Below are 144,179 nucleotides of genomic sequence, written 5' to 3' on the forward strand. Positions count from 1 at the left end.
ATGGACAGTGACCCAGGGCCGGGATCGAACCCGGGTCCTCAGCACCGTGAGGCAGCAGTGCTAACCACTGCTCCAATGTGCCGCCTTCTTCGGTCATTTTTAGGGTAGAATGTGCAAACCACACAGACAGTAACCTGGGGCAGAAATTGACCCCAGGTCCTTGGCACTGTGAGGCTGCAGTGCTAACTATTGTGCCACCGTGTCCTGATCAAACAGTTAGTTTAGGAGCTTAGATTAAGCTGGAGTGACGGCAATATCTCTTTCGGCAGAGTGTGGTTGAAATTCTGGGTGTTGGCTAAAAGAGGTAAAACACTTGTTAACTGAAGGACTCTGATAACAATGAGTTGAATTTCTGCTATAGCCAAGCGGATGAGCGAGAGAAATAGTTTTAGATATATATCTCCATAATAAAAGAATACTAGAACTAGGAGAGTTCTGACCTGAAGTAGCTGTGCTTAAAACGCGACAACACCTACGTTGAATGGGGAGTTTGCAACCTTAGGATGGTTGGAGGAAATTTGGATGGACACCTTGTCGGAGGTAAACAGAAAACCCGCCCAGCCACCAAGGCACCCGACCCTTTATTGGCCAAAATCAAAGGCACTGATCGAAGCCTGTCGAATTATTGGGTCCAAGATTAAGGACCGCCCCAAAGTGCGCGAAATCCTAGAGGGATAAAAAGGGACACAGCCATGTGTTCTGTCTCTTTTGGACCCGGCCTGTGCCAGCCTCCTTTGAATCCGGCCTGTGTCAGCCCAACTGCAGCATAACGACCAGACAGCCAAGTTCAAGACCAATGATCGCTACCTGATGGATGAGCCCAGCAGAGACAAAGCCACTTCTTCAAACCAGCCACATGATCAAGATAAAGGCCTTATCCACTTGCACAGTGCCGGTCACCTGAAGTTAAGTATAGGTTATTGTAGTTGATAGGTGTAATTTAACTTGTAGTATATTGTGCTTGCATGTCGAAGTAACCCTTGTGTGTAAATAAACCATTTTTGAACTTGAACTGACTAACTGGTTGTGTGATCATTTGACCGATATACGGGAAAGCCTTGTGGTTCAGTGAGAGAAACAGAAACGCCCACAGTATTGGCAACGCTGTTGGGACATAACATCATATCATAAAAAGAGCCTCAGTATCATATTGGCGACTCTAAAGAGCAACATTATTGGTGACGCTCATGGGATAGTATTCCCTTAAATTGGCAACACACTGCACTCCAGGGTAGTGATTTCCACAGATTCACGATCCTTTGAGAGAAGTAATTTCTCCTCATCTCTGTTTTAAATCTGCTACCCCTTATCCTAAAACTAAACAAAAACAAAGAACAAAGAAATGTACAGCACAGGATCAGGCCCTTCGGCCCTCCAAGCCTGCGCCGACCATGCTGCCCGTCAAAACTAAAATCTTCTACACTTCCGGGGTCCGTATACCTTTATTCCCATCCTATTCATGTATTTGTCAAGACGCCCCTCAAATGTCACTATCGTCCCTGCTTCCACCACCCCCTCCGGCAGCGAGTCCCAGGCACCCACTACCCTCTGTGTAAAAAACTTGCCTCGTACATCTCATCTAAACCTTGCCCCTCGCATCTTAAACCTATGCCCTCTAGTAATTGACCCCTCTACCCTGGGAAAAAGCCTCTGACTATCCACTCTGTCTATGCCCCTCAACCTCCATCATTCCAGTGAGAGCAAACCAAGTTTATTCAACCTCTCCTCATAGCTAATGCCCTCCATACCAGGCAACATTCTGGTAAATCTTTTCTGCACCCTCTCCAAAACCTCCACATCCTTCTGGTAGTGTGGCGACCAGAATTGAACACTATACTCCAAGTGTGGCCTAACTAAGGTTCTATACAGCTGCAACATGACTTGCCAATTCTTATACTCAGTGCCACGGCCAATGAAGACAAGCATGCCGTATGCCTTCTTGACTACCTTCTCCACCTGTGTTGCCCCTTTCAGTGACCTGTGGACCTGTACACCTAGATCTCTCTGACTGTCAATACTCTTGAGGGTTCTACCATTCACTGTATATTCCCTACCTGCATTAGACCTTCAATACGTCATCGATGAAGATGAACATCTTGCCAAGGTCATCCCCACACCCCCACTACTTGTCTTCAAACAACCACGCAAACTCAAACAAACCATTGTTTGCAGCAAACTACCCAGCCTTCAGAACAGTGACCACGACACCACACACCCCTGCCATGGCAATCACTGCAAGACGTGCCAGATCATCGACATGGATACCACCATTACACGTGAGAACACCACCCACCAGGTACGCGGTACATACTCGTGCGACTCGGCCAACGTTGTCTACCTCATACGCTGCAGGAAAGGATGTCCCGAAGCGTGGTACATTGGCGAGACCATGCAGACGCTGCGACAACGAATGAACGGACATCGCGCGAAAATCACAGGGCAGGAATGTTCCCTTCCAGTCGGGGAACACTTCAGCAGTCAAGGGCATTCAGCCTCTGATCTCCGGGTAAGCGTTCTCCAAGGCGGCCTTCAGGACGCGCGACAACGCAGAATCGCCGAGCAGAAACTTATAGCCAAGTTCCGCACACATGAGTGCGGCCTCAACCGGGACCTGGGATTCATGTCGCACTACATTCATCCCCCACCATCTGGCCTGTGAAATCCTACCAACTGTCCTGACTTGACACAATTCACACCTCTTTAACCTGGGGTTACCCCATCTCTGGATCTGTAAAGATTAAATCACCTGCTAATACTCGCATTCAAAGCATTGTTTGGCACCTTTGAATCTGTCTATATATATGTTTCTGGAACATACCTCTTCATTCACCTGAGGAAGGAGCAGTGCTCCAAAAGCTATCGAAACAAACCTGTTGGACTTTAACCTGGTGTTGTAAGACTTCTTACTGTGCTCACGCAGTCCAACGGCGGCATCTCCACATCAAAACGCAATGTGATAACGACCAAATTATCTACTTTTAGTGATATTGCTAGAAGGATAAACATTGTCTGGGACACCTAGGAGAGCTCCTTGTTCTTGCCTTGGGATATTTTCTAAGCAGATGAGCCTTGGTTTAACATCTCATCTGAAAGACAGTATCTCCGGCAATGCAGTGCTCCGTCAGTCCTGCACTGGCGTATCGACCTAGTTTATGTATTGAATCATGGCCTCCTGAATCAAAGGTACGAGTGGTACTCACTGAGCCACAGCTGGCATTCCACCTCCCACAATTTTAAAACCATTGAAAAAGTATTTGAGGCCAGACTCCTGCCACGTCTGAATTTCCCACAGCCCCTCGCCCAAATCCAGTTTAGTCTGAGGAGCCACATTAGCTCCTAAAACAGGAATGTGCTCTTGTCATCTCTGTGCATTTAACAAGTATATTGCACCTGGCATTGCCAACCCTCCAGGATTGCCATGATACAGATGAATGTCCTGGACAGTTCTGTGAGCAACCTGGTTGCTTTTGAATTAGTTATTTTGCATAACTGAAGGAGCTTTGACCACTCGTGTGAGAGACTATGAAGCTAATTTTGTTTCATTGGACAGTGTCGCCACCTAAATTGGCCAGCTCCCGATTTAAAATGGCGAACGGCAAAGGCTGATGGGAAAGTCAGCCAACATAGACAGAAACCAGCACTCAAGAGTTTGACATCCGGGAGAAGATGACGGCCTTGAGTCTGACTCCCAAAACGAGAACCCCTTTACGACCCTGTTCGCAACCGATAACTGAGGTGTCCAGATGATGTTTAAAAGGACCCGCTTGGGAGAAACGGTGTCCTTTCTGATGGAACCTGCAGCATGTTTTATGTTGTTTGTAGTGTTTTGTTAAATGTTGTATGTCAGACCGGAATTTTTTTTTTCCACCGCCCCACGCCCTTTCGGCAGAAACCTCTGAGGACTTGCCCACAGAGACTTGTTAAGGTCCCAGACTCCAGTTCAGCCGAACTCATCTGTCGACAGATGCCACACGCCCGTTCGTAACTGCCCTCCTGGTTCGAAGATAGAACACTACGGCAACCCCCCACGATGACTACATTTCTTGCCCGTTCTTGTCGGTTGCTCAGGCAGTGGAGAAACGACTTGGGACCCGCCCTACCTGGGAACCCCCCCTCTGGTCAGCTACGCTTGGGTAGGGGGTCTCACGGTATTGGTAGCCATCCTACCCGGGGACTCCATCCAACTCTTACCCGTCGCGGCCCATACGCACCTCATTTTGGAAAGTTTTAGTTCAAAAAGTTTTGTTTTGTTTCAGGTAACCCTTAGGTTGCCTACCATATGCTATTTACATCCTGAAACATTTGGATAGTAAACCACACAGTCTGCGAGACGGCTCGCACTGGTTCAGTATTTGTAATTGTGTCTTGTCCTAAAATTTGATTTTTGAAAAAAAAATGAGGGAGTCACACATAGTGACCAATTATAAAGGGAGTAATTGGCACTAAAGGACAGACAGACTATCGTACGAGATGTTAAACCAAGATAGTTACAGACACTATGCTTGTTTCCACAGAACTCCAGAAGCTCCAGGACCGGAGAAGAGAAGAGAAGAGAAGAGAAGAGAGGAGAAGTGAACGAAGAAGCACCATGAGGACTTCCTTCGCATGGTTCATCATCACAATGGACATTTGGTTGCGCGCGAACGCGAACCCCATGATCTCAAGCCCCCCAGCCATTAATGTTTCACTTCCCCACAGTAGCCAGAGCCCAGTCACCAGCGACACCGCACCATCTTGGTGTACCAGGTTTATAACCTGGTACTCCCTGTCCTACTTGATAGAATCCTTGTTGGTATTGGCGATACTCTGCTGCATCGTGCAGACTATGCATCATTGAAAATGGAGAAGGAGAGCCTAGCGCGCTCGCACCCCGGTATATAGGATCAGATCCCCTATTTTCAGATACGACCAGACCCCCAACCCCCGCGATCCATAATAAAGAGCATTCATTTGCGTTTTTGTTGTAAATAAAGAAATGTTCAGAAGTGTTCATGAGCAATTGTACGATCCTGAGCTTGACTGCCAAGCCAGGAAAAATGTGTATAAACTGCTATGATTTTGTTTGTATGGTCGAGGAAGTTAGAGTGATGAAATGTTTAAGTGAGTGTAGTGTATTAAGGATAGTTAGAGGTTCCCATTTTTTTGTCTTGTAATGCATGTCCCTGTTTGCCATAGCGCCCCTTAGAATTGTCAGTTAAAATTTTTTTGCATAGTTATGGTCAGTGTAGAGGCCATGAAAGAAGTGCTCATTGGGTCAGGGAATGGAAAGCAACGTAGTTATGTGATCCTTCACGCTTCGCGTTAGGATCACAAGGAGGGAGTGTAGCCACCTAAATTGGCCAGCTCCTGATTTAAAATGGCGAATGGCAAAGGCTGATGGGAAAGTCAGCCAACATAGACAGAAACCAGGAGCTGCAGGTTTGCTGTGTATTTACCTCTGCAAAGGCCAGACAACATCGATACCAGCGACCATCAGCATAACAATGTAGCAGCCATCTGCAAACTGATGAGCAATCCCCGGGAACAATAAGTAACATTTTGGACACACAAAGCAAAGCCAGACTCCTCGGCGCCAGCAGGAGCCAACACAAAGGCGGTGAACGAGCACCTCAAGACCGCCCATCGATCAGGGAACTGCTCCAGTATTGGAGAAATCGAACCAAGCGATTGGGACAAAGTCCAATCACTTGGGACCAGGTACAGGGTCCGCCCCGAAAGGCGGGAAGCCCCTGGGGACAATAAGAGTTAAGCCCCAAGTTCAAATCGCTCTCTTCACCTCTTCACCTCTGCGTCCTGCCCGGGTCACCCAGCAACACGAACCAATATTGACCGTGACCGGTGCAGTGACCCCCGACAGAAGTAAGTCTTAATTCAACGCTCGCTACGAGATAGACGCTCCTAGCTACCAATCCGTACCAACTTCGAATCCCGCAGACTCAGAACCCGAACGAAAGGCCATTTGTTCCCCTGACCTGGTGGACCAGTCTGAAGTTAAGTATAGGCCTATTAGTTATAGAAGTAGCTTAGACGTATAATTTGTGCATGAGTAGCGATTACTGTGTATAACAAATGTGCTTTGATTTGAATCTTACTAATCGGTGTACTGGATTATTGATCATTACTCGGACTTGAACCTCGTGGCGGTATCATAAAGATACCTGGCGACTCGAGAGCAAAGGTAATAAAACAGAGCAATTGAACCAAGGAGAAAGTTAGCAACAGACACAAGTCTCCTTTTGCTCTTCCCTGTCCACCTTCCCTGTCCACCTTTTTTTATTTTTGTATGTTTTACCTTCTCTTACCACTCCTTTAACAATAATTTGAACCTGATTACCACTTGTCACACTCCAGACCATAAGGCATAGGAACAAAAGTAGGCCATTTGGCACATAGAGTCTGCTCCGCCCTTCAATGAGATCATGGATGATCTGATATAATCCTCAACTCCACTTTCTCGCCTCATCCCCATATCCCTTGATTCCCTTACTGATTAAAAATCTGTCTATCTCAGCCTTGAACATACTTAATGAAAAATGAAATGAAAATCGCTTATTGTCACAAGTAGGCTTCAAATGAAGTTACTGTGAAAAGCCCCTAGTCGCCACATTCCGGCACCTGTTCGGGGAGGCTGGTACGGGAATTGAACCGTGCTGCTGGCCTGCCTTGGTCTGTTTTCAAAGCCAGCGATTTAGCCCAGTGCTAAACAGCCCCTTAATGATCTAGCCTCCACAACTCTCTGCGGTAAAGAATTCCACAGATTCACTACTCTCTGAGAAAAAATGGGCAACCCATTACTCTGAGATTATTCCTTCTGGTCCTAGACTATCCCACAAGGGGAAACAACCTCTCAGCATCTACCCTGTCAAGCTCCCTGATAATTCTATATGTCTCAATAAGGTCGCCTTACAATCTTCTAAAAGCCAATGAGTACAGGTCCAACCAACTCAACCTCTCCTCGTAAGAAAATACCTCCATACCCGGGATCAACATTGAGAACCTTCCCTGGACAGCCACCAATGCCAGTATATCTTTCCTTAGATAAGGGGACCAAAACTGTTCACAGTATTCCAGGTGTGCTCTAACTAGTACATTATATAGTTTTAGCAAGACTTCCATGTTTTTATACTCCATTCCCTTTGAAATAAAGACTAACATTCCATTTTTCTTCCCTGCTACCTGGTGAATTTGCATGCTATCTTTTTGTGATTGATGCACGATCAGAGGAAGTTAGTCTTGCCCAAGTCATTCTGTCACGTCTCTTCATAATTTAAAAAAGTTTTTATCTGAACTCCTCTCACATTCTTTATTCTTATTATATAGCTCCAGTATCTCAAATATCTCCTAATATCTGTAGTTTCCCATCTCTGGCAGTAACTTTGTGAATTTACATTGGATATTCTGTGATTTTCATATTGTTTCCATAATGAGTAAGCAAAACTACCCGCTGGGCTCCAACTGTGGCCGAACCTGGATATTGGTGATGTTCGCAAAGCTGGCATTTAATGGTCATCCCTATTACCCTTGAGAAGATGGACGTGGACCTTCTTTTTGAATCACTGCAGTCCATGAGGTGTCAGTACAAACAAGGTTGTTAGGAAGAGAATTCTAGAATTTTGAGCCAGAAATTATGCAACAATGATTGAATAGAATTATATTTCCAAGTTCGGATGATGCTTGATTTGGAAGGGAATTTGAATATGTGGTGTTCCTATGCACCTGCTGCTCTTGACCCTCTGGTTGTAGAAGTCGCAGGCTTTGGAGGTGCAGTCAAAGAAAATGAATCATTATCTCTTCTATTCTATGTCTCGCTATGTAAAAGTCAACATTTTATTGGCCTTTTTTAATGGCTCTATTTACCTTTACTTGCACTTTCAGGAAAATAAGTATCTGAGCTGGAAGATCACACAAATCACCCAGTTGTTTTACCAATGAGTGTATGGTCCTATTGCTTGTTCTTTCTCCCGGTGTTACCTTTGGTGACACTTTGGTGAATGAGGGAGTACGGCATTGACAGGGGTAATGAGATATTTAGCAAGCCATGTGTGCTCTTTTAGGTGGATGTTAAATATATTCTATACATATACAGAAATCATTAAAAGCCGATGGGCTAGCACTGCTGCCTCATGGCGCCGAGGACCCGGGTTCGATCCCGGTTCCGGGTCACTGTCTATGTGGAGTTTGCACATTCTCCCTGTGTCTGCGTGGGTCTCACCCCAAAAGATATGCAGGGTAGGTGAATTGACCATCCTAAATTGCCCCTGAAATCGAAAAAAATAATTGGGTACTCTAAATTTATAAATTATAAAAAAGCAGGTGGACAGGTACAAACAAAATATCAATAGAATATTAGTCTCAACTCAAGAGGGCTGCAATACAAGAGGATGGAAGGTATGTTGCAGTTATATTAAGCTCTGATTAGTTGCCATTTAGCATTCTGAGCACAATTCATTAGGAATATTATATTGGAGAAGGTGCAGCAGAAATTGCTGAGAATGATATTGGGACTAAAAGGGATAAACCATGTAGACAGGTTATGTAGACTAAACTTGTGTTCCCTTGCATATTAAAGAGTGATTTAATTGAGATGTTTGAAATTCTGAAAGGAGTTAGTAGATAGAGAGACAGTATTCCCTCTGGTAGCAGAATCCAGAACAAGTCAACATTGCCTTAAAATTAAACTGGATCATTCAAGCATGATGTCAGGAAGCACTTCACATAAAGGGAAGTGTGAATCTGGAACTTGCTGTTGAGTCAACTAAAATTTTCAAAACTGAGAGTTCAATTTTGTTAAGTAAGCATATTAGAGATATGGAACTAAAGCAGGTATAACGGAGTTAAGATATAGATCAGCCATGATCTAATTGCTGGGTAGAACTGGCTGATGGGCTGAATGACCTCCTCCAATATCTATGTACACACCAGCAAGGCATGCTGGTTGATATTTATTCCCATGGTCAACACCACCAGAACAGATTTTCTGTTTCTTTATTATTCGTGCAACTTTGCTGTGTGCAAATTTTCCTGCTAACTTTCCTACATTTGCTCACTACCACATTCATAAGGGTAATTAGAGATGGCAATAAATGATGGTCCAGCCAGTGACAATCACATCCCATAAATGAATAAATCAAAAGTGGCTACACTCCGGGCTGCACGTGGTGCAATGGTTAGCACTGGGACTGCGGCACTGAGGTCCAGGACTGGGTCACTGTCCATGTGGAGTTTGCACATTCTCCCCGTGTCTGCGTGGGTTTCACCCCCCACAACCCAAAGATGTGCCGGCTAGGTGGATTGGCCATGCTAAATTGCCCCTTAATTGGAAATAAATAAATAAATAATTGGGTACTCTAATTTTTTTTAAAAAGTAGCTACACTCCAAAGTTACTTCACTGGTCGTAAAGTGTTTGGCATAGGCTGAGGATATGAAAAGTGCTATAGAGATGCAAGTTCTTCACTACATTTATGTTATTTAATACAAACAGAAGTGCTGTGCTTATGTCTTAATACAATTGAAAAGAGGAAATGCTGGAAACGTTCTAAAGGTCAGTTAGCATGTGTGGAGAGAACAGGTGAGTTCATATATATTTGTGTGTGTTCATATATTTGTGTAAAGGGGATGGAGTATGGTTTGGAAGATTGTCGTTTTTTGACTCCTCCAGGAATGATTTATTTCCGGACTCTCAATACCCCCATGCACCCTTGGTGATCGTCCAGAGGGAGTTCTGATCTGAAAGATCAACCAGCTGAGATAATAACTCTGTTTCATTCTCCAAAGATGCTGCCTGACCTGCTGAGTATTCGCAACATGTTCTTTTTTTATTTCAAAGTTCCAGCATCTGCATTATTTTATCTTTGTTTTCCAAAAGTGCATTTTGGATTCAGGTTGGAAGGAGTTAAGAGTCAGCGTGTATGTGCGCGGGGTCCAGGTGGCCTGCTTTCGCCCCGGTACCCACCCTACCCTGATGACAGTCAGTTCGAGGCCAGTCAGGCGCCTCCAAGGGGCCAGTGATCATATTGCAATGGGGACAGTTTAATTTAATCAAGCCTGGCTTGTGACTGGGCTGTTAGCCTGGCTGACTGCTTCCTCTGCTGCCTTTTTAGGGGCTGTGTGTGCTTTGTGTCTGGGGAGGCTGCAGTTACACTTACTCCCTGATTGGCTTGGATCACACGTTAGCTGTGCAATTGTGTGCTGTGTGCGTGACGTCAGGGGGTTATTTGTGATAGCCCAGGGGGCTGGGTTGGGGCAGTTACACTGTCAACCGCAGCTGGGGAAAGGCAGATAGATAGATAGATTATAGAGAGGGAGAGAGAGACGGAGGCATTAGAGAGAGAGAGAGAGAGAGACGAGGAACTGGAGACAAGACTCGGAGCCAATTGGCCAAAGCACCGATCGGAATCACAATCAGAAGCTGCAGACTCCGATTTCCCTCACTATGGATATCCTGGCGGTGCTGAACCTGAGCGAAGTCGCTCTTTATTTTTCAAAGATGTCCATGTTCCCGCTGTTTGACTTGGCTTATTACATCGTGTCCATTCTCTACCTGAAATACGAATCAGGTCTGTGTATTTCACTCTCATTGTTGTATTGAGTGGGGGGGGGGGGGGGGGGGGTCACCATTGTGGGTATGTTTTGGTTGAGGGGTGGGGGGCGGGGGTGTTGTACATCTGCGGTGACCAGCCCAGTCTGGGTGGAATTCGCTGTGTTTCGCAATGCAAAAGGGGCGTTTTTACCTGAAGCTGAAAGCGACGCGCCCCAACGTGTGACTCTGTCCTTATATATTTAGACTGTTCTTGATCAGAACCACACCAGGTCGTAAGGAAGACCAGCGTTAGTCCCAGAAATCGAAGGACATCAGCCGGACGCGGGTCCAGGAGCGCACTCTGTGTCCCTTCACACCTCCTGAGTGGGATTTATGTTTCCATACAATTATTTACAATGATGCATGCTGCTATAAATGAATCTCAGTGTTCGCTGGAGTTAGCTATTTACATTAATTGCATTTATTTTGCTTCATCGACTCTTGAAAACCCAATCAAATTATCATTAGACCGGAGGGGGGGGGGGGGGGGGGTATTTGTGACATTTACAGGGAGGGGAAGGGAGTGAGAACCTTCAGGAATCTCCTGATGTGTCAAAAGAGGAGAGAATAAATAGTAATGTCCAAGAATAGCAGCAGCTGTCTGGATTGTACCTGCTAATTCCCAGTAGGGGCAATGAAGGCACATAACTAATCTTAATATAGATGCAACAAGCTTAACTTTCACATGCGTCTCATAACCAGACAATTTCCAACTCAAAAGGGGAATAAAAAGCACAGATTGTTTCGGAATCTAAAAGAAAAAAAACTTTAATGCTCAGCTGAGTATTTCTGGTCAGAGGTTGAAATGTTACTCCCTTGAATTGCTGTGGGGCAGGGAATTAATAAATAACAATTGAATTAGAAGATCTTCCAATTGAAGAGCAACTGTGTTGATATGAGAGACCAACATTCTCTGATCATGGAGTTAGTTTGGGATCGTGCCCTCCAATGTTGAATTGCCCGTGTCACATCCCATCTGAAGGAGAGACGGTCAGTCTGTCCGCTGCAAGGTCATTGTAAGTGTGCGTGCCAAGATAGGGCGCAGGAATAGGAAGATCTCATTTTCCTTCTTGGTCTTCCATGTTAGCACAGCTGAGATTAGGCACTTACTGTGTAAAGGAATGCAGCTCTCTGAGCCTGTGGTCCATTTCATTGTATTGTTTTTTAAACAAACAATTTTATTGAGGTATTTTAGGCATATAGAAAAAGTGACATTGTACAGTACAAAAAAAGAGAAGTCAAGACACAAATTAAACACAGTGCAAACCACGGCTCTGTTCACGCAAGGACCTGCCTCAATATCCCCCAACTCTCCTCTACTCTACCCTAGCCCCCGTCCACCCACCCCCGCCCCCTGCTGATGCTTTCTCCTCTGCGAAGAAGTCAATAAATGGCTGCCACCTTCGGGCGAACCCCAGTAGCGAACCTCTCAAGGCGAACTTGACTTTCTCTAGGCCAAGAAAGCTCGCCATGTCCGATAGCCATACCTCAGCCCTCGGGGGCTTTGAGTCCCTCCATGCTAACAGTATTCGTCGCTGGGCTACCAGGGAAGCAAAGGCCAGAACGTTGGTCTCTCTCCCTTCCTGGACTCCCAGGTCCTCCGAAACCCCAAAGATTGCCACCTCAGGGCTCATTACCACCCCAGTTATCAATACCCGGGACATGACATCTGCGAATCCCTGCCAATACCCCGAGTTTAGGGCACGTCCAGAACATGTGTACATGCTTAGCCGGCCCTCTGGCGCATCTAGCACACTTGTCCTCCAGCCCGAAGAATTTGCTCATCCGGGCCACCGTCATGTGGGCCCGGTGCACGGCCTTAAACTGGATCAGGCTGAGCCTGGCGCATGTTGCGGTCGTGTTTACTCTGCTCAGGGCTTCTGCCCAGACACCGTCCTCCATCTCCCCCCCCCCCCCCCCCCCTCCACCCCCCCCGAGCTCCTCTTCCCACTTAAGCTTCAGGTCCTCGGTCTGCGTATCCTCAGCTCCCATTAGCTCCTTGTAGACATCTGAGACTCTACCTTCTCCCACCTCTCCCCTAGAAACTACCCTGTCCTGCCTCCCCTTCAGCAGGAGACGTGGGAAGGACGGCACCAGTCTGCGTACAAAATCCCGCACCTGTAAGTATCTAAAGTCGTTCCCTCTCACCTGCCCAAACTTCTCCTCCAGCACCCTCATGCTCGGAAAGCTCCCTTCCAGGAACAGATCCCCCATCCTCACAATCCCCGCCCTCCTCCACAGTCGATACCCCCTGTCCATGTTCCCCAGGGCAATTCGGTGGTTGCCGCAGATTGGGGTCCACACCGATGCTCTTACCTCCCCTACATGCCTCCTCCACTGGCCCCAGATCCGAAGAGCCGCCACCACTATTGGGCTGGTGGAGTTACCGTGCCTGCCGAAGCAGCAAGACACTGTGACCAGGGCTGCTAAGCTAGTGCACCTGCACGAAGCAGCCTCCACTGCATTGTATTTTTATGCAATTGAAACATCTTCAAAAACAATACTGTCCAAGCCCTCCCCCTCCTTTACTTAATACACTTTAAAGAATCATAGAATACCGACAGTGCAGAAGGAGGCCACTCTGCCCATCGAGTCTGCACCAACCCTCCGAAAGAGCACCTTACCTAGGCACACACACCCACCCTATCACTGCAACCCATCTAACCTTTTGGACTAAGGGACTAATCCACTTAATCTATACATCTTTGGACTTAAAACATGTATTTTCTTTTTTCTTTGTTTATCAATATTCTTTTTGTCCTCTTAAGTGTAAAATGATGGATGCTTCCGTGGCGTGGGTGAGCAGGGCAGCCGCAACAACAAGAGCTCCCACCGGTGGCCGCGATTCGTGGTGATTTCGGGGAAATCCCCGAGTCCTCACGCACCCCCCGACTGTCGTCGGCCTTTGGGGCCACCACGAGCAGCCAGCGGGGCCGGTTTAAAAACCGGCGAAGAACCCCGCGCGGGTGTCGGGCGGCAGGTCAGAGTAGCGGGGGTGGAGCTATGAGGAGGCCGAGGCGACAGGCCCGAGGCCAGGGCACCATGTAGGGAGGGTGCTCCACGTCGGATGGTTCCCACCTAGGAAGAAGAAAGAAGGTTGAAGCCTGGTCCCAGGTGAATGCAGAGGAGAAAGAAAGAAGATTTAAGGAAGTTTGGTGAAAGTTTTTTTTTTCTCCCCCCCCTTTTTTTTTTCAAAAAAGAAGAATGTCAGATTGATGAAGGGCAGGAGGGTGAAGGGGGAGAGAGGAGTAAACAAAGAAGATAAAAAACAATAAGCCGCTAAAGGATGCGAAGAGCAGCGTCGAAGAAAGGAGGAAACACAGGTTCGCCGCCGAAGGAGAAGACGAGCAAAAGTGTTGACAGGATGGCGGAAGCCGAACTGCAAGGCGGGGCCGCACTACTTACGGTGGAGAAGATGACCGAGGTGATGGCGGTGGAGCTGGAAAAGGGTTTGGTGAGGCACATGGAGGCCTTGAGGAAAGAGATGGCGGTCGTGTTGAGGTCATGGGTGGAGGAGGCAATTGGCCTGATGAGGGTGGAGGTGGCAAAGGCATCGGCCGAGGTGAGAGAGCAGGGCGAGAAGGTGAAGGAGGTGGAGGAGGCCGTGACACGACACAGCGACCAGGTCACCTCGATGGGGGACGAGCTGCGGAGGGTGGTGGAGGTTAACAGAGGACTCCGAGCAAAGCAGGAAGACTTGGAAAACCGCTCAAGGCGGCACAATTTGAGAATTGTGGGCTTGCCCGAAGGGACAGAGGGCCCAAGGCCAACGCAATACTTTGCTAAGAAGTTGGTGGAGCTGATGGGGGAGGGTGGGAGCCCCACCCTGTACGAGCCAGACCGAGCTCATCGGTCATTAAGGCCGAAGCCCAAAGTGAACGAGCCGCCAAGAGCAGTAATTATCTGCTTCCATAAGTTTTGCATGAAGGAGAAAGTATGAAGCTGGGCGAAGCAGGAGCGTGAGGTGCTGTGGGATGCTACTGCGGTTCGGATCTACCAGGACTTGACGGTGGAGTTGGCAAAAAGATGAGCAGCGTTTGGGGGCGAGTGAAGGCGGCTTTGTACAAGAAGGGTTTGGTGTGGTGCACCCGGCGAAGTTGAGAGTAACATATAACGCCAAAGACTTTTATTTTGAGACAGCGGAGGCGGCTGAGGCGTTCGTGAGGGCAGAAGGCTTGGGACAGACGTGAAGAGCGGAACTGGAAGAGAGACTGTGGACTGTGTTTGAGCGGCTGGAAAATGTACAAATGTTACAACTTTCTTTTTACTGATTTGTATTGAAATTTACTTCTCTTTGCATTGTTACAGAGTTCAAGTTAATGGCGTTTTGTGTTGCGACGGTTAAATGTTATGTTAGTGAATTGTAGGGGTTGGATTATTGGGTTTGTTTTGGTGTTTCTTTCTCTGGGACTGGGTGGAAGGGGGCGAGAGGTCTTGGCGGGGGGAGCCACCCGCGCTAGCTAACTAAAGTCAGTTAGTGAACGGGGGTGAGGTGAGAGGAGGACTGCGGACGTTGGAGCCTGGATAGCAGACTTCAATGGGCCTACGAGGCGAGCAAGAGGGGGTGGAGGGATGGATGTTGGGGGATGTTTTTGTAGGGGGGGTTCTTGGGAGGGGGGGAAGGGGTTCGATGTTAACAATGGACAGGGGCGGGTCAGGCTTATGGGGCAGGGCCCGGCGGTATGGTGATGGTGGATAAGAAAGGTGGGGGGGGGGGTGAGAGACCCCCAGTAAGGATAATCACGTGGAACATGAGAGGGCTAGGAGGTCCGGTCAAGAGGTCAAGGGTGCTTGCACATCTTAAAAGTTTGAAAGCCGGTGTAGCAATGCTGCAGGAGACTCACTTGAGGGTGAAGGACCAGGTGAGACTTAAAAAGGGCTGGGTTAGCCAAGTGTTTCACTCCGGATTTGATGGAAGGGCTCGAGGGGTAGCGGTGCTGGTCAGCAAAAGGGTACGCTTCCAGATGGAGAAGGTGGTGGCAGATCAGGGGGGTAGATATGTGATTGCAACAGGGGCACTGGAGGGGAGATTAGTGGCGCTGTTAAGTGTATACGGTCCCAATTGGGACGATGTGGGATTCGCGAGGAAGGTGTTTGGGGCTATTCCCGACTTGGACATGCATGAGCTGATTGTGCGGGGGGACTGGAACTTGGTGCAGGAGCCAAGGTTGGACAGATCACGGCCGCGTTCGCTGGTCCCATCAGGGGGGGCGAAGGCGCTGGCTGGGCTAATGGTGAAAATGGGAGGGGTGGACCCTTGGAGGTTCCTGCACCCAAGGGAACGGGAGTATTCGTTTTTCTCAGCGGTCCATAAGGTATACTCGCGGATTGACTTTTTTGTGGTGGGGAAGGCTTTGCTGGCTGGAGTCAAGGGGTCGGAATACTCTGCAATTGCAGTGTCAGATCACGCTCCACATTGGGTGAATATGGTGCTGGAGAAGGGGGCAGCGCAGAGACCGGGGTGGAAACTGGATGTGGGGCTTTTGGGGAACCAAGTATTCTGTGAGAAAATTGAAAAGGTAATTAAGGAATATGTAGGTTTCAGTTGTACGGGTGAGGTGTCGAAAGCAGTCGTCTGGGAGGCTCTAAAGGCGGTGGTGAGAGGTGAGGTAATTTTGTTTAAGGCCAGGGTGGATAAAGAGGAGAGGTTGGAGCGGCAGAGGGTAATAGATGAGATGGTGGAGGTAGATAGGAGGTATGCAGAGGATGGGGACCCGGCGAAGCTGGAAAAGAGGAAGGAACTACAGGCGAGCTTCGACCGACTGTCCACCAGGAAGGCGGTGCGCCAACTGAGACGAGCAAGGGGTGCAGTTTATGAACATGGAGATAAGGCACGGAGGGAGGCAGCGGCAAGGGAAATTCTTCAGGTGAAGGATAGGGCAGGGAAGTTGGTGGTGGCCCCAGTGCTGATTAACAAGGTTTTTGAGGAGTTTTATGAGAGGTTGTACAAGTCAGAGCCACTCAGGGGAGACCGTGAGATGCAGGAATTTCTAGATGGGTCGGAGTACCCGAGGCTAGGGGAGGGGGACAGGGCTACATTAGAAGGAGCAATAGTGGAGCAGGAGATAAAGGATGCGATTGGGAGGATGCAGTCGGGGAAGGTGGCAGGGCTGGATGGGTTTCCGGTGGAATATTATAAAAAATTTAAGGATAGGATGGCACCCCTGATGGTGGGGATGTTTGAGGAGGCGATAGGGAAGGGGGTGTTGCCGCAAACTTGGGGCAGGCATCGATTTCCCTGTTACTAAAAAAAGATAAGGATCCGACGGAGTGTGGGTCGTATCGGCCCATATCACTTCTGAATGTGGACGTAAAAGTGTTGGCGAAGGTACTGGCGGGTAGTCTGGAGGTGTGCCTTCCGAAGGTGATAGGGGAGGATCAGATGGGGTTCGTGAAAGGGTGGCAGCTGTTTTCGAACATTAGGAGGGTTTTGAACGTTGTTATGGCACCGGCGGAAAGAAAGGAAACAGAGGTAGTTGTGGCATTGGACGCCGAGAAGGATTGGATTGGATTGGGATTTGTTTATTGTCACGTGTACCGAGGTACAGTGAAAAGTATTTTTCTGCGAGCAGCTCAACAGATCATTAAGTACATGAGAAGAAAAGGGAATAAAAGAAAATACATAATAGGGCAACACAACATGTACAATGTAACTACAAAAGCACTGGCTTCGGATGAAGCATACAGGGTGTAGTGTTAAAGAAATCAGTCCATAAGAGGGTCATTTAGGAGTCTGGTGACAGTGGGGAAGAAGCTGTTTTTGAGTCTGTTCGTGCGTGCTCTCAGACTTCTGTATCTCCTGCCCAATGGAAGAAGCTGGAAGAGTGAGTAAGCCGGGTGGGAGGGATCTTTGATTATACTGCCCGCTTTCCCCAGGCAGCGGGAGGTGTAGATGGAGTCAATGGATGGGAGGCAGGCTCGTGTGATGGACTGGGCGGTGTTCACGACTCTCTGAAGTTCCTTGCGGTCCTGGGCCGAGCAGTTGCCATACCAGGCTGTGATGCAGCCTGATAGGATGCTTTCTATGGTGCATCTGTAAAAGTTGGTAAGAGTCAATGTGGACATGCCGAATTTCCTTAGTTTCCTGAGGAAGTGTAAGCGCTGTTGTGCTTTCTTGGTGGTAGCGTCGACGTGGGTGGACCAGGACAGATTTTTGGAGATGTGCACCCCTCGGAATTTGAACCTAGGAATTTAGGCGTTTGATCGGGTAGAATGGGGGTACCTGAATGGGGGTACAGTGCTGGAGCGGTTTGGGATTGGACCAAGGTTTGCGAACTGGGTAAAGCTATTATATAAGGAACCGAAGGCGAGTGTCCGCACAAATAATATCAGTTTGAGATACTTTTCTCTCCACCGTAGGACGAGACAGGGATGTCCTATGTCCCCCCCTGCTGTTTGCACTTGTGATTGAGCCGTTGGCCATCGCATTGAGAAGTTCGGGAGCATGGAAAGGAATAGTGCGGGGGGGGGGTGGATAGAGCATAGGGTGTCCTTATATGCCGACGACTTGCTGCTGTATGTGTCGGAGCCGAGTGCGTCGATAGGAGGAATATTGGAGCTACTGCGGGTATTTGGGTCTTTCTCGGTGTACAAGTTGAACCTGGACAAGAGTGAGTACTTTGTGGTGTCTCGGCCGGGGGTGGGGGCAGGGGTGGGGGGGGGCTGCCATTCCGGAAAGCAGGACTCATTTTAGGTATCTGGGGGTGCAGGTTGCCCGGGAGTAGGGGAGGCTTTGCAGGTACAACATCACTAGTTTGGTGGGGAGAGTGAAAGCTGATCTGGCAAGTTGGGATGGCCTTCCTCTGTCACTGGCGGGTCGGGTACAGGCGGTTAAAATGAATGTGTTGCCACGATTTCTGTTTATTTTTCAATGCCTACCGATTTTCCTGCCAAAGTCTTTTTTCAGGGAGATTGAGGGAAGGATTACCTCATTCATATGGGGAGGGAAGGTGGCCAGAGTGAGAAAGGTGCTGCTACAGAGGGGAAGGCAGGCAGGGGGTTTGGGTCTCCTGAACCTGTTGTACTACTACTGGGCGGAGAAGGTGCGGAGCTGGGTCAGAGGGTGGATTCTCAGTGGGTCAGAATGGAGGAGAGTTTGTGCAGGGGGTCGGGGCTGAAGGCACTAGCAACAGCACCGCTCCCGATGGCTCCGGGGAAATATTCAGGGAGTCCGGTAATAATAGCTTCATTGAAAATCTGGAGGCAGTTTCGCCAACACTTCGGGTTGGGTTTAGGGTCAAGGGAAATGCCGATTCGGGGGAAACCACAGATTTGAGCCAGGGAGGTGGGATGGAAGTTTTCGGAAATGGGAAGAGAAGGGGGGGATTAAGACGCTACAAGATTTGTTTCTTCGGGGTCGGTTTGCAGGATTGAGGGAGCTGGAAGCGAAGTATGGGCTAGAGCAGGGAGAAGTGTTTAGGTACATGCAGGTTCGGGATTTTGCCAGGAAGGAGATACAGAGCTTCCCAGAGGAACGGCCTCCACATTGCTGAAGGCGGTGTTGACGACAAGGGGACTGGAGAAGGGGGCAGTGTCAGCGGTGTACGGAGCTACTCTGGAAGAGGATAAGGCACCACTGGAAGGGATCAAAGCAAAGTGGGAGGAAGAGCTGGGAGAGGTTATAGAGGAGGGGGGGTCTGGTGTGAGGTGCTCCAGAGAGTGAATGCCTCCACCTCATGTGCGAGGTTGGGGCTGGTACAGCTGAAGGTGGTATATAGAGCGCACCTCACGAGGGCGAGGATGAGCCGATTTTTTGAAGGAGTAGAGGATGTGTGTGAGCGTTGGGGGAGGGGGGGGGGGGCCGCGAATCACGTTCATATATTTTGGTCCTGTCCAAAGCTAGGACAGGACCAAACTGGAAGGAGGTGTTTCGGGTAATTTCCAAGGTGGTGCGTGTGAAACTGGACCCGGGTCCCCAGGAGGACATATTCGGGGTGTCGGACCAGCCAGGACTGGAAATGGGAGCGGAGGCAGATATCATAGCCTTCGCCTCGTTGATTGCCCGAAGGCGGATCCTGCTGGGATGGAGAGCAGCAGGCGTGGCGGGGGGACCTGTTGGAATACTTGACCCTTGAGAAGGTTAAGTTCGAACTGAGGGGAAGCTCGGAGGGGTTCTACAAGTCATGGGCACTATTTATTATGCACTTTCAAGAATTGGATAACATCGAACATTAGTTGGGGGGGTGGGGGTGGGGGGGAGGGGGGCTGTGTAGATTAAGGGTGACTACGGGTAATCCCTGATTCCTTTTTGTCATTTGTTTATGTAAACATGCGGGTTGAGGTTTGGGGGTTGGTGGGCGAATGGGATCGTTGTTACTATGGGGACTGACATATCTTGCTGATTATTGTTTATTGTTGATGGGTGTAAATGTGGGAGAAAATGTGAAAAAGGAGAATTAAAAAATATATTTTTTAAAGTGTAAAATGATGTATTTCTGGAGGACTAATCTAGAAAGACTATAAATCACACCATTTTTAAAAGTGTAGATGAGCAGAGAGACCATGGTGTTCATGTGTACAAATTCTTAAAAGTGATGTGGCAAATTAATAAGGTGGTCAAAATGGCATATGGATTATTTGGGTTCAGAAGTAGAGGAACAGAATGTAAAAGCTAACAGATCATACTAGAACTTTATAAATCACTGGTTAAGACTCAGCTGGAGTGTTGTGGACAATTCTGGGCACCACACGTCAGGAAAGATACAATAGCAGAGAATGTTACCAGCATTATGGGACTTCAGATATGAAGAGACATTTGGAAAAGTTAAGGATGTTCTCCTGGATACAGTGAAGGTTAAGAGGTGACCTAATAAAGTTTTTCAATATGATGATGAGAGATTTTGATAAAGTAAATAGTGAAAAAGACCATTTTGGCAAGTGGATCAATAACTAATAGATTCTAAATTTGGACAATTGTCTAGAAGGGAGATGACATAATTTTTTTCATTTGGAAGCTTAAAAGAAATACTCATGGCATATGGGCATCACTGCCAAGGCTATCATTTATTACCTGCCATCCTTAAATACCCTTGAGACAACTGCATGCTAGCTACTTCAGAGGGCAGTTAAGAGCCAATCATATTGTTGTGGCTCTGGACCTTATTAAAGGCCAAGTAATGCCGGCAGATTTGTTTCCCTAAGGAAACTATGTAAGTGAGGCATATATCGTGTATCAGTATCATCATTACATACACTATGGACGGGATTTTCCGTTGCCTGACACAAAAATCGTGTTTGGCGATCGGGCGGAGAATGGGCTCCGACACCAAAATCGGGGCCGGCGCTGGTCAGCCATGCTTCTCCCCCTCCGAAATGGCATCATCGTGACGCACGGCATGCACAGTCGCAATGCCTCATCGGCCGGCCAACTCATGATGCTCCGCCCCCGATGGGCTGAGTTCCCGACGGTGCGGACCACATGTGGTCACACAAATCATGAACCCGGCGTGGCAACTGCAGACTGTGTCCAGCGCCGCCACACTTGGCCAAGATCCATGCCGCTGGCTGGGGGTGGGGGGGGGGGGACTTCTGTGAGGGCTGGTGGGGGGTGGCCAGGGGGTGGGCTGGGGGGATCGTGGATGGCGGGTTGGGTCCGCACACGGCCAACGCCATGTTGTACAGCACAACCACTGCAGGTCGTCAGCCGGGCGCATGCGCGGCCCGGGACCCAGTCATTCTCCAGCTATTTTTGGCGTGGGAGGTGGGAGTTCCAATCAGCGCCAGTGCTAGCCTCTCACTGGTTCCGGAATCGGTGAGGGGTTCACGCCGATTTTTTGGATGCAAGCCTCCCGCGGATTCTCCATTCAAGCTGGCACTTAGCCGTAGAAGTGGAGAATCCAGACAAAGGCTTTTAATTCCAGATTTATTTAATTAACTGAATTTAAACTTTCCAGTTACCATGGTAGGAATTGAACTGATATCTCCAGACTGTTAATCCAGGTCTCTGAGTCACAAGTCTAGTAACACAGCTACTACTCGTCTTGTATGCTGGATCCTAATGCTCTACCTGAAAAGGGCTTAGAAGCTGATTCCTTAAATCATTTTATAAAGGAGCTGGACAGGTACTCGAAGATAAGGAACTTACAGCATTGCAAACGAAAAGCAGAGATGTGAGACCAAGCAAACTTCACAGAGCCAGCACAGACATGATGGGGTGAATGATTCACTACATCCACATCTACCTATAATGGAGTGGGTGACAGTGAGCTCTTGCTATTGTTATTCTGTAACAGGCAGGTAGATGACTGGTTGAAAATAGGTCACTTCCTTTCATGTCAATTTGAGCGATAGCAAGCAGCATTAATCAACTGGTGTCACCTCGCACCTTGAAATGTAACCTGTGCCCATCAATGCGTTTTCTCCCTGAAATCAAGCCATAGGACGACTGCCTCTCTCATATATCCATTTGCCATCCTAACTTTTAGCCTTAATCAGCCTCAGTTCTTGCACCTTTGAATGAATTCCTTCATATCTTACAGGCACCTCCTGTCACCGAGAGAATGAAGAATATAAAGCTCTACTGAACCTATAAAGGGTCTTCAAAAATAGCAATCCTTTCTTTTCCTAACCTTCTTGAATTTACTTTCTTCTCCCATTGTAATTTTAAAGGCTGTGAATGAACTCTTGCACATTTTAGAACTTTCTTTCATTCCTTATATATTTACTCGGATTGTGATTTTTGAAAAATGTATTTAGTTGGCTGCCACCTTTCTTAATTTGATCGATTGTCATCGTTTCTGCCAACACTTGTTTGTATGTCTTAATCGTGTTCCATTGTCCATTGCTTTATTGTTCAAATTTATCTCCCATTGTTGTTCTAACCAGTGGAGATCATTCCAGCGCCAAATGCACTTACTACAATCAAAGTAAAACTCACTTAAACCTCCTTTCCACCTGGATTAGCATTTTGCAACAGGACATCTCGGTGCAGTGCACAGTGCAGGTCAAATTCCAGCTATGTTGGGTGCATAAGGTCTACAGTGTGAACCATTGTATTAGCTGATTTATAAATTTATAATGTTCAACACTGTAAGACGAACATTTGAAATTAATTGATAAAGCTGTAGCATCAACACTGAATTTATACAAGAATGTGTAACTTCCACCCCCAGCCTCCACTCTTATTTATACAGCTGTTCTCTACAAATGGGATTCACTAGCGCTCAGCCCCAAACTTAAATCATGAAATAACTAGTAATGAGTCAATGCTTTCAAAAACTCCTCACTTAGTGCTTGATGAGGCAATGAGCTTTACATCAGATAAAGCATGTTGGGGGCGATAGCTGAAAGTGGGTGGGAAAATGCACTTGGGGGATGGGCAGAGTAATATAGTGATCTAATATAAGGCTGCAGCATAGTCTGTTGCTAAATCAATGAGGTCATAACATTTTAATTATTACTAAGCTAATGAAGGTTGCAGCTGCAACACCACAATGCAGGAACCAGTCAGCTTGGAAACATTTAGAGATGATTTGTGTTTTTGCAAATGGGAAAGGTGTTGCATTTTCATTGCACCCCACACACCCTCAGCAAAAAAGTAGCTAAATTGTGGACAGCAACAGGCGCCGGAGTGTGGCAACTAGGGGATTTTCACAGTAACTGTACTGCAGTGTTAATGTAAGCCTACTTGTGACACTAATAAAGATTATTATTATGGCGATGTGCCTCTGACAGCACCGGATTCCTTCAGTACTTCACTGAGCATTTGTGCTCAGATCTCTAAATTGGATTTTGAACTCATTGGATGGAATTAAACTTCCCCAAAGCGAGCTTGGTGGTGGCGGAATGTTTAATCAGGCAGGAGGGTGGCAGGTGGGGACCCCGCCACTTTCCCACCTGTGCCTTGATTAAATCTGGGATAGGAAGTCTCATGAGTGGCCAATCTGCCCCATCACCAATTAAGGCCCTTGAATAGGTAATTAATGCCCAATTGAGGGTCTCATCTCACTGCAGCTGCGATTCACCCAATGGTAGGCAGGGAACCTTCCATGCTGGAAGCCCAAATAGGTTGCTGGATTCCAAGAAGTGGGTGGGTGAGCTTTCAAAGGCGCTCAGTGCCTGGCATTGAGAAAGGGGAGGAAGGCTGACTGAAAGCCATATCCTGCTCTTTTTGTGACCACATCTATCCCACTCGTCTTTGACTGCCATCCTGTCATTGTTAACCTGTGGCTTAGATCCTTTTTTGGAAGCTCTGCTGGCAGCAACCACCATTTTTCCAAACAATACACAGCTGCCAATTCCTGACTTTCAGGGTGCAGAATTGCACCTTTGGGTCCTCGATCCCTGGAGCACAATCAATCACTCACGAGACGAGATGAGATGGGAGTCAATCTATGGCTTTATTACGCAGACTTGTTCCCCAGCAGCACAGTTCCAGAATGCGGCTGCTGGGAGAACCCGGGCTCTTATACTCCGCCTTACTGGGTGGAGCCTGTAGGCGGCTGATCCAATCGGGACCCGGCATCTATCCACCAACAGCCTCTCGGCAACACAGGGTACCATAATACCCCTAATGCATACCACCACATTCACCCCTTGTTAAAAAAGAACCCGGCGGGGGTAGTGGGCCGTATGGTGGTAGGGGTTTACAGAGTCGGTACCTGGGATGCCACTAACACAGCGGCTATACTCCGATATCAAACTACTAGCACTATTTACAATGCCGCTTTTACTGGGCAACTGAATTATTTACAGAGGCATTTCTTGTTTTGTTATAAAGATTCGATGAGTCGAATGGGTGCCCTGGTCGTCCTCACCGATCATCTCAGCCCCGGTGATGCAGGCGCTGGCTTGGGCATCGTCGTCTCTGGGAGCGTAGCGATGGCTCTTCCTGCTTCACTACCCCTAGGCGGGGCCGTGGGAAGGACCGATCCACCTGGGAAGGGGGCGGCTGTGGGATGCGCCGGTGGGAGGGAGGGTGTGATTGGTGTTGGGGGGGTGTGTGTGGTTCCGGCGGGCGGCAGGTCCCGCAGGGAGACTGTGTCCTGTCGGCCGTCGGGGTACGCCACATAGGCGTACTGAGGGTTCGCGTGGAGGAGATGAACCCTCTCGACCAACGGGTCGGATTTGTGCGCCCGCACATGTTTTCAGAGCAGGATGGGTCCCGGGGCTGCCAGCCAGGTTGGGAGTGACGTTCCGGAGGAGGATTTCCTGGGGAAGACAAGGAGGCGTTCGTGAGGTGTTTGATTGGTCGTGGTACAAAGCAGCGACCGGATGGAGTGGAGGGCGTCCGGGAGGACTTCCTGCCAGCGGGAGACTGGGAGATTTCTGGACCGTAGGGCCAGCAGGACGGTCTTCCAGACCGTTCCGTTCTCCGTCTCTACCTGACCGTTTCCCCGGGGGTTGTAACTGGTCGTCCTGCTCGAGGCAATGCCTTTCCCTCCCCTATGCCGTCTCCACTGCCCCCAAATTCTCAATGTAGCCACCACCACCGGGCTTGTGGTGTATTTCTTTGGTGAGAACGGCAACGGCACCGTCACCATTGCTTGCAGGCTAGTCCCCCTGCAGGACGCCCTCTCCAATCTCTTCCACGCCGCTCCCTCCCCTTCTCCCATCCACTTACACACCATTGAAACATTGGCGGCCCAGTAGTACTCACTTAGGCTCGGTAGTGCCAGCCCCCCACTGTCCCTACTACGCTGCAAGTATCCCCGCCTCACTCTCGGGGTCTTCCCTGCCCACACAAAACTCATAATGCTCTTCTCAATTCTTTTGAAAAAAGCCTTCGTGATCACCACCGGGAGGCACTGGAACACAAAAAGGAATCTCGGGAGGACCACCATTTTAACCGCCTGCACCCTACCTGCCAATGACAGGGACACCATGTCCCATCTCTTGAAATCCTCCTCCATCTGTTCCACCAACCGTGTTAAATTAAGCCTATGTAATGTACCCCAATTCTTGGCGATCTGGATCCCCAGGTACCGGAAGTCCCTTGTTACCTTTCTCAACGGTAAATCCTCTATCTCTCTGCTCTGCTCCCCCGGATGCACCACAAATAGCTCACTTTTCCCCATGTTCAGTTTATACCCTGAAAAATCCCCAAACTCCCCAAGTATCCGCATTATCACTGGCATCCCCTCCGCCGGGTCCGCCACATATAGCAACAAATCATCCGCATACAGAGATACCCGGTGTTCTTCTCCCCCCCTAAGTACTCCCCTCCACTTCCTGGAACCCCTCAGTGCCATGGCCAGGGGTTCAATCGCCAGTGCAAACAATAACGGGGACAGAGGACATCCCTGCCTCGTCCCTCTATGGAGCCGAAAATAGTCAGACCCCCGTCCATTCGTGACCACGCTCGCCATCGGGGCCCTATACAGCAACTGTACCCACCTGATATACCCGTCCCAAAGCCAAATCTCCTCAACACCTCCCACAAATAATCCCACTCCACTCTATCAAATGCTTTCTCGGCATCCATCGCCACCACTATCTCCGCTTCCCCCTCTGATGGGCGCATCATCATTACCCCGAGCAGCCTCCGTACATTTGTATTTCGCTGTCTCCCCTTCACAAACCCAGTTTGGTCCTCATGGACCACCCCCGGGACACAATCCTCTATCCTCATTGCCATTACCTTGGCCAGAATCTTAGCATCCACATTCAGGAGGGAAATGGGCCTGTATGACCCGCATTGCAGCGGGTCTTTTTCCTTCTTTAGGAGGAGCGATATCGTTGCCTCTGACATAGTCGGGGGCAGCTGCCCCCTTTCCCTCGCCTCATTATAGGTTCTCATCAGTAGCGGGGCCAGCAAGTCCAAATATTTCTTATAGAATTCAACTGGGAATCAGTCTGGTCCCGGGGCCTTCCCCGCCTGCATGCTTCCAATCCCTTTCACTACTTCCTCCGTCTCAATCTGTGCTCCCAGCCCCACTCTCTCCTGTTCCTCCACCTTAGGAAATTCCAGCTGATCCAGAAAGCACATCATTCTCTCCTTCCCGTCCGGGGGCTGCGCTTCATATAATCTTTCATAAAATGCCTTGAACACTCCATTCACTCTCTCCGCTCCCCGCTCCATCTCCCCCTCCTCATCTCTCACCCCCCCTATTTCCCTCGCTGCTCCCCTTTTTCTCAGTTGGTGGGCCAACAACCTACTCGCCTTCTCCCCATATTCGTACTGTACACCCTGTGCCTTCCTCCATTGTGCCTCTGCCTTACCCGTAGTCAACAAGTCAAATTCTATATGTAGCCTTTGCCTTTCCCTGTATAGTCCCTCCTCCAGTGCCTCCGCGTATTGTCTGTCCACCCTCAGCAGTTCTTTCAACAACCGCTCCCTTTCCCTACCCTCCTGCTTTCCTTTATGTGCCCTAATAGATATCAGCTCCCCTCTAACCACTGCCTTCAGTGCCTCCCAGACCACTCCCACCTGTACCTCCCCATTATCATTAATTTCCAAGTACCTTTCAATACACCCCCTCACCCTTAAACACACCCCCTCATCTGCCAATAATCCCATGTCCATTCTCCAGGGTGGAAGCTGTTGTTTTTCTTCCCCTATCTCCAGGTCCACCCAGTGTGGAGCATGATCCGAGATGGCTATAGCTGTGTACTCCATCCCCGTCACCTTTTGGATCAGTGCCCTTCCCAAAACAAAAAAATCTATTCATGAAAATACTTTATGTACATAGGAGAAAAACGAAAACTCCTTACTCCTAGGTCTACTAAATCTCCAGGGATCTACTCTTCCCATCTGCACCATAAAATCCTTAAGCACCCTAGCTGCAGCCGGCCTCCTTCCGGTCCTGGACCTCGATCTGTCCAGCCCTGGGTCCAGCACCGTATTAAAGTCTCCACCCATTACCAACTTCCCCACTTCTAGGTCCGGGATTCGTCCTAACATACGCCTCATAAAATTGGCATCATCCCAGTTCGGGGCATACACGTTCACCAATACCACCGCCTCCCCTTGCAGTTTGCCACTCACCATCACATATCTGCCCCCACTATCTGCCACTATAGTCTTTGCCTCAAACATTACCCGCTTCCCCACTAGTATGGCCACCCCCCTGTTTTTTGCATCTAGCCCCGAATGAAACACCTGCCCCACCCATCCTTTGCGAAGTCTAACCTGGTCTGTCAGCTTCAGATGAGTCTCCTGAAGCATAACCACATCTGTCTTAAGTTTCTTTAGGTGTGCGAGTACCCGTGCCCTCTTCATCGGCCCGTTCAGCCCTCTCACATTCCACGTGATCAACCGGGTTGGGGGGCTCTTTACCACCCCCCCTTGACGACTAGCCATTTCCTTTTTCAATCCAGCTCCTCACCCGGTTCCCTCGTAGCTGTATCCCCCCAGGCGGCGCCCCCCCGCCCCGACCCCCCCTCCCATACCAGCTCCCCCTTCTCCCCAGCAGCAGCAACCCAGTTAACCCCCCCCCCCGCTAGATCCCAAGCTAGCGTAATTTCACCCCACATGTTACTCCCAGAAGTCAGCAAACTCTGGCCGACCTTGGCTTCCCCCCGTGACCTCGGCTCACACTGTGCAAGGCCCCCTCCTTCCTGCTTCCCTGTTCCCGCCATGATTACCATAGCGCGGGAACAAAGCCCGCGCTTCCCCGTTTGGCCCCGCCCCCAATGGCCGGCGCCCACAGCTCCTCATCCTCCCTCACCCCCTCCCCCACGACATGGGGAAGAGAGAGAAGTTACAGGGTCGCAGGTTTAACAATCTGGGAAGTCTTCTCTTCCCCCTTTTCTCCCCTTCATCCCACAAATTCACCCCCCCACTTTTGTCCCAAACGTTCTTTTTCTGGCCCGCTCACTCCAGCTTCTCCTCGACAATAAATGTCCACGCTTCATCTGCCGTTTCGAAATAGTGGTGTTTCCCTAGATGTGTGACCCACAGTCTTGCCGGTTGCAACATTCCGAATTTGACCTTCCTTTTATGCAACACCGCCTTGGCCCGATTAAAGCTTGCCCTCCTTCTCGCCACCTCCGCACTCCAATCTTGACAAACGCGGATCACCGCATTCTCCCACCTACTGCTCCGAGTTTTCTTTGCCCATCTGAGGACCATCGCTCTGTCCTTGTATCGGAGAAATCTCACAACTATTGCTCGAGGAATTTCTCCAGCCATCGGTCTTCGCGCCATAACTCGATAGGCTCCCTCCACCTCCAGCGGACCCGTCGGGGCCTCCGATCCCATTAACGAATGCAGCATCGTGCTCACATATGCCCCGACGTCCGCCCCTTCTGCACCTTCAGGAAGACCAAGAATCCTTAAGTTCTTCCTCCTCGCATTGTTCTCCAGCACCTCCAGCCTTTCCACACATCTTTTGTGTTGTGCCTCGTGGATCTCCGTTTTCACCACCAGGCCCTGTATGTCGTCCTCATTCTCAGCAGCCTTTGCCTTCACGACCCGAAGCTCCTGTTCCTGGGTCTTTTGCTCCTCCTTTAGCCCCTCAATCGCTTGTAATATCGGGGCCAACAGCTCCTTCTTCATCTCCTTTTTGAGTTCATCTACGCAATGCCGCAGGAACTCTTGTTGGTCAGGGCCCCATATTAAACTGCCTCCTTCCGACGCCATCTTGCTTTGTGCCTGCCTTCCTGGCCGCTGCTCTTGAGGATCCACCGCAATCCGGCTACTTTCCTCTCTTTTTTCCATCCGTGTCCAGGGGGGATTCCCTTCTGGGTTACCGCACAGTGTTATTTGCTGTTAAAATTGCCGATGGGGCTCCTATTAAGAGCCCAAAAGTCCGTTCCACCGGGAGCTGCCGAAACGTGCGACTTAGCTGGTCATCGCCGCACCCGGAAGTCCCTCCTTTTTCCTCTTAACAGGACATTGAACCTCTCTTGTCAACCATGGTTCCCTCACTCGACCATCTCTTCCCTGCCTGACAGGGACATACATATCAAGGACACGTAGTACCTGTTCCTTGAACAAGTTCCACATTTCACTTGTGTCCTCCCCTGACAGCCTATGTTCCCAACTTATGCACTTCAATTCTTTTCCGACAACATCGTATTTACCCTTCCCCCAATTGTAAACCTTGCCCTGTTGCACGCACCTATCCCTCTCCATTACTAAAGTGAAAGTCACAGAATTGTGGTCACTATCTCCAAAATGCTCCCCCACTAACAAATCTCCCACTTGCCCTGGTTCATTACCAAGTACCAAATCCAATATTGCCTCCCCTCTGGTCGGACAATCTACATACTGTGTTAGAAAAGCTTCCTGGACACACTGCACAAACACCACCCCATCCAAACTATTTGATCTAAAGAGTTTCCACTCAATGTTTGGGAAGTTAAAGTCATCCATGACTACTACCCTGTGACTTCTGCACCTTTCCAAAATCTGTTTCCCAATCTGTTCCTCCACATCTCTGCTACTATTGGGGGGCCTATAGAAAACTCCTAACAAGGTGACTGCTCCATTCCTATTTCTGACTTCAACCCATACTACCTCAGTAGGCAGATACTCCTCGAACTGCCTTTCTGCAGCTGTTATACTATCTCTAATTAACAATGCCACCCCCCCACCTCTTTTACCACCCTCCCTAATCTTATTGAAACATCTATAACCAGGGACCTCCAACAACCATTTCTGCCCCTCTTGTATTCAAGTTTCCGTGATGGCCACCACATCGTAGTCCCAAGTACCGATCCATGCCTTAAGTTCACCCACCTTATTCCTGATGCTTCTTGCGTTGAAGTATACACACTTCAACCCATCTCCGTGCCTGCAAGTACTCTCCTTTGTCAGTGTTCCCTTCCCCACTGCCTCATTACACGCTTTGGCGTCCGGAATAATCGGCTAGTTGCTGGACTACAAATCCAGTTCCCATTCCCCTGCCAAATTAGTTTAAACCCTCCCGAAGAGTACTGGAAAACCTCACTCCCAGGATATTGGTGCCCCTCTGGTTCAGATGCAACCCGTCCTGCTTGTACAGGTCCCACCTTCCCCAGAATGCGCTCCAATTATCCAAATACCTGAAGCCCTCCCTCCTACACCATTCCTGCAGCCACGTGTTCAGCTGCACTCTCTCCCTATTCCTAGCCTCGCTATCACGTGGCACCGGCAACAAACCCGAGATGACAACTCTGTCTGTCCTGGCTTTTAACTTCCAGCCTAACTCCCTCAACTCGTTTATTACCTCCACACCCCTTTTCCTACCGACGTCTTTGGAACCAATTTGCACCACAACTTCTGGCTGCTCCCCCTCCCCCTTAAGTATCCTGAAGATACGATCCGAGACATCCCTGGCCCTGGCACCCGGGAGGCAACATACCTTCAGGGAGTCTCGCTCGCGACCACAGAATCTCCTATCTATTCCCCTAACCATTGAATCTCCTACTACTATTGCTTTTCTATTCTCCCCCTTCACTTCTGAGCCCCAGAGCCAGACTCAGTGCCAGAGACCTGGCCGCTAGGGCCTTCCCCCGGTAGGTCATCCCCCCCAACAGCACCCAAAACGGTATACTTGTTTTGAAGGGGAACGGCCACGCGGGATCCCTGCACTGCCTGCCTGGTTGTTTTCTTTCCCCTGACTGTAACCCAGCTACTCTAGTCATTGTTTTCCGACTTTCCTTTGTGAACTATACAATCCGCCAAAGTGGCAGGCATAGACAAGCAGGTAGAAAGCAAAGACTGGGTTTATTTCGATGTATAATAACCTCCACTCCCTGAAGGATCTCTCCCCCCAAACTGCACCCAGGTCAGGGTTTATATACTGGTGCGGTTTCACCTTGTTAAGAGGGGAACCCCCCCATTACTGAGGATGTTCTTACACTGTGGTAGAGGTCATGGGGAATCTGATAGTCCTTACACCGTTATAACATGCACCTTCACTTGTGAACATATAGAAACACAGCAAAGTCCCAGAAAAAATATGTAAAAAGCAGCTTGTCTATACTGTATTTTAAAAGGAGAAGATTTCAGAGTTGCAACAGCAGGAGAACAAGGATGGCTCTTTCACAGAGCAAGCATACACACAACGGGGTGATTGGCCTGATTGGCCTCCTTCTGTATTATATCTTCTGTGATTTGAAGTAAAATCAGTCTTGCCTTCCTGGTCTGATCGGGGAGTTTTAAGTATCAGTCACAATGTTGAAAATGAGTTTGGATTGTGTGCAATTTTGTATTTGGAGTAGGTTCAGGAAATAACAGTAGTGACGATTCCCAGAGTTTGGATTTGAAGATATCAGGATTGAATTAGAGAACTATTATTGGAGGAATTAAGTTTGTGTGTGTTGGGTGGTGGAGGCAATGATAATTCAGGTATTTGAAATGTTCGGAGGCACTGATGGTACACACGTAAGCAGGCATTTTAGCTTGAACTGAACAATGAACCGGACAGAGGGTATGGGATTAAAATAAACATATCTACTAAAATGAGAGATTAGAAGAAATATTGATGCAGATCTGTGGTTATGATGAAAAAAGTCCCAGTTACAGCAGTTAATGCAGCTGTGACAACATTAGGCAGCAATGTCCCTATCATTGCAATGTATTTATTGAGGTCTTAAAAGCCAAAGTCGGCAATTAAAATGGAATGTGTCACAAATGGCATAGGAACAAGCGAGCAAGATTAAAATTTTACCTTACGTATATGTGCCTCTCTTTGCTTGCTGGTAACCTTGACAGTAGATGTGTGTTATGTAAACTATATAACGTAGTTAGAAAAGTATAGATTTAGAAATGAAGATGTTATAGATGTGAAACTATCTGGTTTTGGGGAAAGCCACAATATGGGAAGTCACCTGTGCAGCTTCTATCCAGGTCCAGGGGCTTCAACCCTTTCGCATGAAAAGAAAACTCTTCAGTTTGATGATCAGAGAATGGTTGCAGCACAGAAGAAGGCCTGTGCTAGTTCCCTGAAGGAGCAATTCACCTGGTGTCCTTCTCCCACATTCTGTCCACCACTCTACGCCTTTTTCCTTTTCAGACAATAATCCAATTTCCTCTTAAATGCCTCAGTTGAAGTGCCTTCACCACTCAGGCTGCAGATTTCAGATCTGAACCTCATGTTGCAACAGAATGGCTATTTTTTCCAATTACCAACAGCTGTTCTGTTTAAATATTTATGTGAATTCTTTATAAGCAGAGTTTGGATGAATACATGATCAAGTGCTCTCTGAAATACTTGGGATTCTCATCCCTTTGGGGCAATGAATATGTTTGTTACCTGTGGATTCCCAGCAATTGGGTCTAAAAAGGTGTTACATCTTGCAGTTCCCACTCTTATTTTTAAAGATAATGGGGAAACTTCAGTTTTGCCTTTTTGAAAGTTTAACAGTTATTATTTAGCCTCCCTCAGAAGAGCTCATTGTACATTGTCTGTGGAAGAAATGTGCTAAATGAGCTTCCAGTCCTTTTCTTTGTACTATATAATATTTAATTGTAAAAGATCAAAGCAAACATTTAATGTACAAATAGAAAATGCTGGAAGTCCGTTGGAATTCAGGAGCATCTGTGAAGACAGAAAAAAGACTTGACAGTTCTGGTCAATGATTTTTCATCAGAACAACGCAAACTATTTTTTCTGTTGGATAAATTCTATCGTGCCAACATGCAAGGGTGACACAATGGTGCAGTGGTTAAGACTGCTGCCTCACGGTACTGAGTGAAGTGTTGGGTACTCTGACACACAGACGAACCAACACGGTTGCGTATGGCACAACGCAGTTTTATTTCATTGAACTATAAACATAGTAAACTCTGGTATTCAGCACATGGTGAACCTCTGAGTGGCTGGCAATGAGGTCTGTGCCCTGAGCTCTCTCCTGCTCGAGTGCCCAGGAAGTGTCGTGTTCCCTGCTTTGTACTGTGTATGCTCTTGTCCGTGATTGGCTGTCGTGTTGTGTGTGTTGATTGGTCCGTTGATCTGTCCATCATAATGTGTGTATGTATGTGCTGTGATGTTCACCTGAATATCATGACATCCCCCCTTTTTTTACAGGATTATGTGCCTACGTGGTTATAAATAGAGATGTGTACTGAGTGTAGCTAAATGAGTGTGTGTGCAATATTTACAGCATGTACATGGGGTTTAACTATATACAAGGGGCGATGTCGGGTGTGACATAACAACGAGGTTGTACCATGACCAAAGAACGGGGAAACGTTGAACGATAAAGCAAATTCCTGTAACGATAAAAACATAAACATATTAACAAAGTGGTTGCATGAGTTCAATGTATAAACAGTCTCATAAGTCCAGTCTAGTAGGTGGGCGACGAATTCGGGTTGACCATCAGGGTGCACACCATTCATCACCCGGATTGATCGTGTTAACTCGGTTCCCATCAATGACCGCAACACGGAAGGCGTCTCGGTCATCTGTGTCACCGGTCTGGATGTCGTCTGGGCAAGATTCGTAATGGGGAGGCTGAATGGTCCGCAAGTCCCTGCGAGGTTGTCGGAGTTGTGGAAGATTGACAGGTTGAGCTGCTCAACAGTAAGCAGCGTAGTGGCCCACCTTGCCACAGCGTAGGCATTGTCGGGTTCTTGCGGGACATTGCCGCTTTAAATGTGCAGCTCCACAGTTGCCGCACGTCGTGACGTCATGACGTTCGTTGCGCCACTGCGCATGCGCAGTTCGGCCTTGCGTCGGGCGCGCCTGCACATCACGTCCCTCAGTGTTGCCGTAGGTTTTGGCGCGCACAAGCGCGGGAGACCTCGAAAAACACGCAAAATGGCCGACGTCATCCGGGCCGCGGGCCAGGAGGAACCAGATCGCCTGGACCCGTTCTGCCTCGTGGGGCACCTGGCTCACTGATCCGGCCGCGTAGGACCCCCGCCGCGCCGATTCGGTCGCCTGAAATTGTGCGTAGCGGCTAGTCGCGTTTTCATGCAGGACACAGGCTTCGATTGCGGAGGCTAAGGTGAGGCCTTTTATTTTTAAAAGCGACTGGCGTAGGGTGCCCGAGGTGACCCCAAAAACGATCTGGTCCCGAATCATGGAGTCCAAGGTTGTGTCGTAACCGCAGGACTGCGCGAGGATACGGAGATGGGTAAGGAATGACTGAAAGAGCTCATCCTTACCTTGCAGGCGCTGCTGGAAGACATATCTCTCGAAGCTCTCGTTGACCTCGATGTTGAAGTGTTGGTCGAGTTTGAGAAGGACCGTCTTGGATTTGGATTTGTCCTCGCCTTCCGCGAACACCAGGGAGTTGTAGATATGGATGGCGTGCTGCCCTGCGGTGGTGAGGAGGATGGCGATCTTTCTGGTGTCTGAGGCGCTCCCTCTTGCGTTGGCTTCCAGAAAGAGCTGGAAGCGCTGCTTGAATAGCTTCCAATTTACGCCGAGGTTCCCAGCGACTTGCAGCGGCTGCAGTGTGTTGAAGGTGTCCATGGCGCAGGATGGCAGATTTGTGGGTAGGTGTCAATTCACTCCTGGTACCATGAAGTGTTGGGTACTCTGACACACAGACGAACCAACACGGTTGCGTATGGTACAACGCAGTTTTATTTCATTGAACTATAAACATAGTTTTGTGAGGGCCACGAAGAATCCAGCACGAGTTTTAAGGATACAAAGTAATAACATTTATTTACAATAACATATATATATATAACAGCAGCAGCAACTTCCCTTGCTGTACACTCCTTCCTGGCCAGCTTTATTTATACTAGGAGTTTCTATGTTTCTAATGGTTTCTCCGCCCCCCTCATTGGGGAAGCTCATACTCTCACAGGATTGTGGGATTGTTATTAGTCCCCAGCCAATGGTAAGCAGGCAGGTTATAACATCCCTCCCCCCCCAAAGTCCAAGGAATCCACCGAAGACCCTGGCGAAGGAGGGCGTCGGACTCGTTTTGCCGCAGGCCGAACACCATTTGCACGCGGCGCTGGATCAGGCGGCGTGTAACGAGACGGAGACTGGCGCTTCCGTGATGAACGGCGCAACGGTTGTACATCCACGGCCTGTGGACCCGAGGATTCCCCCTCTGATGCATCCTGTGTCTCCATCTCGGAGTCAGAGTCTGCTGGCTCCGCCATGTCAGCGTCTCTATCTCCATTCGGTTCTGTAACGACCTGCGCAGGCTTCGAGTGAGGCACCAGTGGAAGATTGTGAGGACTACCTTCCCTTGTCTCTGGTCTCTGCGGCTGTAGAAATGAGCTCCGGGGGCGGGGAATCTTTGGAGGGGATAGTCTTCTGGACCGAACGTGGTCTACATGTTTGCGCTGGAGACGACCCTGGGCTTGCACCTGGTAAGATATAGGGCCCGTTTGGCGAAAGATTACACCAGGAACCCACTGGGCACCACCAGCAAAATTTCGAACGAACCCTGGGTCACCGAGCGCAAACTGCCGAATCGGCCGATGCCGAGAAAATCCCTGTCCCTGCCGTTCTTGTGTGCGGCGTACTTTTGCGCCAATGTCCGGGAAAACCATACTAAGGCGGGTGCGAAGTCTCCGGCCCATTAGGGGTTCTGCGGGAGCTACCCCAGTCACCTCATGGGGGGTGGTCCTATACGTAAACAAAAAGCGAGCCAGTCTCGTGTCCATTGATCCGGAAGACTGCTTCTTTAGGCCTCTTTTGAATGTCTGCACTGCGCGCTCTGCCAACCCATTTGAAGCCGGGTGGTAAGGGGCAGTGCGGATATGGCGGATGCCGTTCATCTTCGTGAACCTCGCAAACTCCTCACTCGTGAATGGAGTGCCGTTATCCGTGACCAGCACCTCGGGGAGGCCATGCGTACTAAACGACAAACGCATCTTTTCAATTGTTGCGCAGGACGTTGTCCCCTGCATCTTATGCACCTCTAACCATTTAGACTGGGCGTCAATTAATAGAAGGAACATGGATCCTTGAAAAGGGCCTGCGAAATCTGCATGCAAGCGTGCCCAAGGCCGCCCTGGCCATTCCCAGTGATGTAGGGGCGCGGCCGGCGGAAGCTTCTGATGCTCCTGGCAAATGGAGCAGTTTTGGGCCACCTTCTCAATGTCGGTGTCGAGGCCTGGCCACCAGACATAACTCCGGGCCAACATTTTCATTTGGTCACACCTGGATGCCCATTGTGCAAGTCTGTTAGTATCAGTTCCTGGCCTTTTTCCGGGACAATCACACGCGTTCCCCACAAGAGGATGCCGTCTTCCACGCTGAATTCTGACAGCTTGGAGGAAAATGCCCGCAACTCGCCTGGGAGCTGTCTATGCTGCCCACCATACAGGACTATGTGCCGAACCTTTGACAGGACTGGCTCCGTCTGGGTCCACTCACGGATCTGTGATGCCGTGACAGGCAAGGTGTCCATAAATTTAGGGTTGCAACCACCTCACCGGTCGTGGGGGTCGACATGGGGCCGGTCGATAAAGGCAATCGGCTCAGTGCGTCGGCATTTGCTATCTGCGTACCTGGTTTGTGCTCCAGAGAATACTCGTATGCAGCAAGCAACAAAGCACAGCGCTGGATCCGTGCGGAAGCAATGGGCGGTATTGGCTTATCCTCTCTGAAAAGTCCCAGCAGAGGCTTATGATCAGTCACAATAGTGAAATGGCGGCCATACACGTACTGGTGGAAGCGTTTCACCGCAAAAACCACTGCCAGGCCCTCCTTCTCGATCTGCGCGCACTTTTTCTCCGCCGCAGTCAATGTGCGGGAGGCGAAAGCTATCGGTCGCTCGGCCCCGTTCTCCATCTTGTGGGACAGGACGGCCCCAATACCACACGGGGATGCATCACATGTGACGAGCAAAGGCTTTCCAGGATCACAGTGGGTTAGTAACCCAGACGACGACAATTGTTGCTTTACCCGCCGGAAAGCGGTTTCTTGCGGTTGACCCCAAACCCAGGTGTGATTTTTCTTTAGCAGCAGGTGCAAGGGGGCCAGCGTAGTTGCCAGATTGGGGAGGAACTTCCCGTAATAGTTTACGAGCCGAGAAAAGAACAAAGATGCGAAGTGTCAGTCGGGGCGGGGGCCTGTTGAATTGCACGCACCTTCTCTGCGACGGGGTGCAAACCTTCGCGGTCCACCCGATACCCTAGGTAGACTACTTCCTTTGCCTGAAATACGCACTTTGTGCGACGTAAACGGACTCCAGCCTCCGAAAAGCGTCTAAGGACAGCCTCCAAATTTTCCAAATGTTCCTACTCCGACGTCCCTGTAATCAAAACGTCATCTAAGTAGACAGCAACACGTGGTAAACCTCTCAAAATGCCCTCCATAACACGTTGAAAAATTGCGCAGGCAGAGGATACGCCAAAGGGCAATCGTGTATATTCATACAGGCCCCGGTGTGTATTAATCGTTACATATGGTTGGGAGGCAGGGTCCAGCTCCAACTGCAGGTAGGCGGTGCTCATATCTAATTTTGTGAACGAGAGTCCACCTGCAAGCTTCGCGTAGAGATCCTCTATGCGAGGCATTGGATATCGGTCGAGTCGGGAAGCCGTATTCACTGTAAGTTTATAGTCACCACACAAGCGAACTGTGGCATCTGGCTTCATTACAGGTACAATTGGTGCTGCCCAGTCAGCAAAACGGACGGGCCTGATAATACTGAAACTCTCCAAACGAGTGAGCTCCCCTTCTACCTTCTCGAGCAAGGCGTAAGGCACCGGGCGCGCCCGGAAATAGCGTGGCGTGGCTCCTGGTTCGACTTGGATACGGGCTACGGCCCCTTTTATTTTCCCCAAACCAGGCTGGAATACATCTGGGTATCGTCCTAGCACCTCAGTCAACCCTTCAGAAACTGTTTGGAGGATGTGCTGCCATTGCAACCGCAAATGGCGCAACCAGTCCTGACCCAACAGGCTGGGCCCATGGCCGCGCACTACGATAAGTGGGAAACGCCCCTCCTGGCGCCAATAAACAACAGGGGTCATTGTAGTTCCTGCAATGTCCAGTGGTTCCCCCGTGTAGGTGGCCAACCTGGCCTGTGAGTCGGTTAATGTAAGGGTCTGTATACCCTGCTTGCTGCGGTCGAATGTCCTCTGGGTGATCACGGAGACCGCTGCGCCAGTGTCCAACTCCATCTCAAGCGGGTGGCCATTGACCCGTACTGTCACCTTAATGGGGGCCACACGGGGAGCCGCCACACAATGCAACTGCAGGCAGTCGTCCTCCGTCTCCACGTCCTCAGGAGTAGTGGCCGCCGCAGGTTCATCCACATGGAAGGTACGGCCCCTGGGCTGGTCCCAGTTACGGCCCCTGGGCTGGTCCCAGTTTCGGTCAGAACGACGGTGCCTCTGGCGCCCCCAGGACCGCCGTCCGCGACGGGGTCGGCGCCTACAAGTCTGACACGGTCATGGCTCCTCATCCATTGGTTCTGGAGAAGGCTCCCTTCGGGGAGGAATGTCTGACGGCCACTGGCGTTGGTCCGGATGGTGCCTCGCCCAAGGTACCGCAGGAGTGCGGGGGACGTTTTCGGATGGAAGGGGTTGCGCCCCAAGGCATGCACTTCCATTCCCTGTAGCTCCTGCACTCCTCGTTCTGCGCTCTCTCAGGACAATACTATTTGAATGGCCTGTTGAAAAGTCAATGTTGGCTCAGCTAACAACTTTCTCTGGGTGGCCGCATTGTTAATACCGCAAACCAAACGGTCGCGTAACACTTCTGACAAGGTCTCACCATAGTCACAGTACTCTGCAATCCTGCGTAGCCTGGATAGAAAATCGGCAAGGGATTCTCCAGGGGTCCTCTCAGCGGTATTAAACCGGTAACGCTGGACTATCGTGGACGGGGTTGGGTTAAAATGTTGCCCCACTATATTCACAAGTTCATCAAACATTTTGGTGTCCGGCGCAGCTGGGTACGTAAGGCTCCTAATCACCACAAACGTATGCGGGCCGTATATGACCACCTGGCGCTCGTTTTCGGTGATATTGTTTGCCCGGAAATAATAACGCATCCGTTGTGCGTACTGGTTCCAGCTTTCCAGCGCAGCATCAAAAACATCCAAACGTCCGTACAGAGGCATGGTATAATAGAAAACAACTTCCAACCTGTATCCAACAAAAATCCAGGGAGGTGGCTTCAGCAGTGTAGACAGCTATTCACTTTAACCTTCGTCACCAGTTTTGTGAGGGCCACGAAGAATCCAGCACGAGTTTTAAGGATACAAAGTAATAACATTTATTTACAATAACATAAATATATAACAGCAGCAGCAACTTCCCTTGCTGCACACTCCTTCCTGCTGGTTCCTAAACTGGCCAGCTTTATTTATACATGGAGTTTACTAATGGTTTCTCCGCCCCCCTCATTGGGGAAGCTCATACTCCCACAGGATTGTGGGATTGTCATTAGTCCCCAGCCAATGGTAAGTAGGCAGGTTATAACACACAGTAAACTCTGGTATTCAGCATATGGTGAACCTCTGAGTGGCTGGCAATGAGGTCTGTGCCCTGAGCTCTCTCCTGCTTGAATGCCCAGGAAGTGTCGTGTTCCCTGCTTTGTACTGTGTATGCTCTTGTCCGTGATTGGCTGTCGTGTTGTGTGTGTTGATTGGGGGGTCCGTTGATCTATCCATCATTCTGTGTGTATGTATGTGCTGTGATGTTCACCTGAATATCATGACACTGAGGACCTGGGTTCGATCCTGGCCCCGGGTCATTGTCTGTGTGGAGTTTGCACATTCTCCCCGTGTCTGTGTGGCCACGCTAAATTGGCCCTTAATTGGATAAATTAAAAAAACATGCAAGAATGACACGGATCCTTTTTATAAACGGTGCTGAATTCAAAACCAAATCTAAATTCAAAATTCAAACCAACCTCGAATGAAAATTTCCCCTCCTCTGCTTATGTAGGAACAGCCATATGTATGGCAGTCTGGTGGTTATGATAAAAACAGAAAGTGCTGGGAAAACTCAGCCGGTCTGACAGCATCTGTGATGAGAGAAACAGAGGGTGGGGTCTACCAGCCACGCCGTGCCTGCTGCAAACCTGAGTGAACTGGTTAGATTGTGGGAGAGGCTGAAATCGGGAACCACTCTCGGCGACAATCGGTTTCTGATCTAACCGGCCCGTTCCCGTTGGCGAGATCCAGATCCCACCACGGCGCGGCGAGAAACCAATAATCACCAATTAAGGCCAATCTCCATCCTATTAAAGGGAATGACCCTCTATCGAACGACCTCCCATGTAACCAGCTCCTCAGTGAGCGGTTACGCGGGCATTGTTTTGCACACCTATTTAAAAACGTGTGCTATGGGAGAGGTGTTTTCAGAACCCCAAAATGTATCATGGAGTTCGCCCAACTCCCACCTTTAATGGATTATTGCTTTTGAAGCACACGGCTTGTTCCCCAGGTGTGGTATTACAATTATGGACACGTGGGTTTTTAAACAAAACAATGTTTATTCCATGAACTCAATTTTACCTTTTAAAAACAAACATTGAATATCTTAACACCCATTACTTCAAAGATAACCCCAAAAGACTACAACACTAAATAATCCTTCAAACTGTCCCTTTAAACATCCAAAAGACTTCACCTTCAAAAACAGACATGAGGTTACATTCAATATATTTATAGTCTTTGGATTTGCAGACATCAACAGACCAATTCTGTGTTTCCTTCCTGCAGCTCTCAGCAAAACACAGACACTCCCAGCTGCTCTCTCAACACTCCCAGCTTTCTCCTCAAACTGAAACTAAAAACTCAGAACTAACCTCAAAATGGCCGAACTGAGCTCAGCTCCACCCACTCTCTGACATCACTATTTTCTTAAAGGTACATTGCTTAAACATCCATTTCTTAAAGGTACGCTCACATGACACGTGAAACTAGCGAAATGGCTGTTGTGGGGCTCTGAGGTGAGTAGCCATCTTCAAAATCAGGCAGTCAGCCCAGGGGCACTGGTGTCACTCACTACCCCAGTGCTCGGGGGGAGGCGCAAACAGTCGGGTGTCGCCCCTGTGGTGGGGGGTGAGTGGTCCAGCATGCCACCCCCCCGGATTGTGTAAGCCTGCAACGGGGCCTGCTCCAGCTGCTGCCTGTCTGGTCCCACCGGATACCCCCATGACAAAGCCCCGACCGTGATTACATGGTGATGGTCACTTTAATCCCCGCTATGGTGGCCGCTGGCCGCACAGCTGAAGGCTATTGCTAATAGGGAATTGGAAATTCTAATAATGTGAGCACTTCACAGCTCCCAAGTGGATTCCCGTGGGTAGTGTGCCATGTCGCAGGTGTGTTACAGCCTAGCATCCCAATCAGGCTGTGAGGCAACAACACCACAGAGGCAGCAGCCAACAAATACCCAAGATCTGGGCCTTAGCACTGGGGACACCCTCGTGACCAGAAGATGTGTGTGGACCGGGGAGGGAACTAGCGCCCAGGCGAGATAACATTTCCAGCGGGTGTCTGGGGTTGGTGCCCAGGGGCCCTGCTGCGGCCGGAGGTGCGTGTGCAGGGTGTATCGGATGGCAACCTGAGGGGTGGCAGGGATGTGAGGGTGGGGGAGGCCTCTGGGGCACCCGCGGGTGGAAGCCACATCTGATTGTCAGTCTTTCGCCCTCTCCAATTCCTGACAGATGTTACATTGTGGATGAAATAGTGGATCCCATGGCAGCTACCCCCATGATGCTGGTGGCAAGCCAGGCGGCCAGACACAGGAAAAGGCGGTGGCAGCAGTGTCAACAGACGCTAGAGTCTGCAGTCCTTGTGCAGGGCCTGTCCAACACCCCGAGGATCTGGCTGCCCATCAGGCCAGGGAGGGACCCGGGGGGGGGGGGGCAGCAATGGCCCAAGGTGTACAGGTGCTTCTGATCTTTCGAACAGATGATGGACAGCATCTGCCACATGAGATTCCACCTCCACGAGAGACGGTGCGGCACCTGTTCCATGTCCTTGCGGACTTGGCACCCTGATGCAGACTTGGGAAGAGAATACCCGCTCCCGGTGGCTGTCAAGGTCACTGCTGCTCTGAACCTTTATGCTTTGGGATCATTCCAGGGCTCGAGCCACAAGCTGGCACAGCATCAGGGTGACATGCTGGAGGTGGAGGAGGAGGAACATGCGGCCACATCAGAGGAGTAGGAGCTGGAGGAGCCGGACCAGGAGGGGCTAGAAAACGAGTCCAGGGAGAACACACAGGAGAAGTCGGAGGACGGAGGACAGGCGGCAGCGTGGGTTTGGTGTGCCCGGAGGACCAGGGAGGCCCTCATCCTCACCTGCTTCTCATAGGATGTGGCTTTATCCATCTCTCCCTCTGTCCCCTTCCAACCCACTCTCACCCCGCACCCGCGGTCTGCCTCACACTCCCCCCTCTCCCACCCACACATTTAGCCCCCCTCCATCACCATTTTCCACCCTCCCAGGCTCACTTCAGGGTGAAGGGCCTGTGTTGGTAGTGTCAGCGGGTCAATATACAAGCTAGGAGGGTGATGATAACTCCCTGTGAGCTGAGCTCTGGACCTCCTCAATCTATGCCATAGTCAGACTAATGTCTAATGCTGAGTGCGTGCTCACACCCATCACCTGCACGTGGTTGCTGTGGTAAACCACTGTAGTAGATTATACGTGTATTGTGGTAAACTACTGTATTACATGTAATGTGGTAAACCACTGCCTGATGGCTCCGCCTCCCCTCGGGCTCGGTATAAAGGTGGCTGGTCTCCGCCTCTGCCCCAGTTCGGGATCAGAGGCCAGGAGGCTTTCTGTTTAGATTGTTAAAGCCTCAGTTACGTTCACTACTCGTCTTGTGTTCATCAATGGCACATCAGTTGCCTTGTGGGGGAGAGGGGCATCTAGTCCAGGGCGTCCGTAGGGCTGGGGCCGGGCGGAGGGCAACAGGGAGGGGGGGGGGGCCTGCAGTACGCAATAACAGAGGCTTCACATGTCTCGGGTGTAAAATGTTTTCATGTTGTACAATCGTGACCCCCGACTGCCCCTCGCTCCCGATGGTGTCGCCGCACCCCTGTGCCCTCTCAGTGACCCTCAATCTGCTTAGCTCTCTGTGCTCCACTGCTACATCCAGATGTGTCCCCCAGGATGCACACCTGAGGTTGGGGCAGCCTGCTGCTCACTGCGTCCTGTGGTTTTTGATGCTCCATGCGTGCATCCTTTGGAGGGCCTGGGGCTGGAGGACTCATGGCTCATGCCTTGCTGTACTATCTTGTTTCACATGCTGTCGGGAGAGGGGACTCGGGAGAGCTGGTGACCATCTTTGTCACCCCGTAGGGAGGCTCTGGGTCGCCCCATCTCCCATTTGGTGCCCGTAGGGCCCTGGTGGTCACTCAGGAGGGAGGGGGCAGTTGGATTGAGCTCTGGATGCCTCTGCAACATCTGGCTCTGCCAACCCTGGCAGCCATGGTATCGACGCCCTCAGTGATGTCCCTCTGTGACCAGCCCATGCTCTGCCATGCCTCACCAATGTCCACCTGTGTCTGGGATTTGGTCCTCAGCGACCAGGGCATGCTCTCTGGTGCACCTCAGCAATGCCCACCGGAGACTGGGACATGCTCCGCAGCACTTCATGAAGGTCCACCTGCATCAGGGAAATGTTCCCCAGCGATCGGGACATGCTGTTGAGGCCCTCAGCCATGGCCGTCACTGACTGGGCAACGTCTTGGACACCACCATTCATTATGCTGACATTGTGCTCCAGGATTTCCATTGCGGTCGCCACCCTAGCAGTGTTGGCCTCGGTGCCACGCATTGCCTGCGCAATCTCCTGTGCTCACGTCCTTTGGGATTCCTCCAAACCCGCTGGAGTGTTGCTGATATCCCCCTCTGAATCTCACGGCTGCACCCTATCGACTGCATCAGCTCTGGGATAACCTGGTCCAGAGGCTCAGCATCTGACTGGGACCCAGCTGGGTCCTGGGATCCAGCATACCGCTGACTGCTATCCCCCCTGGACATTCCTGCCTCTTGCTGATATGCATCAACAACTGTGTGGTGCTCACCAGATTGTGCCCCAGAATTCTGTTCACTACTTTCACCCGGCCGAGGTGTGTGTCTCTGCACTGGTGCCGTGACGCACCGATGGTGGTCTGCTCAGAGCTCTCCTCCAAGGCGTTCTCTTGGGAAGCGGGCGATGGGGGCACCCACCCCGGATGGGCTGGCACCACCGGCTGGAGATCCTGCGGGACATGTGGTCAGTGAGAGGGAAAGATCATCATTCTGACATGACATAACTCACATGTGACAAGTCACCTGGGTGGAGACGGTGGATGCCCACTTCTGCGGCGTAGCCCAATCTCCACGTCAGTGACCGATCAGTCCTCGGCCACCCGTGACCTCCAGGACCTGTTCCTCATAGAGGATGAGCGCACTGAGGTCTGGCACCATGCGACCGCCTGTCTGGGCCCTCTCCTGTCTGTTGTGGGCCATCCTCTCCAGGGGGCATTGTGAGCCACACTTCATACCGTGCCTGGACTCCACTGCATCTACCTCACTGGCAAGGTCAGCGTCCCCAAATTGTGGAGCTGGTCTCCTTGGTAGCATGGCTGTGTGCTGACTGGTGTATGCTCCGTGGGATCAATTTAAAAGTGCTGCTCCCCCTGGTTAGTGGAGTGCTGCCGGGCGTGGCCCCACGACTCAGCCGGAGAGACAGGCATTTGCGACGTGAAGCTGTTAGGCATCATTAAGTGCCCTAATTAACGGCAGATGCTGGTGACGGCCTCACTGGGTCAGCCTTCGGGAAACATCCGGCATTTCCCCTCGCTACCACACTTAGAAACCTTTCCATGACTTCCGGTGGCGGCTATGAAGGAGTGAGTCGCACATTTGGTGGCTCCCGCTCTGGTCGGACATTTGGACCTTTCCCCTGTTTTTCTACCGGACTTGAATTGTAAAACGGATGTTAGTGGCAATTGTTTACTGAATTCCCACTGCGGTGCATGGAGAGAAGGACTAGAAGTGTTCATAAGGGCAGAAACAAAAACATAGAGAAGGCTTGGGCTGTAGCTGCAACAGAAGGCAGCATGGCGGAGGTTCGGACCTCTGGCTTGTCGGCCCAGCAGTCTATGGAGCAGCTGATGCAAGTCATTCAGGATGGCTTTGCTACGCAGAAACAGGACTGCTTGGACCTGATAAAAGAGTTGATTGAGCAGTTGGAGCATAGAGTGGACGCCCAGGATCGGGCGATCCAGAAGGTGGAGAAGGCACTGGCTGAGCAGGAGGAACATCAGACTCCGGTGGAGCTGCAGGTGGGGATGCTGAGGGACCAGCAGAAGAAGCTCTTGGAGAAGGTGGAGGACCTCGAGAATAGGTCCCGCTGGCAGAACCTAAGAATCGTCAGGCTCCCGGAGGGGTCCGAAGGAACGGACGCTGGGGCTTACATCGCAGACATGTTTGTGAAGCTGCGAGGGGATGGGGCATTCTCCTGGCCCTTGGAGGTGGATAGGGCTCACAGAGCACTCGCAAGGAAGCCGCGAATGGGAGACCCACCGAGGGAAATGGTGGTGAGATTCCACAGTTCTCGGATAAGGAGCGCATTCTACAGTGGGCCAAGCAGACACGGAGCTGTAAATGGGACAATAGCATCCTGCGGGTTTACCAGGACCTGAGTGTAGAGGTGGCCAGGAGGACAGCAGGCATCAACCAGATCAGGTCGATCCTTTTTAAGAAAAAGGTGAAGTTTGGACTATTATACCCAGCCCGTCTCTGGGTCACGCATGAGGATCAACACTTCTACTTCGAGTCGCCTGAGGACGCGTTGGACTGGGCGAAAAAGAGAGGGCTGATGGTGGATTAAGAACTTTTAAACTTGGCTGCAACGTTCATATGTTTTTGTTTTTTCTTTTTGTTTCTTTGTTTTTGGTAAAAAGTTTCTCATTTTGCGTTTCATGGAAGATGTTTGTGATGCTGTTTGCATTGATTTGGAACCAGCGGTAGAGCTAAGTGAATTAAGGTTTTCATTTGCACTGTTGGGGGATGGAGGGGTGCTTGTTTTGATCTTGGTATTTTTCTGTTGGGCAATTGCGTGGGGATTGTTTCATATTGGAGTTTGTTTGTATGAGCGGGGGGAGGGTGGGGAGAGAACAACAGGTGGGAGACTATCTGGCGCTGGGGATGGGGGCTACCAAGCTAGCTGGGCGAGCTAGCGCCCGGAAGCGCAGTGGGGTGTGTGCAGATATTTGGTTTAGAAAAGGGGTTGGGTTACAGGGTGTTGTTACTAGGGGGGGGGGGGAGGGTGGTGGGTGGGTGAATGTTCTGCTGACGAGGGAGGGACTTGGGCTGAGGAACAGAGAGGAGGTTGGGTGCGGGGGCTGCCTGGGGATGGACTGGTGGAGCACGGGCTGGAGGCCGGTCTAAAAAAGGGGATGGCTGATCGGCGGAGGGGGGCGGCAATGGGCCCCCCAACTAGGCTGATCACCTGGAATGTTCGAGGGTTAAATGGGCCGGTCAAGAGGGCACGTGTGTTCGCGCATCTTAGGGGACTGAAGGCAGACGTAATGTTGCAGGAGACGTACCTTAGAGTAACGGACCAGGTTAGACTGAGGAAAGGCTGCGTCAGTCAGGTCTTTCACTCGGGACTAGATTCAAAGATTAGAGGGGTCGCAATCCTGATCAATAAGCGGGTGGTGTTTGAGGCGGGTAGAATAGTCTCGGATGTGGGAGGTCGGTACATTATGATCAGTGGGAAACTGGAGGGGGTGCAGGTGGTATTAGTAAATGCGTATGCGCCAAATTGGGATGATGTGGAGTTTATAAAGAGGATGCTGGGGAAGATACCGGACCTGGTCTCACACAGGTTGGTCATGGGAGGGGACTTCAACACAGTTATGGACCCTGGCTTGGACCGGTCAAGCTCGAAAATGGGCAGGGTGCCAGCAATGGCAAAGGAACTAAGAGGGTTCATGGAGCTGATTGGGGGGGGGTGGGGTTCCATGGAGATTTGGGCAGCCGAGGGTGAAGGAGTTCTCCTTCTACTCGTTTGTACATAAAGTGTATTCCCAGATCGATTTCTTTATTTTGAGCAGGGCCTTACTGGTAGGGATGGTGGACACGGGGTACTCGGCGATTACAATCTCAGACCATGCTCCGCACTGGGTTGACCTGCAGGTTAGTAAAGACAGTAACCAGCACCCGCACTGGAGGTTAGATGTGGGACTTTTGGCTGACAAAGGGGTGTGCGAGCGGCTGAGGAAATGTATTCAGAGTTACCTGCAGGTCAATGACACGGGGGAAATTTCAGCAGCAGTGGTGTGGGAAGCACCGAAGGCGGTGGTCAGGGGGAGCTGATCTCGATCCGGGCCCATAGGGAGAAGGTGGACAGGGCAGAGACGGACCGACTGGTAAAGGAGATACTACAGATCGATAGGAGGTATGCGGAGACCCCAGAGGCAGGGCTTTTAAGGGTATGGCAGAGGTTACAGGCGGAGTTTAGCTTGCTGACCACAGGAGGGTGGTGGAGCAGCTGAGAAAGGCAAGGGGGGCGATCTATGAACATGGAGAGAAGGCCAGCAGAATGCTTGCACAGTAGCTTAGGAAAAGGGAGGCAGCTAGGGAGATAGGGAAAGTAAAGGTCGGAGATAGGAACCTGGTTGGTGATTCAGTCGGGGTGAATAAGGCGTTTAGGGATTTCTACAGCAGGCTGTACAGGTCGGAACCCCCTACGGGGCCGGAGGGGATGAGGCACTTCTTGGAGGGGCTGAATTTCCCAAAGGTGGATGGGGAGCGGGTAGAAGGGCTGGGGGCCCCGATCGGGTAGGAAGAGATAGTGGAGGGCTTGAAAGCCATGCAGGCGGGTAAGGCCCCCGGTCCGGACGGGTACCCAGTGGAGTTTTATAAAACGTTCTCGGGGATATTGGGGCCGGTGTTGTTGAGGATGTTCAATGAGGCAAGGGAAAGAGGGGTGTTGCCCCCAACGATGTCACAGGCAACAATTTCGCTGATTCTTAAGTGGGACAAGAACCCGGAGCTGTGTGGGTCCTACAGGCCGATCTCCCTGTTGAATGCAGATGCCAAGTTGCTGGGCAAAATCTTGTCCTCCAGGATCGAGGATTGTGTTCCGGACGTTATTGGGGAGCACCAAATGGGGTTTGTTAAGGGCAGGCAGTTGGTGACCAATGTAAGAAGGCTGTTAAATGTGATCATGATGCCCCTGGAAGGTAGGGAGGTGGAGGTAGTGATCGCAATGGACGCAGAAAAGGCTTTTGATCGGGTAGAATGGGACTATCTGTGGGAGATACTGGGACGGTTCGGATTTGAGCGGGGCTTTATTGACTGGGTCAGGTTATTATATCAGGCTCCTGTGGCAAGCGTACGGAAGAATAGGACAACATCGTACTATTTTAGACTGCACCGGGGGACGAGACCCTATAGTGCTGGCTATAGAGCCGTTGGCAATTGCTCTGAGAGCCTCGAGGGGTTGGAGAGGACTGGTCCGGAGGGGGGGTGGAGCACAGGGTTTCGCTCTATGCGGATGACCTGCTTCTGTACGTTTCGGACCCAATAGAGGGGATGGAAGAAATCATGAGGACTCTAGGTGAATTTGGCCAGTTTTCGGGGTATAAGCTTAATATGGGAAAGAGTGAGATGTTTGTGGTCCAGGCGAGGCGACTGGGACAGCTGCTGTTTAGGTTAGTAGAGAGATGTTTTAGGTACCTAGGCATCCAAGTGGCGCGGGAATGGGACCGGCTGCATAAATTGAATCTGGCTCGGCTGGCGGACAAAATGAAGGACGATTTTTGGAGATGGGACGCGCTTCCGTTGTCTCTGGCTGGGAGGGTGCAAACGGTGAAGATGACTGTCCTCCCGAGATTCCTATTTGTATTTCAGTGTCTCCCCACCTTTATTCCTCGGTCCTTTTTGAAACAGGTCAACAGAGTGATCACGGGCTTCGTCTGGGCATGCAAGACCCCGCGAGTAAGGAAGGTAATGCTTGAGCGGAGTCGGGGAGAGGGCGGGCTGGCGCTGCCAAATTTTAGCAACTATTACTGGGCAGCTAATATAGCCATGATCAGGAAGTGGGTGGTGGGGGAGGGGTCGGCATGGGCCCGTATGGAGGTAGCTTCATGTAAGGGCACCAGTTTGGGGACGTTGGTAACTGCGCCTCTGCATGCCCGCCGGCACGGTACTCCACCAGTCCAGTGGTGGTGGCGGCCCTGAGAGTTTGGGGCCAGTGGAGGCGGCATCTGGGAGCAGTGGGAGCATCGGTTTGGGCCTCAATCTGTGATAATCACGGTTTGCCCCGGGGAGTATGGATGGGGGGTTCCGGTTATGGCGGAGAGCGGGGATTGAGAGGATGGGGGATATGTTCATAGAGGGGAGCTTTCCGAGTATGAGGGCGTTGGAGGAAAGGTTTGGGTTGGTGAGGGGAAACAAATTCAGGTATCTGCAGGTGCGGGAATTCCTACGTAAACAGGTGTCAACCTTCCCGCTCCTACCACTAAGGGGGATTCAGGACAGGGTAGTTTCCAGAGGGTGGGTAGGAGAAAGGAGCGTGTCGGACATTTATAAGGAGTTTATGGGTTTGGAGGAGACGCAGACCGAGGAGCTGAAGTGCAGGTGGGAGGAGGAGCTGGGAGGTGAGATAGAGGATGGTCTGTGGGCGTTAAGTAGAGTCAACATGTCCGCAACATATGCCAGGCTCAGCCTGATACAATTTAAGGTCGTTCATCGGGCTCACAGGACAGTGGCCTGGATGAGCAGATTCTTCGGGGTGGAAGAAAGGTGTGCAAAATGTTCGGGAGGACCAGCGAACCATGTCCACATGTTCTGGGCATGTCCGAAGCTTAGGGGATTTTGGCAGGGGTTTGCAGATATCATGTCCACGGTGTTGAAAACAAGGGTGGCGCTGAGTCCAGAGGTGGTGATTTTCGGGCTGTCGGCAGACCCGGGAATCCAGGAGGAGAAAGAGACAGAAAGAGAGAGACAGGAGAAAGAGACAGCACTGTTCCTGTGCTGTACATTTCTTTGTTCTTTGTTTGTTCTTTGTTCTGGCCTTTGCTTCCCTGGTAGCTCGGAGATGGATACTATTAGCTTGGAGGGACTCAAAGCCCCCGAAGTGCAGGCGTGGCTTTCTCTGTTTGGAGAAAATCAAGTTCGCCTTGAGAGGGTCACTGTTAGGGTTCACCCGGAGGTGGCAACCGTCCGTTGACTTCTTTGCGGGAAATTAATCGTCAGCAGACGGTGTCGGGGGGGGGGGGGGAGTAGTTTAGATTAGAGTAGGGGGTCAATAAGGGTGGGACCTGTACGAGAGGTTTTGCACTATGTTTATGGTTTCATGTATGTTGTTTAGTTTGTTGTTATTATACCAAATATACCTCAATAAAATGTTTATTAGAAAAAAAAACCTTTCCATTAGATCGTGCCCACTGTTAACGTTTCCTGTCCAATATTGTTCGGAACTGCAGTTATGGTACTGGACTTATAACAAAGAGGTTAAAATTCCCAGCATGACAACCAGTGAAAATGACTTAAATATCTGGTAATATTGGGTCAGCACTAGAAATGAAACAGCAAAAGTTGATGGATTTTCATAAAATTCCAAATTTATCAGTGATGTTCCTCAAGTAGGCACCTGCCGGCCTTGCCTGCCTCTGGTGCTGGTTGCACTCAATGTGATTGATTCAACAATGAATCAATTTCCTCCCTTCCATTGTGGTGTGTATTCAAATCAGTGAATTTAATCATTCAAATCAAATTTGTAAATTCAGCAAAAAGAAAACATTTTAAACTGTTGCCTTCTTACAAATTACGTAGACTCTATCCAAACATGACAGACAGGTACTCTCGAAGTGTTAAACTGTTAGATTCTTTATAATAAACCTTGCATTTTGACATGGGCAATTCTACAATCCACCCGCTCAGAAACTGATGGGATTGGGATTTAACGCTGATTTTACACTTGCACAATTTCACACTCCATTGAAGTCAATTGGTTCATGTCTGGCCATTCAAGTTAAAACTACCCCATTTTATTAAATCTTTTAAACACTGTTTCTGTGTATGTTTAGTTTGTTCCATTACGGAGTTTGCTAATTGGATATATCTCATGGGACAGCACCTCAGTTTTGAGCCCTCACATAAACCAGGCTTGTGTTGCTTACAGTTTGTATGTTCAGTCTGACATGACGACGAGTTGGGTGAAGGTTTATAACAGGTGATAGCATGTTGGAGGTGGGGGGGGTGGGGGGGGGGGTATCATGTCATGATATTTTGAGAATCCCAGTATCTCTTACACATGAACTGCAACCTCATCATTCTGTACTGGACCAAACTGAGAGCAGCTGCTTTGGAAGATTAACTCCTCAAGTTTGAGTACATTGAGATCTATCTGAATCAATCAAGAATATATTTGTTTATTATTAACAAGACTCTGATGGTGATCTAACCCTCAGAAAGAAATACCTAACTTTTTTTCACGTCTTGGGTAGAGATTTTAAAAAAATGTGAACCTTCAAATAATAATGAATATTTATGTATTAAACGACGGGAGTTCAATACAGCCTTGTGAACAATCAAACATCGAATGGAACCCTATAAAACAACATTCTTTTATTGTAGACCAATTTGGAAACAATACATTGGATAAATGGAACTTCATACATCAGTTATTGATTCCATTTTCAACACTGGCTTCGAAAACATATAATGGGAGACCTCAACACAAGTTGTCATGTTGATCCATTATTTTACCATTTTTCTGTGATGTGTTTAATGATTTTATAATCACTTCTTCAGTATCCGAGAGTAATAATCCACAGGAGGCAGGGGTTCCGTCACTACACCAGTATTTATTTGCAATAACTATATACAAGAGCAGCTCCAAACAGTGCTACTAGCATTCCAGTCAACTTAAGACTGCCTCACAAAGCCTACACAGGTGCTTATATGGGCCCCCTCAATGAGCTATCATTGAGGGAGCTCATACTCCAATTGGCCACCCAATAATGTCATTACACCCCTCCCCTCCAAGGTCCGAGGAATTCCTGCCAGCTGGCATTCCTCTGAGCTTCTTCCTGCTCCTCCTGTCCGGGTCTGTCACCTCTGTGTCGTCCGCCGGGTCGTTCTCCGACGTGGGTGGAGTGTACATAGGTGCCCGTCTTTTCCTTGACAACCTCCTTGGAAGTTGTTCTTCCTCCTCCTCGGGGAGAGGTGTCGCGGTGGCCTCGTCGAACGTGTCCATCTCCGACTCTGACGACTGGATGACGGGGTCTGAAGAAATTGCTCGGGGCTGAGGTGTGGTTATCTTTTCCGTCTGGGCCAACCCACGTTGGTCCATTCCCATAATTCTTGACCCAAACCGGTGCCCCCACCTGGAAATGTCTCTGTTGCCGACTATTATCATGCCCCCTGCATTGGACCTCTTGTTGTTTCTCCACTTTCCCCGTTAAATTTGGGAAAAGGAGACTCAGCCTCGTTCGCAGCCGCCTTCCCATTAAGAGTTCAGCTGGCGGTATGCCCGTTGTGGAATGCGGTGTGGTCCTGTAATCAAACAGCCAGCGGGAGAGCTTTGTGTCCATTGACGCTGCCGGCTGCTTCTTGAGTCCCGCTTTTAGTGTCTGGACCGCTCTCTCTGCCAGGCCGTTGCACGCTGGATGGTAAGGGGCCGTTTTGATGTGGCGGACTCCGTTTCCCTTTAGGAATTTTCCAAATTCCTCACTTGTGAATGCCGTTCCGTTGTTCGACACCAATACCTCCGGAAGTCCATGTGTTGCAAACGAGGCCCTGAGCTTTTCAATTGTCGATGCTGTGCTTGCCGCGTTTACCCGGTGGACATCCAACCATTTGGGGTGGGCATCCACTATCACCAAAAACATTGAGCCCATGAAAGGGCCGGCACGGTCAATATGCAGGCAGGTCCACGGTCTGCCTGGCCATTCCCACGGGTGCAGTGGCGCAGCTGGTGGCACTCTTTGACCCTGTTGGCACTCCTGGCACTGACGTACCAAGGCTGCTATGCCTGTGTCCAATCCTGGCCAACAAACGTAGCTTTGAGCTAGCATCTTCATTTTAGACACCCCTGGGTGTCCGTGATGTAACTCAGTTAAGCTTGCCCGACGGCCCTGAGCTGGGACTATTACCCGGGCGCCCCATAATAGGATACAGTCTTCTACGGTTATTTGGTCCCTTCTGCTCCAGTATGGGTGCATCTGGGGCTCCACTGGTCTCTCCAGTTCCCCTGTTAGCAGTAAATGCTTCATCTTGGCTAAAACTGTGTCTTTTTGCGTCCACAATCGAATATGTTGTGCGTCCACTGGTAGGGTGTCCAAAAAATTTAGAGTCATTACTGTCTCCTCTACTTTCGGTATTAGCAGCGGGGTGTCTGGGAGGGGAAGTCTGCTCAAAGCATCTGCATTTGCTACTCGCATTCCCGGTCTGTGCTCCAGAACGTATCTATACGCCGCCAGTAGCAACGCCCAGCTTTGGATTCTAGCTGATGCAATCGGGGGTATTGACTGGTCTTCTTTTAATAACCCTAATAACGGCTTATGGTCCGTCACTATGGTGAATTTCCGCCCGTACAGATACTGGTGAAATTTATTTACTGCAAATATCACCGCCAGTCCTTCCTTCACGATTTGGGTGTACTTTCTCTCAGCCATCGCCAAGGTCCTCGAAGCATAGGCTATTGGCCGTTCTTCCCCATTCCTTCCTCTATGGGCTAAGACGGCTCCTCCCCGTAAGGTGATGCGTCACACGTGACCACCAACTCCTTCCTTGGGTCATAATGCTCTAGGACATTTTCGGATGACAGCTATTCCTTAATGTCCCTAAATGCTCGGTTTTGGCGGGTGGATCATTTCCATTCTTGTCCCTTTTTTTAGTAGCTGGTGGAGGGGTTCTAGGATGGACGCCCTATTTTCAATAAATTTGCCATAATAGGTTACCAACCCTAGAAATGATCGTAGCTCCTGGACCGTGGTGGGAGCTGGGGCTTCTTTTATTGCCCTTACTCTGTCTTCCAATGGGTGTAAGCCCGACTCGTCTACTTTATATCCTAGGTACGTTACTTGTGGGGCCAGAAAAACACATTTTTTCTCTTTTCAGCAGTACGCCTGCCTTTGCGAAATGCCTGAGCACTTCCTCCAGGTTCCTTAAGTGTTCCCGGTTTGTCCTACCCGTGATTAAGACATCGTCCAAATAAATCGCCACCTGCGGTAGTCCCTGCAGAATATTTTCCATCGTACGCTGGAATAGGGCAGCACGGTAGCCTTGTGGATAGCACAATTGCTTCACAGCTACAGGGTCCCAGGTTCGATTCCGACTTGGGTCACTGTCTGTGCGGAGTCTGCACATCCCCCCCCGTGTGTGCGTGGGTTTCCTCCGGGTGCTCCGGTTTCCTCCCACAGTCCAAAGATGTGCAGGTTAGGTGGATTGGCCATGATAAATTGCCCTTAGTGTCCAAAATTGCCCTTAGTGTTGGGTGGGGTTACTGGGTTATGGGGATAGGGGGGAGGTGTTGCCCTTGGGTAGGGTGCTCTTTCCAAGAGCCGGTGCAGACTCGATGGGCCGAATGGCCTCCTTCTGCGCTGTAAATTCTATGAAATTCTATGAATATAGCGCAGGCTGATGACACTCCGAAGGGTAGCCTAGTATAACGAAAAAGTCAGGGTGTTGATTGTAGCGAACTTCTGGGAGTCCTTGTCCAGTTTTAACTGCAGGTAGGCGTGGCTCATGTCCAGTTTCGTGAACAAAAGCCCACCTGCCAATTTGGCATATAGGTCGTCTATTTTCGGGATCGGGTATTTGTCCAGCAGTGCGTATTTGTTTACCATCTGTTTGAAATCTCCACAGGGACGTATCGAGCCGTCTGGCTTCAAAATTGGTACCACTGGCGCTGCCCATTCCGAGAACTGTACTGGTCTGATAATGCCGTCGCGCCGATGCCATCGCGCCGTAACCTTTCTATTTCGACATCTACTTTCTTCCTTAATGCTAAAGGTGCCGGCCTGGCCTTACAAAATTTCGGAAGGGCTTCTGGGTCCACGCGCAAAGTTGCTTTGGCGCCTATAATTTCCCCCAAACCTTCTTGGAAGACCTCCGGGTATTTTTGGAGTACTCCACTCAACTGCCCACTTCCACTCTGGAAAATTTTCATCCAATCTAAGTTTAGGTCTTTCAGCCAGTTCCGTCCTATTAAGTTCAGTCCGGAGCCCTCTGCTATCGTCAACGGTAATCTGAGCAATTGTTTGTCATATTCCACAGGTACATGAGTCGTGCCAAGAACTTCCAGGGGTTCCCCCGTGTAGGTTTTAAGTTTTGTCGATGTTTTTGTTAGGGTTTGTGGCTGGAGTCCATCTTTGATTTTTAAAAAATGCTGCCACTCCCATTACTGATACGGCCGCACCCGTGTCTATTTCCATTATTGTCGGCCGACCGTTCACCCATGGGGTAATCTTAATAGGTTCTGCTTTCCTCGGCGCAATATTATATAACTGTTCCCCTTCGGAGGAGGATGGGGCGTCTAGGTTGTGTACTTCCCTGCGTCCCCACCTGCTATTCCTCTTTTGCCACCTCCTTCTAGGGTTTCTGTCACTGTTACCCCACTCTGTCTGGTGCCAGAAACAGTCCTTCTCTGTTGGGGGAGCCTCAGTCGGTAGTTCCCTCTGTCTCCAGTTAGTCATAGCAGACTTGGGGGCAGTTCTGGGGGTTTTCTTTCGCCCTCTATTCCTAAGGCTTTTGCTGAGGGCAGCTATCTGGTAGCTGGACCCATTGTGGTAGTCCCGCTCACAGGTATCTACCTCCATTGGCGTGCCCTGTAGTTCCTGCGCCCCACTTGCTGCCTTTTCTAGGGACAGTGCAAGCTGTAACGCCCACCTGCAGTCTAGTTGAGTTCCCGCCAACAGGCGCTTCTGTATTGTGAGGTAATTTATGCCACACACTAACCGGTCCCGAAACATTTCATTTAGCGTCGGGCCGAACTCACATTTTTCTGCCAGCCTTCTCAGGCGGGTCAAGAAATTCATGACTGACTCTCTGTCTTTCCGCTTCGTTGTGTAGAATCTGTACCTACGCAAAATGAGGGGTGGTTTTGGGTCATAGTGCTCTTCCACCAATTTTGTTAATTCTTGGAAAGGTATTGTGTCCGGCATATCAGGATAAGTTAGACTACGTATAATGGCGAAGGCTTGAGGGTCCGCACGCCGACAGCAGTATAACCCGTTTCCTTTCGTCCTTCATTATCTCATTGGCCTGGAAGAAGTAACACATTCTCTCCACATACTGGGACCAGTCCTCAATAGTCGGATCGAATGCATCTAACCTCCCAAAAAATGGCATTTTTGAAATAGCAAGGCTTACTCTCCGAGTGCGGCAGCTGGTCTCAGCAAGGTTCTTTGTTTACCTCGTCGCCACTGTAATAATCCACAGGAGGCAGGGGTTCCGTCACTACACCAGTATTTATTTGCAATAACTATATACAAGAGCAGCTCCAAACAGTGCTGCTAGCATTCCAGTCAACTTAAGACTGCCTCACAAAGCCTACACAGGTGCTTATATGGGCCCCTTCAATGAGCTATCATTGAGGGAGCTCATACTCCAATTGGCCAACCAATAATGCCAATTGGAGGTCATTACACCGAGTTACTCAGAAACATAACTATCAGAACATTATTTAAACTGGAAGCTCCTGTTTAAGTACAGCAGTCTCTTTATTCACCAAATGACACTCTGGTTTACCACACCACTCAATATGCCTCACACAACATCCTGATATCTGTCAAAAATAAGTTGCCATTACCTCTGGTGGAGGCATATAGAAAGCAGCCGTAGATGAGGCCCTTCTTGCCCGGGCACTTTGTTTTTTAACCTTCTCCGCCTGGTTTATGGAGGGAGTTGTGGTGGTAATTTGATGGGATAAAGCTCCCATACTGTGGAAATGCCATGGGAATCAAGGTTGAAGAAGCCAGCAAGCAAAGAATTGTCGTCCAATTCAGAAACCTCTTGAGGCTCGTTGGTTGACAAAATGGCGGGGACCACTACCGAAGTAAGGTTCCCCCATTGACGATCAAGATACTTAGGGCATCTTTGCTGAGGAATTAAAAAAAACACTGACAGGCTGTCTCCGAGGACCTCCATAATTCAATTGAGGAGGACCTAGCTCCTATTCAATCGGCACTGGCAAAGATGGACGAAACAGCAAAGGCGCATGACGTAGTGTTGCAAGATGTGGAGACGGCTCTTTCAACGCAGGGCTTTGAAAGAGCCGTCTCTGAAAGTGATTGTCTCTTTGGAGGCTATGATTGCAATGTTGACTGAGAATACCAAATCTCTGCGTGCCAAGGTGGACGACTTGGAGCATTGCTCCAGGAGGCAGAACCTCAGAGTCATGGGGCTGCTGGAGGGAGTAGAGAGCCCGAACCCGACTGAATATATGCCGAAGATGTTTGGGAAGGATGGACAGTTGTTCCCTTCCTGAGCTGGATCTGACCTACCGGTTGCTCCACCAGGTACCTCGCCCAGGAGAGCCACCACGGGTAATTATCAGAAGGTTCCACAGTTATCAGGAGAAGGAACAAGTCTTGAGGTGGGCAAAAGATCACCATGATGACAAATGGGATGGCCCTGCCATTAGGCTCTATCAGGATGTGGGAACGGAGCTTGCCAAAAGGATAGCGGCATTCAACAAGGCCAAGGCAGCGTTATTCAAAAGTGGAGTTTGGTTTGGTGTAGTTTACCCTGCACGCCTCCAAGTGACTTTTAACTCAAAAGGCTATTACTTTGAAGAGCCGGAGGAGGCCAGTGCTTTGTGAGGAAGCATGGGCTTGGGGGCGAGTTAATTGTGTTTTATATTATGTATGGCGTCTTGTTGTTATTGGAGAGGGCTTGTAGTTTTGGGGACTTGTTGTGGTTTCTTTACCAGTTTCTATTTATTGTTCTTGTTCATTAAAATTGGATGTGGGCAGGGGTCTGGTTGTTATGGTTATTTATTTTTATATGTCACGGGAGGAGATGCCCTGCTAGCTGTAGAAGTTAGCTAATGGGAGCAAAGCGGTGGAGGGGGTAACTGCAGCTCATTATCTTAGTATAGGGTTTAGATATTGACCTTATGGGTTTGGTTTTGTTTGGTGTTAGGGATAGATGAGGTAGGGGTTTGGGGTTGTTGTTCACCTTTTTACTTTGTTTGGGCTTTTGGGTGTGGTGTTAATGAGAGGTGGGGAGGGAGGCAGGGATGGGGAGGGTTTAATGACAGTGACTACAGCTTGTTCTTTGTTCAGTTTTGATGGAGGGTTTGTCGGCCATGTTGGATGGACTTGATGCCTGTGCTTTAACATTTTTTTTTTTTAATTTAGAGTACCCAATTCTTCTCCCCTGCTCATCTTTTTGAGTGTGGAGGTAAGACCCATGCATACATGTGCAAACACCACACGAACAGTGACCCGGGGCCGGGATTTAACTTGGGTCCTCGGCGCCATGAGGCAGCAGTACTAACCACTGCGCCACCGTGGTGCCTTGATGCCTGTACTTTTTAAGTAGTTGTGGGACTATGTCTTTTGGTGGAAATGGCTGACTCGGGTACGTGGGGTGGGGGGGTGGTCACTTGGAATGTGAGGGGATTGAACAACCCAATGAAGAGATCGAGGATATTTGTTCACCTGAAGAGTTTGAATGCTGATGTGGTGTTTTTGAAGGAGACCCATTTGTGGGTCAGAGACCAGACACGGCTACAGAAGGGTTGGGTGGGACAGGTATTCCACGCGCTATTTGATCGTGAGGCCCGGGTTCTCAGTGTTGATAAATAAAAGGGCTTCTTTCTCTGCGGTCAAGATTCTGCCAGATCCGAATGGTAGACATGTGATTATCCATGCGTCTCCGGCGGGCACCTAGGTGGTCCTAGTGAATGTGTTTGCTCCGAAATGGGATGATGATACAGCGTATATTAATAAATTACTGGCCTCTATTCCTGATTTGGATTCACATCAGCTAATCTTGGGCGGGGGGGGGGGAGAGAATTTAATTGTGTTCTGGATCCTAGATTGGACTGATCTATGCCTAAGTCTTTGACTCCTTCAGGGGTGGCTAAAGCAGTGCCGATTTCCATGGAGCAGATGGGGGTGGGAAGAACTCATGGCGATTTTTACATCTGAGGGATCAGGATACTTTGTTCTTCTCCCCTGTACATCAGGTCTATTCTTGGATAACTATTTGTGCCGGGTAGGTCTCTTCTTTCTGGAGTGAAGGAGGCGGGATACTCGGCATCTCAGACCATGCTCCACATTTTGTGGATTTAGTGTATGACCCAGATTCCTTTCCAAGCCCGTCATGGAGACTGGACATGGGGCTGTTGGCAGATAAAAGTTTCTGTGAACACATAATCCTCTGCCATTGGGAGTACATTAGGTGCTACAAGAGCGACTCCGTCTTCCCTTCTACGTTACGGGAGGCCCTTAAGGTGGTTATTAGAGGAGAGATCATTTCTTTTATATTACATCGAGATAGATCTGGGAGGGTGGAGCGGAAGAAGCTGGTTGACTCCATCCTAGAGGTGGACCGCCAGTATTCGATTGCCCCTACACCAGAGTTGAGGGCGTCTAAAAAGAAATTGCACATGGAATTTGTGCTACTCTCAATGGGTAAGGGGTGGGCCAGCTGCGACACTCGAGGAAGACTTTATGAACATGGGGAGAACGCCAGTCATCTTTTAGCACATCAGCTGAGGTGGCAGGTGGCCTCCTGGGAAATTGTTAAGGTGTGGGACTCGATTGGCAGGTTGGTGCAGGTTAATGCAGTGTTTGAAGAGTTTTATCAAAGGCTGTACAGATTGGAGCCCTTAGAGGAGAGGTTGTCCATGATGCAATTTTTGGAAGGGTTGTCCTTGCCGAAGAGGAGAGACAGAGCAGGGAGGAGTTGGAATCCCCGTTGGGTATTAAGGAGATGATGAAGTGCATTGGTTTAATTCAGTCGGGTAAAGCCCCAGGCATGGATGGGTTTCCTATTGAATTTTCCAAGAAAGTTGTGGGACAGTTGACCTCACTGGTATTGGGCATTGTTAATGATTCTTGGCCAGGGGGACTTTGTCAGCTACATTGGCGCAGGCATCCATTTTATCGATTCTGAAGAAGGATAAGGACCCGACAGAGTATGGGTCGTATTGCCGGATTTTGTTGCTAAATGTGGATGCTAAGTTGTTGGCTAAAGTGTTGGCAATGAGAGTGGAGTCTGCCTTCCATGGGTGATATCAGAAGATCAGACAGGTTTTGTTAAGGTTTGGCAACTGTCAGCCAATATACATCATCTATTAAACATTGTCCTGTCCTCACCAGAGATTGATCTGGAGGTGATTATTTAATTGGACGACGAGAAAGCGTTTGATAGGGCCGAGTGGCAGTACCTATTTAAAATTTTGGGGAGGTTTGGTTTTGGACCAATGTTCATATCTTGGATCCATTTCTTGTATAGGGCTCCGCTAGTGTCTGTACAAATGACGAGTTCAAGCTACTTTCAGCTGGGTAAGTTTTGTGAGGGCCACGAAGAATCCAGCACAAGTTTCAAGGATACAAAGAAATAACATTTATTTACAATAACATATATATACAACAGCAGCAGCAACTTCGCTTGCTGCTTACTCCTTCCTGCTGGTTCCAAACTGGCCAGCTTTATTTATACAGGGAGTCTGCTAATGATTCCCCCCCCCACCCCCCCCACCCCCTCATTGGGGAAGCTCATACTCCCACAGGATTGTGGGATTGTTATCAGTCCCCAGCCAATGGTAAGCAGGCAGGTTATAACAGTAGGGATACATGGCAGGGTTGCTTGCTTTCTCCCCTTCTGTTTCCCTAGGCGATTGAACCACTGGCTATTGCATTGAGGTCTTTCGGGGAGTGGAAAGAGATAGAGAAGGGAGGGAGAGAGCATAGGGTGTCCCTGTTTGCAGATATACTGCTTTTTAATATCATGGGCCCAGTCTCCATGATGGATGAGATAATGAAGCTACTGAAGAGTTTTGGATCCTTCTCAGGGTACAAGTTGAGTCTGGACAACTGTAAATATTTTCCGGTGAGCCCACCAGGGAGGGGGGCCAATCTGCGGTTGTTGCTTTATCACCTTGCCAGATCTAGCTTTCGTTATCTGGGAATCCAGGTAGTCCACGATTGGACCTCACTTCATAAACTTAATTATGCTAGGCTGGTGAGTGGGATTAGAGCTAATTTTCAAAGGTAGAATAACCTACCCGTCCTTGCTGGACAGGATTCAGATGACTAAAATGAACATCCTTCCAAGGTTTTTGTTTCTTTTCCAATGTCTCCCTATCTTTCTTCCCAAATCATTCATTGCTAGAATCGATAAATTGATTACTTCTTTTATTTGGGCGGATAAAACCCCGAGGATTTGCAGGGCGTTTCTGCAGGGAGAAAGTACCTAATTTGTTATTCTGTTATTGAGGAGGCAATATTGAAAAAGTGCTGGGGTGGTTTAATGATCTAATTTTCATATATGACAGATGGAGGTGGGCTCTTGTCGTGGTTCTAGTTTGCCGGCCTTCGTAACTGCCTTGCTTCTGTTTTCTCCGGCTAAATCTACCTCCAGCCTGCTGGTGGTGGCAATGCTGGTTTGGAGACAGTCCAGACAGCATTTTAAGCTCAGCTCCATGTCGTTGTCAGCCCCCTTCTGTGGAAATCACCGCTTTGTGCCAGCAGATTTGGACTCAAGATTTGGGTCCTGGGAGAGGGAGGTGCTGTAGAGGTTGAGGGATATTTGTGGAGGGTAGGTTTGTCGGACCTGAGAAGCTGGTGGATAAATTCCATCTCCCAAGGTCTAATTTCTTTTAGGTATCTACAGGTGCGCGATTTCCGACGGAAGGGGAGAGCTTTTTGTTTCTGTTAGCACCTTTGCCCTCTCTCATGAATAGAATCCTATCTTTGGCTGATGGCGGTTGAGAGTAAGATTTCAGTTATCTTCGGTCAGATCCTGTCTGCTGAACAAGCTCCTCTGGAGGAGGTGAGGAGGAAGTGGGAGGGGTGCTGGGTCTGGTTTTTGAAGGAGGGTTGTGGAGTGAGGCTCTACACAGGGTCAACTCAACCTCCTCATGCTAGGCTCAGCTTGATTCAGTTTAAGGTGGTGCACAGGGCACATCTGACTGGGGCCAGGTTGAATGTTTTTTTGTCTTGATGGTGGAAGACAAATGGGTTTGGTATTCTCGGGGTCCAGTGAATCATACCCACATGTTCTGGTCCTGACTGTTGGGTCTCCTTCTTCAACACCACATCAGGAATTCCTGATATCAAGCTGGAGCCTTGTCCGCTGGTGGCCATTTTTGGGGTCTCGGACTCGCCTGTGCTGCTGACGGGGTGAAGGCGGATGTCCTCAGTTTTGCCTTGTTGACTGCCCGGAGTTCTGCTGGGGTGGAGTTCTCCCACTCTGCCAGTGCTTTGATGTGGTTGGGTGATCTAATTGATTTCCTATATCTTGAAAAGGTCGGGTCGGTAGATGGGTTCTATTTGAGTTGGCAGCCATTCATTTCCTTTTTCAGAGAGTTAGTCACCGTCAGCTGTTAGGGGGGAAATTATTAGATATTAGTTGGGGTTTTCTTTATTATGAGTTATAGCAGTAAGGGTTAGGGATTAGAAGGGTTGATAGTGTTTGAAATGTGTTACTTTAATACTGCAACTGTATATATTTGATAATTATTGTGGTCTGATTATATAATATTGAAAAACCCTTTATTGTAATAAAAATATTTAAAAGATTAGCCATATCACACCGACTACTATTTAACACTGATAAGCGACAGGCCGTGCAGATTTTCTGATGTACTACAGGCCTTCATATAATGGATCATTTAAAAAAAATTTAATTTACGGGATGTGGGCATCGCTGATTAGGCCAGCATTTATTGCCCATGCCTAGTTGTCCTGCAGAAGGTGGTGGTGAGTTGCCTTCTTGAGCTGCTGCAGTCCTTGAGGTGTAAGTACACTCACTGTCCTGTTAGTGCCGGACTTCCAGGATGTTGCCCCAGCGACAGTGAAAAAAACGGTGATATATTTCCAAGTCAGGGAGTTGAGTGACTTGGAGGGGAACCTCCAGGTGGTGGGGTCCCCAGGTATCTGCTGCTCTTGTCCTTCTAGATGCTAGTGGTTGCGGGTTTGGAAGGTGCTGTCTAAGGAACCGTGATGAATTACTGCAGTACATCATGTAGATGGTACACACTGCTGCCAATTTGTCGGCGGTGGAGGGTTTGAATGTTTGTGGAAGGGTCCTGGATGGGGTAGAGCATCTTGAGTGTTGTTGGAGCTGCACTCATCCAGGCAAGTGGTGAGTATTCCATTACACTCTTGACTTGTGCCTTGTAGATGGTGGACAGGTTTGGGGGGGGGGTCAGGAGGTGAGTTACTCGCCTTGGATTCCTAGCCTTTGACCTGCCCTGGTAGCCACAGTATTAATGTGGCTAGTCTAGTTCAGTTTCTGATCAATGGTAACCCCTAGGATGTTGATTGTGGGGGATTCAGTGATGGCAATGCCACTGAATGTCCCTCACTATAAATCTGCTACTTCACAGGGGCTAGTAAAGGTGGGACCTGTAAGGGAGGAAGGCGGCTTTTGCACTATGTTTATAAATTTATGTACATTGTTTATTTTGTTGTTGTTGTAAAACCATAAATACCTCAATAAAATGTTTATATTAAAAAAATTCTGCTACTTCACCTCTCTTTGCATAACTCATTGATAGGCTACACTCTGATAACACTCATGCTTGGTGTAATGCTGATATACTACATTGCTCAATATAACTGAGGTACAATAAATGTGTGTGGAAGCCATTACATAAAGATGTTTCTCTGTGTTTTTAAGTATTCTTGTGAGGGATGTGGTACTTAAGAGAATGCTGCAGGGGAGAGTGTGGAATGGCACAGTATTGCAATGAGGGATATGTTATATTCCCTCACACCCTCATTAAACTCTGACATTTCATTCTCACATCTACCATGGGCTGGATTCTTCAATCCTGCGGCTTTGTCCGCAGGGTCCGTCTGGTCTTATGACCAGAAAGACGGCGCTGCCCCCATCATCCTCCGCCGGGTGGGGGGCTAGCAGCCGCGCAGCATAAAGCCCCCGGCTTTACCTGCAGATACGGCCACAGAATACCTGGGTCCATGGCCGCGCATGCACATGGTGGCGGCCGTGCAACATGGTGTCCTCTGTGCGCGGATCCGGCCTGCCAAAAACTGCCCCTCTGCAACCAGCCTCGTCACACCCGGGCCACCCTCCACCAGTCTCCCTTGCCCCCATCTAAGTCGCCCCTGCCTCCACTGAAGCCCCCCCTGCCAGCAGAATGGCTCCCCCCCCGCCCCCGACTGTGGCGGTGGCGCTGGACACAGTCTGCAGCTACCACGCGAGGTCCCTGAACGGTGAGCCCACGCGAGCGACGCCTATCAAAGGCGGAGTCGGGGGAGGGCTTCAGGTGACGTCCTGAGGCCATCCAAACGGCATGCTGTGTACTCCCCGAGTACGCGTTTTTGAGGTGGCGGAGCATCGCAAAAACGACACTGCCCCCGATTCCGGCATAAACGTGGATTCTCCGGCCGATCGGCGAACTCGATTTCGGCGATCGGAGAATCCAGCCCCGTATTTCTCACAAGAATGCTCCCAGAGATGCCTCTTACATGTGTTTCTAATTTGTTTCCTGCAAATCAACCCCTCAGATTTCTAACATGTCTGTTTTGCACTTTGTGACTTGCTTTCATATGAATACTGTATTCCAAAGTTGTGACAAATTGTTAAGAGATGTCACTAGCAAACATTTTCTCAAATGCTAAGGAATAATATCATGTGGCAGAATATCTGGAATCTCTGACCTGCCACAGGTATGTTTTTTGAACTCACTGCCCTGTGTAGTATACTCAGTTACGGTTATGCACATGCAATGGGTCAGCAGTAGTGGCAATGCCTCTCAGAACACCTCTTCCTGTTGCTTTTGAAATGGGATCTGTAATATTACTCCCATTGACAGCTGCTAGAGAATCAAAGTGATTGGAAAAAATAACCAGCACATACACAGCAACCATAACTGGTCTGGTGGAGAAGAGAGGGAATGTGCTTCATGCTAACACTGTGGAATTTGCTTAGAAACGGAAACAGGAATTGTGATTCATGATTAACCTGTGCGCAGGGTTGTTAACCAATCCAAATCCGGGGTGACTGGGTGAATCTGGGTGACTGAAGACAAGATTGAAGAAATATATTTTGAGGAGGCTTCGAAGGAGGAAGGGAAGCAGCATAACGAGCATTCCAGAGTTTGGGGTCAAAATGGATCTGTAGCTAAACAAGGGGAGATGCTAATCAGCCAGAAAGAGTGAAGTGTAGTACATGCAGGAATATAGGTTTAAATTAATGAAATTTGGAGAGGTATGGAGGCACATGGCACAGAGAAACTGATGGATGAGGACAAGGGGTTTGAAATCAGTATATTGGGGCACAGATAGTCAATGAATGTTGGTGAACGAAGAGACAATAGGTGAGCAGAATGGGGATTTAGAGTTGGTTAAGGTGCAGATAGTAGAACATATGAACAAGGAGCAGGAGTAGGTCGTTCAACTCCTCGAGCCTGCTCTGCCATTTAATAAGGTCATGGCTGGAGACTTCCGGTTGCGGCTATGCGGAGCTAAGTCGCACATACGGCGGCTCCCGCAAAAACTGACTTTTGGGCTCTTTTCAGGGCCCCCAACGGCACTTTTTCGATGTTTCCCGTTGTGGGAAGGGGAGATGATAACAATTCCCCGATAGTATATGGCTTTTACCAGGAGCGGGGCGACTAAAGAGGTGGTGGTGGACCCGAAGAAGGTGCGAGGGAAGAAGAACAAAATGGCGGCGGGTGGAGACCAGGCAGCGTGGATGCAGTGGGTGCAGGAGCAACAGGAGGTTATCCAGCGCTGCTTCAGAGAGATTAAAGCGGACATGCTTGAGCCGATGAAGGCTTCTATTGATAAGCTGCTGGAGACACAGACGGCCCAGGGGGTGGCAATCCGCGAGGCCCGACAAAAGATCTCCAACAACGAGGATGAGATCTTAGGCCTGGCGGTAAAGGTGGAGGCGCATGAGGCGCTCCACAAGAAATGGCAGGAGCGGTTCGAGGAGATGGAGAATCGGTCGAGGCGGAAGAATCTGCGGATTCTGGGCCCCCTGGAGGGGCCGGACGTGGGGGCCTATTTGGTCACCATGTTGAACTCGCGGATGGGAGCGGGGTCCTTCCAGGGGTCCTTGGAGCTGGAAGGGGCCCATAGAGTGCTGGCGAGGAGGCCCAAGGCTTACGAGCCTCCGCGGGCGGTGCTGGTGCGGTTTCATCGGTTTGCTGATCGGGAGTGCGTCCTGAGGTGGGCCAAGGGGGAGAGGTGCAGCAGGTGGGAGAACGCGGAGGTTCGGATATATCAGGACTGGAGTGCGGAGGTGGCGAAGAGGAGGGCCGGGTACAATCGAGCGAAGGCGGTGCTGCACAGGAAGGGGGTGAAGTTTGGCATGTTGCAGCCGGCGCGATTGTGGGTCACCTACAAGGACCGGCACCATTATTTTAAGTCTCCGGAGGAGGCGTGGGCCTTTGTTCAGGCCGAGAAGTTGGACACAGATTGAGGGTCGGGATGGGCGTTTGGGGACTGCGGTTGATATGTTACTTTTTGAGGGGGGGTCCTTTGCTCTTGGTTTCTTTTTCTTTGTGTTTTTCTCTTTCTGGTCGGTGAGGCTGGTTAGGGCGGGTTGGGCACTGTTTTGATCGGGGGGGGGCTCTTGGGGGGGGGCCGGGTAGGTGGAAAGCGCGGGCTTTTTCCCACGCTGAAGATTGGAGGGGGCAGGGTGGAAGGGGGAGGGGGAGAGCCTGTGGATGGGGAACGGAAGAGGAGGGTGTGTCACACAATGGGAGGAGTCGAAGGAGAGGTGGGAGTGGCCGGGGTCAGCAGGAGTCAGCTGACTTGCGGAAGTGCAATGGGGGGAGTAAAACAGCTAGGATGGGTCCTAGCCGGGGTGGGGGTGGGGTGGGGGGGTGGTTGGGTTGGGGGGGGGGGGGAATCGAGTTGCTGCTGCTATGGTCAAGGGGGAGCTGGAGCGAGTGGGGGGGGGGGTCGAGACGGGGGTATGCCGCTGTGGGGAACGGGCCAGGTGTGGGGTGCGGGCGCGTAGCTGGCCGAGGAGGGGTTATGGCTAGTCGGCGGGGGAGGGGGGGGGGGGGGGGGCGGGGGCGGGTAACCCCCCCCCCCGCCCGATCCGGCTGATAACCTGGAATGTAAGGGGACTGAATGGGCCGGTCAAGCGGGCCCGCGTGTTCGCGGCAGCTTGAGTGCTGAGGGGGTTTATGGACCAGATGGGAGGAGTGGACCCTTGGAGATTTGCAAGGCCGGGGGCTAGGGAATTTTCATTCTTCTCACATGTCCATAAGGCTTATTCCCGAATCGACTTTTTTATTTTGAGCAGGGCGCTGATAGCGAGAGTAGAGGGTACTGAGTACTCGGCGATAGCCATTTCGAATCACTCCCCGCAGTGGGTAGACCTAGAGCTGGGGGAGGAGAGGGACCAGCACCCGTTGTGGCGCTTGGAGGTGTGGCTGTTGGCGGACGAGGAGGTGAGCGAGCGGGTCCGAGGAAGTATAGAGCGGTACCTGGAGGCCAACGATAACGTGGAGGTCGGAGTGGGGATGGTATGGGAGGCACTGAAGGCGGTGGTGAGGGGAGAGCTGTTCTCCATCAGGGCCCACAAGGAGAGGAGGGAGCGGGGGGAGAGGGAGAGGCTGGTGGGGGAGATGGTGAGGGTAGACAGGAGGTATGCGGAGGTGCCCGAGGAAGGATTGTTGAGGAAGAGGCGCAGCCTCCAGGCCGAATTCGACCTGGTGACCACCAGGAAGGCGGAGGTGCAGTGGAGGAAGGCCCCGGAGGCGATTTATGAGTATGGGGAAAAGGCAAGCCGGATGCTGGCGCATCAGCTTCGGAAGCGGGACGCAGCTAGGGAGGTTGGGGGAGTTAAGGACAGGGGAGGGAGTGTGGTGCGAAGTGGGGTTGACATCAATGGGGTCTTCAGGGACTTTTATGAGGAATTGTACCGGTCCGAGCCCCCATGGGAGGAGGGAGGGATGGGCCGCTTCCTGGCCCAATTGAGGTTTCTGAAGGTGGAGGAGGGACTGGTGGTGGGATTGGGGTCTCCGATTGGGCTGGAGGAGCTGACCAAAGGGATAAGAAGCATGCAGGCGGGGACGGCACCGGGATCGGACGGTTTCCCGGTCGAGTTCTATAAAAAATATATGGACCTGTTGGGCCCGTTGCTAGTTAGGACCTTCAATGAGGCAAGGGAGAGGGGGGCTTTGCCCCTGACGATGTCCTGGGCACTGATCTCCTTGATCCTGAAGCGGGACAAGGATCCCCTGCAGTGTGGGTCTTCCAGGCCGATTTCGTTGCTAAATGTAGATGCCAAGATGCTGGCGAAGGTCTTAGCCACGAGGATTGAGGATTGTGTGCCGCAGATCATCCACGAAGACCAGACGGGGTTTGTGAAGGGGAGACAGCTGAACGCGAATGTGCGGAGGCTTTTGAACGTTATCATGATGCTGGCGAGGGAGGGGGAGGCGGAGATAGTGGTGGCGATGGACGCTGAGAAAGCCTTCGATAGGGTATAGTGGGGGTACCTGTGGGAGGTGCTGAAGAGGTTTGGGTTTGGGGAGGGGTTTATCAGGTGGGTTAGGCTGTTGTATGAGGTCCCGATGGCAAGTGTGGCCACAAACAGGAGGAGGTACTTTCGGTTGCACCGAGGGACGAGACAGGGGTGTCCCTTTTCCCCCCTGCTCTTCGCACTGGCGATTGAACCCCTGGCTATGGCACTGAGGGAGTCGAGGAACTGGAGGGGGTTGGTGCGGGGTGGGGAGGAGCATAGGGTGTCGCTCTATGCGGACGACTTGCTGCTATATGTGGCGGACCCGGTGGGGGGAATGCCGGAGGTAATGAGGATCCTTAGGGAATTCGGGGATTTCCCAGGGCACAAGCTCAACATGGGGAAGAGGGTGCTGTTCGTGGTTCACCCAGGGGACCAGGAGAGGGGGTTTGGCGAGCTCCCACTAAAAACGGCGGAGAGGAACTTCAGGTATTTGGGGGTCCTGGTGGCCAGGAGCTGGGGGGCCCTGCATAGGCTTAATTTCACAAGGCTGGTGGAGCAAATGGAGGAGGAGTTCAAGAGGTGGGATGCGTTGCCGCTGTCCTTGGCGGGTAGGGTGCAGTCAGTCAAAATGACGGTGCTCCCAAGGTTTTTGTTCCTGTTCCAGTGCCTCCCCGTGTTTATCCCGAAGGCCTTCTTTAGGCGGGTCAACAGGAGTATAATGGGGTTTGTGTGGGCGCGAGGGACTCAGAGGGTGAGAAGGGTGTTCCTGGAGCAGAGTAGAGATAGGGGGGGCTGGCACTGCCCAACCTCTGGGTACTACTGGGCCGTCAATGCGACAATGGTGCGCAAGTGGGTGATGGAGGGGGCTGCATGGAAGAGGCTGGAGATGGCGTCCTATGTGGATATGAGTCTGGGGGCGCTGGCAACGGCGCCGCTGCCGTTCCCTCCAAGGAGGTATACCACGAGCCCTGTGGTGGTGGCTGCCCTCAAAATATGGAGGCAGTGGAGGCGGCACAGGGGGGAAATTGGGGCCTTGGTGTGGACCCCAATACGGGGAAACCACCGGTTCGTACCAGGGAGAACAGATGGAGGGTTTTTGGGGTGGCACAGGGCAGGGATACGAAGGTTGGGGGACCTGTTTGTGGACGGGAAGTTCACGAGCCTGGGTGAGCTGGAGGAGAAGTACGGGCTCCCCCCCGGGGAATACCTTCAGGTACTTACAGGAAAGGGCGTTTGCCAGGCGGCAGGTGGTGGAATTCCCGCGGCTGCTGCCACACACAGTACAGGACAGGGTGCTCTCGGGGGTTGGGTGGGAGTGGTGAAGATCTCGGAAACGTACCAGGTGATGCAGGAGGAGGAGGAGGCCTCGGTGGTGGAGGTGAAAGGTAAGTGGGAGGAGGAGTTGGGAGAGGAGATTGAGGAAGGGACGTGGGCAGATGCCCTAGGGAGGGTGAACTCCTCATCGTGCGTGAGGCTCAGCCTCATAGTTTAAGGTGCTGCACAGGGCACACATGACCGGGACAAGGATGAGCCGATTCTTTGGGGGTGAGGACAGGTGTGTTAGGTGCTCAGGGAGCCCAGCAAATCACATCCATATGTTCTGGGCATGCCCAGCGCTGGAGGAATTTTGGAAGGGCGTAACGAGGACGGTGTCGAGGGTGGTAGGATCCAGGGTCAAACCGGGCTGGGGGCTCGCAATATTTTGGGGCCGCAGAGGAGCCGGGAGTGCAGGAGGTGAAAGAGGCTGGTATTCTGGGAGAGGGGGGGCGGGCAGCCCCCTGATCCGGCTGATAACTTGGAATGTGAGAGGCCTGAACGGGCCGGTCAAGAGGGCCCGTGTGTTCGCGCACCTGAAGGGACCGAAGGCTGATGTGGTCATGCTCCAGGAGACGCATTTGAGCGTAGCAGACCAGGTTAGGCTGAGAAAGGGGTGGGTAGGGCAGGTTTTCCACTCGGGGTTGGACGCAAAGAATCGAGGGGTGGTGATTTTGATGGGGAAGCGGGTGTCATTTGAGGCGCTGAGCATCGTGGCAGACAATGGAGGTAGATACGTGATGGTGAGCGGTAAGCTGCAGGGGGTGCGGGTGGTCTTGGTGAATGTGTATGCCCCGAATTGGGACGATGCCAGATTTATGCGGCGCATGTTGGGCCAGATTCCGGACCTGGAGGCAGGGAGCTTGACTTACCTTACAGGAGCAGTCCTCAGAATTTCGGCGGGAACAGAGTGCAGGGGCCTGTCGGGAGGTAAGTTTTTGATTTAAAAACACTTGCCTTACAGGAGCAGTCCTCAGAATTTCGGCGGGAGCAGAGTGCAGGGGCCTGTAGGGAGGTAAGTTTTTGATTTAAAAAACACTTACCTGGTCCCGATTCTGTTCTTTTCTGTTTTATTTTTTTAATATAAGGCGGGAACCGGAAGTTCGACCCGCGGACTTCTGGGAAGGTTCTTCCCCCCCCCCCCCACTCCCAACCAATAAATTCTGGTGGATGTCCAGGGCGCTGATCTCGAAGCGGGACAAGAACCCTTTACAGTGTGTGTCGTGTAGGTTACATTGTATACCTTGTGTTGCCCTATCATGTATTTTCTTTTATTCCCTTTTCTGCTCATGTACTTACTGATCTGTTGAGCTGCTCGCAGAAAAATACTTTTCACTGTACCTCGGTACACGTGACAATAAACAAATCCAATCCAATTCAATCCAATCTCGCTCAACGTGGATGCAAAGCTGTTAGCGAAGGTGTTGGCTACCAGAATTGAGGACTGTGTTCCGGGGGTGATCCACGAGGACCAGAAGGGTTTCGTGAAGGGAAGGCTCCTAAATGTAATCATGATGCCTGCAGTGGAGAGGGAAGCGGAGATAGTGGCGGCTATGGATGCGGAGAAGGCCTTCGATAGGGTGGAGTGGGGGTACCTGTGGGAAGTGTTGAGGAGGTTCGGGGAGGGGTTCGTTAGTTGGGTTAGGTTACTGTACGAAGCCCCGGTGGCGAGTGTGGCCACAAATTGGAGGAGGTCGGAATACTTTTGGCTGTCCCCTATCCCCCTGCTATTTGCGTTGGCAATTGAACCTTTGGCAATGGCTTTGAGGGAGTCCAGGAACTGGACGGGGCTGGTGCGGGGGGTGAGAGGAACACCGGGTATCACTGTATGCAGACGACCTGTTACTGTATGTGGCGGACCCGGTGGGGGGGGGATGCCAGAGGTGATGCGGATCCTCAGGGAGTTTGGAGACTTTTCCGGGTATAAGCTCAACATGGGGAAGAGTGAGCTATTCGTGGTACACCCAGAGGACCAGGGAAGGGGGATAGACGAGCTTCCACTGAAGAGGGTGGAAGGGAGTTTTCGGTACCTAGGGATCCAGGTGGCCAGGAGCTGGGGGGCCCTACTGAAGCTCAATTTGACGAGGCTGGTGGAGCAGGAGTTTAAAAGGTGGGATATGCTACCACTCTCCATGGCGGGTAGGGTACAGTCGGTGAAGATGACGGTGCTCCCGAGGTTCCTTTTTATATTCCAATGCCTCCCCATCCTGATCCCTAAGGCCTTTTTTAAGCGGGTCAGCAGGAGCATCATAGGGTTTGTATGGGTGAAAAAGACCCCGAGGGTGAGAAGAGTGTTTCTGGAACGGAGCAGGGACAGAGGAGGGCTAGCGTTGACTAATCTGTGTGGGTACTACTGGGCTGCCAATGTGGCGATGATGCGCAAGTGGGTAATGGAGGGGGAGGGGGCGGCGTGGAAGAGGCTGGAGATGGCGTCCTGTGTGGGCACGAGCCTGAGAGCGCTGGTGACGGCATCACTGCCGCTCCCGCCGACAAGGTACACCACGAGTCCGGTGGTGGCGGCGACCCTCAAAATTTGGAGGCAGTGGAGACGCCACAGGGGGGAGGCAGAGGCTTCGGTGTGGTCCCCGATCCGAGAGAACCATCAGTTTGTCCCGGGGAGAATGGATGGGGGGTTCCTGAGCTGGCACAGGGCAGGTATTAGAAAGATGGGGGACCTGTTTATAGATGGGACATTTGCGAGCCTTGGGGCATTGGAGGAAACATTCGGGTTCCACCGTGGAAATGCCTTCAGGTACATGCAGGTAAGGGCGTTTGTAAGACGGCAGGTGAGGGAATTTCTGCTGCTGCCAGCACGTAGGATCCAGGATAGGGTGCGCTCGGGGGTGTTGGAGAAGGCAAGGTCTCGGCGATCGACCAGGAGATGCAGGAGGAGGAGGAGGTCTCGGTGGAGGAGCTGAAAGGTAAATGGGAGGAGGAGCTGTGGGAGGAGATAGACGAGGGTAAGTGGGCGGGCGCCCTGGGTAGGGTAAATTCTTCCTCCTCTTGCGCCAGGCTTAGCCTGATACAATTTAAGGTTCTGCACAGGGCGCACATGACTGGGGCAAGGCTGAGTCGGTTTTTTGGAGTGGAGGACAGGTGTGTGAGGTGTTCGGGGAGCCCAGCAAATCACGGCCACATGTTCTGGGCGTGCCCAGCGCTGGATGTGTTCTGGAGGGGCGTTGCGAGGACGGTGTCAAAGGTGGTAAACACCCAGGTTAAGCCGAGTTGGGGGCTCGCACTATTTGGGGTATCGGACGAGCCGGGAGTGCAGGAGGCGAAAGAGGCCGGTATTCTGGCATTTGCGTCCCTGGTAGCCAGGCGGTGGATTCTGCTACAGTGGAAGGATGCGAGGCCCCCAAGCGTGAAAGCCTGGATCAGCGACATGGCAGGGTTCAGTAAATTTGAGAGGGTAAAATTTGCCTTAAGAGTCTCATGATATCCACATTAGCATATCATGGTGCAAACACACGCGCACACTGATGGACTAATCAACGGACCAATCAACACACACACAACATCACAGCCAATCACCAGTGAGAGCACACGCACTATAAAACAGGGAACACCACAGTTCCCGCTCATTCCAGCAGGAGATAGCTCAGAGCACAGAGCCCACAGCACGCCACTCAGACATACACCATGTGCTGAGTGCCTCTCTAAGATAGTGGAAGGGCTGGGTCCACAGGTTAACTGGTAAAGTACGAACCACAGCTAGAAGTATACAGTAGATGTTATCAAGAATAATAAAACAGTTGTACCATCTACAACCGTGTTGGTTCGTTTGTATAGCGGAACACCCAACACGACATAGTACCAGGCTTGGAACCCAGCAACTGTGAGTACCAGGATTGGAACCCAGCAACTGTGAGACATACCTGCACATCTTCTGCGATCCGCCATCCTGCGCCATGGACACCATCAGCCCGACGCAGCTGCTCCAAAACGCTGGAAACCTCGGCGTCAACTGGAAGCTGTTTAAACAGCGCTTCCAGCTCTTCCTAGAAGCCACAGACAGGGAGAATGCATCGGACACCAGGAAGATCGCCCTCCTCTCCATGGCAGGGCAACACGCCATCCACATCTACAACTCCCTGGCATTCACGGAAGGCAAGGACAAGACGAAGTACAAGACAGTCCTTCTAAAACTTGAGCAACACTTCAGCGTCGAAGGGAATGAGAGCTTCGAGAGGTACCTCTTCCAGCAGCGCCTGCAGGGTAAGGATGAGCCTTTTCAATCTTTTCTGACACACCTCCGTATCCTCGCGCAGTCCTGCGGCTATGAGGCCACCTCCAATTCCATGATTCGGGATCAGATAGTTTTTGGGGTCACCTCGGGCACCCTACGCCAGCAGCTCCTCAAAATAAAGAGCCTCACCCTAGCCACCGCCATCAAAACCTGCATCCTCCACGAAAACGCGACCGGCCGGTACTCCCAATTCCAGGCGGCCGAATCGGCATGGCAGGGATCCCACGAGGCCGAGCGGGTCCACTCCATCGAGTTCCTCCCGGCCCGCGGCTCGGACTAGGGTGGCCATTTTGCGCGCTTACCGTGGCCTCCCGCGCTTGTACACGCCAAAAGAGACGTTGACGCAGAGGGACGCGACGCACAGGCGCGCTCTACGCAGGACTGAACTGCTCATGAGCGGTGGCGCAACGAACGCCATGACGTCACGATGTGCGGCAACTGTGGATCCGCACATTTAAAGCGGCAATGTCCAGCGAAAAATCGACAATGCCTCCACTGTGGCAAGATGGGCCACTACGCTGCCTGCTGTCGAGCAGCTCAACCTGCCAACGCTCCCCAATTCCACCAGCCTCGCAGGGACGTGCGGGCCATTCAGCCTCCATACACCGAGTCATACCCTGACGACGTACAGACCGGTGATACCGATGACCGGGAAGCTTTCCGCGTTGCGGTAATTGACAGAAATCGGATGTCCCCAAGTAGGACCCACCAGCCGATGCCAGTGCACAGCGTCAATCCGGGTGATGAATGGTGTGCCACCCTAACGGTCAACCCAAATTCGTCGCCCACCTACTAGGTTGGACTTATGAGCCTGTTTGCACATTGGACTCACTGAATTGTTATGCAACAATGTTAATGTGTTTCTCTTTTTGTCGTTCCAGGAGTTCTGTTTCGATATTTGATGATTGCACTTGTTTTGTTTGTGGTACAACCTCGTTGCTATGTTGCAACTGACACCTGCCTATGTATATAGTTTAGCCTCATGTACATGTTGTAGATATTGCACACACATATTCAGCTGCACTCAGTACACACCAATATTTATTACCATATAGGCACATATTCTTGTGAAAAGGGGGGATGTCATGATATTCATGTAAACATATCATGGTGCAAACACACACACACACTGATGGACAGATCAACGGACCAATCAACACACACGCAACATCATAGCCAATCACCAGTGAGAGCACACGCACGAGAAAACAGGGAACACTACAGTTCCCACTCATTCCAGCAGGAAATAGCTCAGAGCACAGAGCCCACAGCGTGCCACTCAGACATACACTACGTGCTGAGTACCTCTCTAAGATAGTGGAAGGGCTGGGTCCACAGGTTAACTGGTAAAGTACAAACCACAGCCAGAAGTATACAGTAGATGTTATCAAGAATAATAAAACAGAGTTGTACCATCTACAACTGTGTTGGTTCGTTTGTATAGCGGAACAACCAACACGACAAAGAGGATCTGTGCAAGGGTTCTTCAGGCGGTGGCAACCGTTCCTAGACTTTCTAGCGGAGCGTTAGGAGGTGGTCAGCAGCAGCAGCAACCTGGGTGGGGGGGGGGGGAGGGGGTACTTTGTGTTTACTACTATGTTTATTATCGTTTAATGGGGGGCTTGTATATTGGGGGAAATACGTGACATAGCTATAAGATGTTTATTTATGTGTTCTTTGTTTTTTCTTATTTCTGTAAGGGGCGGTTTGTTGAAAATATGTAAAAAATTTGAATAAAAATATTTTAAAAAAAGAAACAGATTGGATGTTATGAATGATGGTAATCACTTGGCTGAGGGAGGAACAGGCCATGTGAGGGACCACTGATAGTCAGCAGACATTGAGTTGAGGAAGGGTAATTATGGGATAAATAGTTGAGTTGGGAGGGGCCACAGCTCATGTAAATCAGCCTGGTGAAGATCCGAGCCAGGTGCTTTTGATGGCTGGGGAAAGGAAGGAATGCGGTAAATGCTGGACATGGGATCACTGGGGAGAGTTCAGGGTAGGGTAGTAAGAGGGGAGCAGGCAACAATGAGAATTGCTTCAGTCTTCAATATGAGAAAATACACAGGCTCCTTGAAAAGGGGGAGTGGAAGTGACTCAAAATGAACAGTAATACAACTAGGCTTTCACCTTTGACTATAATTAAATTGCATTCACAGCATCACAAACAAGTTTTACATTACTCGCACTCCTCGCCAGATAAACAAAAGCCTACAGTACACAGGAATACCATATTTGCATTGACTATATTACTATGCAAATGAACCCAACTATCATGAAGTGAAATTTAAAGCTGCTTTCACTTACAGCTTGGTCTCAGATTTTATATGTGTTATTGATGCTTTACAATTTATATTTTATCCTGATAATTCATTTACGTGTAAATAACTCTCACCCAAAAAGTCAAATACATCTTTTTTATGAGTTATCTTCTTTCTTTACAAGCTTCCCAGACAAAGTGTCCACAGTGTTCCTGGACGAAGAGGTGGCAGGTGTCCCTATTTCTAGAATCCCACCAATATTAATGTGAAGGATTTGTTTCTGCTCAGAATCCCTTATTCTCTGGGAGATCTGTGCAACTTGCCATATGAAGAATGATGGGCTTGAAATCACTACCTTTCTGAAGACTTGCATTTATAAAGCACCTTTTCCAACCTCTCCCAAAGTGGTTTATAGTCAATGTAGTACTTTGGAAGCATAGTCATTGTTGTAACAACAGAACTTATGATGGAAATAGAAGCTTTGACCACAATCCTCCTTGGTTATATCAATGCCAGAGGACTGGAAGTTTGCAAATGTTATACTGCCAGTCAAAAAGGGGAAGGAAAAATCTTGGAACCACAGAGCAATCAATGTCACTGGTGGGAAAACTACTGGAGACCATTGTTAGGATTAAGTTAATTCTCACTTGGGGAAGCATGGGTTAATAATAGACATCCTGCAGGAATTTATTAAAGGTGAATAGTGTTTAACTAACCTGAATGTATTCTGTGATAGAGTAACCAAAAGTATTTGAAGATTTGATCAAGTCACAGATTACCCAAAGCGGTTAAGGAATCACTTTACTGAGGAGTGACACTCTATATCAGTGATGGGCAACCTCGGCTCGGGGCCCTCCTTCATCTCATTGGGCCACAACTTTGAAATCAGGCTTGTTCACTAACCATGATCCCATGAATAACATTAAATACATTTAATACACGTCAAATATTTCAGAATGAGTTTTAGAAAATGATTAATCATTTATATATTAATAGAACTATCAACTTTAAATGGTTAAAAAAAAATATTTACACTTTAGACACAGAGCACACGGCTCTCACAGTCACTGCTGTGTGCAATCAGCATTCACCTCACTTCACTTGCCCTTGCTTTACATGTGAATCACTTCAGTCATATCGGTAGGAAAAAATACACGGATAGAAATCAGCGGAATGTGCCTACCCTACACTTGGACAACGGTTAACAAAATGTGTCGTGAGCTGCATCGGGGTCGCATGTGACCTCAGGGCCGCAGGATGCCCATCATTGCTCTATATACAACACATAGTAGATTTACATCCTTAATGGATAAGAATGTTTGCTAGCTCTGGATCAGTCAGAAGGATGGCGAGGCAGAACAGTTTGATCTTTGCAGCCAACGGTAATGATCTCTTCCTCTTTGGTCATCTATCAACCTGGGGACCATGCCGGAGATCCTCAGGGTAAGATCTTCTTCCTTCACCCCACGTCTCATTGCTGTTCTTTCCCACTTTTTCTTTCTCTAGTTAGTGAGTGGATGATCTACACAGAACTTGATTAACATGAGTTTCATCGTGGTGGCCATGGAGTGAGTGGTCGCACATTTGGCAGCTCCCGCTTGAGGCGGATTTTTCAGTCCATTTCCCTGGTTGCCTGGTGGATATTTTGAAGTAAAAGAGTGCAGGAGTGGCGGAGGAAGGCTTTACTCCACTGGTGAATGGATTTGTGGACCAGAAGTGGGTTTAGAAAGAGTTGCAAGAGCAAGAAACTCTTCGTGCGACACAGCGAAAGATGGCGGAGAGCAAGGGGGCTTGCCCTACCAGGCCAATGGTCAATGGGGCAGCTGGTTGACTTTCTGAACTAAAAGTTCAGTCAGCAGAGGAGGGAGGCTCTGGAGGACCTGGTGAAGGTGATATACCCACTGAAAGCGGGGATCGACCATGTGGAGCTGAGGGTGGAGACCCAGAGCCAGGCGATCCAGAATGTGGAGGAAGCGGTGGGGGACCATGAGGAGCTGCTTACCTTGTTGGTGGCTGAGATTGGGATGATGTGAGAGATTCAGAAGCGGCTTAAGGAGAAGGTGGACGATTTGGAGAACCGCTGCCGAAGGCAAAATTTAAGTATTGTGGGGATGCCAGAGGGCAGTGAAGGAGCGGACGCAGGCTCTCATGAAGCCAAAATGCTGGAGAGATTGATGGGGGAAGAGGGCCTTTGACTGGCCCCTGGAGGTTGGTCAGGCACACAAGACGCTGATGAGGAACCCACATGCGAATGAGCCATCGAGGGTGATGGTGGTGAAGTTACATAGATTCCTGGAAAAGGACAAGATTTTGAGGTGGGCCAGGCAGACAAGGAGATGTACCTGGGAGGATAATGAGCTACGGGTATACCAGGAACTGGTGCGGAACTGACCAAGCGCAGAGCTGGATTTAATCGAGTCCAGGCTGCCCTCTAAAAGAAGGGGTTGAAGTTTGGGATGCTGTACCCGGCCCGCCTTTGGGTGGCCCACAATGGTTGAGAGTATTATTTTGTAGCACTGGGGGAGGCAATGGAGTTTGTGAGAGACAATGGACTGGCAGGAGAAGGGCCATTGAACTTGGGGGAGGTGTGAGGAGATGCTGGTTCTCTCCCATTTTGGTTGCTTGTTCTTTTAATTGTATTTCGTTTGGAGTGACGGTCAGGGGAGAACCTCGTTTCACTCAAGGGTCGTTTTTCTTTCTTGTGGGCTTCTTTGGTGGGAGGCTGGAGGATCATTTTGGGTGAGTGCACCTTTTTTTTTCTTATTGTTGTTTGCACCATGCAACTGGTGGGGGGCAGGGGAATCAGTGGGGGTAGGATGTTTGGTGCTGTAGGCGGGGGCTGACAGGCTAGCTGGGCAAGCTAGTTCCTGGGAGTGCAGTGGGGGGTGAGCAGGTGATTAGAGTATTAGAAGGAGTTGGGAGTGTTGTGTTGTTGGGGGGGGGGGGGGGGGAAGCATGGCTGTTGAAGTGTGATAAGCAGCGGGTTGGTGACGGTGGACACCAGAGGGTGGGTCTGCCGGGGTGCGTGATGACCAGTGCAAATGACTGCTGGATACATCTCTATGTCCATCAAACTCCATCAGCAGTGGAAGATGAAGGTGAAGAAACAGCTCAAGATAAAGATCAACGGTGAGCAGTTTCAAGAGCCAAGCATGCTAGTGAACTTCACCAAAATCCCCAGAGTGTCCATTCTAATGGAGTGGAGGAAAACTAGAAAGAGCTGAAGACAGACATCATCTCAAGCTGTGTAGCAACCATCAGCTACAAGACCAGGAAACACCAAGACTGCTTCGATGAAAATGACCACACTATCCAAGATCTCATCGACAAGAAGAGGAAAGATCTCCGCGCCTGGCAAAATGCCATAACTAACGGCAAAAAGGAGAGCTCATCAATCAGCCAAGGTGGCAGTACACAGACGAACTATGGAAATCAAGAACCAGTGGTCGACTGAGAAAGCTAAGGAGCTGCAAATCTTCGCTGACAAGAATAACACCAGGGCTTCTTCAGTGCCACCAAGGCAATATATAGACCCAGCACCCTGGACCTCAAACCAGTGTGGAGTAAGGATGGAACCCTCTTGAGAGACAGAGAAAACATTTGCTTTCGATGGAGAGAACACTTCAAAGATCTCCTAAACTGTGCTTCAATCATAGATGAGGACGTGTTAGAGGAAATCCCCCAACTCACCATCAAAGATGATCATAGATTCCCACCCAGCATGGACGACGTCGAAGCCCCCATTAAACATGTGAAGAATGGAAAAGTTGCATAAGTGGATGGGATTCCAGCGGAGATTTTCAAACTCGGAGGAGCAAAGATCACCTGTCATCTGCATCAGCTGTTCCAAACATCTGGGACAGAGAAGAAATTCCTCTCGATTTTACGAATGCCATCATCGCCACTATCTTCAATTGGCAGTACCCAATTACTTTTTTCCAATTAAGGGGCAATTTAGCATGACCATTCCACATGCTCTGCATATCTTTGGGTTGTGGGGGTGAGAGCCACACAGACATGGGGAGAATGTGCAAAATCCACACGGACAGTGACCCGGGACCGGGGTCGAACCAGAGTCCTCAGCGCCGTGAGGCAGCAGTGCTTAACTACTGCGCCGCTGTGCTTCCCTTGTTTCAACAAACTCAGTATGGATTCTTGAACAAAAACAGAAAATACTGGGCAATCTCAGCAGGTTTGACAGCAACTGTGGAGAGAGAAGGGAGCTACCGTTTTGAGTCTGGATAACTTTGTCAAAGCTCGCAAATATGTTACCACTAATACGCACAGGGGCCTCGATAAGTACACGCAGCTGCATTTTGGAGTGTCTTCCACCTATGTTATTTTTCAGTGCGTAATGGAGAACATCCTGCGAGGACTGCTGCTTGTGGCAGTGTACAGGAGCCGGACACATGAGCCTTCGAGCAAGAACCCTTGGGCAACCTGAAGGCTGTATTAAAGAGATTCTCTGAGGCTGCTGTCTGTTTAAGACAAGTAAAGTGCGTATTTATGTGAGGGATGTGGTGTACCCCAGCTATTGGACCGTGAAGGTTTGCATCCCGTCGCGGAGAAGATGCGCGCCATCCAGCAGGCCCCCACCACGATGGATGCCTCGGAACTTTGCTCTTTTCTTGGGCTCATTAACTATTACGGGGAATTCCTCCCAAACCTTGCGACCATGTTGGCCCCCTTACACCTTCATCTGAAGCAGAATTAAGTGTGGGCCTGGGGTCAGCTGCAGGAAACTGCTTTCGGCGGGTGGAAAAGCAATTGTCGTCTTCCGGGTTACTGACCCATTACGATCCAGCCAAACCCTTGCTCATCACATGTGACGCTTTCCCCTATGGTATTGGACCGTTCTGTCCCGCTGGATGGAGAATGGAAGGGAATGTCCGTTCACCTTCACCTCCCATACATTGCCAGCAGCGGAAGGAAGCATGAGAAGGAATGTCTGGTGGTGGTCTTTGCGGTGAAACGTCTTCAACAATATGTCTACTGCCACCACTTCATTACTGTTACGAATCATAAGCCTTTGTTCGAGTTTTTCAAGGAGGATAAGGCGATTCCGCCCATTGCCTCCACGCGGATCCAGCGCTGGGCCCGGTTATTAGCCGCCTACAAATATTCCTTCGAACATTGGCCAGGGACTCTAATCGTGAATGTCGACGCACTGAGCTGGTTACCTTTGCCGACTGGCCCTTTATCGACCCCCAGGACGATTGAAGTAGCCCCAACTCTGAATCCCATGGACTCCTTTCCTGTCACGGCATCACGGATCCATGAATGGACTTAGACAGACCCGATCCTATCTAAAGTGGTGCAAACATTTAAATGGGGCCTCAAGAAGCAGTTTTCCAGATAGATGGACATTAAGCTGGCTCGTTTTTTGTTTTTGCTACAGGACCACTCCGCACTCAGTGACTGGTGTGGCCCCTGCGGAACTTGCTAATGGGCCGGAGACTTCGTACCCGCCTCGGTATGATTTTTCCAGACATCGGTGCGAAAGTGTGCCAGAACCAGGAACAGCAAGGGCGTTGCCCCATTCGACGTTGACCTTCCAGGCACTTTGTACTAAATGATTCGGTGTTTGTTTGAAACTTAGCCAACAGCGCTCAGTGGATCTCCGAGACATCATCCTCCGTCAGACTGGGCCGGGTTATTACCAGGTACAAACCCAGGATCGTATCATGCAAAAGCACCTTGACCACCTTCAGTCCAGGCTTATTCGAAAGTGTCTTCGTGAGCATAGAGTTCACATCCAGCCACTTCTAAGGCCACAGCTACCCCTGACTGGACTTCAAGAGGGTCAGGACGCCAGGATATCTGAGGTCGTGGGCGCGGATTTGGAAATGGAAACAAGCATCGGAGGTCTCTGACGCGAAGTACACATTACAGTCGCCACCAGTGGAACAGCCACCGTGTAATTCCAAACGGAGGTATCGTTTGCCTTCCAGATTCACGCTGATGACCCGGCACCTTGGGTGCACAACGCCTCTCCGAATATAGAGTCCGGCACCCTCCTTCCCCGCAGACGTGGGACGATTCTACTGATTTTGGGGCGTGGGGATGTTATAACCGCAAGTAGCCTACGGGGTGGGAACAATTAACTTTCCCGTGGTCCTTGCAGAATACGAGCTCCCCCGTTAAGGGGGCGTAGGACTTCTAAACAATGTATAAAGCTGGCCAGTTAGGCACCGGCTAGAGAGAAGACCCAGGAGGGAACTACTGGAACTGTATATAATAGTAGTTGTAAAATAAAGTAACTTTTTGTTTCAACAAACTCAGTGCGGATTCTTTGCAGCCCTTACAAAGGTTGCTAATTGGAATATAGTGGCAGGTGTAGATAATAAGTTAAAGATTTTTCCTTTTATTTAAGAACTGTTTCACTTATAATTTTAAAGCCACTTCTTTGAAGTTAATGTGGTTAATTCTGTGTTTAAATTCAAGTGTGTTTTGACATAAAAGATACCTATTGGTCAGAGTCATCACACCTGGGATGAAGTATCCTTTCCTCACACTTATACATATTGAAAATTGTTTGGGGTTTCTCATCCGGTATCCGACCAAAAGCTAGGGGCTGGTCTGGTATCCTAACAATGGCGTGGAAAATATATCCTGTATTCTCATGGGTAATTGGGAGCAGACGCGTTGTGGGAAGGTGTGCACCATTTTACCATGTTTTCATGGCTTCATCCTATTTCTCCTTTGGTCTCTGGTGGGGCTTATGGAGGCATCTAGCTATGCCTAATGATTGCATCAAACCAGTGATAATGTTGTTCTCCTGTTCCCCTCTGTATTCATGTATGTTGAGCTGTTATTTCTTTTCAAAATGCAATGTATTTATTTTGTAATTCTGTTGCGTTTGCAAAAATGTAAAATCTTAATAAATATACTTTCAAACAAAAACATAATGGGAGGCATTATTATAACTGCTGTTTCACAGGTTTATTTGCTGAAATAAGCATGGAGCAGGAGAGGCAGAGGCCTAGAACCCAGGTCATGGCTCGCCCTCATTTAGCAGACGGCCTGGAAGTCTTCCTTGAGGCATTGAGGGAGAGGTGTTGGCAGGAGAAGGCCAGTTTCCCAGATGAAGCAGTCCTGGATCCAGGTCGACGAGAACGTGAGCAGACAGAATGTGATGCGCAGAAACTTGGTCCAGTGTCAAAATTAGTTTGATGACCTGATTCGCTCTGGAAAGGTAAGTGCAACGCTGAACTCTTAGGACTAGCCTCTGGCTATTCATCCTGCAGCAGACACCAGCTGAGGAGCCTGAGGATGCATGCTGCTCCTCAACTTAGGTGGAATTTGTGCCCAGGGTACTTACTGACCACACAGCAAAGCTCAGAGCCATGGGGTTGCTTCTTCTGTATATGAGCTGTTGGCATTGGCCCTAGATGCTGCAGTACCTCATTTCTCATTTTTACCTTGCAGAAGAAATGGGCTCACAATGACCGCCAAAGAGCCCAGACCCGAGGATGGGTTCCCTACCTACATGCCATCACCACAATGGAAGAGGGAACCGTGGAGATCATTGGGGTCGCTGATGAAGAGCAAGTCAGGGACGATGAAATGGGCACCCCTGGAAGAGAGGGTGAATAGAAACTGGAATGCTTACATTGAGGGGGTGCATTGGGAAATCTCAGCAAAGGTTTCTGCTCTGCAAGAGCATGATCTATTCTTGTGTCTCCTGCAGGTTCAGACATTGAAGCGCTAAGACCGATTCCTGCACCTGACCAGTGATTCCAGAGCAGAGTTCATGCCAAGCATTGTCACACCATACAAGATTATACTCCACCAAAGCAGATACACTTTGGTGGTTTCTTGCACATCATTAGATAGGGTGGCACTGGGTGATGAGCACAGTACATAGCCTCATCATGTCAGGGCCATGGATGGTGCAGAGGTGGTTGGAGGAGTTGCCACTTGTGCCCAAGCTGGTGGCCCCTTCCAGCTACCCAATGGCTGAGGCTGTTACCAAGCAAGATGAGGGTTCCATCCCTGACAGGGCTCCATCATCATCATTGGTTGGCTTTTTGACTTCTCCAACTGAGGGGGCATCTGTGTAGCAGGGTCCAGAGACAGGGGCTGTGTCTGCAAAGGCATTGGTTCATCAGCCTCTCGAGGCCCCCATTGGGACCTCCACAATGGGGACAACTGCCATGTGCATCACAGCAACAAGCAGACATAATTGAGAAGGCTGCCTCCACTCCGCTGAGGCCACAAGATAAACACTGTATTGAGGTTGCTAAGAACAGAAACAGGCATGGCACTGAGTGGGTCACTGGGGTGTCTATTACTTGTAACTGAATACTTCTTGGCTAAAATTTTTTTTTAAGAGTACTCATTTCTTTTTTTCCAATTAAGGGGCAATTTAGCGTGGCCAATCCACCCACCCTGCACATCTTTGGGTTGTAGGGGTGAGACCCACGCAGACACGGGGAGAATGTGCAATATCCACACGAATAGTGACCCGGGGCCGGGATTGAACCTGGGTCCTCGGTGCCGTGAGGCAGCAGTGCTAACCACTGCACCACCGTGTGCTGTCCCACTTCTTGCACCATGCAGACATGTGTGCTTCCTTTTGTTAATGGTGGGACAAGAAAAGAAAGTTACATTGAAGCCTCTGTCTAGATAGGCAGTAAGAGCTGAGCTATTCTCAGATGCATCTTCAATTGAAATGATATCAAAGACAGCTCCAAGTGAGTTTCATACTCTGTCTTTCCTCCTGTGTTAGAGCAACTCAGCCTGGACCAGATGATCCTTGACCTTAATGCCATTCTGACAAGATCATCAAGCCCTGCACTGGGCCCATCCAACTCTCTGTGCAGCCAGGGCACTTCAATGATACAATTGCTATAGTGCAGAAGGAGGCCATTCAGCCCATCAAGTCTGCACCAAACATTTGAAAATGCACCCCACCCAATCCCCTGCCCCGTTCCGCAACCCCATCTAACATTTGGACACCAAAGGGCAATTTAGCATGGTTAATCCATCTAGCCAGCCAACGTGAGCTGTGGGGGTAAGCCGGAGCACCCGGAAGAAACCCACGCAGACACGTGGAGAATGTGCAAACTCCATACAGACAGCCAAGGCCGGAACTGAACCCGGGTCCCTGGCGCTGTGAGGCAACAGTGCAAACCACTGTGCCACCAAGCCTGTGTGATCTGCTTCTTCTTTCTCCTGCTCTTACCTCCTATCCTGATGGGCTGTTTCCCTCCAGAGTCTCACCCTCTTCAAGGTCTGTACCACTCTGGAGGGCCATGTTATGGAGAGCATATCAATGATTGAGATCCTCGCAGGTAGCACGATAGCACAGTGGGTAGCACTGTTGCTTTACAGCTCCCAGGTTCGATTCCCGGCTTGGGTCACTGTCTGCACGTTCTCCCTGTGTCTGCGTGGGTTTCCACTGGGTTCTCCGGTTTCCTCCCACAAGTCCTGAAAAACGTGCTGTTAGGTAATTTGGACATTCTGAATTCTCCCTCTGTGTACCCGAACAGGCGCCGGAATGTGGCGACTAGGGACTTTTCACAGTAACTTCATTGCAGTGTTAATGTAAACCTACTTGTGACAATAAAGATTATTAAGGTATATACGGCAGAGCACCGCACGACTGGTCCAAGCATTTTCAGAAGATCATTGGCCTGTTTAATTGCGGTCCGAGTGAGCAAATGGCTTCAGTTGGAATGTTTCAGTGTCTTTTGTAGAGGGGTGAGTAGTTGTCTCTTTGAGGGATATCCCATGACTCATAGAGGTCAACCATGGGGTTTCGGGGATATGATAAAGAGATGCAGCAGTCTGGATTGGCGGAGAATGAAGGAGACACTGCCGCTGCCAACGGCTACCTTCCTTGTACTCAGATGGCATCCCAATTGTGTTTGCAAGCCTTGCCTCATCCTCTTATATTCCCTTGATTCCATCAAGGTGACGAACACCTGCACCACCGAAGTGCTTATTTACCACTCTCTCCCCAACCAGAGCTGAGCTGTGTACCAACGGCGGAGTCCCCCGTCTGTCATTTTCTCTTTGATGGAGCCCACCTAACTCCCTGGCTCAGCTAATGCAACCTCCCTGCTCTTGTGTCCACCTTCATGCACCTGACCTGCCCCAAACTCATGTGCAGCCCATGCACCCAATCAACATTTGAACATAGCCCTCAACTAGATCTTAATGAGCTCTTTAGCTACCTTAATTTTTTTTAAAGTATTTTTATTCAACATTTTCATAGTACAATACCCAAACAGCCCCAAGCAACCCCCAAACAAAGAAACAAACAAGACATCCCCTCCCTCAACAGTCAATGGTAACCAATTCCCGAAAATAAACAAACTCCAACAATTGTTGAACCCCTCCTTCATCCCCCTCAGTTTGAACTTTACCTTCTCTAGGGTCAAAAACTCCAGTAAATCCCCCCCGCCACGCCGAGGCACAGGGTGGAGAGGCTGACCTCCCCCCAACAAAACCTGCTTTGAGTGATCAACGAGGAGTAGGCTGAGATATCTGCCCCGGCGCTCGCCTGCAGCTCGAGCTAGTCTGACACCCCGAATATGGCTTCTTGGGGGGCCGGGCTTCACATCCATATGTAAGACCCCAGAGATTTTCCTGAATACCGACCTCCAAAAATGTTCTAGTTTCGGACAGGACCAAAACACGTGACCATGATTCGCAGGGCCCCTCCCACATGGCTCACAGGTATCCTCCACTCGAACAGCCGGCTCATCCTTGATTTAGTGAGATGTGCCCAATACACTACCTTCATCTGTATCAGCCCCAACCTCGCACATGAAATTGAGGCATTCACTTCTTCTTCTGGGCCCTTGACATCACAATATCTTCCTACACTGATTTATTCAAAAATTGCCCCTGGGTTGCGACTAAAGTTCTAAAAAACCTAAAACTTCGGGTGGGAGCATCCCCACTGCGACCTCCGCTTGCATGACGTCACCGGAAGTCCTTTAGCTACCTTAATTATCATTATACATGAATCGACGGCAGGCTCCCAAGGCTGCTGAAACCTGTCTCCCTGGGAATAACAGTGAGGAACTATGTCAGCCTGCATCAGTTATTTCATCCCCACATGCTCCTCCTACCTCCACTCCCAGTGGGGCCTAAAAATCCGGCCCTTGATGCCTGCAGCTGAGTTCTTGCATTCTTTTGTTGCGCCATGTGGACAGTTATTACCTGTAAGAGAAAAAGAGGCTGGAATTTTCCAACCATTCACACTGATCTTCCAGTCCTGCTGACAGTGCACCCCCGCCATGGGTTTCCCAGCAGTGAGGGGTGCATTCAACAGGAAACCCTGTTGACAATGACAGGACCAGAAGATCCTGCCACCAGCCAATGGCGGGCCACCTCTACCGCCGCAAAACACGTTGCGGGTTGTGTGGAAAATCTCTCCCAAAGAATAGATTGTGACTCTCTTTAAGAGTCATGGGGATTAATTTGTCTAATTATATAATTCCCTCTGTCAAATTAGAAACTTAAGTCTCCGTGTCTGCGTGGGTTTCGCCCCCACAACCCAAAGATGTGCAGGTTAGGTGGATTAGCCACACTAAATTGCCCCTTAATTGGAAAAGAAAATAATTGGGTACTCTAAATTTATTTTTTTTAAAGTTAGAAACTTAAAAATGAATAATGCCCAATATAGAAATTTACTTTCACAAAAAATCAGCTGTCAGCGGAAAGAGCTAACTTAACTTCTCTGCTTTGATTTGCTCAAGGAGGTGGAGGTGAAATATTCCCTGTTGCACGCTCTTGCGCCACTTTATGTAAATTTTTAAAAATCTAACTGAGAAAGAACAAACTATTTTAACATTTTGTTCCCCAAGCTGGCCCAAATATTTAGAAACAGTCATTAAGACGTCACATCTTTAATTTAAACTGAATAAAGCAATCGCAGCTTTTTGAAAAACTCGTCCAATTAAAGTTTCTTGAAGAGTTCAAGTTGAATTTCTACCGAGTGTCCCACTAAAGGTCACGTCAAGGTGAAGCTAATCTTTCAGAGAAACAAATTCTTTTGTGCCTCCCAATGTTGTACAAGTAAATTTTAATTAAAATAAATCCACAAACGCATCTTAAAATTAAAATCTTTCCTCTATTACAATTCTGGCTGCATAAAAGAAATAAACACACTCAACACTCCCATTCACACTTTCAGGAACTTAAGAAATATTGGGCAAGATTCTCTGGCCTCCCCACGACATGTTTCTTGGCAGTGGGAGGCGGCCTGCTGTTGGCCAGCAGCAGGATCTTCTGGTCCCGGCACTGGCAATAAGATTTCCCATTGAATCCACTCCACGCAGCTGGAAAACCTGCGGCGGGGGAGCGTATTAGGCGGGAGAACAAGATCTCACCGGTGTGAACAGCCGGAAGATGGGTAATGAACTCAAAAGTGCCAAACGTTTTGTGATATTTCTAGATCTTGAGCTGAAAGAAAATTTTAAATTTCAACTGGTTCAAACCAAAAATACAACTCAAGTTTCCCTCTAAAATGCACGTATATAGACATGCATAGCAAAGACAAGTAATGAACTTCAAATAAAATCTGCCTATATACTACTAACATTAAAGACAAGACTACAAAGAATTAAATGACTTCTAGCTCTTTCCCAGGTGAGGATAAGCAATCCCCCCCAAAAATCACATTGACAAAAGAAACATGGTAACTTCTCACCTTCACTCAGTAACTTACCTGTTTTTTGACGCAGAAACTGGATGTCAGCTTCAGTGACGATTTTAACTATACATTGATTTTCTTTTTCTTTTAAACTATCATCTCAACAGCTTATTTCCCGGATGCACTCCTCTCAAATTCTTAGGATGTCCATCATCCGAAGCATGCCTGTTTTCTCTGTTGGAATATCTATGAACTGTTCCCTGTGAAATGCCATTGTAATTCTGGTTTCACTTATTCAAAATGTGCTCGTCCCTACCCAGTCTTGGTGATGATCACACATGGTTGATTGAGTTTTCGGTTCTCACAAACCGAGGCCTCTATGTCTCCTACTTCCGTGATCCTATTTTTGACATGATTGTGAGACTCAGTCAAGAGTCACAACTTGCCCAAAAGAGTGGAGGAGACGCAAGAGGTTTATTGAGGAACAATACCTTAAATACAATGCACAATGAAGACAGACATAGTATATATTTGACTCATAACAGACGAGAAGATTTGCCACCTCCAAATCAGATGGATGATGAGGCAGAACAGTTTGACATTTCTAGTCAACGGCAAGGACTTCTTCTTTGGTCATCTCTCAAGTAGACTTTGGTGTTAATCTTTGACTAGCACGGATCCACTTTGAGGAATTCGCCATTTGCCCTGCTTCTCTTGACCTCCCATTTATAACCCTCATTTTAGGGACCATTGGATCCCCCACATCAATCATTTATCCATTTAGTTGTCCAATTCCTGGAGAATTCGCAAGTGGACCCCTCTTAACCCAGGCTCTAGCCCCATAAGGTCACTCCTTCACTTATCTCTTGCGTGGGCATTTTGTTATTTTACCGTTTATTTAGATATATGTATCTTGAGACTCCTTTCCCAAACATCTCATAAGGCTCTGCTGTGCTTGCACAAAGATTTGTTTCTGGGTTATCTCTTTGGCCACATAACAGACTGTTGTGAAAAACATCATTTGACATGATTGAGACTTCTGTTTAGCTCAGGCAGACTACTGAATGAAGCTCTGATTCAGAAACACAACTATTCCTTACAATTCTATAACATTAACATTTCTTTCGTGGTTGATGAAAGTTGTGCAGTAGATGTACATGTACAGTTTGAAAAGGTATTTGATAAAGTACCTCATGACATTTATTCAGAAAGTAGAACCATACAGGGCACGATTTAATGGCCACACTGCGCCTGTAAAACAGCTCGCCACAGCGCAGCCAATAAAAGCCAGGTGTGATGAACGGTTACTGTAACACTGTACCCTTGTCATCATGTAAGGTGATGTCCCCTTTAAGACCGGGCTTGGAACCCTGGGAACTCTGCCTCCGGCTCTGCCCATCTGGGAGCCGTATATAAGGGGCCGCCTTGTGGGCGGTACCCAGTTAGCACACGTCTCGGCACCAGGCTAGTTCTTAGTTTATTAAAGTCTTCTTTACTGTTTACACTCTAAGCGTCGTTATTGAGGGTACCACAATTTAATAAAACTAAACTACATCAGGATGGACGCAGGCCTAAAACCTGAGAAGCTCAACCTGGAAGCACGGACACCGGAGGCAAAGGAAATTTTAAAATACTGGCTCCGATGCTTCGAGGCTTACCTGGACTCCTCAAAGACTCCCATCCTGGGACCACGCAAGCTGCGCCTACTCCACGCCCGGGTGAGTCACAGAATCTCCGCCATGCTTGAGAAGGCGACGACTTATGAAGAGGCGGCTGAGCTACTCTGCAAGCGGTTCGTCAAGCCTATCAACGAGGTGCATGCCAGGCATCTGCTCTCTACCTGCCGGCAGCGCTCGGAGGAATCGCTAGACGAATTCGTCGGGAAATTCATCGCGCTTGCCAGGGACTGTGACCACCAGGATGTGACAGGGGAACTCCATATGAACCTGCACATCAGAGACGCTTTTGTGTCCGGCATCCGCTCGACCTACATCCGGCAGCGGCTGCTCGAAAACGGGGCAAAAGACCTCCAGGACACACTAACGCTCGCCTCCTCACTGGAGGTGGCCCGACATAACTTGGGTACGTACCCCGCGGACTCTGCGAGTCCCCCCCCGGACTTCCTCAGACTCAGCCATATTACAGGCCTGCGCCACGCGGCGACCCGCTCATCATGGGGGCACACCGTGCTACTTCTGCGGGTAGGGCCCGCACCCACGCCCACGCTGCCCAGCCCGCTCCGCGATCTGCAGCGACTGCGGGAAGAAGGGGCATTTTGCGAGGGTTTGCCTGGTCAGACCCAGGGGCCAAAAGAACAAAGAACAACTGGCCCGAAAATCAGGCTCTCAGGCCCGCAGGCCTCGCAATGCGGCTGTGCACCGACCGGACACGCCCCCTTCTGACGCGTCATCAGCCTCGTGCGAATCATGGGAGCGGCCATTTTGTTGGCGGCCATCTTCTCGACCCAACACACGCAGCCGGCGGCGGCCATTTTACGTCCGACTCGGCTGAGGACTCCGACTACCCGCGAGTGGGTGCGATCACCCTCGACCAAACTAGGTCAAAACACCTGCAGAACTCTATGATGCAGGTCCAGGTCAACGGGCGTGACACTGCATGCCTCTTCGACTCCGGGAGCACGGAGAGCTTTATCCACCCTGAAACGGTAAGGCGCTGCTCCCTACGCACCCATCCCGCATCCCAAACCATAGCCCTTGCATCCGGGGCCCACTCGGTACAAATCAAGGGGTTCTGTATTGCGGATCTCTCGATTCAGGGTGCCAAGTACACCCATTTCAAATTTTATATCCTTCCCCACCTCTGCGCCCCCCTGCTGCTCGGACTGGATTTCTAGTGCAGCCACCGAAGCCTGACACTGATGTTCGGCAGACCCTTGCCCCCCCTCACGGTATGCTGCCATGCGACACTGAAAGTCGCACCCCCCTCGCTATTCGCGAACCTCACTCCCGACTGTAAGCCAGTCGCCACCAGGAGACGGCGCTACAGTGCCCAAGAAATGACTTTTATCAAGTCAGAGGTCCAGCGTTTACTGGGAGAGGGGGTCATCGAGGCTAGCAACAGCCCTTGGAGAGCACAAGTGGTGGTAGTCCGGTCCGGGGATAAGAAACGGATGGTCGTGGATTATAGCCAGACCGTAAACCGATTCACGCAGCTTGATGCGTACCCCCTTCCTCGCATCGCGGAAATGGTAAATCGGATCGCCTAATACCGAGTATTTTCCACGGTCGACCTCAAATCCGCCTACCACCAGCTCCCCATCCCACCAAAAGACCACCCCTATACTGCCTTCGAAGCAGCCGGCCGGCTCTTCCACTTCCTCAGGGTCCCCTTCGGCGTTACAAATGGGGTCTCCGTCTTTCAAAGGGCGATGGATCAAATGGTGGACCAGTACGGTTTGCGGGCTACATACCCGTACTTGAACAATGCACCATCTGCGGCCATGACCAGCAGGACCATGACGCTAACCTCGAAAAGCTCCTCCAGACCGCCCGAGCCCTTAACCTGACCTATAATGAGGAAAAATGAGTTTTCCACACAACTCGGCTAGCCATCCTCGGCTATGTCATGGAAGACGGGGTCCTAGGTCCCGACCCTGACCGCATGCGCCCCCTTAAGGAACTCCCCCTCCCCCGCAGCCTCAAGGCCCTCAAACGGTGCTTGGGGCTCTTCTACTACGCCCAATGGGTCCCCAAAAGCCCGCCCACTCATAAAGACCACCACTTTTCCCCTCTCGGCTGAGGCTCAATTGGCCTTCAACCGCATCAAGGCCGATATCGTCAAGGCCGCTATGCGCACGGTGGACGAAACTATCCCCTTCCAGGTAGAGAGCGATGCATCAGACATCGCCCTGGCTGCTACCCTCAATCAGGCAGGCAGACCAGTAGTGTTCTTCTCCCGGACCCTCACCGCCTCCGAGGTTCGACACTCTGCAGTCGAGAAGGAGGCACAAGCAATTGTGGCGCTGGAGGCACTACCTAGCCGGTAGGAGGTTCACCCTCGTCACTGACCAACGGTCAGTCGCCTATATGTTCGATAACACGCAACGGGGCAAAATAAAAAATGATAAAATTTTGAGGTGGAGGATCGAACTCTCCACCCACACGTACGATATCAAGTATAGTCCAGGGGAGCTCAATGAGCCCCCAGATGCCCTGTCCCACGGCACATGTGCCAATGCGCAGGACGACCGCCTGCAAGCCATCCACAATGACCTCTGCCACCCCGGGGTTACCCAGCTCGTCCATTTTATCAAGTCCCGCAACCTACCTTACTCAACCAAGGAGGTCAAGGCCATGATCAGGGCCTGCCAGATCTGTGTGGAGTGCAAACCACACTTCTACCGGCCAGACAAGGTTCGGCTCGTGAAGGCCTCGGGGCCCTTTGAGCGACTGAGCGTGGACTTCAAGAGGCCCCTCCCGTCCACCAATCGGAATGCCTATTTCCTCACCGTTATCAATGAGTTCTCCTGTTTCCCATTCACCATTCCCTGCCCCGACATGACCTCAGCCACCGTGATTAAGGCACTGCACAGCATCTTCACTCTGTTCGGTTTCCCCGCTTATATCCACAGCGACCGGGGTACATTGTTCATGAGTGATGAACTGCGTCAGTATCTGCTCAGCAAAGGCATCGCCTCGAGCAGAACAACCAGTTATAACCCGCGGGGAAACGGGCAAGTGGAGAGGGAGAATACGACAGTGTGGAAGGCTGTCCTTTTGGTCCTATGGTCGAGAGGTCTCCCAACTACCCGCTGGCAGGAGGTCCTGCCCGATGTCCTACACCGATGCCCTACACTCCATTAGGTCGCTCCTCTGCACGGCCACAAATGAGACCCCTCACAACCAATTGTTTGTCTTCCCCAGGAAGTCTACCTCCGGGGTCTCGCTTCCACCTTGGCTGACGGCTGCGGGACCTGTTCTTCTCTGGAGGCACACGAGGAGCCATAAAACGGACCCCCTGGTCGAAAAGGTCCGACTGCTCCACGCCAACCCCAGTTACGCCTACGTCGAGCACCCCGACGGCAGGCAAGATACGGTTTCCCTCCGGGATCTGGCACCCGCTGGATCCCCCACTACAGACGCCCCTTCCCTTGCTGCTCCCCTGCAGGACTCGGAACCCACTACAACACACCCCCTCCCGGCCCCACCCCCCGTTGGTGAGTACCTACCGCACGCCCCCCCCTAGCACCCCCCCCCCTTTACACACCCCGCCGGTGCCGGCACCGCTACTCCCGGCTCCGCCTATTCTTCCTGCGCCCTGTTCCCCTGCCCTGACCCAGACCGAAGCTCTGACCGCTGTGCTCCCGGACGTACCCTCAACCAGGACGTCCGTGTCCACTGCACCACCGGCCGCCGCACCACCGCCCGAACTGAGGAGGTCGAAAGAGCCGACCCGGCCACCGAGACGGATGGACCTATGATGCCACTTCACCCCCGACGGACTTTTTTTTAAAACCGAGGGTGAATGTGATGAACGGTTACTGTAACACTGTACCCTTGTCATCATGTGAGGTGATGTCCCCTTTAAGACCGGGCTTGACACCCTGGGGAACTCCGCCTCCGCCCATCTGGGAGCTGTATATAAGGGCTTGTAGGCAGTGCAGCAGTTAGCACACGTCTCGGCTCTAGTCTAGTTCTTAGTTTATTAAAGCCTTCTTTACTGTTTACATTCTAAGCCTCGTTATTGAGGGTACCACACCAGGAGACCTCACTCCTGGGATCTACCCGGCTCACAACGCCCTGTGAGATCTAATGCGATCTTGCGAGACATTGCGATGTAAAGCACAACCATTGTGGGCGGGATCACTTTTTAGCAAATCTGCATATTAAAGTGAGTCAGCTAGTCTCTCTTTAATGTGCAGTTTCCTGAGGCACCTGAGGTGCGGGATCAATCTCCTTTGCCTTGGAGACCTCTGGCAAGAGCTGTTCAGTACTGATCTCCAAAAACAGGGACCAGACAGACTGGCACTTGTGGAGTCTCCCAGGGGATTGAAAGCCCCCAGCTGCATGCTGTTTGGGCAGGGTGACACCTTAGCACTGCTGGTGCCACCTGGCACTGCTAGTCTGGTATCCTGGCAGTCCTGCCAAGGTGCCACTGCCAGGTTAGCACTGCTGAGGTGCCAAGCTGGTATTTCTTGTGTGGCTGTGATTGGGCCAGGGGTGCACTGTGGAGTGGGCTGGGGGACCCTCCCTTGGTGCATTGGAGCTTGGGAGTGGGGTTGTTGGTTGCTTTGGAGATTGGGATGCCATTTTCAAAATGGTGCCTGATTTTGCTACATTGAGGAGTCATGACGAGTGGAGCTCCTCAGTGTACAAAATGGGGCTATGTGCCGCGTGTTCCCCGCCGAGGCCCCTTATCAAAACGTGAGTCATGTTTTATAGCTATATGTTTCTCAGTGCAAGCGCCGGGAGACACGTGGCTAAATTCGCTCGCTACGGGGCTTTGTTCCCATTTAGTTAAATCGCGGCCAATGTATTAAAGCAGATAGTACTAAATGGACAGCTGTAACTTGGGTATATAATTAGCTCTGGGATAAGATACATTGTGGTGAACTGATGTTTTATTGACTGTAGAGAAGTGTGCAGGTGCAGTGGGGCACTCCAGGGGTCTTGTTGAAATATCAATGACTTGGACTTGGAATAGGGAATAGAATTACAAAGTCTGCAGACAATGCAAAACTTGGCAATGGAGTAAATATGGGCATGATAGAAGCAGACCTCAGAGGATGAACAGGCTAATGGAACAGACAGAAGAAACATTACTGATGCAATTTAAAATAAATTATTTGAAACAATATAATTTAGGAAAAACAACATGGAGAAGCAGTTAAATCTAAATGCTACTACTAATGAGGGATATGCATCTGCTCAAATCTTGGAAAGCGGCAGAGCATGTTGATGTAAGACCATAAGACCTAGGACCAGAAGTAGGCCATTCGGCCCATTGAATCTGCTCTGCCATTCAGTGAGATCTTGGCTGATCTGACTTTATCCAGCATCATCTGTGGTGCTGTCATGCTGGCTGAGAGTTACTGCATTTGCTCTATAAGACAGTTATATGGGATGGTTGGCTTTGTAAAGAGGGTTTTGGATCGAAAAACCTTTACAAATCTTTGATTAGATCTTAGCTGCTGGAGTATTGTGTAATTTTGGGTATCACACATTAGAAATGCTACAAGATTCCATGTACGTAGAACCCAGGATTTTACCATGGATGGGGAATTCAGTTATATGATGAGATTAAAAAAACTAGGATTATTCTCCTTAAAGCAGTGAGGGTTAAGCAGAAACCTAATACAGTATTAAAAATGATGAGGGATTTTGACAGAGAAAATCAGAAGAAACCAGGACAAGTACTTGAAAAGGACTGACTTGCAGGGTTTGGGGAAAAGCTGGCGTGTTGGACTAAATTTCCTAGTACTGAAATACAGCTTCACATTAGTGGTTCTCTTCTAAATTTCCATTTTCAGTTATGATTTTAGGCCCTGTGTGGAGGAATTGGGAAATAGACGGTCATACTCAGTAGTCGTTATCAGTGGTTCAGTGTTGCAATCTTGTCTCTGGATCAAAGGTTCACGGTTCATGTCCCACTCCAGAAATTTGAGCATAAAGTCTAGGTTGATAATCCAGGAGATTGAACGAGATTTTGAAGACGAGCAGGAGAATGCTCTCCAATGTCTACATCAATCGCACAACCAACTTCACTATTAAAAGATTATTAAAAGGTCATTATCACATTGCTATTTACGGCTGCTTGTTCTGCACAAATTGGCTGTAATACAACAGTGACTACATTTCAAAAGTATTTAATTTTCTGTCGATCACTTTGGGATGTGCTAATATCGTGAAGGATACAATATAAATGCAAGTCTTTCTTTCTTAACTTTTAGACCAACAATTTTAGGATAGCATTGAAAGAAAGAGATATAGATTTTCAGTACTTTTGGCTGCAAAGGGTAGATGGAGCGGTGGATACCAAGGGGAGGCAGTTGTAGAAGGATAACAACTAGTATAAATGACTGATTGGTTTGTTTATTTTTCCAGGATCAGTGGATGTGTCCCGTCGTAATCCAATTGCCTCATGGATGTGCGCAATGCTTTATTGCTTTGCCAGTTATATAATGGCTGATGTACTACTTGGAGAATCGCCCCTCCATTACTTTAACAACACTTCTCACATCTTGCTGGCAACTGCAGTTTGGTGAGTGGACACAGATTGTTATTCAGAAAATTCACATTGTTAAATTCACATTTTGCTGTGGATGGGGTAAGCAGTCAGATGAGACCATGAAGGTACAATATACAATTTATAGCATAATTTACCATAAAACAAATCATATGATTTTGTACATGAATAATTTCCAATTTGAAGCATCTTAGTTATCCAAATAGGTCCAAAAGGTTGGGTGTCCAGAGAAACATACATCCAGGGATAATTTGATTGAGGATTATAAGATAATGATGGGACTTGAATGTGTGTAGACCAACTAAAAAGGTTGGGGAGGACCAGGGTCACTTTTGGTAATAAAGAATGGCAGAGGAATGGTGAACTTGCAAAACACGTTTGCCAGTTTGTGCGATGAACATTGATTGTTAAATTTCTTCCAGTGAGAGTCAGGCATGTTTCTAGCTGGGATGGAGAACACCTGGGACAAGTGTAGGTATACTGTAACATTAATCAGGGACAGAGTGGTTTCCTGGCTAATTGGAAGTTGGAGAAGATTCTTTTCCACCCTCTGATTGGCCTGGTTTTTTTCTAATTTTTTGCATTTCCCAGAAGATTAAGTGGCTGGGGGTGAGGTGGGAAGTGTATATACGGTGATGTGTAAGGTACAACAACTCATAGATCAGGGTGTATCACTCACTGTCTGTCATTTGTTTGTATGTTAATATGAATTCCAATCATGTTTTGAAACTTTTGATTATCTTTTCATAGAAAAATGGATTTGCAACAATAGATTATGGTATTAATATATAGTATTATAAAAACCAAGTATTTGGTGAGTGCCTGTTGAATTTATATAGTTCATAGAACATAGAAAATACAGCACAGAACAGGCCCTTCGGCCCACGATGTTGTGCCGAACCTTTGTCCTAGATTAATCATAGATTATCATTGAATTTACAGTGCAGAAGGAGGCCATTCGGCCCTTTGAGTCTGCACCGGCTCTTGGAAAGAGCACCCTACCCAAACTCAACACCTCCACCCAACACCAAGGGCAATTTGGACATTAAGGGCAATTTATCATTGGCCAATTCACCTAACCCGCACATCTTTGGACTGTGGGAGGAAACCGGAGCACCCGGAGGAAACCCACGCCGACACGGGGAGGACGTGCAGACTCCGCACAGCCAATGACCCAAGCCGGAATCGAACCTGGGACCATGGAGCTGTGAAGCAATTGTGCTATCCACAATGCTACCGTGCTGCCCTTAAGAACAAATAAATCTACACTATATCATTTTACCGTAATCCATGTACCTATCCAATAGCTGCTTGAAGGTCCCTAATGTTTCCGACTCAACTACTTCCACAGGCAGTGCATTCCATGCCCCCACTACTCTCTGGGTAAAGAACCTACACCTGATATCTCTCCTATATCTTCCACCTTTCACCTTAAATTTATGTCCCCTTGTAATGGTGTGTTCCACCCGGGGAAAACGTCTCTGACTGTCTACTCTATCTATTCCCCTGATCATCTTATAAACCTCTATCAAGTCGCCCCTCATCCTTCTCCGCTCGTAAGACCTACTCTCCATTCCAGGCAACATCCTGGTAAATCTTCTTTGCACCTTTTCCAGAGCTTCCACATCCTTCCTAAAATGAGGCGACCAGAACTATACACAGTACTCCAAATGTGGCCTTACCAAAGTTTTGTACAGCTGCATCATCACCTCACGGCTCTTAAATTCAATCCCTCTGTTAATGAACGCGAGCACACCATAGGCCTTCTTCACAGCTCTATCCACTTGAGTGGCAACTTTCAAAGATGTATGAACATAGACCCCAAGATCTCTCTGCTCCTCCACATTGCCAAGAACTCTACCGTTAACCCTGTATTCCGCATTCATATTTGTCCTTCCAAAATGGACAACCTCACACTTTTCAGGGTTAAACTCCATCTGCCACTTCTCAGCCCAGCTCTGCATCCTATCTATGTCTCTTTGCAGCCGACAACAGCCCTCCTTACTATCCACAACTCCACCAATCTTTGTATCGTCTGCAAATTTACTGACCCACCCTTCAACTCCCTCATCCAAGTCATTAATGAAAATCACAAACAGCAGAGGACCCAGAACTGATCCCTGCGGTACCCCACTGGTAACTGGGATCCAGGCTGAATATTTGCCATCCACCACCACTCTCTGACTTCTATAGGTTAGCCAGTTCGTTATCCAACTGGCCAAATTTCCCACTATCCCATGCCTCCTTACTTTCTGCATAAGCCTACCATGGGGAACTTTATCAAATGCCTTACTAAAATCCATGTACACTACATCCACTGCTTTACCTTCATCCACATGCTTGGTCACCTCCTCAAAGAATTCAATAAGATTTGTAAGGCAAGACCTACCCCTCACAAAACCGTGCTGACTATCCCTAATCAAGCAGTGTCTTTCCAGATGCTCAGAAATCCTATCCTTCAGTACCCTTTCCATTACTTTGCCTACCACCGAAGTAAGACTAACTGGCCTGTAATTCCCAGGGTTATCCCTAGTTCCTTTTTTGAACAGGGGCACGACATTCGCCACTCTCCAATCCCCTGGTACCACCCCTGTTGACAGTGAGGATGAAAAGATCATTGCCAACGGCTCTGCAATTTCATCTCTTGCTTCCCATAGAATCCTTGGATATATCCCGTCAGGCCCGGGGGACCTGTCTATCCTCAAGTTTTTCAAAATGCCCAACACATCTTCCTTCCTAACAAGTATTTCCTCGAGCTTACCAATCTGTTTCACACTGTCCTCTCCAACAATATCGCCCCTCTCATTTGTAAATACAGAAGAAAAGTACTCATTCAAGACCTCTCCTACCTCTTCAGACTCAATACACAATCTCCCGCTACTGTCCTTGATTGGACCTACCCTCGCTCTAGTCATTCTCATATTTCTCACATATGTGTAAAAGGCCTTGGGGTTTTCCTTGATCCTACCCGCCAAAGATTGTTCATGCCCTCTCTTAGCTCTCCTAATCCCTTTCTTCAGTTCCCTCCTGGCTATCTTGTATCCCTCCAATGCCCTGTCTGAACCTTGTTTCCTCAGCCTTACATAAGTTTCCTCTTAACAAGTTCAACTCAGCAAGATCCGTGACCACCAGCAACAGCACCCAGGCAAGATGTTCGAGATTTCGGATCCTCAGTGTAGAACAATCAATCACTCACGAGACGAGATGAGAAGGAGTCGAACAATGGCTTTATTACGCAGACTTGTTCCCCAGCAGCACAGTTACAGAATGCAGCTGCTGGGAGAACCCGGGCTCTTATACTCCGCCTTGCTGGGTGGAGCCAGCAGGCGGGTGATCCAATCGGGATCCAGTGTCTATCTACCAATAGCCTCTCGGCATCCCAGAGTACCTCAATACCCATAATACATACCACCACATTCACCCCTTGTTAAAAATGAACCCGGCGGGGTAGTGGGCCGTATGGTGGTAGGGGTTTCCAGAGTCGGTACCTAGGATGCCGCTAACACAGCGGCTATGCTCCAATATTAACTACTTACAATGCCGCTTTTACTGGGCAACCAAACCAAAAATATTATTTACAGAGGCATTTCGTGCTTCATTATACAGATTAAATGAGTCGGATGGGTGCCCTGGTCGGCCTCGCTGATTGTCTTAGCCCCGGTGGTGATGTAGGTGCAGATTCCGGCCTCATCGTCTCTGGGAGCGTTGCGATGCCTCGTCCCGCTCCAATATCCCTATTCGGGGCCGGGGGAAGGACTGATCCACCCTGGAAGGGGGCGGCTGTGGGGTGCGCCGGCGGGAGGGAGGGGGTGATTGGTGTTGGGGGAGTGTGCGTGGCTCCAGAGGGGGTCACTGGTGTTGGGGGGGAGTGTGAGGCTCCGGCGGGTGCCAGGTACCGCAGGGAGACAGTGTCCTGTCGGCCGTCAGGGTACGCCATGTAGGCGTATTGAGGGTTCGCGTGGAGGAGATGAACCCTCTCGACCAACAGGTCCGATTTGTGCGTCCGCACATGCTTTCGGGGCAGGATGGGTCCCGGGGCTGCCAGCCAGTTCGGAAGTGACGTTCCGGAGGAGGACTTCCTCGGGAAGACAAGGAGGCGTTCGTGAGGTGTTTGATTCGTTGTTGTACAGCAACCGGATGGAGTGGAGGGCATCCGGGAGGACTTCCTGCCAGCGGGAAACTGGGAGACTTCTGGACCGCAGGGCCAGTAGGACGGTCCTCCAGACCGTTCCGTTCTTCCTCTCTACCTGACCATTCCCCCGGGAGTTGTAACTGGTCTTCCTGCTCGAGGCGATGCCCTTGCTGAGCAGGAATTGACGGAGTTCGTCGCTCATGAAAGAGGACCCCTATCGCTATGTATGGAGGCGGGGAAACAGTGTAAAGATGGTGCCGAGGGCTCTAATGACTGTGGCCGCGGTCATGTCGGGACAGGGGATGGCGAATGGGACCTGGGAGTATTCGTCAATCACGTTGAGGAAGTACGTGTTGCGATCGGTGGAGAGGAGGGGGCCTTTGAAGTCCAGGCTGAGGCGCTCAAAAGGACGGGAAGCCTTTATCAGGTGCGCTTTATCTGGCCGGTAGAAATGCGGTTTGCACTCTGCGCAGATCAGGCAGTTCCTGGTGGCGGTCCTGACCTCCTCGATGGAGTAGGGCAGGTTGCGGGTCTTCACGAAGTGATAGAACCGAGTGACCCCCGCGTGGCAGAGGTCCTCGTGGAGGGTTCGGAGACGGTCCACTTGTGCGTTGGCACACGTGCCGCGGGATAGGGCATCAAAAGGCTCGTTCAGCTTTCCGGGACGATACAAGATCTCATAGTTATAGGTGGAGAGTTCGATCCTCCACCGCAAGATCTTGTCGTTCTTGATCTTGCCCCGCTGTGCATTATCGAATATGAAGGCCACCGACCGTTGGTCAGTGAGGAGAGTGAATCTCCTACCGGCCAGGTAATGCCTCCAGCTTCCACTATGGCCTGGGCCTCCTTTTCCACTGAGGAGTGGCGGATTTCTGAAGCGTGGAGGGTGCGTGAAAAAAAGGTCACGGGTCTGCCCTCTTGGTTGAGGGTGGCCGCCAGAGCTACGTTAGACGCGTCGCTCTCAACTTGGAAGGGGAGGGACTCATCGATTGCGTGCATCGTGGCCTTTGCGATATCCGCTTTGATGTGGCTGAAGGCCTGGCGGGCCTCTGTCGACAGGGGGAAGACCGTGGACTGGATTAGCGGACGGGCCTTGTCCGCATAGTTGGGGACCACTGGGCATAATAAGAGAAGAAGCCCAGGCAGCATTTCAGGGCCATGGAGCAGTGGGGGAGGGGGAACTCCATGAGGGGGCGCATGCGTTCGGGGTCGGGGCCTATCACTCCATTTCGCACTACGTAGCCAAGGATGGCTAGATGGTCGGCGCTAAACACGCATTTCTCCCTGTTGTATGTGAGATTTAGGGCGTTTGCGGTCTGGAGGAATTTGCGGAGGTTGGCGTCGTGGTCCTGCTGGTCGTGGCCGCAGATGGTGACGTTGTCGAGGTACGGGAACGTGGCCCGCAAACCGTACCGATCAACCATTCGGTCCATCTCCCGTTGGAACACCGAGACCCCGTTAGTGACGCCGAATGGAACCCTTAAAAAATGATAGAGCCCACAATCTGCTTCGAAAGCAGTGTATTTTCGGTCGCTCGGGCAGATGGGGAGCTGGTGGTAGGCGGACTTAAGGTCCACCGTGGAAAAGACCTTGTACTGTGCAATCCGATTGACCATGTCGGATATGCGGGGGAGAGGGTACGCATCCAACTGTGTCTACCTATTGATGGTTTGACTATACTCTACGACCATCCTCTGCTTCTCCCCGGTCTTTACAACTACCACCTGGGCTCTCCAAGGACTATTGCTGGCCTGAATTATGCCTTCCCTCAGCAGCATCTGGACTTCTGATCGGATAAAAGATCGGTCCTGGGCGCTGTACCGTCTGCTCCTAGTGGCGACTGGTTTGCAATCCGGGGTGAGGTTCGCGAACAGAGAAGGCAGATCGATCTTGAGGGTTGCGAGGCTGCAGATCGTGAGTGGGGGTATAGGGCCGCTGAATTTAAACGTTTAGCTCTGGAGATTGCACTGAAAATCCAATCCCAGGAGTGTGGCAGCACAGAGGTGGGGAAGGATGTACAGCTGGTAGTTCTGGAACTCCCTCCCCTGCACCGTGACGTTCGCGATGCAGAACCCTTTTATCTCTACCAAATGGGACCCCGCTGCCAGAATTTTTTTTGATTACTTGGGTGGATCGGAAGGGAACAGCGTCTTACCGTATCAGGATGTATAAAACTCTCCGTGCTCCCAGAGTCGATCAGGCAGGGCGTCTCGTACCCGCTAACGAATATCGTTGTTGATGCTGTTTGGAGCGTTCGGGGCCGCGACTGGTCCAGGGTCACCAAAACCAGTCGTAATAGTTGCACCGGGGCGTTTTCTTCAGGCCCCGTGTGGCCATCCATCCCGGGGTCCTTAGGCGTCAGCCAAGATGGCGGCGTCCACGGGTCGCACACGGTCGGGGGTGGGCAAGATGGCGCCGCCCATGGATTGCACGTTGCCGGGGGGCCCATCCCTCCTGCATGGAGTCCGGGACCCAAGATGGCGGCGCCCGTTGGCCGCACATGGATCACTGGGGGGGCTGAGTTTGGGGTTCTCCCCCCGGAGATTGCGGCTACCCCCCGGGCCTGGCACACAGCGACGAAATGCCCCTTTTTCCCGCACCCTTTACAGAGGGCCGAGCGGGCCGGGCAGCGCATCCGGGGGTGTTTCCCCTGCCCGCAAAAGTAGCAGCGGGGCCCCCCCGGGTGATCTGGCAGTGCAGGCCTGCGGGGGGGCAGTCGTGGCGGGGGTCCACGGTGCCAAGGGGCTGCCGCGTGGTCGGGGGCGTAGGCGCGGGTGTTCTGTGACGCCACATCAAAAGAGGCCGCGAGGGCCCGTGCCTCTTTGAGGCCTAGTGTGTCTCTTTCAAGCAATCGCTGGTGAATTTGAGATGAAAGCATACCTGCCACGAACGCATCTCGGACCAGCAGCTCTGTGTGTTCATTAGCCGCAACCGATGGGCAGTTGCAGTTTCTCCCCAGTATCAACAGTGCACTGTAGAATTCGTCCAGCGATTCCCCGGGGATCTGCCGTCTCGTTGCGAGCTGGTGGCGTGCGTAGACCTGGTTGATGGGCCGAACGTAGATTCCTATCAGCATCGCGCTTGCCGTCGGGAAATCTTCCGCATCCTCTATAAGTGTGTGGATATCAGGGCTCACCCTGGCATGCAGGACCTGGATTTTCTGTTCCTCTGTAGGTATGCCGGGGGCCGTTCGGAGGTATCCCTGGAAACACGCTAACCAATGTTTAAAAGTGGCCGCTGCGTTTGCCGCGTGGGGGCTGATTCGCAGACACTCCGGCATGATTCGGAGCTCCATGTCCTTAAAAGTTTGCGTAATAAATTGTAGCACAATCAATCACTCACGAGACGAGATGAGAAGGAGTCGAACGATGGCTTTGTTAAGCAGACTTGTTCCCCAGCAGCACAGTTACAGAATGCGGCTGCTGGGAGAACCCGGGCTCTTATACTCCGCCTTGCTGGGTGGAGCCAGCAGGCAGCTGATCCAATCGGGATCCAGTGTCTATCTACCAATAGCCTAGTCGGCATCCCAGGGTACCTTAATACCCCTAATACATACCACCACACTCAGCAGTTCAGGTACCACGGCAATCTCAGTGCCAACTGGCGTGCATTCAAACAGAGATTTGAGATTTACTTGGTAGCATCTGACCTAGATGGCATGGCCGATGCTGAGAAGATAAAGCTTCTACTCACCATTGCGGGTGAAAGTGCAAAAGAAATCTTCAACTCCTTCAGGTACTCGAAAGGGCAAGACAAGAGAGGCTTCCAGACAGTCTACTGTGGTTGAAAACTACTGTGAGGTGAATACAACAGAAGAAATCGGTAAAACTGGCGGCAATACTCACCACGAGGCAAAGGTCGGCTTGCAAATGCAGAAAACAGCAGTTTTGATTGGCAGCCATCTTGCGAAAGGAGCCGCACATGCGCAGTTCCCCAGAAGACACGAACCGGCAAAATTTACAGTGATGCATATCATCACAATGACGACAGGCCCGATTGCAGCTGGGTTAATACCGGTTAATACCAAATGGGATTCAGGCTTCACCGATCGGAGAATCCTGCCCGTTGTATATGAGAGTGCATTCTCCATGGCAATGTCTCCACCAATTAGAGTCCACTTGCCAGCCAAACAGCACCTTCTTCTCATACAGTATAAAGTTGTTGTTCCCCTGACACTGGTATTCCTGTGAATTGTCCTGATGAGTATAAGGCAAAAAGCTTTGACAAAATGTCTATTTTCAGCAATACTCAAAAGGTAATTCACTTCATGTCATAGAAAAATAGAAGTTGTCACTGATAAGAAGTGGGACTTAACAGGACAGAGTGATTAAAGAAAGGAGTAAATATCAGAAAGAGCATCCTACAAAGAAGGAGAGGCGTGGGGGGTGGGGGGGGCTAGCCCACCTGAACTTCCAGATCTACCACTGGGTGGCCACCACCACAGAGAGAGTGCGAGGCTGGGCCAAAGATCCTGGAACAGAATGGGTAAAAATGGAAGGAAGCTCCTACGCGGGATATCCCTCTGAGCACTGGCCATGGCCGTGCTCCCATTCACCCCAGCCAAATACTCAAAGACTCGGTGATAGTTGAGCGTGGAACCAACCAAGACAACAAAATGGATTGGTAGCAATGTCCACCATGGCCCCGGTCTGTAAGAACCATAAATACATCACGCAACACTGAACGCCTCTTTCAAAAGCTGGAGACAGCGGAACTGAAGGACAAACTGCGGCTCCTAAAAGGGAACAAGTTGCGATACATGCAACGGAGGAACTTCGTCCGCAAGGAGAAGCAACGTTCCTCCAATGACCAGGATACTCCCTACTGAACGGACTCCTAACCGCAGGGGAACTTGGGGGTATGGTAACTGTGCTGACATGTACAGACATCTATTGGAAAATGTGGACGAGACAAGGGGAAAATGGAACGAGGCACGAAATATGGGGAGGACTCTGGATTGAGGCACTGCACTGAGAAAACTTCACTTCCTCATGTCAGGGCTGAGCCTAATGCAGTTAAAGGTGATGCACAGGGCGCACTTGACAAGAACACACTTCTACCCGGAGGTGGAGGACAAATGCGAACAGTGTCAGGACGCCTGGCCAATCACGCCCACATGTCCTGGTCATGTCCCAGACTTTTGTTTATTCTTTAAAACAATTTTTTAAAAAGCTTTTTAAAGAAACAAGATTTTAAAAAATAATTTCCAGAGAAATAAAAATATACTCACCGTGCTCCTTAAGCCCTCTGACTTTAAAGTTGTTTCTTAGGGAACAAAGTTGCGAACCCCGATGGGAGCTCCTCCACGTGTAGTCGCGCCGCTGAACCCACCGGGACCAGTCTCTGCTCTCTCGTACATTTAAATCTCCGGCTCCATGGAACGGAGCTTTGACGCTTCAACAGGGCGAGGGAGGCAGGGCTGACTTCGAAGAAGTTTAATTTTAAATAAAAACAATGGGGAACCCCCCGAAAAAGACCGCAATATCGCGGACCGGCGGGGGCCTGTCCTTAACGCGGCCGCTCCGTTCGCGAATGCCACTGGAAGTCCGTTATGTCCCAGACTTCGAGGCCATGGGGGGTGAGGGTGGAGCCATGCCCAAAAGTGGCAGACTTTAGGGAATCAGAAAAGCCAGAACGCTTCAGAGCTACAGGGGCAGACATCCTAGGCTTTGCCTCTCTAGTCTTCCACTGGAAAATCCTGTTCGGCTGGAGATCATCAGCGCCACCTGAGGACTGGCTGTCCAACCTAGCCAAATTCCTCAAATTGGAGAAAATAAAATTTGCCATCAGAGGATTGGAAGAGGGCTTCCACAAAACATGGAAGCAATTTACCAACTTGCTTGAGGACCTGCTCGTAACAAGCATCCAATAAGAGAAGGGGTGGGAGGGTGAAATAGAGGAGGGGGGGTAGAGAAATGGGTGGAGGTGAGGGGAGCGGGGGTGGACGACAGGGGGTGTGGGGGAAGGGATCTAAGAAGGGAGGAAGAAGACACAACCTAAAACACTGGGGAAGTAGGGCAGAGGGGCCAAAAGGGCATGGGGAAGGGAGAACAGCCCAGGAAGGTTGCCCAGAAGAGCAACAGGAATGATGCTGGGGGACTGCAAGCATGCCCCTTGCATGTTTCAATACCAGGGAGCCACAGATAAATAATAGAACCGAGAGGTCGGGTACCTGACCACCGGGGACCTAAAGCAAACAGGCGCTCCCCCGTATATGTTCTCCATAGATTTGCAACAAATTACGTTAACTCCCAGCTTGCACTATAGTTTGTACTAAACACTCTCAATAGATCCCTTGCAGCATGGTAGCACAGTAGTTAGCACCGCTGCCTCACAGCGCCAGGGACCCGGGTTCAATTCAACCTTGGGTGACTGTCTATGGAGTTTGCACTTTCTCCCCGTGTCTGCGAGGGTTTCCTCGATGTGCAGGTCAGATGGGGTTACGGGGATAGGGAAGGGGACTAGACCTAGGGAGGATGATCTTTCAGAGGGTTGGTGCAGACTCGATTGGCCGAAAGGTCACCTTCAGAGCACTGTAAGGATTCTATACTTGCTTCTTGTATGTTTAAGCGCTGATGTAACAATGCTGCTACCAGCCAAATGTAAATAACCAACAAAAAACAATATGTAAAAGGGGGAGGAGGAGGGGGGGGGAGGGGCGGAGGGGGGGGGGGGGGGCGGAGAAGGAGAGCGGTTGGGCTGTGGGAAGAGGCAGGCTTTGTTTCGGGGTTTTATGTGTGTAGAGATGTTTTACTCTGTCTTGTTGTTTTGCACTATTGTGTATCATAAAGAATGAAAATCCAAATATAAATATTTTGCAAGAGGAATGGTTCCTGCTGGATTGCGTTCATAACAATTTCAAAAGCTGAAGTTAAAGGGCTGTGTTCCAGCATATTGTGCCGTCTGCTGTTCATATGTATCCACCTCTTGAAAAATACTCATATTTCTAGAGTGCTTTTCACGACCTCATGTTCCAAAGTATTTTATGGCCACCAAAGTAACTTGGAAGTTCAGTCACTTATAAATGAGAGAAAGTGACAGCCAATTTACACACAGCAAGATCTCACAAATAGCAATGAGATAATGACCAGATATGTCTTTTGGTAATGTTAATTGAGTGATGAATGTTGTTGAGGACTTTGAAGATAACACTCCTGCTCTTCTTTAAACTAGTCTAATGAGATATTTTACATTCACGAGAATGCAGTCAGGAATCTCTCATCTGTAAAATGGCACCCCTGATAATGTGTTACTGCAGCAGGCGTGCCAGCCTGGATTTTGTGTGCAAGGCTGGAATTTTGTGCTGTCTCTCACTGGTGGTGAGCTTGGAAGTGGGAAAGGCATTCACTTAGGAAGCATGATGGCGTACCGGACCCCTGGTGCCTTCCTCCTACTTTATTGTCCAACAGTTACCTGGTGCCTTCCTGCCTGTGGCAGAATTAAATTCTAGCTGGAAGACCCACACACAACCTTCCACCCCATTCCTTGGCCACCAATCAAGGTCCTTAAGTGGCCAATTAATGACCAGTTAAGGGCCTCATCCGCTGTGACTGGTATTAACACAGCTGCAAGCGGGCCTGTCGCCATGTGGTGTGCATGAGAGGTAAAGTTGTGTAGGCTGCCTATCTTCTCCAGGGGGTAGGGGGTTGGGAACTATCGGCTGATCAAAGGCACTCAGTGCCTGACTGAGGGACTGCACATTGGGAAGGAGGGACACTAACATGTGGATTGATTGGGTCTCTCTGCAATCCCGGGACTCTGCTGCCTGTCCTTCTGGCGGCGGCCACGACCTCTCCTCTGCTTGAGCACAAAAGCCGTTCGCCTTGATTGGTTGGCAGCTCTTGATCGGCGCACCTTCCTCTCCCAGAGTCTTGATTCCAGGAGAAGGCCAGCTGATAGCTTCACCACGACCTGATTGGTTTATGGCTCAATGGGTCTTCCCAAAAGGAGACAGTGCAGGTCTCTTGTCAACTCCCCAGCCAGCAGGTGAGACTCACGATGCCTCAAGATACTGCCCTAAGTCTCTGAAACGGAACTTGATCAACAACTTGCTTTTATTTGAAACCTTTAACGTAATAAAATGTCCCAAACCACAAGAATGTTATTAACCTGAGCCACATAAGGAGATATTAGACAGATGACTGTCATGATATTCAGGTAAACATTATGGTACAAACATACATACATACTGATGGACAGATCAACGGACCAATCAACACACACACAACACCACAGCCAATCACAGGCAAGAGCATACACACTACAAAATAGGGAACACAACACTTCCTGGGCATTCCAGCAGGAGACAGCTCAGGGCACAGAGCTCACAGCAAGCCACTCAGACATCCACCATGTGCTGAGTGCCACTCAAGATCGTGTTAGGAATAGGTCCACAGATTCAAGGGTTATGATCGAACCTCAGTAACCAGTTTACCACTGTAAATATATGTTAGTAATAAAACTGAGTTGTACCATTCGCAACCGTGTTGGTTCATCTGTGTAGCAGAGTACCTAACACATCAATGACCAAAAGCTTGCCAGCTGTTGAGTGTCTTAAGAGGAAAGAAAGGTAGAGACATGGAGTGGTTTAGGGCGGGAGTTCCAGAGCTTAAGGCCTTGGCTGTTCCAAGATGCCTGAATGAAAAGACAACAGATATCTTGGCGGATTGTGTGGCTGGGAAGATTACAAAGATAGGGAGGGGTGAGAGATTTGAAAACAAGGGTGATACGCGGCCTTGCACTGCCGGCATAGGTCCGCGCATGCGCGTGGTGGCCGTTTCCGCGCCGGCGCCGTGCAACATGGCGGAGCCACACAGCGGGCCCGCGCGGAAAGATCGTGCCCGCCCGCCGTTCGGTAGCCCCCGATCGCAGGTCTGGCTATCGTGTAGGACCCCCCCCCCCGGAGTCTGACCCTCCCCCAACCAGGACGGCCACCGCGGGCTCGGAGAATCCCGGCCTTGAAGTTTACAGGGTGCAGAATGTAGGAGGCAGGCCAGGAATGCATTGGAACAGTCAAGTCTGGAGATAACAAAGACATTTGACTCAAAGGTGAGAGTGCTATTACTAAGCCGTAAAAAGGACGTGAGTGGTGGACATTCTCCAAGACTCCACCAAAATGCTGTTTTATAATCAGGCGGTAGGAGTTGTCGAACTGTTAGTTCCCATAACTTTTAGATTTTTTTCCCTCTAATTTATGTTACCTCCGTTTAGGGTCATCTCACTCACTTAATGAATTTCAGAACCCAGCAGATGCATGACACAGCTTCAGTCTGTGCCTGTTGTTCCGGGATGCTGTGGGTGAAATAAATCTTCAAAGTAAATTACATCAAAAACATATATTTGATTACATCGGTCTTGGTTTTATGTAGTACTTATTCAATATGTTTTAGGTGAGAATATTAAAAGTATGTGAACTGAACCCATTATTTCAATGTAGGTACCTCATCTTTTATTGCCCACTGAACCTTTTCTACAAATGTGTGGCCTTCATGCCTGTGAAGTTGGTCCTCACTGCTATGAAAGAGGTGGTGCGGGTCCGCAAAATTAGTATGGGTGTTATCCATGCACACCACGCCTATCACCATGGATGGATCATCATGGCTTTGGTTGGATGGGCCAAAGGTAAGTCCCCTTTTATTGCTTTATTTTTGCGATGTTACATTAGTGTTAAATGTTCATTTTGTGTTAACCAGTCCCTACCCTTCCTGTATGAATCATCGGCCTTCCAGCTGCCCTCTTCTCACGCAAAATTTCTTTCTTTCACAAAGTGTCATCGAGACTCGAAACATTAGCTCCATTCTCTCTTCACAGATACTGTCAGACATGCTGAGAGTGTCCCGCTTTTTCTGTTTTTGTTTCAGATTCCAGCATCCGCAGTAATTTGCTTTTGGTATAGGTTTGAAAAAGTATACAATTTTGTGATATGGAACTTGCAATCTGTGTGGAGAGAAAACTAGTTAAGTCAGAAAAAAACCCCAGATAGACTTGGACCGTTTGTGAGGTTGTTATTTTGTTCCCCACAGGTGCTGGAGTTGCATTGATCTCCAACTTTGAACAGCTAATTCGTGGAGTCTGGAAGCCTGAAACAAATGAGTTTCTCAACATGTCCTTGTAAGTGAAAATGGCAGCACACAGGGCATTGCTGATAATTCGAAGTCACAAACCTTCTGGTGGAAGCTGAAAGCAGGCAATCACTTGTCCTTTTCAGCCATTAGAATGATTTGGGCCCAGGAAACAGCACAAAAAATCTCACCAAAAAAAATCACTAAAACAAAACTGGAAATACTGCACTTTTAGTGAAGCTAACTGTACAATTTTATTGTGACTTCTCGCAGCCCGACAAAAGCTAGTTTGGTTGGAGCAGTTATCTTCACCCTTCAGCAGGCCCGCTGGCTTCCCATATCCAAACACAATATCGTCTTCCTGTTCACCATCTTTATGGTTGTTACAAAGGTAAATACATCTTTTCAGTTCACTAAAATTAAAATAGGTTTCAGAAATACATGCCAGGACTTGCCTTGGTAAGTGGAGAGTGCGAGTGGCCTTTCTTTTCTAAAGGTTCAGGAAAAGCTGAAATACTAAGTCAATGTTAATTGTTATTCAAAGCTTCTCATCTTTGTTTTGGTGTTTACAAACAATGGCTATTAGTCTATTGGGACATTTTTTTATTTGTCCATTGAATGGGAGAGTCACTGTCAATGTCAACATTCACTACCCATTCCTAATTGCCCTTGACAAGTTGCAGGTGAGCTGCCTTAACAGCTCCAGTATGTGTGGTGTAGGTTTATCCAATGTGGCTTTACTTTGGGAGTTACAGGACTTTAGCTCAACAACGGTAAAGAAATGACGATATATTTCCAAGGTAGGATGGTTTGTGACTTGGAGAAATTGCAGGTGGTGGTGCTCTCTGTAACCTGCTGCCCTTGTCCTGCTAGGAGGTCGAAGTTGTAGCTTTGGGAGTGCTTTTGAAGAAACCTTGGTGAGTTGCTGCAGTGCATCTTGGTACACATTGCTTTTATACTTCGGTGGTGGAGAGGGTGAATGTTTAAAGTGGTAGATAGGATGCCAAGCAAGCTGGCTGCTTTGTCCTGGATGGTGTCGAGCTTCTTTAACGTTGTTGGAGCTGCACTCATCCAGGCAAGTATTCCATCACACTCCTGACTTGTGCCTTGTAGATGGTGGACAGGCTTTGGAGAGTCGGGAGTTGAGTTACTCACTACACAGTTCCCAGCCTCTTGTCGCCACAATATTTATGCTGTTAGTATATTTAAGTTTCTAGTCAATGGTAACCAAAGATGTTAGTGTTGGCAAATTCATCAATGGTCATGACTTTGAATATCAACAGGAGATGGTTAGATTCTCTTTTGTAGGAAATGCTCATTGCTCTGCACTTGTATAGCACGAATGTTAGTTGCCACTTGTATGCCAAAGTCTGAATCTGTCCAGGTCTTACTTCATTATCAGTGAACATCCCCACTTCAGGCCTTATGATGGAGGGAAGGTGATTACTGATGCAGCTGAAGGTAGTAGGGCCTAGTAACACTATCTTGAGGAATTTGAGCAGTATTGTCTCGGAGCTGCAACAACCATCTTCCTTTATGCTTGGTATGACTGCAGCAAACAGGGAGAGTTTTTCAGTTATTTCAATTTTACTATTGTTCCTTAGTCCACATTTAGTCGATTTGCTTTCTGTCAAGGGCAGTCATTCAGCTCATCTATGGCTTTTTAACTTTATTACTTGTCAATGCACTCCCAGCAATAATATGAAGCAAAGGGAGATATAGAGGTTCCAGGAATCCTCCACTCCAACTTGAATTGCTTGGTCATACAGAATGTTATCCTTCAGAGTGAGCAAGTATTGAGGCTTTGGAGAGCAAAAATTCAGACCAGGTACAATGCAAAAAGCACCAATGGAACATACCAGTTAAAATGCCAAAGACAAAAGACCGTCAGTAATGCCAACCCATGCTATCATTGAATCATAGAATTTACAGTGCAGAAGGAGGCCATTCAGCCCATCGAGTCTGCACTGGCCCTTGGAAAGAGCACCCCACTTAAGCCCACACCTCCAACCTATCCCCGTAACCCACCTAACCTTTTTTGGACACTAAGGGCAATTTAGCATGGCCAATCCACCTAACCTGCACATCTTTGGACTGTGGGTGGAAACGGGAGCACCCAGAGGAAACCCACGCAGACACGGGGGGAACGTGCAGACTCCACAAAGACTGTGACCCAAGCCAGGAATCAGACCTGGGACCCTGGAGCTGTGAAGCAATTGTGCTAACCACTGTGCTACCATGCCGCCCCTCACTCATTGTCAGAAATACCAAGAAAAGAAAGACTTGACTTTATATAATACATTTTATGACCTCAGAACATTCCAAAGGGCTTTGCAAACAATTGAATTATTTTTGAACTGTAGTTCGAGAGAGAAATCATAGAAAATAGAAGCAGGAGGAGGCCATTTGGGTTTTCGAGCCTGCTCCACCATTCATTATAATCATGGCAGATCATCACATTCAATACCCTGATCCCGCTTTCCCCCTATGTCCCTTGAGTCCTTTAGCCCCTAATTTCTTTTTGAAATTACACAATGTTTTGGCTCACTACTTTTTGTGGTAGTGAATTCTACAGATTCACCACGCTACAGGTGAAGAAATTTCTCCTCGCCTCAGTCCTAAAAGGTTGTCCCCTTATCCTCAAATTATGACTCCTTATTTGGACTTCCCCACCATCAGGAACATTCTTTCTGAATCTACCATTAGAATTTTATAAGTTTCAATGAGATCCCCTCTCACTCTTCTAAACTCCAATGAATATAATCCTAACCGACTTAGTCCCTCGTCGTATGACAGTCCTGCCATCCCAGCAATCAGCCTGGTACACCTTTTCTGCACTCCATCCATAGCAAGTTGCTTGTTATATGTTACGGCAGCCATTGAGGACACAGAGAGGTCACACACACAGCACAGTGATCATGTTCAGATAATCTGCCCACATCACTGCACTGCAGATATTCCAATCCCCATACCTTTAAGATTTTTAGAGAAATCAACCCATCCGATCACTAGTATGTCAGAGAGTTAAATGAAGACTTTGTGATACGACCAGTTATTCCGGCACATTCCAGTGATTGAATTCACTATCCAAAATGCTACTGTAATACCAATTCATACTGCTGCAGCTATGCCACTAATTTGGTGATTGCGTATCCTGTTTCTTACTTATCTGATGGGGAAAACACATTTGTGAATATCTTTTTGAAAAGAGATGGGTTTTAGACAAGGCTTGAGTTGTTGATAGAAGGGAGCATTCTCAGTAAATTCAGCCCTTTAAGTTCTTTATCCCTCCTTTGAAACTTCACTTCATTCTTTACTTTAAAATATGGGAAACTAATATTTATTTTTAAATATCCAGAGACAACTAAATTAAACTGAGCTTTTCGCCACATATATTAATGACTGGGATAAGAAAACAGAGTTGTGTATCCAAGTTTAAGATGACACTAAGAGGACACAATAAGGGGTGTAGATGGAAGTTAGAAAAAGACACAGACAGAGCAGATGGAGTTCAATATAGGGAAGTGCGAGGGGATCCACTTCAGATTCAACAATTCTGGTTTGAGAATCCAGGTTAAGGGGGCACAATCTAATCCATTTAGGAAAACCATTAAATACTTTTTCACACAAATTGCAGTGGAAATCGGGAATTCTCCCCTGGAAGGCTGTGAATGCTGGGTCAATCCAAAGATTTTTCAGAGATATGAATCAAAGGCAGGTGAATGGAGCTGAGATACAGATCAACCATGATCTTAACTGAATAGTGGAATATGTTTGAGGGCCTAAATGGTGTATTCTGTTCCTCATTTATGCTTAATTGTTGTTGTTTATTTTCCCATACCTAGAGGTGCACAAGGCAGTGTTTCTTCTGTTCCCATAGCAAGGTTTACTTCCTAGACCAGGTCACTAGCCTTTCACCAGAGGCTTATAGCTTTCTTCCTTGGCCATCAAGCCCTGGCAGGAGACTCAAACCTGGAGTTTCAAGCTCAGAGGCAGAGATGCTACCCTACCCTCTATGCCACAAGATCTCCTTTATGCTTAATTACAAATGACTATAATAATGTCAGAAAAATTGTTATAAGTAAATGGATATCACAAGCTATTGACATTTTACATTCTACCGTTGTAGATATTCATGACAGCAACACACTCCCATGGGTCACCTTTCGCTCCAATTGAAGCCTTTATTTGCCCCATTGTCTTTGGGAATGCCTGTGGTATCTACGATGATCACGATCGTGTCTGTTCTCGTGACAATGTGCAGAGCTGCACCCCTTGCAATCTGTCTCCATACACGGCCAAGACAAAGGAGGAACTTAATGAAGGGACAAGGAAGAAGAAATGCAAAAAGACTGAATAAGTCCCACCACAGTTATCAATGCGTGCTGAAAGTGCAATTTCTGGGACTTAATGTGATCTGGAAACTGTTACTATGAGGAAAATCGACATAATTGTACTCATACAGTCTACTAGGGTTTGCGTTTGAGCTTGTCTGTCTCATTAAATGGAAAGAAAAATGTGAACAAACAGTAGTTAGCCTATCCTTCCCAGGGATGTGTTTCCTCGTTTCAAGTTCCATCTAAAAAAGACAGACAGCATTAATATGGTAACGATTAATCAGTGTCACTGAGAGGTCGTTCAGGTATAGAATGTGAAGTAAATGGTAATATTTATCCAGATTTTTTTCTAAAATTGTTGGGATGTACTGTTGGAAGTATGCAAGAGAAAATGCCTTATTCATATCTGGCCAACACTGTACCAGATCTGACAGAGCATTATTTTGTCCCTGTTTGCAAAAGTGAACATATATTCTATTTTCCAGCATTGTTACCTCATAGTTCTTGTCTGAACAGCCAAAAACAAAATGGAGATGCTATAAATACCAGGTAGTGGTGAAGTGGAATGGTCTGTGCTGATAATTACAGCACCTACATTGTCCTGATTCTGGACTCACAGTGGAAACAGTCACTAAAATTGATTCCAGTATGGACAGTGGAGCTGTAGCAAGCGACTGAAAAATTGGTCAAAGTCTACATTAACACAGTATACAGAGCAATGCAATTTGTGTATGTGTTAACCCGTAGTCCACTAATATCTGTAGTATAAAATGCAACAGTTGTATTTGTACCATAGATATTAACTAGAAATGCTCCATCAGGAAAATTCAGGACAAAAGTAGGTGAATGTGCCTTTTTGAAAGAGAAACCCATTCATCTTCAGTGATAGTCTCCTCATTCTTTACGCACACAAACATACTGTAACATCGGGTGAATGTAGAAAGTATTCCGTTGTTGCCAAAAAATACAATGTAAGGCACTGTGTTATATTTGTGGTCTTCCAAATGAAAATTATGTAATATAATAAAGATTATGTAGAAGACAATTTATGTTTATCGAAATGCATTGAATGCCCTTTATCTGATATGTTTTCCACAACAATGAACACTGGTTATCAAACATTATGGACAGGGTTTCCATGCCGGAACAGAAATGGTAGGATTTAAAAATAGCGGATGGGACCGCATCCGAGATTCCCATCCCAATCCTGTCATGTAGAATTGTTTTGGCCATAGGATAAGGGTGTGGATGGTAAGCACGCATTCAGCAATTGCGCTCTTGCCTACTCCATTGTGGGAGTGGGCATTTCAGACACCCTGCTATTTTCATGAAATCGGGTCCGTTTTTGTAGATGTAGTTCAAAGCACCATAGAGGAGTTGTGAATCATGGCGGAACCCAAGTTCCAAGTGGCGAATCAAATAAAAAACTGCTCCTGCAATTCTTTCATTGATATGTTTTGAAATAGAAAATAAATGCTATTCGGATTCAATAGTTAGATGTTGTATTGCAAGTTGTGTGTTTTTACTGCAGAGATTATAGACTCTGTCCTGCAAAGGTAAGTTCACCATTACATTGATTCCCCTTGTATAAATTATGACATACATTACAGTCCTTCTTCCAGTGGAGAAAGTGCTATAATGCATTTAAAACTCTAGAAAAATGTGCTGGGAAAATCTCCTGACATGGTTTGTCAGCAAACTCCATCGGAATACCCGAATGGCCCTATCTTGGAATTTCTCCATAAATTTTGAAATGGTTGTGGTCTGTATATGTGATTGTCTCTGCTGGGTTGCTGGCAACATTAATTTCAAAATTCTGTAACGCCAGTACCAGGCTTAAAGTCTGTTTTCTGGTGGTAGGTCCAGGAAGTCCCACCTGGCTGGTATTTTTCACCTCGTGGTCCATTTGACCATGTCTCACGATATGTCCCAGATATGAAAGTTTGGACCTTAGTAAATTCGCTTTTCCCTCGGTTCCTCGCTAGATTGGCTTTGTCTATGCGGTGAAACAGTTCCTTTATATGATGTGTATGCTCTTCCCACTTCTGGCTGAACACCATAAAGTCATTACTGTATACGGCACAGTGACTCCTTCCTCCAATCGTTCTGTTCATGAGCCTTTGATCAGTTGCTTCCTCTCAACAGTTCTTCCTCCCAAACGCCTTAATTTTGGATTAATGAAGGCTTTGGGATGTCACACAAAAAGCAGTTGCCTTTACCTTCCCAGTCAGAGGTACCCACAGTCCTTCAGCAAGGTATGTGGGTGATGAATTACGATCACCCAGTGCTTTCGGTGCTGCCTTCCAAATGTGGGATATGAAACGAGTCCATCTGGGCTATGGCATTCCCCCGCCTGTAGCCCACGCCGTCTCTGTATTCCATCCAGTTTGAGCCCCATGGCAATAGGGGAGTTCCAATCACTATCTCAGCTCAATAAGGTCAGTCCTGAGCATATACTCCATTGCCTCCTGTACCTGCGACAATTTAGCTGGATTTAACCTGGATGGATGTTGTTTGATTGGAACTGTGTACCCCACATCTGTGGCATACATACTACCTAGGTTATTCCTTCCCATACGTCTATATAATTGCAGTAACTCTGTCAGTTTGCTCCAGCTCTTATCTGGGAGATCACTTAACCATTGGTTTAAACATTCCAGAACTTATGGACAAAAAGAATTTTACAGAAGTCACTCAAAATTTGAGCCCTCGTCTTCTTGCTTCATAACTAACAAGACTTCCTGCTTGTTCTCATCTCTAACCCAAGACCTTTTTAACATGTTCGCTTGACACACTCTGTGATTTGCATCTATCTGGGGTGCGTAGCAGTCAGTTTTTCTCGTTCACTTTCCTTTCAATGTACCACGGCCCACTGAATCAAGCTTTCAGGGGTTCACCTGGCACAATTAACAACACAAGCACGCGGGCAGCACGGTGGCACAGTGGGTTAGCCCTGCTGCCTCACGGCGCCGATGTCCCAGGTTTGATCCCAGCTCTGGGTCACTGTCCATGTGGGGTTTGCACATTCTCCCCGTGTTTGCGTGGGTTTTGCCCCCACAACCCAAAAAAGATGTGCAGGCTAGGTGGATTGGCCATGCCAAATTGCCCCTTAATTGGAAAAAATAATTTGGTACTCTAAATTTAAAAAAAAAGAAAAAAACAACACACGCACTCTCTCTCCAGTTATAAAACTCTTGAGTTTGGGTCTTCATATCAGCCCTGGCTTTTACTCAATGTGTTACTTTGAAATACAAAAGAGATCGCTTCTCGGCCGTTTGGCTAAGTTGAACGTGAGATCAGGTGTAATGCCTGGATCTGGTATGTCTCTCTTGTGGGGACCCTGATTTAGATTCAATTTTGAATTTGAATTGGTTTTTGGAGCAGGCAAGGAGCTGGATTAAGGGTTTGCCCTTGTCCACATTCTGAGCCCTGGCTTTGTATCTCTGGTAAAGGAATTTAAAAAATGAATTACAACAGAGTGACTCAAATCAACATTGAATACAATTGCCTCTTTCTCTGTGTCTGTCTCAAAATTGTATCAGATAATCTGATCTCTTTGGCCTCACCCTGGGCTCGCAACCACTCTCTCTTTTGTCGTAGTTTAAAAAATATATTTTTATTTAAACAAGATTTTCATTATAACAAAATAAAACAATGTAGCAAATCCCAACACACAATACCAAAAGTATCCCACCCAAGTATACCCACCCAATCCCGCTCTCTCCGCCCCCTCAACCCAATATAGAAAACAGAACCTTAATAAAAATAAAAAGAGAACCCCCCCCCCCCCCCCCAGTTGACGGTAATCAGTTCCCTGAAAATGAGATGAAGGACTGCCATCTTGAGTAGAACGATTCCACCGACCCCCTCATGGTATACTTGATCTTCTCAAGATGCAAAGATTCCATCAGGTTCTCCAACCAAGCGGAGGCCTGAGGTGGCAGCGGGGACCTCCAAGCAAGCACAAATTGCCTCCAATTTATTAGCGAGGCGAAGTCTAGGCCCTCGTCCCCGTCTGCAGCACCAGCAAGTCCAAAACTCCAATAATGGCCACCAACGTGCACAGTTCCAGCCGAACGCTCAAAATTCCTGACACTGTATCAAAAAAGGAGATCCAGAAATTAACAAGCTTCGAGCAAGATCAAAACGTGTGTATGATTTGCTGGCCCTCTAGAGCCCTGAGACGAGCCCACTCATGCAAGCCCTAGTCAGGTGCACCACCTTGGACTGGATCACGCTTAACCTCGCACATGAGGAGGTGAAGTTGACCCTGTGAAGAGGCTCACTCCACACTCCCCCCTCAAAGACCAAACCCAGCTCATCCTCCCACTTCCTCTTTATTTCCTCCAACGATGCCTGCTCCATCACCAACATCGACATTCAAAATCTTACCCTCCCCTAACTCGGTCAACGACAGGACTCTGTCCATATGGGAAGGCGATGGTATCGGGAAATGAAGGAAGCTCCTTGCGTAAAAAATTCTGCACCTGAAAACATTCCCTCTCAGGAGCTGGGCCTCCGCCCCAATATAGAGTCCGGATCCTTGAACCACCGCACAAGTTATCAATATTTGCCGTCCAGTAGCAATGTAACAAATTAGATCGTGCCAATATCACCCCCCCCCCCCCACCCCACCCTAACAGCCTATCCCTTTGCAAAAAGTTCCTATGAAACCAAGGAGTCTTACCAACCCAAACTAAAGCATTGATCAATTTATTGATCCGACAAAAGAAAGCCTTTGGAAGAAAGACTGGGAGACACTGGAACAAAAACCTCGGGAGAATATTCACTTTCACCGTCTGTACCCTTCCTGCTAAGGGCAGGAGGCATCCCACCGTTTCAAATCGGCCTTCAACCCATCGACCAGACTAGAAAAGCTTAAGTTTATGGAACGAGAACCAGTCATGGGCCATCCGGATTCCCAGATACCGGAAGCTAGTCCTGGGTGGAAGAAACAGTAACCCCCCCCCAGATCAGCTCCCCTCTCCGGGGGGTTCACCGGAAAATATTCTTGCCCAGATTCCGAAAAGGAGCCAAATGTCATGATCAACTCCATTATCTCCCCCACATTGGAGAGTGGATCCGCGATATATAATAAATCATCTGCATGTAAGGACACACTATGCTCCCACCCCCGCAAGCTCTAGCTCCCTCCATCTGTTAATAATTGTTATTGTCACAAGTAGGCAATGAAGTTACTGTGACAAGCCCCTAGTCGCCACATTCCGGCGCCTGTTCGGGTATACGTAGGGAGAATTCAGAATCTCCAATTCACCTAACAGCACGTCTTTCGGGACTTATGGGAGGAAACCGGAGCACCCAGACACAGGGAGAATGTGCAGACTCCATATAGACAGTGACCCAAGCTGGAAATCAAACCTGGACCTTGGCGCTGTGAAGCAACAGTGCTAACCACTGTGCTACCGTGCCACCCATTAGACCTGAATGTAATGGCCAGCAGCTCAATTACAAAGGCAAACAAAAGCGGAGACAACACACCCCTGACTTGTGGGGGCGCGGGGGTTGGGGGGTTGGGGGGGGGTGCGGTGGAGAGAGAGAAGGGAAGGAAAGAGCTACAAGAAGCATTGTGGTTAATGGGAACACGAGCAGCAAGTCAGCTTGTGAAGAGAAGGTAGAAATTAATAGAATGAACAGGCAGGGCCAGTCTAATGACTACGTAAGTAGACCTAAAAAATTAAAGCTGACTGGGGGAGTGAAAGTTGGGGATGAGGCGGAGTGTAATCAGATATTAATGAAGGAGGTCAGAATGTGTGAAAAGCGTAGATCACTGAAACATGGTTGCAGGAGGACCAGGACTGGGAGTTAAATGTCCAAGGTTACTCAGTACTCTGAAGGGATAGACGGGATGGAACATGAGGCGGAGTTGCTGTATTGGTTAAAGTTGACATCAAGGCTGTATGAAGAAATTATATTGGCACTAAGGGCCAAGATGTTGAATCTAATGGGTGGAAATAAAAAACAAGGGGAAAACTTGGTCGGAGTAATTTACAGGCCCCCAAGCAATACTTCCAAAGTGGGGCATAGTATAAACCAAGAAATAATAATAAAATCTTCATTAGTGTCACAAGAAGGCTTACATTAACACTGCAATGAAGTTACTGTGAAAATCCCCTAGTCGACACATTCCGGCACCTGTTCGGGTACACATAGGCAGAATTCAGAATGTCCAATTCACCTAACAAGCACGTCTTTCAGGACTTGTGGGAGGAAACTGGAGCACCCGGAGGAAACCCACACACAGGGAGAACGTGTGAACAGTGACCTAAGCCAGGAATCAAACCCGGATCCCTAATGCTGTGAAGCAACAGTGCTAACCACTGTGCTACCATGCAGCCTATTGAGAGCTTGTGAGAAGGGCACAATGGTAATCATGGGTGACTTTAACATGCATACTGACTGGATTAATCAAATTGGCAAGGGTAGCCTCAAGAGAGATTCCATAGAAATGAATGAAAATTGCTTATTGTCACAAGTAGGCTTCAAATGAAGTTACTTGAAAAGCCCCTAGTCGCCACATTCCGGCGCCTGTTCGGGGAGGCTGGTACGGGAATGAGTGCATGAGGGATTGTTTCTAGAGCAATATGTTATGGAGCCAACTAGAGAGCAGGCTATTTTAGATTTAGTATTATGCAATGAAGAAGGGATGATAAATAGTCTTATCCTTAGTTAAGGATCCTCTTGGAAGGAATGATCACAGCATGCTAGAATTTCAAATTGAGATTGAGCGAGAGAAGACAGAGTGCTGTTTTATCGTTGGGTAGAGGTAATTATACAGGCCTGAGGTAAGAGATGGCCCAAGTAGACTGGGCACAAATAATTGAGGGTGGGACAGTTGAGGAACAATGGCAGATGTTATGGGAGATATTAAACATCTCTCCATTAAAGTATATTCCTGAGATGAAAAAGAATTGTAAAAGGGAGAAAAACGTTCCATGGCTAAACAAGGAAGTCAAAGAGGATAGAAAGGCAAAAACGAGGGCACACCATACTGCAAAAGCTAGTGGTAAGCTGGAGGATTGGGAGAATAAAATCAAAAAACTAAGAAAGAAAACTAGCAGAAAACATAAACACTGATACCAATAGCTTCTATAAGTATATCAAGAGGATGAGAATAGCTAAAGTAAGTGCTGGCCCTTTAGAGGACTATACTGGTGATGTAATAATGGGGAACACAGAGATGGCAGAGACACTGAACCAATATTTTGCCTCTGTCTACACGGTAGGGAATAATAATTTTTTTCCAAGAACTGCAGTTAATGCAGAGGAACTTGGTGCAATAACCATCACTAGGGAGAAGGTATTGAATAAACCATTGGGACTAAAGGCAGATATCTCTCCGGGACCTGATGGCCTGCACCCTAGGGTATTAAGGGATGTGGCAGCAGAGATAGTGGAAACATTGGTTATGATATTTCAAAATTCCCTGGATACTGGAAAGGTCCCGGTGGATTGGAAACTTGCTAATGTAACTCCCCGATTCAAAAAGGAGAGAGTCGAAAAGTAGGAAACTACAGACCGGTTAGCTTGACCTCTGGTGGGGAAGTTGCTGGAATCAATCATTAAGGAGGAGATGACTGAACATTTGGAGGGGCCAAAGCTCAATCCACCACTGTCAGCATGGTTTAATGAAGGGTAAGTCATGCTTGACAAACTTGCTTGAGTTCTTTGAGGATGTAACCAGCAAGATGGATAATGGGGAACCTGTGGGTGTGGCATACCTAGACTTACAGAAGACGTTTGACAAGGTGCCACATAAAAGACTTCCAGAAGGTGAGATCACAAGGGGCTGGAGGTAGAATACTAGATTGAACTGAGGATTGGCTGACTGACAGAAAGCAGAGGGTCGGGTTAAATGGGTCCTTCTCTGGCTGGCGAACTGTAACTAGTGGGGTGCTGCAGAGTTCAATCCTCGGACCTCAACTGTTTATAATCTATATAAATGATCTGCAAGCAGTGACAGAGTGTAACATAGCAAAATTTGTGGATGTTACTAAAATAGGTGGGAAAGCAGGCAGTGAAGATGAGATACAGGTTTTACAGACAGATATAGATAGGTTAGGAGATTGGGCCAAAATTTGAGAGATGGAGTTTAATGAGGAGAAATTCATAAGTTCATAAGATATTGGAGCAGAATTAGGCCATTCGGCCCATTCAGTCTGCTCCACCATTCTATCATGGCTGATATGTTCTTTATCTGTTACCTATAATGCTACAGCCCAAGAGATGGATTGCAAAATCAGCCTCTCATTCTTCTAAACTCCTGCGAGTATAAGCCCAAACTGTTCAATCTCTCCTCACATTCCCGGAATAAATCTGGTGAACCTCCTCAGAACTGCCTCCAATGTCACCACATCCTTCCTCAAATAAGAAGGCCCAAACTGAACACAATACTCCAGGGGCGGAATTCTCCCGAAACGGCGCGATGTCCGCCGACTGGCGCCCAAAACGGCGCCAATCAGACCGGCATCGCGCCGCCCCAAAGGTGCGGAATGCTCCGCATCTTTGGGGGCCTAGCCCCAACATTGAGGGGCTAGGCCGACGCCGGAGGAATTTCCGCCCCGCCAGCTGGCGGAAACGGCCTTTGTTGCCCCGCCAGCTGGCGCGGAAATGACATGTCGGGGCGGCGCAGTGGAGGGAGTCTCTTCCGCCTCCGCCATGGTGGAGACCGTGGCGGAGGCGGAAGGGAAAGAGTGCCCCCATGGCACAGGCCCGCCCGCGGATCGGTGGGCCCCGATCGCGGGCCAGGCCACCGTGGGGGCACCACCCGGGGTCAGATCGCCCCGCGTCCCCCCAGGACCCCGGAGCCCGCCCGCGCCGCCTTGTCCCGCCGGTAAATAGGTGCTTTAATTTACGCTGGCGGGACAGGCAATTTATCGGCGGGACTTCGGCCCGTTCGGGCCGGAGAATCGAGCGGGGGGGCCTGCCAACCGGCGCAGCGTGATTCCCGCCCCCGCCGAATCTCCGGTGCCGGAGATTTCGGCAACCGGCGGGGGCGGGATTCACGCCAGCCCCCGGTGATTCTCCGACCCGGCGGGGGGTCGGAGAATGACGCCCCAGATGTGGTCTCACCAATACCCTATACAATTGCACCAACAATCTCTACTTGTATACTCCAGTCCTTTTGCAATAAACACTAAAGTTCCATTTGCCTTTTTTATTACACGCTGTACCTGTATGCTGGTGTTCTGTAATTCATAAGCAAAGCCACCCAGATCCATCTGCCCAGACAAATTTTGAATCTGCTTTCCATTTAGATAATAATTTGCCTTTCTATTTTTGCTTCCATACCTTTTTGTTGTCTTTGTTTTTATTCATAAGTTTATAAGATATAGGAGCAGAATTGGGCCATTCAGCCCATCGAGTATTCTCTACCATTCGATCATGGCTAATATGTTCCTCCTCTGTTACCTACAATGCTACAGACCAAGAGCTGGATTGCGAAATCAGTCAGCAAATCTCCTACCTAGAACACATCTAGGAGCAGGAGTGGGCAATTTAGCCTCCCGAGCCTAAACTTCAATGTGATCATGGCTGATCCCATCATGGCCTCAACTAGATTGTCTTGCCCATTCTCCATAACCTTTTAACGCACTTGATAAGGTTCCCCATGTTAGGCTCATTCAGAAAGTTAAGGGGCATGGGATACAGGGAAATTTGGCTGTCTGGATACAGAATTGGCTGGCCGAAAGAAGACAGCGAGTGGTAGTGGATGGAAAATTGATGAAGTGGAAGGGTGGGTTAGTAGGTTTGGCGATGACACGAAGGTTGGTGGAGTTGTAGATAGTGTTGAGGGCTGTTACAGGTTACAATAGGACATTGACAGGATGCAGAGCTGGGCTGAGAAATGGCAGATGGAGTTCAACCTAAATAAATGTGAAGTGATTCATTTTGGAAGGTCGAATTTGAATGCTGAATACAGGATTAAAGGCAGGATTCTTTGAAGTGTGGAGAAACAGAGGGATCTTGGGGTCCACGTACTTGGATCCCTCAAAGTTGCCACCCAGGTTGCTAGGGTTGTTAAGAAGGCGTATGGTGTGTTGGCTTTCATTAACAGGGGGATTGAGTTTAAGAGCCGCGAGGTTTTGCTGCAGCTTTACAAAACCCTGGTTGACCACACTTGGAATATTGTGTCGCCTCATTATAGGAAGGATGTGGATGCTTTGGAGAGGAGACTTACCAGGATGCTGCCTGGACTGGAGGGTATGTGTTATGAAGAAAGGTTGAGGGAGCTAGGGCTTTTCTCACTGGAGCAAAGAAGGAAGGGAGGTGACATGATGGAGATGTACAAGGTGATGAGAGGCATGGATAGAGTGTATAGCCAGAGACTTTTCCCCAGGGCGGAAATGGCTGTCACAAGGGGACATCATTTTAAAGTAATTAGAGGAAGGGGAGATGTCAGAGGTAGGTTCTTTACACAGAGAGTGATGGGTGTGTGGAATGCACTGCTAGCGGAGGTGGTGGAGTCAGAGTCATTAGGGACATTAAAGCGACTCTTGGACAGGCACATGGACAGCAGTAAATTGAAGGGGTGTAGATTAGGTTGATCTTAGATTAGGATAAATGGTCGGCACAACATTGTGCGCTGAAGGGCCTATACTGTTCTATGTTCTATGTTCATTAACAATTAAAAATCTGGACTTCCGGGTGCGGCGATGACCAGCTGAGTCGCACGTTTCGGCAGCTCCCGGTGGAACGGACTTTTGGGCTCTTAATAAGAGCCCCAACGGCAATTTTAACGGCTAAAAGTACTGTGCGGCGAACCAGAAGGGAATCCCCCCTGGATACGGATGAAAAAAGGAGAGGAAGGTGGCCGGATTGCGGTGGATCCTTTAGAGCAGCGGCAAGGAAGGCAAGCAAAAACCAAGATGGCGTCGGAAGGTGGCAGTTTAATATGGGGCCCTGAACAACACGAGTTCTTGAAACGCTGCGTGGAAGAACTCAAAAAGGAAATGAAGAAGGAGCTGTTGGCCCCGATATTACAGGCGATCGAAGGGCTAAAGGAGGAGCAAAAGACCCAGGAGCGGGAGCTTCGGGTCGTGAAGGCAAAGGCTGCCGAGAATGAGGACGACATACAGGGCCTGGTGGTGAAGACGGAGATGCACGAGGCACACCATAAACGATGTGTGGAAAGGCTGGAGGCGCTGGAGAACAACGCGAGGAGGAACAACCTAAGGATTCTTGGTCTTCCTGAAGGTGCGGAAGGAGCGGACGTCGGGGCATATGTGAGCACGATGCTGCACTCGTTTATGGGAGCGGAGGCCCCGGCGGGTCCGCTGGAGGTGGAGGGAGCATACTGAGTGATGGCGCGAGGACCGAGAGCAGGAGAAATTCCTAGAGCCAGAGTGGTGAGATTCCTCCGTTTTAAGGATAGAGAGATGGTCCTTAGATGGGCAAAGAAAACTCGGAGCAGTAAGTGGGAGAACGCGGTGATCCGCGTATATCAAGACTGCAGTGCGGAGGTGGCGAGAAGGAGGGCGAGCTTTAATCGGGCCAAGGCGGTGCTTCACAAAAAGAAGATAAAATTCGGAATGCTGTAACCGGCAAGACTGTGGGTCACATATCAAGGGAGGCACCACTACTTTGAGACGGCGGATGAGGCGTGGACTTTTATCGTGGAAGAAAAATTGGAATGAGCGGGTTATTTAATAATAATAAAAAAAAAAGAACGTTTGAAACAAAGTGGTGGGGCGAGTATGGGGGGCGAAGAGGGGGGTAAAAAGGGGGGAAAGAGGAGTTTTATGTTATTAATCCTGCGATGTGGTAACTTTTCTCTCTTCCACAGGAGGTGGTGGGGGGAGGAAAGGAGGTGGAGGAGATGGGGCGTTGGCCTTTGGGGGCGGGGCCAAGGGGGAAGCGCGGGCTCGGTTCCCGCGCTATGATAATCATGGCGGGAATAGGGAAGCAGGAAGGAGGGGGCGTCGCACGGTGCGAGCCGAGGTCACGGGGGGAAGCCGAGGTCGGCCAGAGTTTGCTGACTTCTGGGAGCAACATGGGGGGTGTAACTACGCTAGTGGGGGATCTAGCGGGGGTGGGGGTGGGGGGGGGGGGAATTATTGGGCTGCTGCTGCTGGGGAGAGGGGGGAGCTCGTATGGGGTGGGATGGGCGGGGAGGCACCGCCTGGGGGGGACACAGCTGCGTGGGAACTGGGTGAGGAGCTGGAAAAAGGGGATGGCTAATCGACAAGGGGGGGGGGGTAAAAAGCCCCCCAACCCGGCTGATCACGTGGAACGTGAGAGGGCTGAACGAGCCGATAAAGAGGGCACGGGTACTCGCACACCTTAAGAAACTTAAGGCAGACGTGGTTATGTTACAGGAAACGCACTTGAAACTGATAGACCAGGTGAGACTACGCAAAGGTTGGGTGGGGCAGGTGTTCCATTCGGGGCTAGATGCGAAAAACAGGGGGGTGGCTATATTAGTGGGGAAGCGGGTAATGTTTGAGGCAAAGACTACAGTGGCGGATAGCGGGGGCTGATACGTGATGGTGAGTGGCAAACTACAGGGGGAGACAGTGGTTTTGGTAAACGTATATGCCCCGAACTGGGATGATGCCAATTTTATGAGGCGTATGCTAGGACGCATCCCGGACCTAGAGGTGGGAAAGTTGGTAATGGGGGGAGATTTCAATACGGTGTTGGAACCAGGGCTGGACAGGTCGAGGTCCAGGACTGGAAGGAGGCCGGCAGCAGCCAAGGTGCTTAAAGATTTTATGGAGCAGATGGGAGGAGTAGACCCGTGGAGATTTAGCAGACCTAGGAGTAAGGAGTTTTCGTTTTTCTCCTATGTCCACAAAGTCTATTCGCGAATAGACTTTTTTGTTTTGGGAAGGGTGTTGATCCCGAAGGTGAGGGAAACGGAGTATACGGCTATAGCCATTTCGGATCACGCTCCACATTGGGTGGACTTGGAGATAGGGGAGGAAACAGAAGGGCGCCCACCCTGGAGAATGGACATGGGACTAATGGCAGATGAGGGGGTGTGTCTAAGGGTGAGGGGGTGCACTGAAAAGTACTTGGAACTCAATGATAATGGGGAGGTCCAGGTGGGAGTGGTCTGGGAGGCACTGAAGGAAGTGGTTAGAGGGGAGCTGATATCAATAAGGGCACATAAAGGAAAGCAGGAGAGTAGGGAACGGGAGTGGTTGCTGCAAGAACTTCTGAGGGCGGACAGGCAATATGCGGAGGCACCAGAGGAGGGACTGTACAGGGAAAGGCAAAGGCTACACGTAGAATTTGACTTGCTGACAACGGGTACTGCAGAGGCACAGTGGAGGAAGGCACAGGGTGTACAGTACGAGTATGGGGAGAAGGCGAGCAGGTTGCTGGCCCACCAATTGAGGAAAAGGGGAGCAGCGAGGGAAATAGGGGGAGTGAGGGATGAGGAAGGAGAGATGGAGCGGGGAGCGGAGAGAGTGAATGGAGTGTTCAAGGCATTTTATAAAAAATTATACAAAGCTCAACCCCCGGATGGAAGGGAGAGAATGATGGGCTTTCTGGACCGGCTGGAATTTCCCAAGGTGGAGGAGCAGGAAAGGGTGGGACTGGGAGCACAGATTGAAATAGAGGAAGTAGTGAAAGGAATTAGGAGCATGCAGGCGGGGAAGGCTCCAGGACCAGATGGATTCCCAGTTGAATTTTACAGAAAATATGTGGACTTGCTCGCCCCGCTATTGATGAGGACCTTTAATGAGGCAAAGGAAAGGGGACAGCTGCCCCCGACTATGTCTGAGGCAACGATATCGCTTCTCCTAAAGAAGGAAAAGGACCCGCTGCAATGCGGGTCCTATAGACCTATTTCCCTCCTAAATGTAGACGCTAAGATTCTGGCCAAGGTAATGGCAATGAGGATCGAGGATTGTGTCCCGAGGGTGGTCCATGAGGACCAAACTGGGTTTGTGAAGGGGAGACAGCTGAATACGAATATACGGAGGCTGCTAGGGGTAATGATGATGCCCCCACCAGAGGGGGAAGCGGAGATAGTGGTGGCGATGGATGCCGAGAAAGCATTTGATAGAGTGGAGTGGGATTATTTGTGGGAGGTGCTGTGGAGATTTGGTTTTGGAGATGAGTATGTTGGATGGGTGCAGCTGTTGTATAGGGCCCAGTGGCGAGTGTGGTCACGAATGGACGGGAATCTGCATACTTTCGGCTCCATAGAGGGACAAGGCAGGGATGCCCTCTGTCCCCATTATTGTTTGCACTGGCGATTGAGCCCCTGGCAATAGCACTGAGGGGTTCCAAGAAGTGGAGGGGAGTACTTAGAGGAGGAGAAGAACACCGGGTATCTCTGTATGCGGATGACTTGTTATATGTAGCGGACCCGGCGGAGGGGATGCCAGAGATAATGCGGACACTTCGGGAGTTTGGAGAATTCTCAGGATATAAACTGAACATGGGGAAAAGTGAGTTGTTTGTGGTGCATCCAGGGGAGCAGAGCAGAGAAATAGAGGACTTTCCGCTGAGGAAGGTAACGAGGGACTTTCGTTACTTGGGGATCCAGATAGCCAAGAATTGGGGTACATTGCATAGGTTAAATTTAACGCGATTGGTGGAACAAATGGAGGAGGACTTCAAGAGATGGGACATGGTATCCCTGTCACTGGCAGGGAGGGTGCAGGCGGTTAAAATGGTAGTCCTCCCGAGATTCCTCTTTGTGTTTCAGTGCCTCCCGGTGGTGATCACGAAGGCTTTTTTCAAAAGGATCGAAAAGAGTATCATGAGTTTTGTGTGGGCCGGGAAGACCCCGAGAGTGAGGAAGGGATTCTTACAGCGTAGTAGGGATAGGGGGGGGGCTGGCACTACCGAACCTAAGTGAGTACTACTGGGCCGCCAATATCTCAATGGTGAGTAAGTGGATGGGAGAAGAGGAGGGAGCGGCGTGGAAGAGATTGGAGAGGGCGTCCTGTAGGGGGACTAGCCTACAATCTATGGTGACGGCCCCATTGCCGTTCTCACCGAAGAAATACACCACAAGCCCGGTGGTGGTGGCGACTTTGAAAATTTGGGGACAGTGGAGACGACATAGGGGAAAGTCGGGAGCCTTGGTGGGGTCCCCGATAAGAAATAACCATAGGTTTGCCCCGGGGAGAATGGATGGGGGATTTGGAATATGGCAAAGAGCAGGAGTAACGCAACTGAAAGATCTGTTTGCGGATGGGAAGTTCGCAAGTCTGGGAGCGCTGACCGAGAAATATGGGTTGCCCCAAGGGAATGCATTCCGGTATATGCAACTGACGGCTTTTGCGAGGCAACAGGTGAGGGAATTCCCGCAGCTCCCGACGCATGAGGTGCAGGACAGAGTGATCTCAAAGACATGGGTGGGGGACGGTAAGGTGTCAGACATATATAGGGAACTGAGGGACGAGGGGGCGATTATGGTAGATGAGCTGAAAGGGAAATGGGAAGAAGAGCTGGGGGAGGAGATTGAGGAGGGGCTGTGGGCGGATGCCCTAAGTAGGGTAAACTCATCTTCCTCGTGTGCCAGGCTAAGCCTGATTCAATTTAAGGTGTTACACAGGGCGCATATGACTGGAGCACGGCTCAGTAAATTGTTTGGGGTAGAGGATAGGTGTGCGAGATGCTCGAGAAGCCCAGCGAATCACACCCACATGTTCTGGTCATGTCCGGCACTATAGGGGTTCTGGGTGGGGGTGACAAAGGTGCTTTCGAAAGTAGTGGGGGTCCAGGTCGAACCAAGCTGGGGGTTGGCTATATTTGGGGTTGCACAAGAGCCGGGAGTGCAGGAGGCGAGAGAGGCCGATGTTTTGGCCTTTGCGTCCCTAGTAGCCCGGCGCAGGATACTGTTGATGTGGAAGGAAGCCAAGCCCCCGGGGGTGGAGACCTGGATAAATGACATGGCAGGGTTTATAAAGCTGGAACGGATTAAGTTCGTCCTAAGGGGATCGGCTCAAGGGTTCAACAGGCGGTGGCAACCGTTCGTCGAATAACTCACAGAAAGATAGAGGGAATGGAAAATAAGAAGGCAGCAGCAGCAGCCCGGGGGGGGGGGGGGGGCGGAGAGAGAGGAACCAGAAGGACTCTCAGGGTTGTTAATATATATGTATAATATGTATAGGTCGTTGCTATAAATAATTGTATATTGGACTGTTAAATCATATTTTTGGAGAGTGTTTATCTGAGACAAGGCAGTTGCCATTTAGTTTTAGTTTTCGTTTTTGTTATATATTATTTATTCTTTGTTTATAAAACAGGTCATTGTTACTTATACTGTTATATTATTGTGTAAAGGATACACAATGTACTGTGATGGTTGACCAAAAATTTTCAATAAAATATTTTTTAAAAAACAATTAAAAATCTGTCTTACTCGTCAAATTTACTCACTGTCCCTGCATCCACCACACTCTGGGGTAGCGAATTCCACAGCTTCACAACCCTTTTGGAAAAGTAGTTTCTTCTCAAATCTGTTTTAAATTTGTCACCTCTCATTTGAAGATTACGCCCTCTCGTTTTATAATGCCCCACAAAGGAAGCATCTGCTCCACGTCTATTTTATCCATACCTTTTAGCATCTTGTATACCTCAATTAGATCTCCCCTCATTCTTCAAAACTTTAGGTATTGGCCTAAACTGTTCAATCTCTCCTCATACGACAAACCCCTCATCTCTGGAATCAATCTAGTGAACATCCTCTGAACTGCCTCCAATGCCACTACATTTTTCCTCAAATACGGGGACAAATGCTGTGCACAATACTCCAGGTGCGGTCTTATCAATGCCTTGTACAGCTGCACAATCCTTCCTTATCTTTATATTCAATTCCTTTTGCAATAAATGCCAACATTCCATTTGCTTTCCATACTACCTGCTGCACCTGCTTGCTCGTTTTCTGTGACTCATGTATGAGGACACCCAGATCCCTCTGCCGCGGACCCCAAAGTCTCTCCCCATTTAGATCATAATGCCTTCTTATTTTTTTGGACCAAAATGCATGACCTCACACTTATCCACATTAAAAACCATCTGTCACATTTTGGCCCACTCTCCTAACCTATCCATATCCATTTGTAAGGTTCTTATTTCCTCATTGCAACTTACTGTCCCACCTATTTTTGTGTAATCTGTGAATTTGGATATATAACCTTCTATCCCTGTATCCAAGTCGTTAATATAGATTGTAAATAGCTGGGGCCCAAGGACTGAACCCTGTGGCACCCCACTGGTTATATCTTGCCATCCAGAAAAAGACCCATTTATTTTGACTCTCTGTCTCCTGTCCGTCAGCCAGTCTTTTATCCAAACTAATAAATTATCCCTAATCCCATGTGACCTCACCTTGTGAATTAACCTTCTGTGTGGCACCTTATCAAATGCCTTCCGGAAGTCCAGATATACTACATCTACAGCATCCCCATTATCCACTTTGCTTGTTACATCTTTGAAGAACTCAGGATAATTAGTCAAACATGATTTGCCGTTCCTAAAACCATGCTGACTCTAATGGATAGTGCTTTGGCTTTCCAAATGTCCTGATATTATGTCCTTGATAATTGATTCTAACAATTTTCCAACAACAGATGTTAAACTAACTGGTCTATAATTTCCCACATTCTGCCTCCCTCCTTTTTTGAATAAAGGTGTTAGGTTAGCATTTTTCCAATCCACTGGAATCTTTCCTGTGTCCAGGGAATTTTGGAATATAACCCATGGATCCACTATCTGTGCTGCCACTTCTTTAACACCCTAGGGTATAGGCCATCAGGCCTGGGGGACTTGTCTGCCCTTAATCCCAAGAGTTTGTTGAGTACCGTTTCCCTATTGATGCTGATTGTTCCAAGTTCCACCCTTTCTATTACCTCTGAATTGCCCATCCCTTTAGGAATAGTACTAGTGTCCTCCATCGCGAAAACTGAGGCAAAGTATTGATTTAGCATTTTTGCCATTTCTGTGTTCCCCACTATTAACTCACTGGCTTCATCTTGATTCAAAGAACAAAGAAAAGTACAGCACAGGAACAGGCCCTTCGGCCCTCCAAGCCCGTGCCGACCATACTGCCCGACTAAACTACAATCTTCTACACTTCCTGGGTCCGTATCCCTCTATTCCCATCCCATTCATGTATTTGTCAAGATGCCCCTTAAATGTCACTATCGTCCCTGCTTCCACCACCTCCTCCGGCAGCGAGTTCCAGGCACCCACTACCCTCTGTGTAAAAAACTTGCTTCGTACATCTACTCTAAAACTTGCCCCTCGCACCTTAAACCTATGCCCCCTAGTAATAGATCCCTCTACCCTGGGGAAAAGCCTCTGACTATCCACTCTGTCTATGCTCCTCATAATTTTGTAGACCTCTATCAGATCGCCCCTCAACCTCCGTCATTCCAGTGAGAACAAACCGAGTTTATTCAACCGCTCCTCATAGCTAATGCCCTCCATACCAGACAACATCCTGGTAAATCTCTTCTGCACCCTCTCTAAAGCCTCCACATCCTTCTGGTAGTGTGGCGACCAGAATTGAACACTATACTCCAAGTGTGGCCTAACCAAGGTTAACTTACCTTAGCGAAACTCTTCCCTCTTATGTACCTGTAGCTTTTGCTATCCTTTTTGATATTCTGTGCTAATTTTTTTTTGTAATTTACCTTCGCTTTTTTTATTACTCTTTTAGCATCTTTTTGTTTCTGTTTGAAAGTTTCCAATCTTCCAGCCTGCCACTGGCCTTTGCAATATGATATATCTTAGTTTTTGCCTTTATAATATCCTTGACCTCCTTGTTTAGCCATGGATGTTTTTTTACCCCTCTTACCATCTTTCTTCCTTACTGGAATATATTTTAGTTGTGAGGAATTGAGTATCTCCTTAAACAACTGCCACTGCTCATCAGCTGTCTTACCTGTTAGCCTTCCTGCCCAGTCTACCCGGGCCAAGTCTGTCCTCATGCCTCTGTAATTTCCTTTGTTTAATTCCAGAACACGAGGGTGGAACACCACTTTCCCACCCCCAAACTGAATCTTGAATTCTACAATACCAAGGTCACTACTTCCCAGTGGATCCTTAACTATGAGGTTCATTAATTAATCCCTTCTCATTACAAAATACCAAATTGAGAGTAGTCTCCTCTCTGGTTGGTTCCCCAACCTACTGTTCCAGGAAACAATCTCTACTACATTCAATGAACTTAGCCTCCAGGCTACCCTTGCCAATTTGATTCCTCCAGTGTATATTAAATCACCCATTATTATTGCCGTAGATTTCTTGCAAGCTCCAAGTATTTCCTGGTTTATAGATTACTCCTCCCAAGAACTTTGTTATGTTTTATTTCTACCCAGACTGATTCCACATCTTGATCTCCAGTGTTTATGTCATTTCTCATTACTGCACTGATCTCTTTCCTCACCAGCAGGGCTACGTCACCTCCTTTTCCTTTCACCCTATCTTTCTGAAATACTGCGTACTCTTGGATATTTAATTCCCAGACATGGTCTCCCTATAACCACGTTTCAGTAATCCCCACCAAGTTTCAGTAATCCACCTCCTTTTGTTTCTATTTGCGCCGTTGGCTCATTAAGTCTGTTAGTAATGCTTCTCGCATTTAGATCCAAAGCTTTAAAATTTGTTTCAATTTCTCTACTCTTCTATAATTCCTCAATGCATAAAGACATTCTTCACCTGTTCCGTTCATCACTTTTATTTTCTGGTCACCATCCACCACATTGCTAACCTGCACTCTTACCTCCTCCTTTAAATTGGGTTTTCTAGTTTCCCCTACAACTGACCCCCCCCCTATTTAGTTTAAAGACGTATCTACAGCCCTAGTTACGCGATTCGCTAGGACTGGTCCCAGCATGATTCAGATGAAGACCGTCCCTTCGGTACAGGTCCCCTCTTCTCCGGTACTGGTCCCATGAATTCAAACCCATTTCTCCCACACCAACATTTGAGCCACGCATTTACCTCCTTAATCTTATTGACCCTGTGCGTATTAGCTCATGACTCAGTTAGTAATCCAGAGGTTATTACCTTTTTGGATCTTCTTTTTAATTTAGCTCCTAGCTGTTCATACTCCCTTAGCAGAACCTCTGTCCTTGTTCTACCTATGTCATTTGTACCAACGTGGACTACGACAACTGGATCTTTACCCTCCAACTCCCATGTTCCTCTGCAGCCCAGATGAGATATCCTGAACCGAGCACTAGGCAGGCAACATAACCTTCGGGATTCTTGATCCTGGTCACGGAGAAAAGTGTCAATGCCCCTAACTATACTAGCCCCGATTACGACTACAGTTCTTTTCTCTCCTCGCACTTGAATGGCTCAGTGTACCACGGTGCTGTATTCAGTTTGCTCGTCCTCCCTGCAGTCACCATTCCCATCCACACAGAGAGCAAGAATCTCAAACCTGTTGGACAGAGATAAAGGCTGAGGCTCCTGCAACCCTTCCTCCTAGATCGCTCAACCTGCATCACTCGCAGCTACACCCTCCTGTCCCTGACAACGGGCCGAATTTAAGTTAGTTATTCTAAGGTGTGTGACTGCTTCCCGTAACAGCCTCCCCGAACAGGCGCCGGAATTTGGCGACTAGGGGCTTTTCACAGTAACTTCATTTGAAGCCTACTTGTGACAATAAGCAATTTTCATTTTCATTTTCATTTTTCAGTGTCCAGGTACCTCTCCCCTTTCCGGATGTGTCGCCGTGTCCGAAGCGCAGACTCCAGCTCATCCAGCCGGAGTTCCTCAAGCAACCAACACTTACTACAGATGTGGTCACTGGGAACCACAATGGGGTCCACCAGCTACCACGTCATGCAGAAACAACGCATCACCTGACTCTATTTTATTTAATTAGTTTTTGATTTGGTTTTTAACTTTAATTTTTTATTTTCTCAACTTTTTTTTATATCTCCTCATTACCTCACTGAAAGCAATTTATAAACTGCAATAAAGTGGGTTTTAAAATTTAACACAGCTTTCCTATTAGCCAACCAGATCACAGCCTTCCTGTGATGTCATTTTAATTCTTTCCTCCCAGTCGGAACTCTGTCAGTTTCAGTGAGAGAAAGACAGAATTTCCTTACCTTCCCAAGCTGCTCTCGGTTACTTTACTGATCAGCTGCTCTCCTCTTCTCTGCTGAAATTGAAGGTCTCAGATCCCTGGTCAGAATTTAAACTTCCTTACCTTCCCTAGCCACTCTCTGTTGGTTTACTGATCAGCTGATCTCCTCTCCACTGCTAAAATTGAAGGTCTCAGATCCCTGGTCAGAATTTAAACTTCCTTTCCTTCCCGAGCTGCTATGTTAGTTTACTGATCAGCTGCTCTCCTCTCCGCTGCTGAAATTGGTGTGAGAGAAATGTGAGGTTACCCATTTTTGACCGAAAAAAATAGGCAAATTATTATCTCAATGGAAAACAGATTCAAAATGCATCTGGGTAGAGGGATGTGCGTGTCTTTTTTCATGAATCGCAGAAAGTCTGTCTGCAGGTACAAAATATAATAAGAAAGGCAAATGGAATATTAAAGTTTATTGCAAAAGGACTGGAGCATAAAATTAGAGAAGTATTGTTGAAATTGTATAGAGTGTTGGTGAGACCACATCTGGAGTATCGTGTTCAGTTTTGGTCGCCGTATTTGAGGAAGGATGTGGTGGCATTGGAGGCAGTTCAGAGGAGGTTCACCAGATTGATTCCGGGGAAGAAAGGGTTTAGTATGAGGAGAGATTAAACAGATTGGGCTTACACTTGCTGGAGTTTAGAAGGATGAGAGGGGATCTGATCGAGGTATATAAAATACTAAAAGGGATTGATAAAGTAAACATAGACCAAATGTTCCCCCTTGTGGGGCAATCTAGAACAAGATGTCACAGATATAGGTTGAGAGGTGGTAGATTTAAAACTGAGATGAGGAGCCCCTACTTCTCGCAGAGGGTGGTGAATTTGTGGAACTCACTGCCCCATAGAGTGGTGGAGTCCGAATCATTAAATGGTTTCAAGAAGGAGATAGATATATTTCTTATTTTAAAAACGGGTTAAAGGGATATGGGGAACAGGTAGAGAGGTGGCTTTGAGACCAGGAAGAGATCAGCCATGATCTGATTAAATGACGGAGCAGGCCTGAAGGGTTGAATTGTCTACTCTCCTAATTCCAATGTTCCTATTAACCCTTGTTCAGTTGGAAATAACCTGAGCTCAGGGCATTAGTACACACACTTGTCGCGGTGGTGGCCCTGGACAAAAGCATAATCCATGAAATAAATTTTGGCCTGAAGCCAAACCGCCCAAGAATCTCAAAGAGATCTCTCCACTCAACCTTATCAAAAGCCTTCTCTGTGTCCATCAAAATAATCACCTCTTGCTCGGTCCCTATTCCGTCAAACTACACCAATTTCCTCCAAAACAATTGCTCATAATCTGGGCAAAAAGGGCCAAAAACAAAGCACCCTGGCAGGAACCACTGTGTGTGCGACTGCTCACCACATAGCCACACCGCCCTTGGCCGAGTTAATGAGCCTCTGATTGCAACACCACGCAATGCAGAAATACTCCAGGGGGGGGTCTGTTGTAATTTCTCTGTGGTAGGATTCTCTATTAGCTGTTCAACTACAGTAGGTATCACTACCATTTGGGATCCTACGATATCATTCCCTGGAATGAATTGAATGCCTGCAATGGGAAAGGTTTATTGAAGCTAGCAACAGTCCCTGGAGAGCTCAAGTAGTGGTGGTGAAGACCGGGGAGAAACATAGGATGGTCATTGACTACAGTCAGACCATCAACAGGTTTACGCAGCTGGATGCGTACCCTCTCCCCCGCATTTCCGACCTGGTGACAGGATCGTGCAATACACGGTTTTCTCCACGGTGGATCTCAAGTCCGCTTACCATCAGCTACCCCTCCGCACTAGTGACCGCAAGTACGCTGCCTTCGAAGCAGATGGGCGGCTCTACCAATTTTTAAGGGTTCCCTTTCGGTCTTCCAACGCGAGATGGACCGAATAGTTGACCGGTACGACTTACGTGCAACGTTCCCGTATCTTGATAACATCACCATCTGCGGCCATGACCAGCAGGACCACGACACCAACCTCCGAAAATGTCTCCAGACCGCGAAAATCCTTAACTTAACATACAATAAGGATAAATGCATCTTTAGCACCGACCGCCTAGCCATTCTCAGCTACGTAGTGCGAAATGGAGTTATAGGCCTCGACCCTGAACGCATGCGCCCCCTCATGGAGTTCCCCCTCCCTCACTGCCCCAAGGCCCTGAAGCGCTGCTTCGGGTTTTTCAGTTATTACGCACAGTGGGTCCCCAACTACGGAGACAAAGCCCAACCCCTAATCCAGTCCACAACCTTCCCCCTGTCGACGGAGGCCCACCAGGCCTTCTGCCGCATCAAAGCAAACATTGCAAAGGCCACGATGCACGCCATCGACGAGATACCTCCCTTTCCAGGTAGAGCGATGCGTCCGACATAGCTCTGGCCGCCACCCTCAACCAAGCAGGCAGACCCGTGGCCTTCTTCTCCCGTACCCTCCATGCTTCAGAAATTTGCCATTCCTCGGTCGAAAAAGAGGCACAAGCCATAGTAGAAGCTGTGCGACACTGGAGGCATTACCTGGCCGGCAGGCGATTCACTCTCCTCACTGACCAACGGTCGGTGGCGTTCATGTTTGATAATGCACAGCGGGGCAAGATAAAGAACGACAAGATCTTACGGTGGAGGATAGAACTCTCCACCTACAACTACGAGATCTTGTACTATCCTGGGAAGCTAAACGAGCCTTCAGATGCCCTGTCCCGCGGCACGTGTGCCACCGCACAAGTGGACCGCCTCCGAGCCCTCCACGAGGACCTCTGCCACCCGGGGGTCACTTGTTTTTTTCACTTCATTAAGGCCCGCAACCTGCCCTACTCCATCGAGGAGGTCAGGACAGTCACCAGGGACTGCCAAATCTGCGGGGAGTGCAAACCGCACTTCTACCGGCCAGAGAGGGCGCACCTGATAAAGGCTTCCTGTCCCTTTGAGCGCCTCAGCATGGACTTCAAAGGCCCCTCCCCTCCACTGACCGCAACACGTACTTCCTGAACGTGATTGACGAGTACTCCCGGTTCCCATTCGCCATCCCCTGCCACAACATGCCCACAACCACTGTCATCAAGGCCCTCCACGGTACCTTTACACTGTTCGGGTTCCCCGCGTACATACACAGTGATAGGGGGTCCTCCTTTATGAGCGACGAACTGCGTCAATTCCTGCTCAGCAAGGGCATCGCCTCAAGCAGGATGACCAGTTACAACCCCTGGGGAAACAGGCAGGTAGAGAGGGAGAACGGAACGGTCTGGAAGACTGTTCGACTGGCCCTACGGTCCAGGACTCTCCTGTCTCCTGCTGGCAGGAAGTCCTTCCGGAGGCCCTCCACGCCATTCGGTCGCTGCTCTGTACAACTACCAATCAGACACCTCATGAACGTCTCCTTGTCTTCCCCAGGAAGTCCTCCCCTGGGACCTCGCTCCCAACCTGGCTAGCGACACCCGGACCCAGCCTGCTTTGGAAGCACGTGCGGGCGCACAAGTCGGACCCGTTGGTCGAGAGGGTCCACCTGCTGCACGCTAACCCCCAGTACGCCTACGTGGCGTTCCCTGACTTCCGGCAAGATACAGTCTCCCTCCGGGACCTGACGCCCATCGGAACCCCACACGCACCCGGACCATTACCCCCACCCCCTCACTGGGGGGGTCGGTCCTCCCGCCGCTCCTACCTAGGCCATCCCACCCACCGACGCCCCCTACAGGCGCCCCCTTCTCGTGTCAACCGTTTGCCCCACCAGCGCCGTCTTGGGGTGACAAAGCTGCCATGGACGACAAAGCCACGCTCCCGGAGTCGCAGACGCCCGGACCTCCACCAGAATCACCACAGAGGCTCAGACGATCCAGGAGGATGACCAGGCCACCCGACCGACTGATTGCTAAACTGTAACTGTTACTGTAAATGAACACTGACTGTATATATCTTCCACGCTTGGAAATACTCACGGTACCTCCACATCTGATCATACCATGTTAAATGCAAGTGTAACCACTGGCCACCACCCCCGCCGGACTCTTTTTTTAACAGGGGGTGAATGTGGTAGTATCAGGTATTGCAGTACCCGAGAGGCTGTAGACCATTGGGTAAGCCTAGGAGTTTACCATTGGCTGTTTGGTGTGTGGCTCCGCCCTGACAGGCGGGGTATAAGAACAGGTGCCGTCCCAGCAGCCCTCATTCTGTACCGAAGCTGCTGGGGAACAGATCTAGTCTATTAAAGCCTTCAGTTATGATACAACCTCGAATTTGAGTCTAATTGATCGTGCATCACTCAGCACCGATTCTTTTAATATCCCTTTGGACAATAAATGTCTTTATTCCAAAAGCACTAAAAAAATCTCAGCATCTCATCGAATTTCGATAGATCTTGTACATATTTGGAATATCCCCCCACTAGGTTCCCTTCTAAAACCACCTTCCTCCGCCTATTGATCTAACCTTTCGGTTGCTGCTGCCTATGTGTGAAGTTGGAAGTCTCTCTCTTTCCTCCAGTGAGGCTTTCTCCACTTCCCCTTTAAACTCCCTCTCTTCCCGTTCTGTTGAAACACTCGTTCTTTTTCCTCCATCTTTAACTTAATTTCTATGTCACTTTGTAATTGAAGCTTTGCTAATTCAAAATCCACACTTCTCTAAATTTCTGGTCCAGCTAACCCCTCTCATGCATTTAAGTGAGTTGCCTGGCTTATCTCAGCCTTCTTAGCCCCTGTAGATGAGGCTATTTCCAATTTATCTGCCAATTCCATCAATTTGCTTTGAGGCACTGTCATGTGAGAGTACCTTGAAGAAATGGGGGTTTATAAAATAGCTGTCGTGGATGTACCTTTAAGAAATGGGTGTTGACTTCTGGCGACGGCGGGCGGGAGGCGGTCGCACAATGGAGGGCTCCCGTTCGGGAACGGCATTTTCGGGGCTTTAAGTTCGGTCCCAGGGTCCACGGAGGCGGCAAAAGCAGGGAGAAGGCACAGAGGCGGCACAGTGAAGAAAAATGTCGAGGGTGAGAAAAAGAACGTCCGTAAGGAAAACAGCTGAAGGTCCGTCGGGGAGTGGAAAGGTCACTGCGGGGTCACCAAGGAAAATGGAGGCTGGAGCACCAGGGGAGGCCGCATTGCTTACGGCTGAAGAAATAACTAAGGTGATGGCTGCGGAATTCGAAAGGCAGTTTACAAAATACATGGAGACAATGAGGAAGGAGATGAGAGAGGTTTTGAGTGTGCTGGTGGAGGAGGCGATTTCCCCGGTGACGAAGGCGGTGGCGAGCGCAGTGGCGGAGGTGCGAGAGCAAGGGGAGGCGCTGAAGGAAGTGGAGGAGACGGTATTGCAGCACGGTGATCAACTTGCCTCGATGGGGAAGGAGATGCGGAAGGTGATGGACATTAACAAGAATCTGCAAGGAAAAATGGAAGACCTGGAAAACAGATCCAGGCGACAGAATATGAGGATTGTGGGGCTGCCCGAAGGAGTTGAAGGACCGAGGCCGACTGAGTATTTTGCCACGATGCTGGCGAAACTATTGGGGGAGGGGGAGGATCCCTCCCGATATGAACTGGATCGGGCTCATCGGTCGTGGAGGCCTGTACCAAAGGCGAGTGAGCCGCCAAGGGTAGTGACTCTGTGCTTCTGTAGGTACAGTGTGAAGGAGAAGGTCCTGAGCTGGGCCAAGCAGAAGCGGGTGGTGCAGTGGGCTGGAGCTGGTATACGTGTATACCAGGACTTTACGGTGGAGCTGGCGAGGAAGTGGGCTGCCTTCAACCGGGTGAAGAGGGCACTGTACATTAGCAAGGTGCAGTGCGGCATTGTATATCCAGCGAAGCTGAGGGTGACTTACAAGCTCAGGGACTTTTATTTTGGAACGGTGGAAGTAGCGGAGGAGTTTGCGAAGGCAGAAGGACTGTGGCAGAACTGAGAAATTGAGAAATGGCCATGTGCCGATGTAACCTCATGACTGTATTTTCTTCTTTTTTGTTTCACTGCGTGCGGGTGTATGGGCTAAAGGAGCCAATGTTGTATATATTTGGACAAGGGAAGTGATGGGACTTTCACTCAAAATGAGGGCTATTTGGGGTGTAGGTGGATATGCGGGGCTTGTGTGCTAAAAGGGGATTTCTGGGCTTTCCTAGGGCTGGGCAAGATGGAAAGGGACCCGGGCAGGGGCCTCCATGCTGGCCGGTTTAAGCCGGCCAGTGAACGTGAGTGAGGTGGGGGGGAGGGGCTGCGGCCATCGGAGCCTGGCAGAACAGGGTCCGAGTGGTCTAGCCGGGGTGGAAAGTTGGGGGGAAGGAACCAAAGTTGGGAGGAGGAGTTTTACAAGAGGCAGTGGACGGGAGGAGTTGGAGATTGTGGGCGGGGGGTACAACTCTTGGGTATCATGTACGGTACTCTTTCAGAGATTGGAGGGCGTCGAGTGTAGTGGGGGAGGGGGAGTGGACTCTATAGGTCAATGGTGACCATGGGCGGTCCCGGACTCCTTTTTCTCCTTTGTTTTTTTGTTGCCACCGTGGGAGGGTTTGTTTTATTGGATGCATATATTGACAGGTGGACCGTTGTTTGGGATGGTGGGAGGATGGGATCGTTGGTATTGTTAAGGGGATTGATTTTGTATTTGTTACCGTTTATTGTTTGCGGGTGGGGTGTAAATTATGAAGGAAAATGTGTAAATGGAGAATAAAAACATTTTAAAAAATAAAAAAAATGGGTGTTTATCAGTGATGTCAGAGTGTGGGTGGAGCAGGGCTGTCTGTCTACTTTTACTTTCACTTTGGGCTCGCAGCGACAGGGTGTTTTAGTTTTGCTTTAGATTTGGAGAAGCTGCAGTCACAGCAAAATGTGTATGAATCTCTACAGGCTTATAAATGTTAATTTGGTTATTTCAACGTGGTAACTGTTCTCAGTAGTGAAGTTAAACCTGATGTCTTTCTCTACAAAGGGTTCTTTTTGTCTTATGGATGTTGCAAGGCAAGATTAAGAGTTACTTAGAGAGTATTCTTTGGGGGATTTATTGGTGTTAATAGTTGTTAAGATGTT

The 144,179-nt window shown here is 49.3% G+C and overlaps 1 protein-coding gene across 1 annotated transcript; it reads left to right on the forward strand.

The window, feature by feature from the left end:
- The first annotated feature begins 10,222 nt into the window (after nt 1-10,222).
- Nucleotides 10,223-117,141, forward strand: tmem38a (transmembrane protein 38A). The gene is made up of 6 exons (XM_072482856.1): nt 10,223-10,557; nt 97,425-97,581; nt 111,135-111,319; nt 111,721-111,808; nt 112,033-112,150; nt 115,889-117,141. The coding sequence occupies exons 1-6, from the start codon at nt 10,434-10,436 to the stop codon at nt 116,117-116,119; spliced, it is 903 nt and encodes a 300-aa protein (XP_072338957.1). The 5' UTR covers nt 10,223-10,433; the 3' UTR covers nt 116,120-117,141.
- The last annotated feature ends 27,038 nt before the right edge of the window (nt 117,142-144,179 follow it).

The sequence above is a fragment of the Scyliorhinus torazame genome, chromosome 18 (genome assembly GCF_047496885.1).
Source record: "Scyliorhinus torazame isolate Kashiwa2021f chromosome 18, sScyTor2.1, whole genome shotgun sequence".
Classification (NCBI taxonomy): Eukaryota; Metazoa; Chordata; class Chondrichthyes; order Carcharhiniformes; family Scyliorhinidae; genus Scyliorhinus; species Scyliorhinus torazame.

Bases quoted from the DNA above. Each gene is read 5' to 3' on its own strand.
- tmem38a (XM_072482856.1), top strand. From the start codon at position 10,434: ATGGATATCCTGGCGGTGCTGAACCTGAGCGAAGTCGCTCTTTATTTT. The intron at 97,582-111,134 runs GTGAGTGGACAC...ATTTCAATGTAG, and splicing joins TTGCTGGCAACTGCAGTTTG to GTACCTCATCTTTTATTGCC. The intron at 112,151-115,888 runs GTAAATACATCT...CTACCGTTGTAG, and splicing joins TCTTTATGGTTGTTACAAAG to ATATTCATGACAGCAACACA.